At 42.8% G+C, this 144,179-nt stretch overlaps 1 long non-coding RNA gene across 2 annotated transcripts; it reads left to right on the top strand.

Moving 5' to 3' along the window:
- The first annotated feature begins 60,316 nt into the window (after positions 1-60,316).
- On the top strand, positions 60,317-85,016 carry LOC105467444 (uncharacterized). 2 transcript variants are annotated; one of them, XR_011625566.1, is made up of 7 exons: positions 60,317-69,955; positions 71,848-71,963; positions 73,016-73,163; positions 73,980-74,039; positions 74,315-74,350; positions 80,861-81,022; positions 84,053-85,016. It is a non-coding gene; the product is annotated as an uncharacterized lncRNA (long non-coding RNA). The 2 variants fall into 2 exon arrangements; XR_011625565.1 differs by lacking the exon at positions 74,315-74,350.
- Positions 85,017-144,179: the final 59,163 nt, after the last annotated feature.

Genomic DNA, 144,179 nt, shown 5'->3' with positions numbered 1-144,179 from the left:
CGTTTGGTAATGGAAATTGTTTATTCTCTGTAGTACAAAAGATATCAGGCTCACTATTAGCAAAAACAGCAGCAAAGAATTTTTAAAGGCTGTGGAAGGTAACAGTGAAAGGAACAAGAGGAGTTATAAAACTCGATAAACATTCCAAGCTTGTGCTCATTTTAAAGCCACGTGCTGCTCCCAGCCTGGGACTCTGACCTCTGCTCTCCACTTGCCAGGGTCTCTCTTGTCACTGGGGTGTCACCTCCAATGCCACTACTCCCTTAACCAGGAGATCTAAATTTATCCTAACTATCCAACTACTCTCAACCAAATCATGCTGCATCATTTCCCTCTTCACACCTACTGAAAACTCAGATGACCTTGTTCTTTTGTATCTTTGCATTTTTGTTTTCTCTCTTCTCCCAAAGAGAATGTAAGCCCATTTTGTAGCACCAGTGCCTGCAACAGACACGCAATAATTATTTACTGGAAAAAAGTGCCTGGGCATTCTGATTTGCTTTCTGGGATGCAGAGGCCTCAGAGCAGCCTTGAAGATTCTCTGATTTTTAATTTCTCAGTACTCACCTCTCTTCTTCTTCATTCGATCCCCTCTTTTCAACATCTATTTCCCCTCAATACACAATTTTGCAAATGTTCACACACACAAAGACACACAAACCCACACAAACGTACATAAGCACGTTCATACAAGTACATAAATACATATAAAACACACTCATACAAGTGAACACACAATTGCACACAACCAAACAGCACGTATAAACACACACTCATGCACTCATACAGAGAAGGAAGCCATCACTACTTCAATCAGGAATTACGTTAAGAAGCGATTTCCCCACAGGAGCCTAAGTTGGGGAAGGTGATGGATGAGTGGTAGGTGGGTGGGGCTTTGGGGTGGGGGTGGAGGAGTGGTCTTTCTTGCAGAGCCAATGGGTCAGGGATTCTTGGAGACAAAACCAACCTCAACTTCTTTAGTTTCACTGTTCCTAATGGTAACCTAAATTCTCAAAATGTTAAAAAAAAAAAAAAGATAGAAATATCTTTTAAGGCTCATGCAAGCCGCGCTATGTTTTTATGAGTGGGAGAGGCAGGCCTAAAGCGTGATGAACAGTAGTGTTTTAAATTAACTTTTGAACTTTATAGGAGCTGTAATGATCTGTTTATCTGTCTTCGCCAGCCTCATAATAGCCAACTAGAGGGTCAAGACTTGAGCCTTTAACATGCCATTATGCATCTCGGAAAGACTTCTGCCAGCGTCATTATTGCTTAATTGTACCTTCTTCTTCTTTGAGTGACTTTATTAGGCCATAAGAGAAGCCTTAAGTGCTCGTTGGTGATAGAGGGTCCTGCCCGTGTGACCGCTGCTGCCCTGACAGTTACCGTGATGGGCAGGAACTGAGGATGTCTCCTGGCTGAGAGAAGCCAGTGGAGTCTGAATCCCTTTTGCAATTTGGTAGAAAAACTCGCTTTTCTGTTGTCTTGTTGGTTTTCAGAATGGCCATTTCTAGTGCCCTCGTTCAGGTTTTCCATCTCCTATGAGATCTTCCTAAGTTTTTTCTATATATCCATTGCTTTCCTGGGTGGCGGGATGGTGTCTGGAACAAGGTCTGAATGGGTGATGTACATTATCACACCTGTCTGTGCCTCAGTTTCTCTACCTATAAAAGCAGGATAGTGACCTCTAATTTTTCTTTTCTGTAGGCCCTTCAGATGATTGAAAGAAATCACTGGTGGGAAAATGCTTTGCAAACTGTGGAATAGGACCTTGTGGGTTAAATTTTGATGAAGGTAAAAACAGCATTGCCTCTTTTCTGTCATCTGTGTGTTTATCCTCCCCGCCCCAATAGTGGATCACAGTTCTGCCTTTCTCTACTTTCCTGGAACCTTTACACAGAAAGCCTTACAGCTTGCATGTCCAGCTTTTCCGGGTTGATTGTACCCCATTGATTACCCCATCACATGTTTGACTGTCCTTCCCCATTGGACCCAGTGGTCCCTGAGGGCAAGGTTTGAGCCTCCCTTACCCTTGAATCCTCAGGGCACGGCAGGGGCCTGGAGTTTACAAGGTGCACGTTTCTGTGGTCACGGAGCAACCCACATGCATTTGCGTATTTGATGTGGCGGAGTGAGATCGGGGAGATCTGGTCACCTTGGGGGCACCCACTCTGTGCAAGGCCCTTGGCTGGGTGGCTTATGTCATTGTCTCCTTGCAAGTGATCTCTTTCATTTTGCAGAGGAGGAGCCTGTGCCTGAGGACGATGAAGCACGTTTTCCAGGGGTGAGCCCCTCTGTGGCTGTCTTCTGAGCAACACCTTCATAGAGACACCTGCCTTCCTGCCTCCCCTGTGAGCATTTCTCACAGACCCTAGAGATTGTCCTGTCCAAAAGTGAGCAGGTGGTCTGTACCGTCCATTACCTCAGCTTTTCCTGCCACCTTAAATGGAATCTCCATCCACCTGCATTTGTGGCAGGCTCCCCACCTTTGGTCCCTGTTACAGGTGCATGAGTCCACCCACTTCTCACCACCTGCCTAGATGCCGCCATCAGTCACCTGAGCTCCAGATTTCTTCGCTTCCTCTCTTGCCACTCATGAATCCCTTATACTGCAGTGGTGTCTTCAGAGTATACATCAGATGAAGTTCCTTCCTTGACCAAATAAAACTATTTGTAGGTTTCTCGTTCTTCGCACAGATTGCTCTCCCTGATCTGTCTCCCATTCTAGCCTCCTCTCATGTCATCCTTCAACCTGTTAGCCAGCCTCGCTGGTCCTCTCTCCCTTCTCTGAAGGTGCCTTGTTTCTTTACCAATTGCCCTGTCCTTTGGCCAGGCACAGTGGCTCATGTCAGTAATCCCAGCACTTTGGGAGGCTGAGGCAGGCAGATCACCTGAGGTCAGGAGTTTGAGACCAGACTGGCCAACATGTGAAACCCTGTCTCTACTAAAAATATAAAAATTAGCCGGGTGTGGTGGTGTGCACCTGTAGTCCCAGCTACTTGGGAGGCTGAGACATAAGAATAGCTTGAACCCGGGAGGCGGAGGTTGCAATGAGCGGAGATTGTGCCACTGCACTCCAGCTTGGGTGATAGAGTGAGACTCTGTCTGAAAAAACAAAATTGTCCTCCTCCCTGATGCAGCCCTTGTGACTCTTCAGGGTGATTTCTCCAGCAGCAATATTGGAATTATTAACAGGAAAGACTTTTTAAGCATGATGCAAAATCCAGAAGTTCAAAAAGTAGATTGATGGAGTTTTCTTTCTATACATTTGTAATTCCTGTCTTGCAACCTATGTGATATGCGTCAGACTAGTTTCTTTCATATATAAAGAGCTCCTGCAAATCATTAATATTGCAAAACAATCTGATGGAAAAATACTGAAAGAACTTTAGTAGACAATTGGCAAAAAGGAAACAAATTACTATTTAAAATAGATTCTCAATATGTTTGTAATAAGGAAAATGCAAATGGCAATGGGGGAAAGGAAAAATGAACCTCGTAGATGTGGTGTGTGTGAGTGGTCAGTTAGTGCACCCGCTTTGCAAAACAAATTGGGGATTTGTGTTGAACTTGACATGATTCATACTCTTTAACCTGGCAGTTCCACCTTAGCACTTTAGTTTTTTGAGGTGCTTACAGAAATTCACAAAAATGTGATTTTTTTTGGCTTTGTTTAGGATAGTGATTAACTGGAAATGATCTAACTTACATTTGTAGATTAAATAAAATGTCAAATATTCTTACAATGCAATGCCATGCAGCCACTAAAAGAAAAAAGCAGATCTATCTATCTGCTGACATGAAATGATCTCTAAGATGCATCTTTAATTAAAAAAAGAAAAGCACAAGCCGGACATGGTGGCTCATACCTGTAATCCTGGCACTTTGGGAGGCCAAGGCGGGTGGATCACCTGAGGTCAGGAGTTGGAGACCAGCCTGGACAACATGGCGAAACTCCATTTCTACTAAAAACATAAAAATTAGCCAGGCGTGGTGGCACATGTCTGTAATCTCAGCTACTCGGGAGGCTGAGGCAGGAGAATCACTTGAGCCTAGGAGGCGGAGGTTGCAGTGAGCCGAGATTGTGCCACTGCACTCCAGCCTGGGCAACAGAGAGCGACTCCGTCTCAAAAAAAAAAAAATGTACAGAGCAGTGTGCCCAGTATATTACCACTCATTAATGGGAAATGCTATTGCTTTTTTGAAGGGAAAATGGTAGTGATAGGGTGCACTTCACTTTTGTACTGCCGATTTTTCTTTTAAACAATATATGTGATTTATCTATTTAAACAAAAAATTGGTATTAATTTTATAATAATATAGTGAATGATGTAAATCTACATTGTTTATATATGTAAATGTATTTCTATAACTACATAAAATAATTTATCATTATATTATACACTGTACCTATAACAGGACACAACTTGGCTATGCTATGTTACAGGCTATGGTTATAGTATGATGTACAGCTGTGGCTAATATTAAATGCCATAGCCATAGTCATGTCATATTTTAGGTACATATATATTAATAATAACATAAATACAAAACAACTGTTATGTAGATATTTATATTTATATTCTAAACAGATAAAAACTGGAAGAAAATACAATGAAAAGTTAGCTGATTTTCTCTGGGTGGTGAAACTATAAGTAGCTTTTTTAAAAATGTTTTTGTATGTATATGTTTTAAAATTGGAATTGTAATTATTTGTGTATATGTGAGTATATATATGTATGTATGTGTGTGTGTGTACACATATAATCAGCATAGATTATGTAGGCTGTTTAGTTTTCATGTTTAGTTTTCTTACTTCTGCCTGTTTCTAAAAAAACGAATAATATAATTATACATAATTACATAAATATACTGTTACATTTCTATCTGCCAAAGCAATTTCATATTAATTATTTCCTCTGGGTGCCCCATTGCTCTGGAGGTAGGCAGAATGTGCATTAACACTACCATTTTACAGATGAGTAAACTGAGGTTCGATCCAGTTCAGTGGAAGGGTATGAGTCAGAGCCAGGGACTGTTGGTCAACTTGGTTTTAGGTTGTTGATGGACTGGGTTCCAGGGAGCAGTAAGGACTCTGGAGATCTGGAGACTGCCAGCCTCTCATTCCACATGTGCCCTGTTGCAAGGCCCTCCAAGGAGCCCTGCCATTTCCAGGGGTACGGGGAGGAGGATAAAGGGATGCCCACAGTGGGCACAGTAAGGATCTGTTGCTTGTTTCTTCTCTCCCACTGCATTAATGTAGTTTTTAAAAATCATCATCGTAGATGGGAAAATACATGAATGTATTGCATGTGAGTGTAATGAAAAACTGGAGAACACACCAGTCTTTTTTTTTAATTCTTTGTTGCATAGTTTTTTATCTTCTTTTTGTAAACTGAAAAAAAAAAGTCTCTAGTCTATGAAACAGCTTCCCATGCGACCTGTGCAGGTCACATTTACGTGTAATTCTTAAACTGGTGGTTGAGCCTGCGTTTTGGCATTTACCCTTCCCAAATGCCTCGAGCTCAAAGCTGTCTGCTGGCTTGCATCTCACGGGGTGTAAAAGCCGAAGTCCTTGCCATGACCTTCGAGCTCCTGCGTGATCTCCTCCACCTCCGCCTCCCTCTGATTTGATCATTCTGCTCCAAACACATGTCCCCCCCGCTCTTCCTGAACACGCCGAGCAGGCTCTGCCCCAGGCTTTGAACTTGCTTTTCCCTCTACTTGGATCTCTTTTCCCCCAGAGGGACATGTGGCTTCTTCCCTTGCTTCTTTTTGTCCTTACTGAAACCTCCCCTATCGTATGAGTGCTTTCTTAACCTCCGTGTGCACAACACTAACACACCACACCGCCTTGAGACTCCGCAGGACTCCACATTTCCTTTCGTCATTTATTTTTTCCCATAGTGTGTAATCCCCATGCGGCATGGTGTATATTATCTCCCGCCCCACCAATGGCTGGACTGGAAACCTCACGAGGACAGGGATGGTATCTTTTGTGCTCGTTGCCAGCATGCAGGATTGTACAGAGGATGGAGGTAGTCAGTGATGCAAAATTCATTTGAAATTATTTGGTGCTGTGCCAGAAGGAGTGATTATTCTCACTCTTTGGCTTCCTCTGACCTCTGAACTCCTGCTGGAATGATCTGGACTGCTCAGTTTGGCGTTTTAATTATATACTGTCTCATGTTACAACTTAAAGGGTTCTAATTTTACATATTTGCTTATATGGTAAACATGCATTCAGCTTCACCTTTGTATACCAAGCGCCTCAGAAAGCTGAAATAGGTCCTTAAGACCAAAGAACAGATAACAGGCTGATTTTGTTTTTTTATCTTTCACTTCATACCTAGGACAGTGGGAATAAAGAGTCAGCCCTCAAGAAAACAGAACAAAAAAGCAAGTCACTGGGCTGTGCACATTTAGTAAGCTCCACTGGTACCAAATGCTTGTAGGTTAATGAATTAGGAACATCAGTTTTCTTAGTGCAAATATGCTCCCAGCTTAGTTAAGAGGTTCTTCAGTTTGAATTTGTTTGGATGAAAACAAGATGGTTCCAAATTTCTGTGTAAATCTGAAACCAGACAAGTTTCACACAGTTGCACATTTCAAAAAAAAAAAAAGTTCTGCTCCCGTTTGGTAAGTATTCTGTGTATCTGAAAGAAGAAGAAGAAGAAAAAAAAAAAACCCTTGTAGTTTCCAATTGCAAAATGAGTCTTTATTTCCTCTCCAAAACCCTTTATGTGCCGTGAGTTGGTGAGTGTAAACCGGCTTCCTGGTGTGTGTGTGCAGCCCTGGGATGCCACAAGTCACGTTTGTGACATGTCGGCTCTGGGAAATGCTGTGGAACCTGTCAGAACAATCCGCTCCACATAAATACAAAATGCTCCTTCTCACCCACGTTGCCACGAACCTTTATTCAGGTCTTCAAACCCAGCTAGGCCTATATGAACAGCGTATGTTCGGAGCTTCTCCTACACACACAAACACACACACACATACACACACATCTTTATCTTTCTGTCATTCTCTGCGTTAACTACATTCTTAAAACCTGGAGGTATGCCAATCTTTTTTTTTTTTTTTTTAAAGAGAAAAAAATCAAAAGTTTTTTGGTAATTGAAATTCATGACAAATTACAGACAGTTTTTTTCTTTCTTTTTTAGAACAACGTGTTCTTAGAAAAGTGTCTACTTACTAAAATGAAAAAGCGTGGAAGCTGTGTGCGCCGGTGGACGTGGTTTGGTGACTCATGGCTGCCCTGGGCTGACAAGGACCAGTGTTTGACCTCTATGTCATGGGAAGAGGAGTGTTGGATGTTAGGGGGTGGTGTGGTATCAGAGAAAATTGGTGGGCTTTTTGTTTTGCACCTGTGTTCTTTTGCTGTAAGCAAGGTGGGCCCAGGTAAAGCTGGCGTAGGTGAACAAGGGGTCCCTGTTTTTAGTTGATGAATTATTCTAGTAATACCATATATTCTATTCACAGCCAAATGGGGTGGCCCCCTCCAATTTATCCCTCAGGCAGATTTCAAGAAAACGCTGCAGTCCAATATAATCGATGATTTCATATCCGAGAAAAGGTTTTCATGTTTTTATTTTGTTCAAGTGTTTGCTTTAGGACTGATATTACCATTGCTTTTAATAAACTCGTTTGATAAATTTTCTCTCCAGAAGAGACTTTTTTTGTTGTTGTTTTCAAGGCCACACAAAGAATATAACTTTGGTTTATTAATGGAAACCTTCTAGCTACTGGTTAATTCATTACTGCACAGTACAATTTTAAAAGTCACCGACGATGTGGTGCTTTGTCTTTAATTTCTTTGCATGTGTGACTGTGTGTGTGCATATGTCAGCCCCTTTTTACCTTAAAGAGATATGCGAATCCCCATGAATTATTATACTTTCACTTGCTTTTGTGCCCACTTAAGTTTATAGGTAAATGTGTGTAAATTTGGGAAAAATATACTTTCTCCACTGTTCGAATTTCTTTCCTCAGAACTTTCTTAAGATTACAGCAGAGATGCTGGGGGCGCTGGGATCTGGGTGACAGAATTGAGGCATGCACCTTGGGTGCAAAATTTACTGGAGTGCCAAAAAGCCAGTAATTAAGAAAAATGATAATTCGATGCAACGTTTAAAAAAATAAAATGAATGCACCAAAATTCACAATGAACAAAATAGTCAAATTTTAAATAAAGGCAGGATCTGATCCTGTCCACTGATTTTTAGAAGAGTGAGATGTATGTGCAGGCTTCTGATATCTCAAAGACAATTTTGGGAAACATCTTGCAAAGAATCTGTCATCACGGATTTTTATTTTAGGAGAAGATGTTACCTATCACCACGGGGGTAAGTTCTGACAACCGAATTTCTCCCCCTTTGTTCTTGCGGTTACCCCATAGAAGCTTAAGCATTCCTAGACAAAACTGTTTTCCAGTCCTGGACAAATACTTTTTATTTCTGAAAGCATCTCGCAGGGGGAGCTAGGGAGTAACACACTGCTCAAAGACGCTATTTATAAAGGGACTTTTTGTGTTGTTGCTGGATTTTGATAGCAACTTTTGAGTAGGGCCGAGCAGCCTTTGCAGGAATGGGTGGATGGCGGCTAAGGTCATTGTCAAGGACTTGGGATCAATTAGTATGCAGATCAGAGCCAAGGAGTTCAAAGGTATTGTTCCAATTCAATCACATTAGCCAGGGCAGAGATGAACAAACAGCACGACCTTAATCACCAAGCCTTACCCATTCACTGGGTGTGTGTGTGTGAGAGAGACACGTTTACTAGGGTCTGGCCAACTATGTGAAGGTGTGAGGAAGCTGACCCCCAAGCGTTATTATTTATAAAATATAATACGTACATTTCCTTCCGTGTGTATTTGAGGGAGGATTTAATTGAAGGTGAACAAACTGGCTCTGTATTTCAACGCATGCCTTCACACACACCCAGACACACTAAAATGCCTTGCAAAAAACACAAAATCTCACTAGTATAATGCCAAGGTAAGTTCTTTTTCCTCTTACTCGGAGACAAGGCTATTCAAAATGTGCACAATTCTTTCAAGTCCCCCAAGTGAGAGGACTTGAAATTCCACATTCTAAAATACAGTCTCTGCAGTCTAAATATACCTTTCAACTGTGTGGTTAGAGCTATCACGGAGATAAACGAGGAAATTCTGAATTTTTAAAACATCACAGGAAGAAGGATTTTTCCCCCTTCTCTCTCTCCTCAAAGAAAACCCAATTATTTTCCTGATTTGCCCATGTTATGCATTGGAATGTGGGCAAACCAATAGCCACTACGCATTGCCCGTGTCCTTAAAACATACAGCATGGAAGGGTAGGGACACAGATGCATAGTGTAAATATGCAGGTTCCATCTATAATTATATCTACAGCACACATGAGATACTTTTATGGTTTGGGTGGAAATGAGGAACGACACGGGGATTAGCCTTTGACAAAATGTGACATTTAAACAGGTTCACCTGGTTCTGAAACCCTTTGCCCTCCGAGTCGCTGTTTATCTGCGTTCGCATGTAAGTTTGCTGCATCAATTTGGATAAACATTTGCTAAACCCAACAATGACTTCTATTGGAGTGGATTACCCCGGGAAGCTGTAGGCTGCACTGGGGGAGAACGTCGCCTCGGTATCTTCATTTCCATCTAAAATCAAACATGATCCGGTAACTAAGGTTTTCCGACTCCAGTCTCTGCCCCCACCTCCGGCCCTGGGAAGACAGTTAATCATAGCTGGCGAAGATGAAAGACGCGCAGGGAAACGCAACTCTAGCAGGCAAAGCTGCACCCCAGGGGGTCATGAATGCTGGGGGAGGAACCATGATTCCTTGATGCAATAACATATTGAGACACTTTTGGCTTTCAAGTAAATATAGGACATCTCACCCATGAAGGGTGATTATTGCTCCTGAAAGGAGCAAACGACTTATTAAGGTCTTGTTCAGGAGCAAAAGAAAGATAAGAATCATTATTGATAGAGAGAAACAATCTGGGATTTTCCCTGTAAAAATATATTTCCCCTTAAGACTATTTTGGCAGTGTGGTTATTATTATTATCATTATTATTCATATTGGTCTCAAATTGACTGTGCTTTCAAAGCAGTTCTAATAAGTAGAGGTTTCAAAAGATAACTTTTCCCATTGCATCTCCCGTCATATATTGTTAGTAGCACTTTTATCTGTAATGCAATTAAAGACATTTTAAAATGTAAATCTGTTACCCAGTCCCATAAAAATATCCATTCACTGTTTGGTATTTTATTTGAAAATATTAAGCCACTAAAACAAAACAAAACACACAATCCTTAAAACCAAACGTTTACCCAATTATTCACAGAGGTATCATTTCTCCTGTGATCCTACTATTGTTTTCCCTGAATTTTGGTTCAAGACAGACATTTTCGTCTTCTTTTTTCTTTCCCCTAAACAAGGTCATAGATTTTTTTTTCCCCTAAATGAAGACCAGAGCCCCCAGTGCAAGATTAAGTAAGTCCTTACAGTGTTATAAAAGTGAGTGCTTCTTTCCTATAATAAAAGGTGTTTAAAAGGTTCGCTACAGCTTTAAACAGAATTACAATTTACTTCTTTCAAGTGTCCAGGCCATAAATTCTTCTCAATTCCCTCTCTCTCTCCTTGTCGGAATTAATGAGATCAGATCTGATCAGGGCGCTGATGTGTTCAGCGCCAAATCACACAACAGCGCGCGCACCGTAATGGAATTTGCATCTAATGCATACATAAATCAAACATCTTTCTGGACATTTTCATATGCATAATGTCATTTCATCCAGTTCTCTCTGTGCAGAGGGGGAGATTTTTCTCTCTGAGAGAATGACTTTCTTTAATGCTTTCATTTTATTTTCGCTGACTGCAGTCCGGGAGAATGCGCTCGGTCGGAGAATCTTTCGGGGCGCGGTTGACAGTTCCTTTTCCAAGAGGGGTCCTTCACATTTATCATGCCTCTTCCTCGGGGGCTTTGTTATGCAAATGTGGCTGAAATTGATAATTCCAAAGTGCTTCATTTCGGCTCCTCGGCGGTTGGAGATGGTAGATAAAAAGAAACTGACAAGACACACTGATTGCCCTCAATGCATGTAACTCTCTTGCTAACAAGGCTGGATATTGTTAAAAATTCCTATTGTTATGAGGGTGGCGCTCCCATTATGCAGGCCTTGCAAATTTCCGATTTGAATATTAACCCTTTAATCACCCCACCCCTCAGCCCCCTCCAAAAAAAAAAAAAAAAAAATTGCCATCAAATGGCTTCAGAACCCCAAACATCAAATTATTCTTCTATTATAGTGAACAGCTGGGGTACATTGAAAACACTTCATTAATCATTTGTTCCCAAGGTAAACTTTACATTTATTTTCAAATACAAAGAAAAGGGGTTATCTTAAGCAAAGGGGAGCCTCCCCCCAAGTTCTAAGTACAGATGTTGGAACCGCGTCACCCTGAGTTTTCACAAAGGGCTGGAAATTAATAATTGAGAACAACAGTTTGTAAAAGCATCCTGGCCTTTCCCCCAGCCCCTCCTCCTCATCTGCAAATGGAAAGATCAGTATTTTCACTTGGCCAGGTTTCCGCTTTCCTGTTCAGACCAAAGAAGGCCTCAGGGAGGGGACATGTGTCTTCTGTCACCAGAGTTAAGTTTATTTTACCTGTTTGACCAGGCGAAGGGGAAAAAAAAAATCTCCCAGTGCCCTTCTCTTAGTAGAGAGGGGATGCAGGGATCTGAATACCATTTCCAAGGAAGAATTGCAAATTGAGGCAGCTCTGGGCATTAGCATAGCAATTAGGTGCCGGCAGCAAACTGGGATTGTAAGGAGGTGCTGCGGACCTTGGGCTGTGGCTGCTACGGGGGTCAAGACGCCAGCTCGGAGGAACGTAGTATTTCTGCACAGAATCAAGGCCTGGCCTTGCAAATACCAAGACCAGAATCTGGACTGGAAGGCCTCCCTTTTCCAAACATACACATGCACAATTACAATTTCCCAGAAAGTGATCAGACCCATTCATGGCGTCTCCGAAGGAAAAACAGAAACTTAACAGGAATTTGCCTGTCAGCTAATTAGAATTTGGCGACCAGAATTTCTTAGCAGCTTTCTCATGGTGGCTGCATCTCCAGAAATGTCCACCAGGTAATTGACCTCACTGTTAAACCTTGGAACCATTTAGAATTATGTTTTCTTTTGAAAATGTTGCTAGGTTAGGGAAAGAAAATCTGCAGGTTGGTGAATTAGGCTTAATGTTGTTTTCTCTCAAAGGAAGCTCCTGAGCCTGGAAAAGAAAGCATCACGGGGCTTAGAGGCTAGAATTGCCCTGATGGTGTGCTGTGCCTGACGCCTATCAGAGGCTGCATCAAAGGGCTTCACCTTCTCAGTCGTGCAGCCGCGCGGAGCAGTACCTGCCAAATTATGGCAAATAAAAGGGGCGCCAGATCCAACAGGCCCCTCTCACCTGCTGCTCTAAAGAGGTGGTGCTCTGTCTGGCTGTTTGTGAAGTACTGCCTGACTTCCGTCCACACGCTTGGGGCTGTCGTCCAGACACATGTGGAAACACTACGGACGGGCACACAGACAGGGACATTGCAAATGTTCTCAGGGACAACAAAGCCGCGCGCAGACCCTCTGCACACACGACCCAGGTGACTGCTAAGGAGACCTGGTCTCTCTCCTTGGCAGCCTTCACTTGCAGGTCAGTCCAGGTATGAAGGCAAATTACGCCACTCTAAAAGATTGTTTAAAAATGCATTGTTTTGTGTAGAAGCTGATTTTGATAAAGTGGTGAAGTTAAGAGATCATTCTCATATATATAGTGTCCATTGGACCCACCAACTTGTCTCCTGTCTTCACCACGTGTTTTTGATATTTTACGCTAGCTGCTGATATCAGGAGCTCGGCCACATTTTCATAATTAAGACTGCAGCCCGCACTCCCTAAACTTAGTGTGAGTCATTAAATCAGCAGGTTATAGTCAAAGTTGCAGTCAAAACAATGCTTATTCATTAATATCTGTTATGCTAATCAGCACCGATAATTGCGAAGGTAGCTAAGCGCTTACCCCTCACCTGAAGAATCAACTAGCTTTTAGAAGCCTACTCTTTCCTAGGAAAAGAGAAGCCTTATCTTTAGCTCACAAGAAGCTTTTAGGATGCAAGATTTAAAGATGTGCCTCTACGCATTTAATGTCTATTTTATTTTCAATTACACTTTGTGCTGATTCTGAATACCTAACGTTATCTATAGATTGCATGATATCTCTGGGCACTTGAAAGTGAGTTTTTCTGAGTCTATTTGATTTGTGAGTATTTTGTTTTTCATCTACTGGCAGAATGGTGCCCCCCCACTCTCCACCCCAGGTTCTTCTTAAAAAGAAAACTTGTTGCTCCCATCCGTGCATTGACTAATGCTCAGCAGGCACGGGGTTGTAGTGACCTAGGGAAGGGAGTGTGGGCACAGGCCAGGATGTGGGCATCCCGGGTCTTCACAGCCTCTGCCAGGATGAGGGGCCCGGGACGCGGCTTTGTGTGCACAGAGGAAAGGTGTAGGAATGCCCGTGCTCGCTGGCATTTAATTTACCAGTTGCCTCTGTGCTAGGGCTTTGGCAGATTCTACTGGAATCTGAAAGACAGCCTGTCATACCGAGGGCCTGCTGCCGACTGCTGAAATTGAGAAACTTGGCAGATATGCAAACAGTAACTGGGTTTGAGTTGTTTTGATTACAAGTTAAACAGAGAGTCATTGGCAGGGCCAACGTATATCTGCCGAGGTTCTCACTCTCTCTCTCTCTCTCTCTCTTCTCCCCTTTCTTTTACTTCTTTCATTTTCTTTCTTCCTCTTGGCCAAATGCGTGAAAGTAACCGGTAATTTCTGCAGAATCCAGTAACACCTTGGCTTTGCAGAGCTGGGATATTGTGGGAGAAGGAGAAAGGGTCAGTTTCTGTCCCTTTGGACTTACTTTATGTTGTGATGGAAATGAGATTGGCCATATAAAATTTAGCCCCGAATTCCAAGCCTTCAACACGTTCAAAATGTCCCCTCGAGGTGAAATTTTCAAGGACAGAGCCCCATTATTCTTTCTAAATTTTGCATTATTTAGAGATGCATAGGGAAAAACATGCATAAAGAGAACATTTGAGAAAGTCTTTTAAAAATAAGTCACACTTCCAATATTTGCCCAGAGAGAAACAGAAGGAGAGAAGGTCCGCTTTAGCTGTGCTGTTTCTCTTTGGTTTGATCCAGGTGTGGGCCCTCAGCACGTGTCTGCCTAGCTGCACCCTGCATGTTTGGGACGGTGAGCATTTACTCTTATCGGACGTCTTGCCTCCCTGGTGACTGTGTGTAGGGAAAAAAAAGAAATAAAGAAAAGAAAAGTAAGAAATCTCAACTGACATCACACAGGTGAATGAAAGGCAGCTGGCCCTTTAACCACATTTCCCCATTGTCAAAGGCCCCTTTCCATTTCAGCCAGGGGTTTGCACAATGCTCTGTTCTGGACTGAGCTGCTCTCGCAGTTTTAAGGTGAAATTTGTCCATTTTGGAAAGAGGGCAAGGACAACATCTAATTGTTGCTGCCATTGTCTTAAACTGGCTGCTGGAGGCAGATTTCCAAGAGGCTGTTTCACGTGGCAACAAACACATTTGATTTATAGAAATGAGACTCTTTTCTTTTCCCCACAAGTAGAAAGCTGAAACTCTGAACACCGTGACAGAGTTCTTGGAAAGAGCCCAAATATATCAAATCAGACTTAAAAAAAAAATCCACCAATTTGACCATAAAAATACTTTATTGAAAAATGCAAAAAAAAAAAAAAAAAAAAGGCCCCAAAAAACACACCACCTCACTGGGCTCAATAACGTGTCTCTAAAGAAACCGAGTTCTGAAAGGGCCTCCTTTGGACAAAGTTAATTACTGCACAATAATTGCATTTTAAATTCAGTTTCTTTCTAGATGCAGTGAATTTTAAAGCTCATGATTAGGGAAAAAAGGAAGTTCCTCTGCCTACAACTTGTTAATTGCCTTTGTCAAAAACTGATGTCCCAAGACTTCCTCTCCCCTTGAAGAAATTAAACTTCTGAGTTGGTGGCAACACAGTCTCTGCAGACACGGATGAGTTTGCAGCTTCTGGTCTGAAGAGCTCAGCACTGCACATGGCCACGAGGCCAGGTGGACTCCCAGCACCATGCTAGAGCCGCGCTCACGTGCCGCATGGACTGGGGACAGAAAGGCAAAGGACAGTCACTTTAGTTGAGCATCTCCTCTTAGTCACTCTTTTCTACGTGAGCTCTGGTTTCATTCTCCTCGGAAACCTATGCATCAATGCTCCTGTTTTTGTGGGTTTTTAAAAACTATTTTTATTTTGGAAAAACATATAACATACAATTTGCCATCTTAACCATTTTTAAGTGTACAACTTGGTGTTATTAAGTACATTTATAATGTCGTACAACTAGCTCCAAAATTTGTACCTAGCTCCAAAATTTTCCGTCACCCCAAACAGAAATTGTACATCTTACTAAGCAGTAGCTCCCTAGTCTCCCTTCCCTTCAGCCTCTGGTCTCGCTTCTGTCTCTGTGAATTTGCCTGTACTTCATGGTGAGTGGAATCACACAGCTGTGTTCTTTGGGTCTGGCTTATTTTACTTAGCATAATGTTTTCAGGTTTCAACCACGTCATTGCCTATGTCATAATTCCGCTTGTTGTCGTGGCTGAGTGACATTCTATTGCATGGCAGACTGTCTTTTGTTTATCTGTTCACCAGCTGATGGATACTTGAACTGCTCCTGTCTTTTGGCTACTGTGCTGCTATGAACACTGGTGTACAAGTGTCCGCTTGGGTCTCTGTTTTCAACTCTATGGGGTCTATTCAGAGGAGTGGAATTTCTGGGTCCTGTGTTTAACTTTTTGAGGAATGTGAGATTTTATTTACAGAAAAGGGCACTGGGGCTCAGACAAGTTCAATAACTGGTCTATTCTGTATAAGTAGCCAGTTGGAGAACTCAGACGTTGAGCCAGAGTGTGAACTCAGTATCTGTTTTCCATCCTACTTGCTTCCCAAAGTTAAAACCTTCCTTCCTGACCCTGGAGAGGACACCTGTCAGCTGTAAGGCGAAAAGCTGACCCTTGAGCCTGCTGTCCTGTGACAGCTGCATCAATGGTCTATAAGTCACTTCCACTCCATACTTTCCAGCTCCATTTAGGCAAACTATGGGGCCTCCTTGAACCTCCAGTCATGTGCAACAGGGGTAAGAGGATGTCCTGCTGATATGGTGGTATCTGTATATTACATACAGACTCAGCCACATGCACTGAGTTTTAAGTAAGTAGTGTGCGGCTGGGCGTGGTGGCTCACGTCTGTAATCCCAGCACTTTGGGAGGCCGAGGCGGTCGGATCACGAGGTCAGGAGATCGAGATCATCCTGGCTAACACAGTGAAACCACGTCTCTAGTAAAAATACAAAAATTAGCCAGGTGAGGTGGCATGCGCCTGTAGTCCCAGCCACTCGGGAGGCTGAGGCAGGAGAATCGCTTGAACCCAGGAGGCGGAGTTTGCAGTGAGCCGAGACAGTGCCGCTCCATTCCAGCCTGGGTAACGAGGGGAAAAAATAAATAAAAGTAAATGATTGGGGATTTCCAATCCTCACTGCGGACTCCTTTTTCTAGGTCCCTGATTAAACTCTTCTTTCTTTTCTTTTTTTGAGATGGAGTCTGGCTCTGTTGCCCAGGCAGGAGTGCAGTGGCTCCATCTCAGCACACTGCAACCTCCACCTCCCAGGTTCAAGCGATTCTCCTGCCTCAGTCTCCCAAGTAGCTGGGATTACAGGTGCCCACCACTACGATGGCTAGTTTTTGGAGGCCATGTTGTTGGCTGGTTGGCCAGGCTGGTCTCGAACTCCTGACCTCGGATGCTCTGCCCACCTTGGCCTCCCAAAGTGCTGGGATTACAGGTGTGAGCCACCACACCCGGCCTGAAACTCTTCTCTGTAATGAGCACAAATCCCAGAGGCTCCTGAAAACATCCACTGTTCTGTTCTTGTCTGTTTCTTTGTCTGTTTTCTGTATGTGGAGCTAAAGAGATCTTTAGAATCGTGAGTTGGTGTATATGAACAACTAGAGAGAGTGCACTTCATAACAAATGTCCTAAATGCTTAAAAGTTCTTCTGTACTGATTGAACATGGAAAGCATCCAGGGAGATTAATGTTATGGGCTCTTTTTATGGGGGTAACATTTCAAAAGCCCGCCTTTGGATTGGTTTCATCAGATTTCATTGGTACCTTTGTCTTAATCACTCACTGATTTCAGGTAGAAATTTAATTTAATTTAAAACATTTTTTTACTCTAATCTCTTATGAAATTAATCTGTTCTTTCAGTTCAGGAGTTCGTACAATGGCTATTTTTATCATTTTAAAATCTGTTAGCCAAAGTAAAACATTTTTAACTTTCCATTTCACACGTTGAAAATCAGTATCAGAAAACAAGTACCGAAATTGTATTTGTTTGGAAACCAACTCATTCTTTTTAGAAAGTAACATTAAACACAGCCAATTTTCACGCGAGGTGATTATTAAAACTTAAGATTCATTTGAAGTTGGCATTCCCCTCGGATGCTGAGGACTTTTCCATTTTTGGAGACTAAAAGCCTCTGTTAAAGGTAAACTTCCTTTAATTAGTGAAAGCATCTTTGTTACGTAACAAATTCAAATCTTTCTTTTTTTAGGCTTGTAATTTGTTTTTCCCAGTTCATTTTTATTACTATTTGTTTCCCCAATCCATTTTCTCTGTGTCTCTTGCTCAAACCAAAATGAATTTCCAGCTTCCTTCCAACTTACCCTGGATTACTTAGGGCTTTCTCAGTTTTAATGCTGAAAGCCTCAAGGCCAGGAACCCCCTGAATCCCAGGTAAAGTGGGACAGCAGCCTTTCTACTCCTTGACTCTTCTTTCAAACCCTTAAACATACAAATAATTGCTCCAAGATTCATTAGTAAGCAGGTCTTACTAATATGCCAGTGGACTGGTTAAGCTGTCTATGAGTGAAAAACATTAGTTCAACCACGCAGTCAGAGTTTATCATTACGGCTCTGATATATTAATAACAGTGAGGACTTCGTGTTATTGATTTGACAGAAGGGCTGTGTTTGTCTGTGTTTGTGTACTTCTCTTTGGGCATATTCACAATGTGCATAATAAAGCAAATGCATTGTAATATGCTTGTACCATAGTGTATGTTTGTGTGTCAGGTGCAATTCCTGCATTAGGAAAACACATTACTAAATGCCTGAGCAAGACACTGGGTGGGAATGAACCTGTGTGCAGTTGGCAATACCACACTAAGTCTCAACATCCTGGCTGTTTCACACTTTTTCTTTTTTCTTTAAATATGCCAAAGAGGCTAGTCTGTATTATGGAGTAATGGCCTGCAAAATTGCTTTTTGCAAAATGAAGCCCTTTAAAGCTTCATAAATTCATATAAAGAGTCATTTGAAATATACCAATGTTTGCATGTCTATCAATTTACTTGTTACAGGCTTTGTGAAGACTAGTTACCAAGAGTGTTAAATTTCTCCCCCTTTAAAAATGTTAAAACATTTTGATTTGAAAAAGTGGGTTCCTAATCATGAAAATTTTAAAAATCTTTGAACTGCTCAGGCTCCCGCAATAAAGAAGTGCACTGAAAGAAAAAGACAGACAGATACAAAGTGAGAAATAATGATTATTTCCTTAGTGGCAATAAAACCGCATGAATTAGGGGTACGTACATTCTGAGTGATTTGTAACACTTGAAATTTATTTAAAAAATGGTTTCATGTAAGAAAATAACAAAAGCTGGTTGTTATTCATAGAATGGATAAAAGAGTATGAATCTAAATTTGGTTCCGAACAGCTGTCTCTTAAAAGGATCTTATTATACCATTTATTTAAATTATTTTTTAAAATTTTTCTTTTAGACAGCGCACTTAATCCTGCAAAGTGGCAGTATATATTTGTTTATATTTTAACTTCATCAGCATTCCCCTCCTTCTCAGTTTCTCTGTTGGTGTAACTCTTGGTCTCAACTTATCAATAAGGCGTTTCATAACTACACTTATTTTTCACTTGTCTTATGTTATTAACTCTTTGTAACAAGTTCAAAGACCATCCATTGAAGAGGGTTTTATTAATCTGAGGCTAAAAATACTTTGTAAATTGCATAAACTTAGCAATTATATATCTTTCCTCAGATGAAAAAAAATCAGAATTTATTAGAAAACAGCCTAAATGGATGTCACCTTTGGTTTTAAAAGCATTAAGAATGACTTTAATGCCTCCCCAGCTCCTTTAACATTTACGTACACATGTAGGCTAAATAGTTAGAAAGCAATAGAGCACCTTGTTGTGATATTAATAAAATATACTTTCATCATCATGATTAGAAAGGAAAGCAATTCACCACATTTGGCATATAAGCTCATTTAGAGCAGAGGGCAATATAGTTTTATGAATTAAAAACCAAATCAAATAAATTCAATTAATTTCAAGCTACCAACTTAGATTCAAAAGCCAAATGTCACCGACAGCTATAGAGAGAACACTTCCGATGGGCTACATGTGGTTCACAAGGACAGTCGACAGCATCCTCTGTATGGGTCTTTGACCCCATGCAGTGACACTCCTGAAGCTTGTCTGAGTTTACACCTATTGCATGGGAACGGTAGCTCAGACTTGACCGTGGGTATATTACACGTACTCAGCACTCTCTAATTTCTCCTAAGGAGGCAGCCAGGCATAGAAGGAGGTGCTAGGGTTTGGAACTGCACAAGACCTGAGTAACCACAGGGCCTGAAGGACTCAATTTGTTTAGGACTCTCCTCATCTATAAAATGGGACTGATTTTAGAGTGGGTCCAAGAGATGCATGTCCATGTGAATTATGAGAACATAGGTGGTTCCATATAAAATATGAAGGTTCACCATGTCTTAATTTGAAATCATGCCAATCAGAATACAGATGAAGCGGAGGGTTTCAACTTTGTCCTGTCAAGAGAATTGTACATTGTATGGATGTCACAGCTACATGGCACTTCTTTCTTAGTCTGGGCAAATGACATGCCTGCTACCTTTGTCAGGATTACCCACATCGTGTGAGTTTTGAACTTGGTAAGTTCATCAGGAATGAGGACCTTCAGAGATCTTTTTGGGAAAGCGGGAACTTCCAGTATTGTCAAGAATGCCTGTGAAATTGTTCGCAGGACACCTGGCACTCCGCAGGGCCTCAGGCATCCAGCATCTCCATGGATCACCTCACTATCACTCTTAGGAATCGGTGCTGAGGCTTCCACATGAAAGATACAGGGTTTCTGTCCTCATCAGGCAAACATAAAATTTGTTTTCTTTCAAAGGATGAGAACATTGCTGTTTATTTAAGGTATGAGTTTAGAAGCAGAGTGTGAAGAATTTCATGCTTTCTGTAGTAAATGAGAATGAATGATTATTTTCTATTTCATTATAGTTTTTTAATAATTAGAAACATTAAAAAGTTTAAATATGAGCATTTTCCAAAGTCTAGTTTCTATTAATAACTTCTTTTTAAACTGAATAAATGATTTGTCATGCCTTGCACAGAAATTGCACAAGTTAAATTTAATTAGAAAGAATGACAATTTCAGTGTGTTAAAGATAGCTAATTGGGGCTGGGCATGGTGGCTCATGCCTGCAATGCCAGCACTTTGGGAGGTCGAGGCAGGTGAATCATTTGAGGTCAGGAGTTCAAGATCAGCCTGGCCAACATGATGAAACCTAGTCTCTACTAAAAATACAAAAATTAGCTGGGTGTGATGGCACGTGCCTGTAATCCCAGCGATTAGGGAGGCTGAGGCAGGAGAATTGCTTGAACCCAGGAGGCGGAGGTTGCAGTGAGCCGAGACTGCACCACTGCACTCCAGCCTGGGTAAAGAAGCAAGACTGCATCTCAAAAAAAAAAAAAAAAGAAGAAGAAGAAAAGAAAAAAAGACAGTTAATTGGTGCTATAAGATTAGATCCAGTTGGTTGTAATTTGGGGACAAATATTAAAGATCTAAGATATACTTTCCAGACTTGAATTTCACAATATAATTTTCATCATCACATATACCAGGACCTGAAAATAATATTGAAATTTCTTCTCTAAAACTTGTGAGGGATGTATATGTACTGATTCTATCTAGATTTCTAAGCTGAAACATACCAAAGCTGAAATTTTCAAGGTTAATTATGTTGGAAGCCTGAGACTGGGTTGGAGCAGGTGAGGGCTTTTAAAACAAAAACAGAGGAAACAAAATTGTAGACACATTTTCGAGAGGATATGTTTTTGTGTCAGTGATGCATGTTTGGAAAGAGAGAGGGAAAAAAGGGACAGAGACAGAGAAGGAGAGGCAATGCTACAGACCTCAAGAATCAAATTATTTTTAAATTTGCATGCTGCAAATATTCTTCATTATAAGAAATGTTTCTGGGCTGTGCCTGATGCCAGTGTGCATTTCTTCTTGTTATTATAACCCTTGTCTTCACCTGTGATATGTTAGATTATCTTGGAATGTTAATGCTTGGAATACCACAGGAAAAATACTTGGAAAGTACTTATAAAGTAAATAAGCTTTAATTAAATATCATTGTCAAGCATTAATCATTATAGTGCTACTCCCTATGGAAATAAGGGTGGATATTCAATTTGTTTTGATTACGCATGAGTTTTAACAGAAGCCTAGTTTGCTGTATCCCTCACAACAAGTCTGCTTGCGTCTGAGTCCGGGAGCCGGTAAAGAGAGAGCCTTCTGTTAGGGTTCTGAACAAAAACCAGTTAGTTTTTATTGTGTGCAGGGAAGTGATAAACATTTTGGAAAACAGGAAGCGTATCTCTATACCACACCTCCATCAGATCTGGAGAGAGCTCTGTCTCTGCCGTCCACACTGCCTCATGTACAGGTGCTAATATTTTTATGCTAAGCCGTGAGATTGGGAACTTTCCATCAGAATCTGAAAGAGGCACAAACATGCTGCCAGTTGTCACTGACAGCTAGAATCTTTTTTGGGGAACTCCTACTACCTGAATTTCCCAGGTAATTTTTAGGTGAAAATGGCAATCAATTCTAGACAAATTCAGATCACCCCTGCGAATGGCACTTGAGTCTTCCTTTATAAATCCACTATTTCATCTCCCCCTTTCCCAAGGATGTTTTCTAATAAACATTCCATGCTAAAAAAAAAAAAAAAAAACAAAAAACAAAAAACAAACAAACCTCTGAAACCTATTGATAACGGAAGTCAGGGTAGAGTTCAAAGTGTAGTAGTGGGCAAGGAAAAGGGAACTAGCATTTGTTCAGCACCTACTACGTGTCGTCAGGCACCAGAAAGTGGGAGGTTAAGGGTCTTACATTCAAAGTGACATAGTCGGTAAGTGGATTCCTAAAGTGACACCCCAACTGTTTTGACTTCAAACTAATGCTCTTTCCTCTAAAGCATTTGTTTTCCTTTACAATGAAGGTTTGTTTTTATAACAATTGAGGTAAATTCAGTGTTTAGCTAGGGAAAAGAAATGATGAAGAATAATGTAAAATTGGTTAAATAACAGAAACTTATCAGACATACAGGGGATAGATCTCCAGCTTCCCCGGCAGGGCCCCCCTGCACTCTCCTGCCTTCATTTTGTGGAAGTCAGCCTCACCCCCAGGTCAGGAAGGCACCTGCTTAGTGATGAGCCCTGTGCTAGGTTCTGGAAAGGAGCGGGGGACACAGAGATGAACGAGAGCTCTCCTTTTCCTCAAGAAGTCCACACTCTCTCTTTAGGAGAGATGGATATGCCATTCATTGATTCATTTATTTTTGAAGCATATACGGAATACCAAATACTGTTGCTCCATGGGATGGGGCATAGTTCCTATGTTTAAAGGCAAGTGAGAAAAACATTTGGGTCAGTAGAATATGACAATCAGGTGTGACCCAGGCCTTGAGAGTGGGAAAGAGGAGAGTTATGGGGGATCCACCCAGCCGTCTTGGAAGGATGCGGTGGGATAAGGAACACCTCCTGGCTGAGCACAGTGGCACATACCTATGGTCCCAGGACTTTGGGAGGCTGAGGCAGGCGAATTGCTTAAGACCAGGAGTTTGAGACCAACCTGGGCAACACGGTGAAACCCCGTCTCTGCTAAGAATACAAAAATCAGCTGGGTGTGGTGGTGCATGCCTGTAATCCCAGCTACTCGGGTCGCCGAGGCAGGAGAATCACTTGAACCAGGAAGGCGGAGGTGGCAGTGAGCTGAGATGGCGCCATTGCACTCCAGCCTGGGTGTCAGAGTGAGACTCTGTCCGAAAAAATAAAAAAGAAATATTTCCTAGAAGAAGTGTTTAGGAATTGACCTGATAAGATAAGGAGAACCGTAATGACAAGGAGGAGAGAGGTGATTTGGAGTGGTTTGGGAACCCGCCCATAGTTCCAAAAGGCTGAAGTTAGGTATTTTGAGGTTTGAGAGGTACCCAACATACCATCACAGCCCCTGCTGGGGAATTTTTTATGTTATTGTATAGTTTCTGGGGCTGCAGTGAAACAATTTGGTCTGGAGAGGGGCATGGTCAGTGGTACATCGGAGACCTGTTGTTCCATTGGGGGTTGGAATGGAATGAATTAATGAGGAGTTGCTATGGCTGAATTGTGTCTTTCCCACCAAATGCATGTGTTGACGCCCTTAACACCCAGTGAGTCAGAATGTGAGTGTTTTTGGAGATGGAATCTTTAAAAAGCTAATTAAGTTTTGGAAGGCCGAGGTGGATGGATCATGAGGTCAGGAGATCAAGACCATCCTGGCCAACATGGTGAAACCCCGTCTCTACTAAAAAATACAAAAAATTAGCCGGGCAAAGTGGCGGGCGCCTGTAGTCCCAGCTACTCAGGAGGCTGAGGCAGGAGAATGGCGTGAACCAGGGAGGCGGAGCTTGCAGTGAGCCGAGATCACACCACTGCACTCCAGCCTGGGCGACAGAGCAAGACTCTGTCTCAAAAAAAAAAAAAAAAAAAACTAATTAAGTTAAAATGAGGGTGTTAGAGTGGGCCCTGAGCTGGTATAACTGGCATCTTTAGAAGCAGCAGTGCTTAGGATACGGCCTCACACTGACTGAGGAGCCCCCGTGTGAGGTCACAGCCAAAAGGCACCACCTACAAGCTAACCCTGCTGACACCTTGACCTCTGACTTCTAGCCTCCAGATCTGTGACATAATACATTTCTGTGAAGCCACCTGGTGTGTGGTACTTTGTTGTGTTAACCCAAAATAAATACGCGGGTCAATGCAGGGACCCCGGAGTCCAGGTAGGAGTCTTCTGCTGGAGTGGTCCTGATGCAGGATGATGTCGGCCCAGATGAGAGGGGTGGCAAATGAAACAAGCAGAAGGGAGAGATGTAGGCTGTGGAACAGACAGAAGAGGATGTGGCCAGTGAGTGGAGGTAGGTAATGAGGGAAGCAGGAAATCTGAGACCATGCAGGTTTGGGGAAGGGGTGATTTGGGTAACACCATTCACAGAAGGCAGAATCATGGGCTGATCGATCAGATAACTGATCAAAGGCAGGGAGCAGGAAGATAAAGTCCTGTAGGAGACAAGAAGGAGGATTCAGACGTGTGTTGCTTCTAGACCCTGATTCTTTTCAAGGGTAGTCTCTGGACCTTCTCATCCATTTCCAGCTCCTAGCACGTGGACAGTGAGATGGGAGAGGTGAGTCAATGCCCCACTGCCCACCATGCTTTTGTAATGCTCCCTGCTCATCTGTTCTGTGCTTTAGCCTCTGCACCTTCACATGAAACGTGGACAATGAACTGAAAGGACATTCCGGGCCCCTTTCCTAGAGCCGAGCAAAATCTTCTGTGGTCCCCATGTGTTCCTGTGCTGACCACCTGGATTGACAGTGGAATCTCACCTCATTTTTCCCCATTTGGGAATTGTCTTCCTCTACAATTCTTTCCTATATCAGCAATACAAATACACTCAGAGCAAAGTCTGTGGCTATATTTCTGTCGTATTTGCAGCAGGCACAACCCTGGTTAGTTAATTGCAGAACTGAGCTGATTGCCAGAGTTTATGTGGCATTCTTACGAACATTTGTTCATTTCAGTGACTCACTGTTTTTTAGACTTAATCAGAATGGCTTTAAACTTAGCTTCACCGTTCTTCTTAGGGAACTCTTTATTGTTTCCTCCTTGGAATTCCCGGAGCACTTTGAAAGTTCTCTGTAGCATCCCTTATCTTGTTTTCTGATAAATGGGTGTTTTTCGTCTTTCTCTTTTTGAGGACAGAGACTACACTTTTATTTATCCTCAGCTCTTGGCAGAGCAAGAAGACTTCGAAAAGTATTTAATTGAACAGAACTGGATCAACCAAATGAAGCCATATTGTCATGCTTGCCCAGTAGAATTCCAGCTGACACCCTTCTTTCATTGTTGGTTCATTCACTGACACTAAACATATGCTGGGCCCCAGCCAGGCAAGGAGAAACAAAACTGCATATCATACAGTCCCATCCCTGCCTTCAGCAAGCTTCCAGTCTAGAAGCCCATGAAAACTCTCACTTGAGGTGCATATCAGTCAGCTGCTGTAACAAAATACCACCAGGTGGCTTAAACAACAGGTAGTTATTTTTTCACAGTTCTGGAGGCTAGCAGTATGAGATCAAGATGCAGCAAATTATATTTCTGGTGAGGCCTCTCTTATTGGCATGTAGACTGCCACTTTTCTGTTGTGTTACCAGGTCCTTCCTCTATGTGGTTCTGGAGGAAGAAAGAGAAAAAGAGAGAGAGAGAGAGTGAGCTGGCTTTCTGCTGTCTCTTTCTTTTCTTGGAAGGCCACCAGTCCTATCAGATTAAGGTCCCACATTTATGACCTTCCTTAGCCTTTATTACTTCTTTATTGGCTTTATCTCCAAATACAATCACATTGGGGCCAGAGCTTCAACATATTAATTTTGGAAGTAGGGCAAAATTCGGTCACTAACAATGTGTTTCTCATTCTTCTTCCTGACAACCCTTAGAAGTGGATGCTCTTACTGTCTTCTTTTTTGAGATCTGGAGGTTTAAGTTGAGTCCCAGAGCTGTTGGGAGGCAGAGCTGAGCTTCTAACTACAAGGCCAAGACTCATAATTCCTCCTTCCTGCTGAATGCTGCGGGCCCCTGAGTCAATGGGCCATGGTCAAAAGTTTGCAGCATCTCTTGTCTATTACTATGTATTTTGTTTAATCAAATGTAATGAGGTTTGTGGAAGCAGTAAACTGAAGTTATTTTCAAGTAGGAACTGTATTTAGCACTGTTAATTGAATCAGTCTAGTTAGTTAGAATAGAACAGTGGCTGTTTGCCCCATAATAAGGAAATTGAGTTTCTCATAAAACAACAAATTCATGTCCTGTTACACTGTAGAGCACACCACAGGCTGAGGACCGAGAGTCCCCCACAGTCCAGCCTCAGCTCTGCCTGGACTGCAGTGTGGCTCTGTGCAAAGTCATGGCATCCTCGGTGTCTTTAGGCCTGATTGGCAGGAGGAGTGAGCAAGGGAAACTTGTCTGTCCAGTGGAGCGGGGTGTACATGATTCATTGACTCTTCTCTGGGCCATTCTACAGGTGGGCTATTGTTCTGATTTTACAAATGGAAAAACCAAGTCTCAGAGGGATTAAGTAACAAGATGAGTGAGATTGTGGACATAGAAGGATGTGGAAGACTCTCTGTATCTCATGTTTTACCTATCCGATAACTGCACCCCAATGTCACCCTTTAGGGGACATTGATAGAATAAAAATAGTTGCAAACACTTGTCTACTTCTACTGATATAGAGAGTCTAATTCCCCTATCCTTGAATTTGGCCAGCCTTAGGGACTTACTTGACCTTCAGAACGCAGTGTAAGTCATGTTCTGGGGCCATGAGAAGCCTTGTGTCTTCTGTCCTGGACTCTTGTAACCCAGGTGCCATGTTGCATTATTTTGAGGTGAGAAACGCTATGTTCTCAAATGGCAGAAGGGCAAAAAGCAGTAAATTCCCTCTGTCAGGTGTTGTTCTAAGAGCAACTAATCCTACTCATTATGGTAGAGCCCTTGGACTCAATCACCTCCCAACAGCCATACTTCCCAATATTGTTGCATTGGAGATTAAGTTGTAGCATGAATGTTGGAGAAGATGCTATCATTAAAACCTCAGCAAGTGCCAAGAGGTTCACCAACTAGCTGCACTTAGATGTGTTTGTGAAGCTTTGGATCCATAGTCCCACAGCCCACCCCTGGAGAATGAGGTTTCCAGGTGGGGACCTGTAGAAAACGACCCTGGAGCTCTGATGGCCAGACACAACCAGGAGCCCCTGGTCTTCTTCCCGCAGCACCTGTCCATCAATATCCTTTGCAAGTTCCCAGCTTCTTGAGGGTAGGCACCATTTCTTTAGTACTTTTCCCCTAGCTTGCTGCCCAGCCTAGCACAGTCCGCCATCCTTCCATGGGTGTCCCAGGAATATCTAACAGCTGTCAGGTGAAAGAATGACTGTGTCGATTTCCTTGTTTCCTAAGAGGACCATTTGACCAGGGGTTCTACCTCGCAAGACCCATTATGTTGAGCTGGCATTCATTAATCTGCTGGGCTCACATGGAAAGTGTCTGTAGGCACCCAGCAGCAGGACATCCTGGTGATGAAGGCAGAGGCTGGTGGGCAGGCACCCCGAGCTCAAGCACTAGCTCCTCGTGAAGGAAAGGGACAGCTTTGGGCAAGTGGGTGACACTCTCCAGGCCTCTGTTTCCTGCTAGGAGAAAAGGGTTTAACAACACTGTCTCCCTCAGGGTGCCGTGAGGATTCAGGTAATCATGCAACACCTGGACAAAGACCACTGTTTAGTAAACTGATGGTAGCAATAGTCTCCACGTTGACACTTCAGAGCTGCACAGACAATGACTGTGCTTCCAGTTTGTCCCCAGAATAAAAATTTTTCTTTCTCATTCCATTCTTCATCTGGTCTGGTCATTGTTCGTAAGTGTTCTGCAAGACCCTCCAGGATGAGTCTTTTGCTATAGAATTGAGACACTGGAGCCCAGGCCGGACAAGGGCAGGGTTGCTGGTGAAAGAGTCATGTGGTACCTAAGGGAGGTAGTGTGGAGTGATCACAGCCAGGTGGCCCCTCACCAGGGTGAGCCACTTTCCCAACAGCCTGACCTCCTCGGGACTCTAAGAGGAAGGACAGGAGGGCCCAACCTCCATTCCTCAGCTTCCTACCGACATGTGCAAATCCCAAACGCTTGGGTGGGAAACCGGAGGTAGAGACCAGACTTCTGGCAGCCCAAGATGCTGGAATTCATTGGTATTTAAAAACACATCCTTGCCCTTTTTCATTATACAGTCTAACATTTAAAGACTCCAAAATCACTACTGATTAGTACAATGCAACGTGGAGAGCTTGGAAGAGGTGTTGGAAAAAAACACTGCACTAAGAAGTCATAGTCTGAGTTGATGCATCTTGTAAATAGAGAATTTTTCACAAACCACTTGAACCTCTTGGCCTGGCCTGTTTGGTGAAGAATTGCAGGTTGCTGGTGAGAAATGCCATTCTCTGTTGCCTGAGCCGTGCAGTTTGGCACTCTGGAGTTGCATGTGGACGTTCAATTTTGTACTGTCTCGGATGCTTCTCCAAGGGCTTGCTTTGTGTCTGTTGTGTCCTTAGCTCCAATATAGATGGGTGCATTCTGTCCTGCTTCTACAGCCCCTTACAGTGCCTGGCCTTGGTCTAGCAACATAGTAGGTGCTTTAAAAGTACTGGATGAGGCCAGGCATGGTGGCTCACACCTGTAATCCCAGCACTTTGGGAGGCCAAAGCGGGCACATTACCTGAGCTCAGGAGTTCACGACCAACCTGGGCAACATGGTGAAACCCTGCCTCTGATAAAATACAAAAAAATTAGGCGGGCGTGGCACCACCACGCTCAGCTAATTTTTGTATTTTTAGTAGAGATGTGGTTTCACCATGTTGGCCAGGCTGATCTTGAACTCCTGACCTCATGATCCACCCAAAGTGCTGGGATTACAGGCATGAGCCACTGCACCTAGCCTGCTGTCTTTAACTTCTTACTTTACTCTAAAGGAAACTCCTGGGAAATCCATGAAACAAGAGAGAGAATGAACTTTTAAAATAAATTTACATACTGTATAACTACATTACTGAACATTTTGTAAAACAGAGGGGAAAAAAAGGTCACTCATAAAGCCACAGCTGAGACAATTGTTGTTGGCCCTGGTGTCTTTTCTTAGGTTCCTTCCACCTGTGTGCTATTTCATGCTGTTGTAATTGTGTGTGTTTTAGTGTCCCTCGAGTCCCCCTTCACATCATGATGCTGTGGTTTAGACTTGTGAAGTGATGACTTTGTCCTAGATGGTGTGATTTAACATAAGCAGGTGGGGTTTGAGTGACGTTTGTGGGTGTTGGAGCCCCGTGAGTGACTGTGAGCGAGTCGTTTTCCTCTCTGAGCCTCAGTTTAGTGATTCATAAAATTGGAGCAGCAGCCCACTGTTGCTTTTGTGGAGGAGCTGCACAGATGCGGGGCTCCAGTGACAGAGACCCTACCAACGGGCACAGGCTTCATAGGGGCCACTCTGTGGAGTGGCCTTTATGAAACCCTTTAAGAGACACATAGGAGGGGGAAAAAAACCAACTCCTCCTCCAAACCAAGAGCAAAATGCACACAAACTTCAGGGAGTAGAAACAGAAGGATTCCAATCCCAAACTGGATCCAGGACTGAATAACAATGGATCCCAAACCTTTCCTTTTCATTCTTCTTCCCTCTGTTCATTATTTTAACCCTTTTTCCATCTCTCCTTTCATTATCAGCTTTTTGTACCAAATCATTTCCCTCTTAACATTCTAACCTGAGAATAGCCGTCACAGAGATCTGTTTGGCCAGAATAAAAATGTGAGAAGCTTGTATTTTTAAAGTTGTGCTCCCTGGTTTTAAAAACTATGTTTCTATCACTAAGTAAGGGGGGCCACTGGTGCTTCCATGGCAAGACTAGAGAAGAAGGACATTTTTTCAAGGCATTTCTACATGGGATCTGTTGAGAAAGGGCAATGACAATTAGCTCCACCAAGGCATCAACCAATCAATCAATATCAAGTTAAATGGTCGACTATGGTGTTGGGCTGGCAGAGAATATCTCCAATTGGATTTTGTTTTGTTTTGTTTTGAGACAGAGTGTCGCACTTGTTGCCCAGGCTGGAGTGCAATGGCATGATCTCGGCTCACTGCAACCTCTGCCTCCAGGGTGCAAGTGATTCCCCTGCCTCAGCCTCCTGAATAGCTGAGATTACAGGTGCCTGCCACCATGCCCGGCTCATTTTTTATATTTTTAGTAGAGACGGGGTTTCACCATGTTGGACAGGCTCATCTCAAACTCCTGACCTCAGGTCATCCACCCGCCTCAGCTTCCCAAAATGTTGGGATGACAGACATGAGCCACTGTGCCAGGCCTCCAGTTGGATTTTAAATGCAGTGGCTTTAATCCCTTAAATTCATATTTATTTGGACCAGTTACTCCACATACATGCAATGGGCTTAGAATGTTCCCTGGGGCAGGACTAGAACTCAGTAAATATTAGCTGTTATTATAATTGCCATTATTATTATTACCGTTTTTATTGTCTTCTTTCACAGAACATTTTGAGTCTGCATAAAGCAAAGGACCCACATGGCAATGTAGGAAGGAGTTGTGTAAATCTTTTTCTTTATGAAGTGTCATTAAAAGATGCCATTGACAGTATTGGCAGCTTCATTAAGAAGTCTGTTGACGATGGTAATAAGGCTGGCACATTTGGGATTCAGATTGACACTTCTCAAGACAGTGGCAGAACTTGGGCTGGCACAGCAATGCCAGAATGTGGCTCAGGTTCTGGGAAGGATTTGGTGTCTTCTAAGGGAGCTAGGTCTGGATGGAGAGGCCCTCGCCTGGGGTGGGGGGTCTAGGGCCCCAGTGTCTGTTTAGCTAATTATTTTCTGTCTAGGGACTTTGTGTTCATCACTCCACTTCTCTGGGACTCAGTTTCCCAAACCGTAGCTGAGAGTTTGCTCCATGATGAATTCACCCTCATATATCTGAGTCCTGGAGGTTCTGTCATGCCATAGGCACTGGCACTAATGCAGAAGCAGCAAAAAACCAGGCTTTTAGTAGAAGGTGTTGACATAATATCAAATTTCCGTTGTAGATTGTTGACACTGGAGATAGGTGAAGAATGGATTGGAGAGGGCAAGAAGAGACACTAGGAAAGATTCGCCATCACCCTGGCAAAAGATGATGGAAGTGAACCAAGACAGGTGCTGAGGATGGTGGGGAAGGGAGGTAGGCATCACCTCTCCAGGACCAGAACCCCCTTCCCCATGAAGAATATTCTGCATCACACATGAACTTGAAGAAGAAGCAGCAAAGCTTAACAGAAAATAAGCAATCAAGGACCATTTGAACCTCCAAGTTGGGTGAGATAGATGTGTGATAATGCAGACTCCTGGGGCATTCCCTTCTATAACCTGTGAGTGGCCCAGGGCAGTGTAGGTCTGTCAACCGGGCTACCTCTGAACTGTCCTTTCAAATCCTGAACATGGTTTTGGACTATACCTCCTTCCTCCCTGCATCTCTCCTCTCTCCCTCTTTTCTTTCAATTTTGCCTTTCAAGCAATAATCATTGCACATCTTCTTCGTGCTAGACACTGGACTTTGTGCAGAACCAACAAATGAACATCTAGCTAGTTTGGTGCTCCGTGGGTCACTGATTGAGAACCACTGGTTGGGTCCATCTTTAACATACTCGTTTCAGTGCAACATCTGCAAATATAAAGTAGCAAATGGCCTTACAAGTCAATAAGTATAATTCGGTTATAACAACATTTGATTTCTAAGTGAAGCACAATCACTAATAGTGGTGTTAAAGACTGATCCCTGTTCATCCTTCTGCCACCAGGATGTCTGTCAGTCAGCCTGAGGTTGCTTCTTGGTCCTTTTTCTGATTCAAATGTGAATGTGCTTTGGGAATAGGCTTGTACTCAAAATGTAAATAGGTGTTTTACTCTCCCTCTTAAAGCTATTACTATGTCAATTGATGTCTTGCTATAGTTAAGGGTCTGTTGGCATTTACATTAAGGAGTCTTATTTTCCAAGGCTTAAAATGCCATTAAAACTTGTTCGACTTGGTTGTTCAAATGACCAAATTATCCAAATTTCTTCTAACAATCTATTTGGTTCTTTATTCATTGGGGAAAATATGCACACCATTGTAGATTCTTGGCTCCAGAAGACTTGTAGTGTTTTCAAGACTAACAAGCTGACATTTTTCATTCCTGAACCACATGTCTTTGGTCATTTTCACTTTTCTTTGTAAAAGTCCCTCATATTTATAGGGAGGCTTCTGTTAATTTAGGCAGTCATTAGGGTTATATCGGGGTAATTTCAGCATACACTGCATTTAGCTTTTTGAAGAGATAGAAAAAAGTGGGAAGATGTGTTACCTGTTACTGTATGCTGGGAACTCTGCGTGCATTTAAATATTATCTCATTTAAACCACACAATAGCCTTTGGAGGTAGGAGCTGTAATCTCTCTTTTACAATGGGGGAGACTGAGGTTCTGAAACTTAATAATGATGTGGGAACTGTAGTTCAAGTTGAGGATTAAAGCCCATGGCCTTTGCATTCTACCAACGCCTCATCATCAAACACTTTGAAACTGAACCCTGTGGTGTGTGCTTGCGGTCTTAGTTACTTGGGAGGCTGAAGGGACAAGACCGCTTGAGGCCAGGAGTTCCAGGCTGCAGGACACTATGATTGCACTTATATAAAAAAAATCTTTGCGATGGTTGTGCTAATCATCAAAGGTCAATCAAAACACAAAATCAAGGTCAAAAATTTTAAGAGGCTACACTACTTCTAGGAGTTTTGACAGAATTAAACCATCTTCCAAAAGTTGGGCATATTGTTAGGAAACCAACCTCCCTCTCTCCCTCTTTCCCTCCCTTCCCTTCTCCTTTCAGCACATATTCATTGAGCATGTACTGTAATAAGCCTTATTATCATCACACTTAAATAATTATATTAATTTCTGCAATAATTTGCAATTAATAATTTCTGCTTCAGAGCTGTCACTCACATGAGTTTTTTCTGCATATGAGGTCCCGTTAAACCTCTGTCGATTCTTTAAAACTAAGTGACTATTCTGGTTTGCCTGGGACTTTTCCAGTTTACTGTGTAATGATCAGTGGTGCCCTCTTTCATGTTCAAAATGCCCTAGTTTAGATGATAGTCTATATGATCACCCTTATGATGGGGCTATATCTAGTCTTAGCTACTCAGTAAGGCTTTTACTGAGAATCCATTCCACTAATCTTACAGGAGATTTTTCCATCTCTCTTCACTTTTCTGGTCAATCCTTCTGGACAATTAAGTATTCTCTAAATATTGTGCTTACATTTCTTTATACTGATAGTGTCTTTTGTTCTGTATCCTTGGTAACCTCTACGATAGGGATAGAGGACGTTCTAAAACTATTTGTAGAATTAATAAGTGATATGGTTTGGCTCTGTGTCCCCACCCAAATCTCATCTTGCAGCTTCCATAATTCCCATGTGTTGTAGGAGGGACCTGATGGGAGATGATTGAATCATGGGAGCAGGTCTTTCCCGTGCTGCTCTTGCGACAGTGAATGGGCCTCGCAAGATCCGATGGTTTTAAAAACAGGGATTTCTCTACACAAGCTCTCTCTTTACCTGCTATCATTCATGTAAGACATGACTTGCTCCTCCTTGCCTTCCGCCATGATTGTGAGGCCTCTCCAGTCATGCGGAACTGTAAGTCCAATAAACCTCCTTCTTTTGTAAATTGCCCAGTCTCAGGTATGTCTTTATCAGCAGCATGAAAACAGACTAATACAATGAGCAGGTGAATTAATTGGGAAGAACATTATCTTCCCCTCCCTCACTTTGGTCCTTTCCAACACTTTTCTTTCTTGAAGGCCCAGCTGTAAGCCCTTTTCTGCAAGAGGCCTTCGAGAATTCCCCCACATTAGTCAATTCCATTCTGTCTTCATCTGTTTGGGTGCTTATCCTAAAATATGATTGAAAAGAATAGCACGTATGTTTCTTCTGTCATCCCTCCTGGTGCCTAGCACATGTGATGTTCAAGTATAAAGTGAGAAGTGAATGAAGGTCTTCCTGAAGCACATTTCCTCATTGTGGTTTTCCTAATGAGCTGGGCACCTTAGGGAACTTTCAGACTGAGGCAGGCTAAGGTGTAACAATCATTTTAAATAACAATAATTTCATTAAAACTTTGATCGTAAAACCCTAGCAGGTAGTAAACTGCACTAATTAGTTCAGTCACAGGAACTGGCTAGAGATGTGCATTCTAATATACATTTTTTTCTCGCCCAAAACTTAGGTGCATATTTGTTGAGTTGCTCTATCTTTTAGGTCAGGGGTAGGTGGGTTAGTGGCTGTAATGACTGGGAAGGCTCTCTGAAGCTGCTGGTTTAGTGGTTGGAAGCATGGAATTAGACATAGGTATTAATTACCTACCGCTGCATAACAAATTATCCCCAAGCTTTGCAGCTTCAAACAGCACACATTTTCTATCTGACAGTGCTTATGGGTTGGGAATCTGGGTGTGGCTTAGCTGGATGCCTCTAGTTCAGACTGCAGCCAAGGTGTTTGCTGGGGCTACAATCATTTCAAGGCTTGACTGGGGACATTCTTTTTCCAAGCTCACTCATATGGCTGTTGGTAAGATTCAGTTCCTCATGGACTAGTGGACCAAGAACCTCAGGTTATTACTGGTTTTTGGCCACAGACATTAGTCCATTTCCAACAGGGCTACCCACAACATGGCAGTTCTCTTTGCTCATTATGAGGAGAGGGACGGAGAGAGAGAGAGAGAGAGAGAGAGAAGAGGAGAGATAGAGAGAGAGAGAAGGGGGGAGAGAGAGAGAGAGAGAGAGAGAGACCAAGACCACAGGATTTTTTGGAACCCAATACCAGAAGGGACATCTATTGTTTCTTCAGTTTTCTATTTCTGAGAAGTGAGTCCTTAAGTTCAACTCTAGCTCATATTCAAGGGCTGGGTATTACACAGGGTGAGAACACTGGGGAACTGAGGGGATTGAGGTCACCTTAGAGGCTGTCCACCACAACAGTCCTGGGTCAAATCCTGGTTCTTCTTTCAGTCTATGTATGTCTTTAAAGAAGTTACATAACTTTTTTGAGGATCAAATTCCTCATCGATCAATTAATGTCCACTTTGGATGATGGTTGATAGGCTGGAAATAATGTATGTTCTTGATAATGGATAGTTAGTATGACTATAGCTGTAATTAATCTTGGTGAATGTTGGGGGCTTTGGATTCTCAATCCTGCGTCTGAGGGAACACAAGCTCCCCATGGACCCTGTGCCGTCTGTTGAGAACAATATCATAGTTTCAAGCTTACCTGATTTTAAGTTTCTTCCTGGTCATGAGTAAGTTCTTCCATGTACTATTCTCTCCTGTGGAAGGTGGTTCATGGCACTGATTCTGTAATTATGTCATTATTTTAAACAACGGCATCCACCACAAACTGAGGGAATGTGTGTATTCCTGGGAATGTTTCCCACATTTTTCTCTTGCTCCCCACTGTCCACATTCTCTCTCCTCTCCCCTCCTGTTGGAGGTCGCAGCATCTGATAGCTGCTGCTTGTGAAGAGGAACTCTTCCCACAGGGAGTAAGTGCTACTAGGCAGTGTCCCCAGCGCCTGACAAATGTAATTCCCAGTTGCTTGAATGAATGAGCAATTTGAGCGAATGGGCCACTGTCATCTCTGATGGAGGATCTTTGCAGCAGCCTCTTTGTGGCCCTCTCTTTCCCATCCTGTACACCCTGTTCCATGCCCCATGCTCTGCCACAGTCACTTCTGAATAGCACAAATGTGGCTGAGGACATCCTCCATGAGTCTACTTATTGAGCTCATTCATCCAATGACTGCTTTTGGGTGCTGACTATAGGGCTGCTATGATGAACATGAACAGATGTGGTCTCTGCCCTTATAGGAAGGCAAGTGCAATGAGGGACAATTGCATTGTGTTCTTAGGCATGAGTACAGCATGACCTGACTTAGTCTGTTGGGTCAGGGAAGACTTGATTGTGTAGGTGAGTGGGAGAGGGGCAGAGAGAAGAAAGAACTTTCCAGGCGGAGAGACCAGAGGACAGAGCACTCAAAGGTCCTGAGATAAGACGGTGGTAACTGGTCAGTAAATATTCACTGCCTGCCCCTCCCTCACTGGCCTACACAGTTGACTGAACAACCTCCTCTCTATTGCCTTGACTTTGGGCTTGGCCATGTGACTTGCTTTGCCTAGTGGGATGTTAATGGATGTGACACGAGCAAAGCCTTGGCATGCGCCTTCTTGGAGGAGTTTACCTTCTTGTGCCTCTGCTATTGACATGGAAAGACGACATCCTGGGTAGCCCACTGGTCCAGAACGAAGAGAGACACGTGGAGTTGAGCCACACAGCAAACGCTAACCTGACTGCAGCTTGAAGTGGAGTCATCCTGCCAACTTGAAACCGTGCAGTCCTACAGTGTGATAATATTTGCTTCTGGTGTATGCGACTCAGTTTTGGGTGGGATAGTATTAGGCACTGACAGAGGGCTAGTGAGGCTGGGGTTGGGGGTCACAATTTAGAAAGTGGTATAAGATGCAGCCAGAGAGGTGCAAGGACTGGCTCATGCTGGGCTTTGCAGGTCAGGATGAGGGTTCGGATCTTTCCTCCTAATGTTCTGGCCAGCTAGGGAAGGTTTAGGCAGGGGAGCAAGCTGCTGGTCACACTTGTGTGAACATACTGAACAGAGTAAGAGCTGGTGTTTTAGAAATCTACCCCTTTTCACGGGGTGTAACCTTTGGCTGGGAAGTGTCCCCCACCCCTTTTCCTGTCCTCACGATTCCTATAGCTACGTTTTTTAGGCTGACCTCAAATGTTTATTTTCTATGAAGTCTCACAACAGGTGTGTTTATTATTCTTTTTCTTTGGTTTCCCATGCCACTTCGCTTTGAGCCTTATCAGGACTCGTACCCAACATTGTCGCAGGCCTATTTCTACCCTAGACTGGAACCTCTTCAGGAGCAGAGCTCACATCTTGGGCATCTCTGCATCCTTGTGAATCCTTTCCTATGTCTTCAGCCCTCTGGATCCCTGTGGACAGGATCTATCTGGTAAGTCGCAGGCACTCTTTCAATATATCCTTGATAAATGAATGAACAACTCTACTACCTTTCGTTGTTAATTATCATCCGACCAATAATTAAACCTATCTGTCCTTGGCTTCCTCATCTGTGAAATGGGGATAATAATGGTGACCATCTTCTTGGCTTGCTATGAGGATAACCAGTTTAGTATTCACTGAGCAGTCCCTGGCAATCGATAGACACTCAACAAGGTTAGCTAGTATAAGTGCATTGGCTAATTTCATACTTATTTTCAAGATTTTGGGCAATATTGTAATTTTCTTTAGATTAGGAACTGCTGTGGGATCTTAATCCTTTGTTCATTCAGGAATTCAGCAAATGTGTGAAATGAATAATATATGCTAGATATTTTGAGAGATACAGTGGTACCAGGGAGACAGGGAGAAAATATTTTGCCCTCAAGAAGTTTGATTATCTGGGGATAAGTACTTAAATTTAGAGAGGGGTTTCCTTCTTTCTAGTGTGCCTGTTGACAAATCGAAGAGTGATCATAGTATTTTTCTCTACTGGAATCCCAAATGTGTTCTGGGACTACCCGGAACGATTGGAGATCCAGAAGTCACATTAGAAGACCACTGTCTGAGACTCACTGAACTGACCTACAACCTGGGACTTCTCCATTAAACCTTCCAAAGCCTAACAAGAAGACCTGGCTTATAAGGTATTGGCCAAACTATTTAGCAGTTTTTGCAAGCACACCTTTGTATGTTGCCCATTCCTTCCATCTCCAATATGAATGACCACATGTCCTTTCATTAAGTCCTCAGTGGGTGTATGCACTTCCATCATTCATTCACTCATTGCAAAGGTAGGTTTATGAGATTTTTTTTTTTTTTTTTTTTGAGATGGAGTCTTGCTCTGTCACCCAGGCTGGAGTGCAGTGGCGTGATCTCGGCTCACTGTAACCTCCGCCTTCCGGGTTCAAACAATTCTCCTTTCTCAGCCTCCTGAGTAGTTGGGATTACAGGCAGACGCCACCACACCTGGCTAATTTTTGTATTTTTGGTAGAGACGGGGTTTCACCACATTGACCAGGCTGGTCTCGAACTCCTGACCTCAGGTGATCCAAGGTGCAAGGCCTCCCAAGGTGCTGGTATTACAGATGTGAGCCACAGTGCCCAACAGAGACTTTTATTAAATAAACAACATGGTGCAGTTGTGAGGGTGACTGAAGTTGAGTCCCTGCTCTGTGGCATCATCTCAATTACTTATTTTCTTTGATCTTCAATTTCAATTTCCTGAGCAACAAAATGCAGAAGTAATGTTTCATAAGACTCTCAGGTGAATCGAGTGTGAGGCCAAAGAGAAGGCCCAGCATAGCATAAGGAGCCAAAAAGCGGATTTAATGAACAGTAATCCTTCCTGTTCATTCCTTCCTTTTAACCATTAAGGCATTTTACTTTGCACAGTGAGGAGCAGGTGAGGGTGGGAACCTGAACCAGGGTCTCAGAAGCTTATGCAAAATCCAGCACATGGAAGATGTTCAAGGATTATTTATCAAATCAAAGAGTGAATGAACCCATGATGGAAGGAATGAACACACAGCCTGAGCACTCAAGAAACTTCCAGACCCTTGGGTAGAAAGCATGGCATTGCCAAGGGAGCTTTGACAGATCACAGTGGGTTTCAGTCCAGGCGAGGCAAATGGGTATAGGAGGACTCCCAGAATGCAGGCATGTTGAAGAGGAAGCAGGGGTGATTTAGACTTAGGGGCTGGTGGGAGCAAAGGCATCGAGGCTGTGATGTGCCCAGCACAGGACAGCAGCATAGCAGGTTGATGGTTGATGGGAGGATGCCAAGGAGCAAGATGGGAGCTCTAGGAGGAGGGACTCTGACTGTCAGGCTAAAGGTCTGGGATCAGTCTGGTGATCCAGTGAGGGGCAGCTGGAATCTAGGCCAACTTTGGGACGTTGGCCCCGCAGCAGCCACCACCACCGCCGCTGTGTGGACCATAAGCATGGAGAGTCACCCTTGGTTTCTCAGACCAGAGGGAGGGCCTCCTGCTTCCCATTCCTCAGCACCTCCCTCTCCCATTACTAACATATCACCCACCTCCATTTGGGATTTGAAAAATTCGAAAATATCTTATTCACACCTATGCATGTCACTTCTCGACTTGAAGTCTAACATGCTTCCCGATTTACATATGATTCGTTTGACTCGTGTAAACTGCATTAACAAAAAGAGGAGCAATGCGATAAATTACTAGTGACAGAGGCCAGCCTGGATTGCAATTATTTTTATAAGCCCCTGGTAAGCAATGATGTTCTGTTTTTACAGCACATAATATCCCAGCATTATTGAAATGCCAGCAGCATCCACGGAGCACATCTGTGCTAACCGGTCATGCAGGTAGCAGGGCCGTGAGAAAGTACAGTGGCTGGAGAGGCCCGGTCCTGCTCCACGGACTTGCTGTCATCATAGCCTGGTCCTCTACAGTCCCCTCCAACAGGAGCGAGTTGGAGTGGAAAGTACGCATGGAGATTGCAGCCGGGTGGGCTTGGATTCTGATCTCCTTGTTATCTTTCTAGTTGTAAAAATTGAGCACACCTCTTCATCTCTCCTGACACCCGAGTTTCTGGCCTATAAAGTGGGAATAAGATTAGGGGTAGCTCTCCTGTATTGTATAAGGGAAGAAGGAGAGGCATGGAATATCTAAACTAACAATGATACAAAGTAATATTTTATTTATTTATTTTTTTATTTATTTACATTTTGAGACAGGGTCTAGCTCAGTTGCCCAGGCTGGAGTGCAGTGGTGCAATCATGGCTCACAGCAGCCTCAACCTCCCAAGTAGCTAGCTGGGACTACAGGGGCCCACTATCATGCCTGGATAGTTTTTTTTTTTTTTTTTGTAGAGACAAGGTTTAGCCATGTTGCCCAGGCTGGCTGTCCTCAATCTCCTGGGTTCAAGCTATCTGCCCTCCTTGGCCTCTTGAAATGCTGGGATTACAGGCAGAAGCCACCGTGCTAGACAACACCAATATTTATTGAGTATATACATGTGCCAGGCACAAAAGTATGTGCTTGAGATTCATTTTCTGATTTAACTCTGAAGGCTCCCCTCTGAAGCAGGTGTGATGATTATAATTGCTATTTTATAGGAAATGAGATGAAGAGGTAAAAAAGTGAAGTTATGTACCCAAGGTTACAGCTGAACTAGGACTTGAACCCACGTCTGTCTGAAGTGCGAGCTGAAACTTTGGCCACTAAATTGCCCTGTGTCACTACAGGTAAACAATCTTCAAATAACCCTCACTTGCAGGAGGGGGAATGCGCATGGGAAGCTCCCAGTAGAGGGGATCTGGCTTTGGGCACGCTGACCCCAGGGATGGACAGAGTTCATCTTCATCCCTGCTAATCAGCTCTCTCAGCCCCAAAAGATGTACAGGGTATGGTTGTGTGTTTTGCAAATCTGAAGAGCGCAAATCTGAAATTGTGGTATATAATGTATTAATCGTCTTAGTTTATGCACAGATTTTGAACTAATGCAAACCCTACTTTACATTTCCTCCTCCAGAGAATTAATCTTGAATTGTGCTAGTTTTGAATTATGTGAGGCCTTTGGGAATAGGCCTACATCCTTCGCGAGAAAATTAATCACCCTATAAATGACTTAACCCGCCTCCCAGGGCTTTGCGGTGGAGACTGAGTGCAAGAATGCAAATTAAGTGACTCAAACCCGCATCTGCAATACCTGAGTTTGCCCCCCTCCCCTAAGTGAGTAAACCCTACCTCAAAGTGGCTTCCAGTCCCCTGGTTCTTCGTTCCTGCTGCCTGCAGGTTTCCAAACTCCCCCTGGGGCTTTTCGTCAAGTGCCAGCTCCAAGATCCCCCCAAAACTTGATTCACCCCACAAGCACCACTACTTCATGCAGGGCAGTGTGCCCCTGGTTCTGTCTTTGCCTTCTCATCAAGTCAGGGTCGGAAGTCACCTCAGTGTGTTCTCCCCATCACCGGTGACTGCAGAGACGGGCCCAGCAGAACAAACACTGTTTTTTAAAAAGCTGCGAATAGACAGGTGGATGAAAATTTTCAGATGTGTAAAATACTGTCCTGGGCCCCACGGCAACTTCTGGATCTAAGTTTGTGATTTCTAGTTTAATCTTTATCTTCTCCTCCTCCCACTGCCTCAGCATCTAGGCTGGGGATCTTTGGCCCACAGAAACCACACTTTTCTTGCTAACCCGTTGTGTCTTCTTTTCTATGCAACCCCACTGCTGGGGGAAAGGCCAAGATGGAGGACTTCATTTGATTTATTTTACAGAAAGGCACTACTGGAAAACTCTGTAGTGGTGGGTGGTATTGTTTGACACCTTCCTTTTCAGGGGAGGAAGCTGAGACCCAGAGGGGCAACTTGAGCCACCTGAGGTCACTCTGTGGATAAGCAACAGCTTTCAGAGGTTTGCGTGAGACAGGCCGGATCTGTCTGCCCTCCCAGGATCTTTGCATGATATGAAACTAAGATTCTCAAGAACCAAGACTCTTCTGTGGGGCCCAGCAGAAGAATCTGAGGAACCTTTTCAAAAATCTGTATGAACTTGATAATGCTGCCATTAACAAGTTCCACTTTTCTGGGTGGCTTAAACACAGTCCTGGAGGCTGGAAGTTCAAGCTCAAGGCATCCACAGGGTTGCTCTCTTCTGAGGCCTCTCTCTGTAGCTCCTTGTGCCTTCCCACAGTTACCCTCTTGCTGTATTTGTGTCCTGATCTCTTCTTAAAAGGACACCCGTCATATTGGATTAGTGGACTCATTTTTAACTTAATTACCTTTCTACAAATTCTATCTCTAAATATAGCCACATTCTGAGGTACTGGGAGGACTTGTTCCATATGAATTTTTTTTTTTTTTTTGTGGGGGGACACAATTGGCTCATACTACTGCGTCCCCTGGCCCTCCAAAACTCATGTCCTTCCTGCATGCAAAATACACTGACTTACTGACTTCATTTCAATGTGTTCAAAAGTCTCCACTGATTCCAGCATCAACTCTAAGTCCAAAAGCTCATCAAAACAGCATGTAAATCAGATGTGGGTGAAACTCAAGGTATGATTTATTCTGAGGCAAAACTCCTCTTTAGCTGTAAGCTTGTAGAACCAGACAAGTTTTTTGTATTTTGCTTTCAAAATACAATGGTGGGGCAGGCATAGGATAGACAGCCTATGGGAGAAATCAGAAAGAAGACAGAGGCCACAGGTCCCAAGCAAATTCCATTAGATCTTAAGGCTCAAGAATAACCCTCTTTGACTTCATACTCTGCTAATGGAGCCCATGGACCACCTGGGCCCTACCTAGCAGCTTCTGTGATGATGTCTCACCATCTCCCACCATTCTTCCAGCAAGCAAATACTATGACCCGACAACTCATCATGTTCCAGAAACACTTCCTGTGTGTCAGTCAACTCATTACATTCTCACCAGAGTCCTAAGAAGGAAGCCCTGTGATCAACTCCATTTGACCAAGGAAGAAAGTAAGACACAGAGAGGTCAAGTTCCTTGGCCAGGGCCATGTAGCTTATTAATGGAGTTGCTGGGATTTGAACCCAGCCAATCTGACCCCAGGGCCTTTGCTCATACCAAGACTTTGGCATTCCCGGTGAGGCTCCTGCTCACCAGTGTTTGACAATCTCTGACCTTCTGTGTCGACAGCTCCAAGTGTTTACTGGTGTACGTGTTTCTTCTCCCCATCCCCGGAAGGAGATAGATGAGACAGAAGTCCTCCTCGTAACCCTCTCTGTGTTCCTGTAGCTGGGACAATGTGTGATGCACAGAACACTTATAAGTGTCTATTGGTGATGAGTGAATTGGAGGAGGCTGTGGTCCTTCCCTGAAAAGGTGAACTAATTAAAACTCAAAATCACCTTAGAAAGATACCAAAGGGCAGAATTCCAGTGGTCCCAGCCCCTCTGGAAGCCCCCGGAAGCTTATTTCCATTCAGAATAGACCTTTGCTTTGCCTCGCAGAAAGTGCTTCTATTCCACCAATAATTAGTGTCTGTAAGTGGAATCTACTTAAGAAAGGACACAAAGCCTGAGAAAGTTGTATTATGCCATTTATAAATGTCCGGTGATCTGCTGCTGCACTGTGATTCACGGAGCTGAAATAAATGATTTGCTTCAAAAAAAATTATGAACGTTCATTCCGCTGGTAGAATCTCTTAATTCCCGTTACACATGTCAGCATATTATGACTGGAAGCTGTCAGGTTCTAATGACTAAAATTTCATTTTTCAGACTTCTCACACTGCGTGTGAGAACTATAGGTTAGAAATATTTCTGCAGCTAAGTTTCTTCCTCATCTGGTAAATTTAGCCATTTCTTTCTTTCCTATGTAATTTTTAAGTGTCCGTGTTTACATGAATACCTTGAGTAAACTAACCTCATGCTTCATTCAATAAACGAGGAGGTCTACTACTATGGAGCTTTTCTTCCCAAAGCTGCTGTCCTTTTTATGGGACATAATGTGTCTCGACAGCTGACAGATTCAATGCAAAATTAGTTTTACTTGGCAGAGTGGATCAAAATATGGATTATTTTAAAGAACATTAGCACATTTTTTTTGGTTTAAAGTGAAATACATTGTTTATGCTTTGTATGGATAAACAACCTTGACAGTGGCTGCAACTTGTTTTATTATCCTTGAAATGGGAATTTGTTGACATGATATTCAATAAATAGAAATACTTCAGTCCTGTTCACTTACCTCGCATACTATACCAAATAGGAATTATTGATCCTCTGGTTATTACACTTGTTCCTGAAATGCTCTGTGGAGGGCAGGAAAACCAACTTCCAATTCAGGTTGTTAATAGATTAGTCGCAAAATTTATGTTATCCATGTCCAACAAATCACTAATAAAAGCTTATGAGAGGCTAGATCATCTGCATTGAATTACACATTCTTCTCCCCATAAAAAGCCTTTAGCTAGAGACTGACCAAAGAATTTAAAATCTCTCATTATCTATAAGTCATTGCTCAAAGTGTCCCTAAATGGGATTAAAGCATCACTGCTCAGATTTCCTACGACTGCCCTCTTCTACTCCCACCTTGACTTAAATTGAAGGCTAATGATATGTTTCCAGGGGAAAGAAAGAGAGAGCTTTTCCTTGAACGACTTTCCAGGACTCCAGCATCTAATCTGTTACGGAATAGCTGCTATGCCACGGTGGCCGACTGCATCTGTTTCTCGGGGGATATGGTCCAGGTCTGAGTGGGTCTAGTGACCATGTTGTCATTTTCATGCAGACGGTCAACTCAGTGCAGGAGGAAACAGTACGCAAGCACCGTGCACCGTCCAGGGGCTGTTCTCTACCTTTGTTTTACTGCCATGGCAAGGCTGTGTGCTTCGGGCGCTGCTTTGAATACTCAGGGGCAGTCAATGCAAATGTTCCCTCTGCTCAGTCTCCTTCCCTCCCCCCCTCCTTTCTTATTTTTCTTCTTTCTTTCTATCCATAAGCATTTATGGTGCACCCGCCGTGCACCAAACTCAGTACCAGGCCCTGGGACACCCAGATGGATCGGACTTCCTGGTGCTCAAGCAGGTCTTGGTCTCCTGGGAGCTCAGACCAGCCCATTTGTGTGGCATGACAGTGTGGGTCGTGGCAGTGAGCCCAGTGGGAAAGGCCCAGGCCAGGCCTGCTGCTGGCCTGCCTATGATTCCCATCTTTAACCTGTAAGTACCTGGAGCCTGCTGAGGATTAACTGTGAATGAGTGACCGTCACACTGTAGGCCCTCAATAATGGGTCAGTGTTATTATAGGGCTGTTCTGGAGGTGTGTACCAGGGGCTATGACTTCTTTACGTGAGGCAGTCAGGGAAACTTCACAGGTGAATGAGAAAGCCAATCAGAAGCAGGAGAAAACTGGGCTTAGAAGACCCTGGGTAGAGTGTATTTCATGGGGACAGAATGAATTGAAATGAAGTAAAATAGAAAGAAGAACAAACTGAGTAGGTGTGAGAAAGCAGTTGCAAATACCCCTGGTGTCGAGGGAGGTATTGCACGTGAACATTGCAGACAGGCCACCAGGGGAAGCAATGCAACCTCAAAGGCTAGAAGGTTCTTACCCATGGTTGCCAGATTTGATTCCTTCAAAAGAAGCCCCACATCTGGTTTAGGATGCCAGATTCCAAATGTTTTAGGGAAGAAAACTATTTAAAATCTTTTAAAGACACCATGCAAGATACACCAAATGTATCTTCAGGCCACATAAAGGTTGTAGCCAAATTAATGTCTACATTATGCCTCTTGTCTGGACATACGGATTTTATTCTTTCATTCAAAAAACTATGTGCTGGTACTTATCATAACAACTCAGGAGAAATAGTAACAGTATTCATACCAAAGAAGGTGAAATTTGAATGTGAGCTCCAGTACCTAATTAGTTGTCTGCCTTCCGGTCTGTTACTCAGCCTCAACTATAAAATAATGGTTTTCATACCTGCCTTACATGTTGTTAAGAAGATTCAATGAGCTGATGCAGGCGAAATTCCTGATACAGGGCCTGGTGCACTGTGTATACTTCACAGAGCTTTTCCTTCAACTTAGGGGGTAAAAGAACTAGTTAGGAGGAGCCAAGATATATCCAGGTGTGTCAGAGGCTGCAATAGGTTGGATCAGGGAACAGGTGCAGAAGGAGTGAACCCAGGCTTGACCAAGGGAGGCTTTTCGGGCTTCTCCTTCTCAGCAAGCATCTGAAATGAAATGTAGCCAGTTTGGAAAGAATAGCTCCAGATGCTCTTCAGGGTCAGGAGTGATTTCGAACTGTGGTGACCCATTCAGTGGAGTAGGTGGACTCATGTCTTCACACAGACAAGCCTGGTGTTTCAGATCCTGATCTGACAGAAAGGCCAGTCTCTTAGGAGATGCCTGTGAGGCCAACAGGGGCAGTTCGGTGTTAGCATCTTGAGCCAGGATGCCCAGAGTGACCCTTTCCCTTAGTTAGGGTCACTTAGTCAAAGAAGACAAACATCTGGTCTGCGTGAGGTTAGGTTTTAAAAACAACTTCCATGTATGTCTCGTTTACAAAACAAATTGTGCCCTTCATTGTAGAAAATCTGGGAAATGCAAACAAATGTAGAGAGGAACACAAAATCACACCCAGCTACGTCCTTACACCCAGCTACATCCTTACACCCAGCTACATCCTAGGCATTTCCGTATTGATCCTGCCAGTCCTTTAACTTTGCCTTTCTAGGTCATATACATTGAGCGGGGCCTTTTTCTGGACTGGGTAAGCATGACATGGCTTTCAGAAGAAGCACCAGTCTGCTATCGAAAGAGGAAATGGGAAATCTTTTTAAATGTTTGGCTTCTGTCTCCCCAAGGCTCCTCTCCCAACTGCCAACACCAGGCCTCTCCTTGTCTCCCTCTCTCTCCCACCCCTGCCCTTTCTCTTTCCAACCTCCCTAAACTGCATTAGAAACCCAGGTCCTTTCTATTGTCCTCATTTTCATCCTATTCTCTTCAGTCACTCTCTGTTAGGGTGGCCAGATGAAATTCAGGATGATCAGTTAAATCTGAATCTCAGGTACATCATGAATAACTTTTTGTATGAGTATGTCCCATTGAACACTTGAGATATACTAAAACGTACTCATTGTTTATCTGAAATTCAAATCTAACTGGGCATCCTGTATTTTTATTTGCTAAATCTGCCTGGCTACCTCACATGTAAATCAAACAAGCCCACTTTGATTTATTTTTGCTTCAATCTTTACAATGAGGTCGAGGAATAAAGAAATCGAGCTATGAGAGTCAAACTGCCCTGCCCCTTGGAAGGCTTGGCTGGACTAGGATAGAAAGGGAGCACACCATTTATTTGTTCATATATATGTGTATATAAAATGTGCATATTCCCATATATTTCTTTCACAAAAGTTGGTTGTGCATGTGTATGTGCACATACACACACACACAGACACACACACACACCACACATATATATGCATTATTATTTTTTCAGTAATCAGCATGTTATTAACATTTTTCCTGTACCATTAAATATTTGGGGGAACAATCATTTTCTGAAAACCACCTAAACTGTAATTAATATGGAAATAACTTTAATTATTAGACATTTTCACTATTTTCATTTATTTAAATTATATATTTTGCTGCAATAAACATTCCTGTATGTCTTTTTTTTTTTTTTGAAGACAGGGTCTTGCTCTATTGCCCAGGCTGGAGTGCAGTGGTGCAATCTTGACTCACTGCAACCTCCACCTCCAGGGTTCAAGTGATTGTCTTGCCTCAGCCTCCCAAGTAGCTGGGATTATAGGCACCTGCCACCAAGCACAGATAATTTTTTGGTATTTTTAGTAGAGACAGAGTTTCACCATGTTGGGCAGGCTGGTTTCGAACTCCTTACCTCAAATGATTCGTCCACCTCGGCCTCCTATAGTGTTAGGATTACAGGTGTGAGCCACTGTGCCTGGCCGTGTAACTATATTTTTAACTAAACATTTGATTTTTTGTTGTAAATACCTTCATAGGAATAAAATTACTGAGAAAAAATGAATAAATATTTTAAGCTTCTTAAACATACTACCTCCGGGGGCTTAATTGTGCTTTTTGCATCAGTGAATATTTCTACTGATTACTGCAAGATGCCAGCATGCAAGCTCAAAGGGAGGATCCCCTTCCTCATGGAATCCAGAGTCCAGTAAACCTCCCAACATTGGTGAATAAAGGCTCCTGTCTCACCACGCCTCTCCAAAGTAACCAAGAACAAAGTACCAACTCCTTATTGTTTTAACTTTCTGGTTTGTATCACTGTAACCTCACATGGTAGAAGGGGGAGGGATCTCACCTTGAAAACCATTTTGAAGTCTAAGATTACTCACCTTTTTTTCTTTTATAAATAATCTGTTCACCCTATTACCATATCCATAATTTTGTGAAATAATTTTTCAAATGCTGATGAATCAATGAATGGATTTTATTTATTTGACCTTTTTATATAGGCTTTTATTATTGTTATTTTTTGCAATGGAGTCTTACTCTGTTGCCCAGGCTGGACTGTAGTCGTACAATCTTGGCTCACTGCAACCTCTGCCTACTGCGTTCAAGTGAGTCTCCTGCCTCAGCCTCCTAAGTAGCTGGGATTACAGGCATATGCCACAATGTCTGTCTAATTTTTGTACTTTTAGTAGAGATCCAGTTTCACCAAGTTGGCCAGGCTAGTCTTGAACTCCTGACCTCAGGTAATCCGCCCACCTCGGCCTCCCAAAATGCTGGGATTACAGGCAAAAGTCACTGCAACTTGCCTTTATATGCTTGTTACTTCAAGTTGTATATTTATGCATTCTGCCCATTTTTTTTTTAGATATTCATGTGTGTGTTTAATTTGTTGGATATTTTTGTGTCTAAAGGCTATTAATGTTCTTCCTGATATTTGTAGCAAACATTCTTTTCTTTTTTTTTGCATTGCCTTTTAAATTTTTTTGATGATGGCATTCAATAGAGAAAGTTTTAAACTTTTATCTGGTCAGGTGTACTGACCAGTTTTGTGAAGGGTTTTTTCTTAGTCCATTTGGGCTGCTACAACAAAACGTCATGAACTTATAAACAAAATTAATTCATTTCTTACCATTTTGGAGGCTGAGGAGTCCAAGATCAAGACTCAGACAGATTTGGAGTCTTGAAGGGCTCTCTTCCTAGTTCACAGACGGCCACCTCACTGTAACCTTACATGGTGGGAAAGTGGGAGATCTCTCTAGGGTCTCTTTTAAAAGGACACGAATCCCATTCATGATGGTGGAGTCCTCAGGGCCCAATCACTTTCTAAGGGCCCAACTTCCTAATACCATCACTTTGAGAGTGAGGATATCTACATGTGAATTTTGTAATGGCACAAACATTGAGATCATAGCAGGTTATATCACATATTTTATGTTTAGGGAGTCTTTTTACTGGCCCAGAATTTATTTCAGTATTCATTCATGTTTTCCAGAAGTCCTTCTATTGATTTATTTTAACTTTAATTGAAATATCACCTACTTTAGGTAGCAGTTTTCCTTTGTGTAATATAATATAAAACCGACATTTCTTGAGGCATAATAGTAAAGATGTTAACATTTTTCATTTCTTTTTGGATGTTGCATTTGTGCTTCTTCTGAATGTGATGTGTGCTAAGATAGCTCATGTAACCCAGTTTTGACCAGGCTGCTGATCTTGTGTCTGGTTAATTTATTGAACCTGCTTAAAGCTATACATATTTTCTTTCAGTTGACTATGTAAGATATTCTAGATATATTGTCTACTGATTCATAATATTAATGGTAATGGATGATCAATGAGTACTCTTCTTTGTATAACTTGAATTAATTTTTCCTGTCTTATAAAATATCTGGAATGTACAAAACAATGCCAAGGATGAATGTTTGGCACTGAAGCCCTTGTCTTTGTCCTAACTTGAATGGGAATGTATCTGGGATACAAGCATTACATATTATACAAACTTTTGTTTAAATGCTTCAAAATATACACATTTTAAGAAATGGATATTGAATTTATAAAATTTATTTTGGCTTCTACAAAGATGGAATCATTTATATACTTCATTTCAACTTTGACATCTTAATGTGATGTGATGAATTAATTGATTGCTAATATTAAGACTTCCTTATATTCTTAATAAGATACCTGGGATTCTCTTAATATGTATGTGAATTCATGTAACTAGTATTTGATTTAGGATATTGCCTGTGCTCTCATGAGTAATTTAGATACGTGGTTTTCTTTTTTGTCCCATCCATTGCTAGCTTTTGATATGGGTGTAAAGTGTCTTTATAATATGAATGAAAGATTTTTACATTATTATGTGTGCTCTGGATTAAATCATAGGTGGTAATAATTATCTATTACTCGAAGTCATAAAGAACTAGCAAAATTACTTGGCCTAGGGGTCTTTTGGGTATATAATTATGTTAAAGATTTTGTTTCCCATATTTTCCCCATGGCTATAGGTTTACAAAAGCTTTCTAATTCTTCTTGCACTAACTTTTGTTATTTCAGCTTTCTAGAATTTTCCAATTCTGGAACCAAAGAACAGAATCTACACAGCAAAAATTTAAACAGTAAATAGAAAATTCATTTATCTCATTATGTTTTCTTTATATATGTCTTTATGTAGGACTGTGCATCTGTATTTTTGTAATTTATAAACTTACATTGTATCTAATTTCCCACAACCAATTTGCATATTTATTTGTGACATTATTAATTTGGATTTAATAGTGGTTTATTTATTGTGTTGCATATTTCTAAATACCAGCTCCTATATTTATTTATTAACAGTGTTTTCTCGGTCTATAATTAATTTATATATGATTTAACTGCATTTATTTTTTAGTTTCCTTTGTCCATAGATTTATTTTGCTCTTCTTGAGATGGTTTGTTTGTAAGCTATATACTTTGTTTTAATATGATATTTTAATTTTTCAATTGTAATTTTTGTTACTATACTTACTGAACTGATTTGGACTTAATTCTTATGTTTGGTATTTAGTAGCTGTGATCTACACTTATTGCTATTTGTCCTGAACCATGCTTTCCCTTTTCTTGAATTGTTTGTTTTGATTAATTACTCAGTCATTTCAAGTATATCTGCAGATCCCATTTTTTAACATGAGTATAGTGGCAGTATACTTCTTTTATTTTTGCATAGCTGAGTGTCTTTCTTTTTCCTTTACAAATCATCCTTTGGGTGTAAAATTATTGAGTGATTTTCTTCTCAAAACTCATTAGACTCTCTTTCACTTTGCTCTCGATATGAAAAATTTTGAAGTCTGAGATTACCCACTTTTTTTCTTTTGTAAATAATCTGTTCATCCTACTGCCATTCTCACAATTTTTTAAAATAGTTTTTCCCAGAGATTCAAAATTCTTTTCAGAATGGAGTTTCTTTAGAAAATGGTTGTTTGGAATAATTTGAGCCCTTCTGAGGAACAAACTCAGATATTTTCAGCTCTGAATTCTTCTTGATATATTTGATTAGCCACTTACTCTGTTGGCCCTGGTCACGTCCTCTGAAATGTCAGCTCTCTTCACACACTGCCTCTTTACCCTGTGTCTTCCATATCTTCATCTTCTCTCACATAAGTTGTATCTCTGTGTCTTCTTTCTCTGAATCAAGCATCAGGAAACATTTTCTGTGAAAGGTTAAATAAAAAATATTTTCAGCTTTCAGGGCATAAGTCTCTGATATAATTACTCAGCTCAGTCTTTGAAATACAAAAAACAATGCATAAATAAATAAGTGTAGCTGTGTTCCAATAAAACTTTATTTACAAAAACAAGTGGTGGGCCAGATTAAGCTTATGGACCGTAGTTTTCTGACTTTTGCTCTAAATACCTGGAAGCCTTCTTGTTTGCTTTCTATTTACTGATTTAATTTTCTGCTGTGTAGACTCTGTTCTTTGTTTTTTCTAGACCAGTACCATGCGAAGATTGAGTGTGCAGGCTCAGGCAGCTTGAGCTACAATCTCAGCTGTTCCGTTTAGTAGTTTTTTGAGTTAGGCAAGATATTTAACTGCTCTGTGTATCTCAGTCTCCTTATCAAAAAGCCAATGTGGACACTTGTTCCAAGATTTGACTAAGCTAATAGATATAAAGTGCATAGAACAATGTCTGAGGCAGTGTAAGCTCCTGGTAAGTATTAGCTATTATTGATTCTTTCATAATTTCTTTCAGATCCCTTCCTAGATTTCAGGCTTCGTTTGAACCTGCTGTGTTAAAAATAGCTTATTTCTTATTATGCCTTATTTTTTATGTATTTTATTATATTTTAGAAAGAACACAAAGCAAATACCTCATAAAATTTTTTCAGTTTTTGACAACAAATTCCTTTCTCAGGTATGCTCTTCATCTATGTGTTTATAATGCTGGTTCCCATTTTTATGCTTTCTTTGGGCATGGTTTGCTTTTTTTATGTTTAGTATTATTTAAATAAGGATTGAGTTTCCCCTCACTATTATTTTTACTATTTTCAAAATAATCTTCTTGGATTTTAATCCAGAGGCCACACTGAAACGCAAAGTGTGTTGACGAATTCCAGGTATAATGCAGGTAAATGATCCTCTCAGGCTCTGGCCTCAATTCAGTCTTCGTGGATAAAACTTGGCCCTGGTATTATTTGAGAAATCTATGACTCTTTTTATTTGAATTACACTGGGTCAAATTCATTGCTCCCAGTGCTTGTCTTGAAGTTTTCTGGAGTTTGTGCTTTCCTTATGTCTTAGCATGCACAGTCCTCTTAGCTCTGATTCCTACTCCTGTTCATTAATTGGCAACGAGGAGTTTTAGCCTTCTAAATGGCTGCAGAAGAGGAAGGTATCAACAAGCAGACATGAAACTGGGGGTAGTTCTGCAGGTTAAAAAAGTACCCAAGGCTGGGTGCAGTGGCTCATGCCTATAATTCTAGCACTTTAGGAGGCTGAGGGGGGCGGATCCCTTGAGTACAGGAGTTTGAGACCATCTTGGGCAATGTGGCAAAACTCTACCTCTACAAAAAATACAAAAATTAGCCGGGCATGGTGGCACTGGCACCTGCCTGTGGTCCCAGCTATTCGGGAGGCTGAGGTGGGAAGGTGGGAGGATCACTCGAGCCTGGGAGGTGGAGGTTGCAGTGAGCCAAGATGGTGCCACTGAACTCAAGCCTGGGTGACAGAGTGAGACCCTGTCTCCAAAAAAATAAATAAATAAAAATAAAAAATAAAATAAAATAAAATAAAGGTACTCAAAAGGGTAGGCGTTATCACCAGGACTTACAATCAGTGGGTCAGTCACCAAGGTGCTAAAGGGATCTGCAGATTGTATAGTTGGAAATTTTCTCCTATCTTCTTCCACTAGTCAAGTTGCTTTGCATCAGAATTCACTCATGAGTCACTGACAATCTTTTCTTGGTCACCTCTAAAATAGAGAGTGGGGACTTTATCTTTGAGATGGCTTTGTTTCTAGTGGCCATAATTGTTTTGGTATTTTAGTGTTTATGTATGTTTCAACAGCACAGAGGGACAAGTTAACTCAGGCAGAACTTCATGGCCTCCAGCAAATTCCCAGTACGTGATTCTTGGTAAGACAAAATTGAATGGAGAGAATGTGCTTTGGAATCAAGCACATTTAGCAGGTTATGAGGCTGATTCTGTCAGTTCACTGCATGACTTTGAGCAAATCATCCATCTCTTTAAACTTGATTCATCTTCAGTATAAAAGTTGGGATCACAGTATCTACACTGGAGCTGTTGTAAATATTTAATACAATCTAATAGTAAAGGTCCAAGCAGAGATGCTCATTAAACATTGTCAGTATTGTTCCTTTTGCCATACACTGGTATCTACAGAGAGAGGAAACCTTCATTTCTTTTTTTTTTTTTTTTGAAGTCTATAGAAGTTGTGGTATAAAGATTATTTATAGTATAAAAGACTCATTTGTCCATCTGTAAGCATCAATATGAGCAAAAATACGTTAGACTAAACCCTATAGAATTACTGGTAATTGATATTTTGACCACTAGCAATGGTAATGCCATATGGTTCAAATAAATGTAAGCAATTCATGTTTATCTATGTGTTTCTATAATTGTTTTATTGAATGAATAAAATGGCATAATTCACTTAAAAATCCAGAACATAGAGTTATGCTAAACCTTAGGTTTCCATGTAAGTAGGATGTGTGAGAATTTCTTTGAATGCAATGAGACCCAGAATGAATGTGTAATTCCTCTGAAATGAAGCTTCAGGAATAATTCTGGGAGTCTGTGGCTAAATGGACAAAATACACCCTGTGTTTGAATTCAGACTCCTCTACATATGTGGATGAATGGTACTGGGCACATTCCTTACCCTCACTGAGCCTCCGAGTCCTCATTCGTTCATTAAATGCTGCCACTTAGGTTTGCTTTAAGGATTAATTGAGACAAAATATTTCAAGCTCTAGTTCAGTGTCTGATCTGTAGCAGGGGCTTAGTAAAGGGCTATGACGCTACAGCACATTTTCTGGGTCCCTGTAATGGCAGAGACTTTGTAGAGAAAGAGGAGCAGGTATTTCGGTGTCTTTAGAAACCACCCATAAGGTGAGAAAAAACATTGGTTCCTGGCGCAGGAGAATTGAAAGAGTTCTTTCCAGGCCTCCCAGTGATAGACGAGGCCACAACACTGTGAAAACTGTCCATTCTAAAGGGTAGGATTGAGATGTGAGGCAGACAACTTGTAAGGCAGTTCCCAAGATCTCTGCCTCCTGGTATTCGCATCCTTGTGTGAGCACCTCTTTTGAAACTGGGCTGGACCTAGTGACCCACTTCTAGTGAACGGGATATGTGAAAAGGGAAGGGATATCATTTCTGATATTAGTTTATAAAAGATATGACTTCTGTCCTGAGAGCAGCCTGTCTCCTACTGTTTCCTCGCTTGGTTACAAGAGTGAATCAAGCTGTCCAGTTGGGACCTGCCCTATGGAGAAAGCCATAGGACAAGCAAATGGGAATGACTCCCAGCCAGTGAAGAACTGAGACCTTTAGTCCAGCAGTCCTTGTGGAGCTGATTCCTGCCGGCAACCACGTGAGTATGCTCAGAAGCAGATTCTGTTCTCAGGTAAGCCTTAGATGCCTGCAGCCCTTGAAAGCACCTTGGCTACCTTCTGCAGGAGACCCTGAAACTGAAGACTCAGTTAAGCTGTGCCCAAATATTCCTCACCTATGAGACTGTGGGGCAATACCTACTTGTTGCTTTCATTCAACCACTATGCTTACGGAGAATTTATGTGGCAACAAATGGCATGAGGTATGTGTGGAAACAGTTACAATCCTTTTGTGTTGCGGTGGAGGTCCAGGGTACCTGCTGTAGAGGCAGTCAGCACACAGATCTAAGATCTTCTTGCCTGGCAAACTGCTGGTGGAGGTGGAGAAACGGGATCTCACTGGGGTGGATGTTCCTGGGACCTGGACATTAAGATCGGGCATATAAATAAATAAGAGAAGATCAATGCTGACAGTCGTAGGGAGCTTTGCAGCACCATTTCCAGCAAGATGGACCTGAAACTTCTCTTCTATGGGATACGTGCTTGGAAAACCACAGCTGTGGAGCAAGAAGAGGGCAATAGAAACATTTCTTGGAAGTGGTGCCTCCCAAAGCCTCATTTTCTCAAGTCAAGCTAAGTCCCTGCACCTTCTGGTTTGTCTCCGCCTTTCTCCTCTGAAGAGCAGGCTGCACAGGCATGGTCCGCCCCCAGCAGGCAGACATGCCTCATTCCTCAGTCCTGCCCTGTTACCATTTTTGTTGTGCATCTTGTGCTAAATTTACTTCTTAACTGGAAAGCCGCCTCAAGGGCAGGGTGGCGCGGTGGAGAGGGCAGGGGCTCTACGTCTGACCTGTCTGACATCTGATCTTGGCCCTACTGGCTACTTGCTGGGCAGTCTTGGCGAATTTGTTTAATCTTTTTGAGCTCTGGACTCATCAGCAAGAAAAAGGGAATGATCATATGTACTTTACAGGGCGGTTCTGAAAATTAAGCCAGACAAAGTGCTTGGCACGAGAGCTTGGGACGCACTGACAGCAGCGTGGTTGTAGCTCGTGTCTGTGTTATTTTTCTGATAGTCTCCATGCAGGGCCGCAGCAGGACTCACTTGGTTGGGGTCACTTACGCTCTGCCCTGGCTGGCAAACATTGCACTTGTAGGTGCCCTCCTTAGAGCTCTCCAGCCCCAGGACAGACTTGGGGGGACATCAGTCAGGAGGACTGTGCTGGGATGTGACCCACTGGGAGGCATCCATGTGTGACAGAGCCAGAGGCAGCACCTGGGCAGTGACACCAGTGCCTGGGGACGTGGTTTGCCTGGGAGTCAGGTGGGGCTGGCCCTCCTCCTGGTGGGTGCTCTGTGCCTGAGGCAGAGCTGGGCTGCAGGGGGTGGGGGCTCCTCATTCTGTTACCGCCACTTACAGGGCTGGAGAGCTGTGTCTGGAATCTCTGAATCACAGCCTCCTTGGGTTCTTCCGAAGGCACATTGCACCTTCTAGAAGGGTATGACTCAGAAGGAAAGAGAAAAACCTCCACTGGAGAGAGGAAATGGCTGCAGTGTTTACTTTATTTGAAAACAGCACATGCTTTTATTAAGACATAAATGCCAGTGATGGATTCTGCTCTTGGCGCATGGCCGTGCTCCCCAGCCCTGAGGTGAGATGGCTGGGAGATGTTAGCCCCTACGGACAAAATATTTACCTTGCTGAGCTATCATGAGACAGAGTAAGTGAGCAGAGGGCAGCAGGTCCCTTCGACCACCTCATTCCAGGGAAAAGAAACAGGGCCCCTGGAGCAGTCACTAAGAGAGGGGAGCAGGTATCCTCTTTCTGCAGTAGAATCTCTGAAAATTTGGATAACGTTAATTGTGCCACCGTGGTAGCAGTGCAAGAAATTCCTGTTCATCCCACTGCAATGATGATTAAGGTAGCAAACACCCAGTCGGGGAAGTCAGGCTCCGGCCCTGGAGAATAGTTGAGGATCGCCTGTAGCATATTGTTCCACTCTGCTGGCATCCTAACTAGACAGCTTTAGTTTTAGCATAAAATCCATATTCCAGACCTTTATGGAGCAGAGAGGCAAACTCCAATGCTGCCGTTGCAAGCATCAAACAGCATTAAAATGAATTAAGGAGATTAAAGACTCTCGATGCTGTCGGGGCTCTTCTCCATCCCCTCTGTTTTCTCCAAGGAGCTGTTTTAAAGGCGTGGGGGCAAATTGGAAGAAGGGAGTGGGAAAAATGCAAACCAATCATGCTAACCTCGCTCTGGAATCAAAGTCTGACTCTATACCACGCATGGATTGAATTGGGAGAGAGGTCTTTTAGAGACACTCTGGGTGGGTGCATAGATCAGTCTGGAGTTTCACAGTATGGCTTCTTCCAAGGTCAGAGCGTGTGTCCAGGGCCATCCCCGCTTCTTGGTGGACAGGAAGACGTCTTCGGTCCGGTGGTGTGACAAAAAACCCAAAGAGGGCGTCAGATGTGTGCACTCTGGTGTTTAGAATTTAAGTAAAATCTGTAATTTTCCCCCTGCATTTCCTTAGAGAAATTAGCTATTCTATTCACTGCATAAATTTTCAGGTTTTGCTAGCACGACACTCAGGGTGTTGAATTTTTTATGACAAAAATGCTGTAATAATTGTTGAACAGATGTAAGTGTTGGAGACTCGGCTCTGGCAGACCTCACGAAACCTCGATTAGCAATTTAACCCTGTCCTCCCTCCTGTCCGCACGCCGGGGGAAGAGGAGTTGCAGTTTTGAATGGCTTCACTGGGATGTGCACAAAGGCAGAGAAAGAATTTTCTGGAGAGCAGGGGAAGTCCTTTAACGAGCTCGTCTGGCCAGCCAGAAAAGGAAGAACTCGGTGCAGTCTAACCCTGAAATTACCACATTACCAAGTTGTCTAGCTGGGTGATTAATAAACTAATTGACACGGGGGACACTTGTCACTGGCGAAGCAGCTCCCGAGCCAAAGCGAGGAGCAACTACACAGCGTCTCCCGGGGAGCCGGGAAGTGACAGTCTACACCCGCTTCCGGGCTCCCCGTGACATAGGCCAGCCGGGCCTCCATTTACACCTCAAAGCAAAGTCACAGAGGGATCCACCCCTTTCCTGGCTGCCTACACAGAAAGCAGCCATGGGGGACTTGCCCAGGACTTTGTCCACCAAGTGATGAAAGCATGCAAATGCCTCCGAATCAAAGGTAAATCAAAAGAAAATGGCAGCCCGCAAGAGGAGGCGGCGGTGACAGCCCGTCAGCCGCGGAGCCACCCGACAGGCCTGGTGGCAGTGTGGAGGCTGCCAAGAGAACCGCCTGAGGAGGCTGCCGCCAAGACAGATGTCACGACGAGGAGGGCGCGCTTCCGTCGCTTTCGGCGGGGCCTGATGGAGCAGGAAGTGGTACTACAAGTGCCACTTAAGAGAATAATAATACTAATAAAACTGGGAGTTGTGAAGGGGGAGAGGTGGGGAGGAAAGGCTGGTGACAGAGAGAGAGAGAAGAGGGAAAAGGCATGTCACAATGTTTGGTAAAGGAGGAACTGAATTGATGGCCATCCTGAAGTTGGTGTGTGTGTGCACATGTGCGTCCTTTAGCCGGCTGGCTTTCCCTAGGCACTTACAGCATCTTCAGAGGCATTGTGCTGGTGGAGACCTGGGGTTCTGGTGACAGCTGTGCCTTTGCAAGAGAGGAGAGGTGACCACAAGGCCACAGAGGTCCTCTAGTTTTTAGAGCCCTCTTTTCTGCCTTTCCTGGAAATTGAATTTTGGTTTCCTGCCAAGAGTGGGTTGCCCATTATACAAAGCAAACTCCTGCTTGGGGCATCGCAGAGCTGCAGAGATGGAGGGAGACAGAGGCAGGTGAGGAGAGCCTCAATGTCTGATTTTCGCTGTGTCTGCCTCTGTGTTGTTTGTGGATGGGTCGTGAGCTTCAGCCCAGGAGCCCACGATATTTGGACCTTAAGTACTAAAAATAATCTGCTCCCCTTTTCATGGGTATTTTAAATTAAAATTAATACATAACTGGACAGGTATAGTGGTTCATGCCTGTAATTTCAGCACTTTGGGAGGCCGAGACAGGAGGATTGCTTGAGCCCAGGAGTTTGAGACTCACATGAGCAACGTGACAAGATCCCGTCTCTACAAAAATAAGACATTTAAAAAATTAGCTAGGCATGTTGGCATGTGCCTGTGGCCCCAGCTACTTTGGAGGCTGAAGTAGGGAGGATCTCTCGAACCTAGGAGGTTGAGGCTGCAGTGAGCAGTGATCCTACCACTGCACTCCAGCCTGAATGACAGGGTGAGACCCTGACTCAAAAGAAAAATGTGAGTGTGTGTGTATAATAATATTTATAATAATATTATTATAATAGTTAATTATATATATTTATATATATAATAGTTAATTATAAATAATATATTTATAATTATATTATCATAATAGTTAATAGTTATAATAATTAATAATAATAATAATTATTATACACACACACACACATATATATATAGACATTACAGCAAGAATGTCTAACATAATAGCTCTTATGTGGTTTTTATATGTCAAGTTTTTCTAAAAATTGCTGCTGACTTTGGGGTGAGACTTCTATTTTGCCTGTGCTCTGAGCAGGTGTTTGGGCTGCATGTTGGGAAATCCAATCCCAGAAATTGTGTAAAAAATAAACTATGTTTTTTCAATTCTAAGACAATTAACTTTTGTCTAGGAAGTGATTGCAGATAGGTTCAAGCCATCAATGTATAAAATTGTCATAAACCACAACATATAGGTTTGACCATAAGAAATTCACTTTTCTAAATGTCCCCCCTCCCCCAAAAAGCATTTGGGAATAATGCGGGCAGTAAAACAGTCTAAAGATGTAATATCCAAGTGCCTTGGAGGTGAAAGACCTTACACTTTATCTTATTCTCACCATTCCTACCCCAACCTGCATTTTATAGGCAGGAGAGTTGCTGGTTTTATAGGGTAGGAACAGTTTTAGTGCCTCTACCATTATCCCATTTTTGCAAATACTTCCAAAGGAAGTCATTTTGAGATTGCTGAAATTCTCATAGGTGTAACTATGTGATAAGTCCTTCAGGGCAGAGAGAAGGTGGGTGGAATTAGCCCAGCCTGGTGAAGTGTGAACAGGATGCCCATGGGTGAGAATCTGTCCTGGGTCCAAATAAAGCCTTCACAGGTGGATGTGTGACCCTTAGCATCTCCAAGGCTGAATAATAACCCTCCCTACAGCAGCATGGCCAGTGTTAAAATGAACAGAAAGCTTACATTGCAGCAGGTGATGCTGGAAGGGCTTTATCGATATGTGCTATACTGAGCATCATAAAGCAATCAGGTGCTAGTGACTGAAACCCTGGGATGGGCTCTATTTATAATTTATTGTTCACTTAATTTAAGTGTAATTATATATATAATATATATAATATATATATGCAATATTTAAAAAAATATATATATATTTTTTGACAGAGTTTTTCTCTTGTCACCCAGGCTGGAATTCAGTGGTGTGATCTCTCCTCACTGTAACCTCTGCCTCCTGGGTTCAAGCAGTTCTCATGCCTCAGCCTCCCTAGTAGCTGGGATTACAGGGACCTGCCACCATGCCCAGCTAATTTTTGTATTTTTAGTAGAGATGGGGTTTCACCATGTTGGCCAGGCTAGTCTTGAACTCCCGACCTCAGGCGATCCACCCACTTTGGCCTCTCAAAGTGCTGGGATTATAGGCATGAACCACCGTGCCCGGCCGATAAATTTCAAAGTCTAAATAAAATGCAGTGGGAGTCTGACATTCACTTTTAAGACCATTTCACTAAAAGTTACCATCTAAGGGGATCATCTCTGTTGTGGTTCAACCCAGATGGTCCAGATGTTTCTTTCTTTTTCATCAGTGATCTGCAGGTTCTCTTCACAGTAGCACTTTTGTTTTATTTTTAATACGCTGTACATTAGTCTATCATTGGATAAGCATTTTTTTCTTGCAGCAAGTTCCTTATTCCAAAGAGCAAAATGACCTCAATCTTTAATTCAGAATTTAAGCACTTTCCTCCTCAAATATCCGTAAAAAAGATTGCCTTCTTCAAATTCTCTGTTCAAATTCATCACGTTCACTTTTAGGTTACCATTATTTTATTTAATGTAGCTGAAACATTTCAATCTGATTCCATATTAATATTTCCCTTTTTCAGATGAGGAAAACAAAAGCTCAGAAACTATCTTGGAGTCAGAAAGTAAGAAGGAGCTTAGAAAGGCTTAACATTTTCCATGCTCCTGCTGGCTTCAGAGCTCATGCTCTCTGCCTTACCGTGGCAGGTGAAAGATAACCCCAAATTCTTAGGTACATCACCTGCCAAAAGACCCCTCCTATGGATTCTGTGACTACTTCAATGAGAAAAATAGGGCAGAAAAGATGCTGAGAACTTAAAATCTGACAGTGTCCACTTCCTGTCTTTGGAAACTTTCTGTTAAAGGCCTGAGCCACGTATGAAGTCTGAATCTTCCCACCATGCTAGAGAAGCCACATGTTATTGTTCTGGTCAACAATCCCAGCTTACCCAACCAGATAGTGTATCATGCATATGAATAAAGCATTCTTAGATTCTTCAGTCTAGCCCTTCACCAGCAGAACACCATTCTTGGCATCATGTGGGGCAGAAGGACCACCCAGCTGAGCCTTATCCAAATTCCTGACCACAAAATCATAAGGTATGATTGCTATTTTAAGCCAAAAGTTTTGAGATAGTTTGTTAAGCAGAAATAGCTATTGATTGATTATAATGAATAATTGATTATAATTACAAAATGCCAGTACCATGTTGGAATTGTCTGCTCCATGCTTTACTCTGTCTGAGTAGCTTTTGAACATCTCTGCAAAATCACAACCACAGCTCTTTACATTGTGTTGATCTATACCTAGACTCTCTATCCATATCCTGTTTTGCTGCCAACAATTCTTGAGTGGACTGGAAAGAATTCACTGTCTCTGACTCTTTGGTTGCAAGATTAACTTTCAGGCTTCTGGTTTTAGCAACATGGCAGACTGAACCAGTAAGCATCACCTTCCTCATACAAATACACAAAAATACTAGAGAAGTATAAATTTTAAAATGAACACATAAACTCAAAGAAAGGGAATGCTTAGGTACTTGAAATGAAAGTTCAGTTTGCCGATACTATATTGTCCTTCAGAGCTGTTGATTATAGGCCTTTAGGTCTGAAATTTCTCGCCTACATAAAGACAGGAAATGCCGCTTTGAATCTGTATATGGTGGGAACCAGAACTGAACCCCCAGCATGAGATATGCACCTTTAAAAGATCTGATAGACTAAGAGAAACAGTGAGAAAGCTTGTCTTGTAGCTTGGTTTCTGGGTAGGAAAAAAATGTCTCTCATGAGAAATCAAAGTTACAAGCTCATGTAGTGCAAGGTGGGAGAGTTCAAGCTTACATTGCCTTTGTGATGTGAGAATCGAAGTCAAAAACACTAGACACAGGTCTACGGTCCCTGTAGAAAGACATGCAAAATATATATATATTTTTAGGAACACATTCTCAAACTTGGGCCACATGGAATTCTCATAGGTTTAAAGACGGAGCAAAACCAAACCAAAGCTCTTTCAAAGACAAACTCAATACAAAATCATGAAATTGCACCAGGAAAGAAGACACTGAATAGGGAGTTAGACACAGCAAGCTGAAGAATGGACACCTCAAGAAGTAGAACTAACAGAATACTTGGAAAGGGATGGCAACATAAGTATTTTTATATATGTAGAAGGATTTAAGCAGAAGAGTTAGAAAAAATAGGACACAAAGAATTAAAAAGTAGAAGATGAATTTTCAGGTTGATCCAAGATAAAAAGTAGATCCCTGTATTAAAAAGTCCGTGGGTACCATTAGTACTTCTGAATACAATGATTGAAACCTTGTGATTGCTCCAGGCTGGAATTTTATTCTACAGTCCTGTAAAGTACAGATCATTGGATAAAGGGAGAAAATATTCCTTCCAAAGAGAGAATGACCTCTTTCATATAGCTGAATGGAACAACATGTTTAGCCAAGTTCATGTCCAAGGGAGGAGAACCTTCAGCTTGCACCAAGTCCTGGCCATTGGAGAAGCCATGAGACTAGACCTTGTGTAAAGCAGCTGACTCTGCCATGAGGGAAATGCCCTTTTGTTTACTGAGCTTCTCCTACCCATGCCTTGCTTTACTTCCCTGTAAAAGCCTGAGATACTGGGAATAATAGTCTCAGCCTCCAAGAAAGGGAGAACACATCAAGAGAGTTTGGATTTCTGGGGTAATCAAGCCCACTTGATTCATTAGCCTAAGTGCTCAAGTAAATTTCAAATCACAGTGTTATGTATCATTGTCCACGTCCTTCCTCCAAACACTCCCCACCTCCCACCCAAGGGCCCATGTAACTTGCTATCGAGAACCTTTGATTTCTTAGGTATTTGTGTGGTAGGGTTTTGTTGTCTCTCCTGAAGAAAATGGTGGCAATTTGTACACAGCTGTGAAATAAAGGAAATCATGACATATCTTCACAGCAGATTTCCTATTTGATTGTTCTAGCCTATTTTCAATATCCACAACCTGCTGCAACCTAGGAAAATCGACTTCCTCCACTGCCATCCCATTCCCCAACCCCAGAGCTAGAATCCAGGTGAAACAGTGAGGCAGGGAAGCCTTCAGGATGGAATATGGCAGGTGGGGGCCTGCCTCAGGCCACCATTCTCAACATTGGCTGCACACCAGCTTTCAACATCCCAAAGCCCGGGCCTCACTCAGACCAATGAAATGAGAATCCCTGAGGGCAGAAACGGGATTGGGATGCAAGATAAAATACACAGTTTGGGTCATACTTACACTAAAAAATTATTTGTTGTTTATCTGAAAATCAAATATAACTGGGCCAACCTGTATTTTTATTTGCTAAATCTGGCAACCCCAACCCAGTCAGTACTGCCTTTTAAAGCTCCCCCAGAGACAGCAACCTGCATGCAGTCAGTGATTTTCAAACTTTAGTGTGTTTAAGAATCACTCCAACTGATCATTAAGCACCAATTTCCGGGCCTACCTCTAGGGATTCTCATTCTGTTCTTCTAGGATGGAGCCCAGAATGATCAATTCTAACCAGTTCCTGGGTGATTCTTGGGTTGCTGGGGCTCCAACCACACTGCAGGTAGCAGGAGTGTGTTCCGGCAGATCTGAGGATTGAGCTCAAGTCTTCTAACTCCTCCATCCTTCCCACTATGCAGATTGCATGGATTTTTGTGTGGGTCCTTTTGCTGTAGCATGAATTTGTTTTTCTTCATTCTCCTCTTGGTTCTCTTCTCAGATCTCTTGCTTGAGGAGTTAGTTCCCTGGATCTAATTGTATGTTATTAGTAATAAGTTCAAGTCAGACGCTGAAGCTAAAAAACCCCCTCCCCACACCACCGCCATGATTGATTATATTTAGGATCTATTATTTGCTCTGGCTATGATAAGCTCTCTGGGGGAATAAAGGAAACCTAAGGCACTATCTTCACTCTTAAAGGAATTTGTTGCATCTGAGACAAGAAAATTACATTTAGAGAGAGAGAGAAAAAAAGGCAATGTGTATTCTTCTTTCACATTGGGAGTTATTTCCTGAAGAAATTAAAGAGTTTCAGCAAAAAGAGAGAAATTGGAGGCCAGATCAGAAGGAAGAGGACTGGAAAGAGGAGGGAAGAGAACAATTCTTCCAGAACTTTCTAAAACATTGCTTTTGTTTCCAGCAATTTTACCTTTGTTCAGCAACTTATCAACAGTGTGATCTTGGAAAAGTCACCTTAACTCCATAGCCTCAGTTTCCTCTTATGTGAAATAGTCATGCTGATACTAACTTTATAAGTTGGTGAAGGATTAGAGATATTGGTTCTAAAGTGGTGGTTGCAGTACCTGATGCTTGCAAGTTCCCAAACTCAGCTGCCCATGTGAGCTGGGTGGGCAATGTTGGTGAGCAGGTGCCATGATCAGGCTCCCTCCAACTCCTGGTGATTGCCACTATGTGAGAAAACAGCCCTGGGAGCCACATCTTCAAGTTTCCTGAGACAAAATGAAATGTACTTTTGTGGCATCTTCCAGTTTTTAGGTGTGTGCTCATTGGTTTCAGAAGTGTTCATTGTCTATGGCTGCTTCAGTGCTTTACAACAGCAGAGGTGAGTACTTGCAACAGAGACCATAAGGCTGCAGAGCCTAAAGTGTTTACTCTCTGGCCCTTGGTGGAAGAAATTTGCCAACTCCTAGACTAAAATTGCACAGCAGAACCTCAGGTGGAGGGAGTGGCCCCTCTGTTGATGGTTCCCTGCCTATTCCACTCACTATTCTGTGCCTTCTCATCTCCTCCCTCCACTCTGTGTCTTCTCCCTCCATGTCTTTCACTTAGTCATGGTTTCTGCTTCCTCACACCTTCTGTTTGCAGAAAACCTTCGGTGGGCAGTCTCAAAGGTCTCACTACACCATGGACTTTCAGCTTCAGCTCTCACCATCACCATCACCATCACCATCACCATCACCATCACCATCATCTTTTTTCAGTTTAGACTCCAGAGATGAAGACTGTGCCTTATCCAGTTCATCTATTCTTGTTAGGCCATGATATATGTCTCTGTTCAGCCTCTGGATTGGATTGACATCTTTGGCCACTTGGCTTCAGTTGATTGACATCTTTGGTATTGTCTTACTACCAAGACCTTTGTGACTGGAATTAATTATCTTTCTCAATCTTTTCATGATTCTATCTTGTACCATGGCTTTATCTTAATTAAACAACACTACCAAGATTTCTAAGTACTGTTGACCCTTGAACAACAAGAGTTTGAACTTTGATGGTTCACTTATATGTGGACTTTTTTCTACTTCTGCCACCCCTGAGGGAGCAAGACCAGTCCCTTCTTTTCTTCCTCCTCCTCATCTACTCAATATGTAGCTTCATTCTCAAGATGATGAGGATGAAGACCTTTATGATGAACCACTCCCAGTTAGTGAATAGTAAGCATATTTCCTCTTTCTTTGGATTTTCTTTTCTAACTCCTAACTCCCACATTGTTCGAGTCAACTGTAGATAGTATTACTCCTGTTAGGAATAACGCTCCAAATCCTAAGGACAAAGGATTCTTAGCAAAACAATTTTACTTCTGCACAGAGGGGTGCCTCCTTGGCCAGTCACCATGAGAGCACACCTGAACAAAGGGTCATAGGAGCCTTTATTCCTGATGCCAGTCCTGCCCCTGTACCCTTCCCCCTTTGGCTGTGGTCGGGTCATACAATCTAAACTAATCCTGGTGGGCTAAACATTTTATCTTTTTTTAGATAAGGTGGGCACGTAAAAGAAAGTGGAGAGGAAAGGGGAAGGAATATCTGTAAATGAGTTAGAAAGTTAGTCCTCTTTCCAAATAAGGAAAGAAATGTGAGCTGGTACTGATAGCACCTGGTACTGTGGTGTGCCTGGGCATCTAACAAAGGCAAAAAGGAAAAAAAGGAGAAAAAAGGGAAAAAAGGGAGGGTACTATGAATTAAAGAATAAAAGATTGATTGGGTTATTTGAAGAGAAATCTCATCATATCCCACACTCCTATCTCTAAGTAGTATCACTCTGATTTTGTAGGTGAAGAAATTGAGACCTTCTCCAGTTAAACGTCTAAGTCAGGATGAACTACTTTTCTAGCGAAGGTGAAGCCGGAGCTCTGGATGGCACTCCTGGATCTCCTAAATCTTGATTCTGTGCTCTTTTCTCCCCATTTGGCTCCACTGTTTTGGCAGAGTCCCTTAAGCTGGACCTGATTGGATGATGTGGAACTAGCCATACAGAGAGAACAGAGGGAGGGAAAACAAACCAGGTCAGAAAGTCCTCATATTAGTCCGTTCTTGCACTGCTATAAAGAACTATCTGAGAGTGGGTAATTTATGAAGAAAAGAGGTTTAATTGACTCACAGTTCCACAGGCTGTACAGGAAGCATAGCTGGGGAGGCCTCAGGAAACTTAACAATCATGGCAGAAGACAAAAACAAGTAAGCACGTCTTCACATAGTCAGCAAGAGAGAGAGACAGAGACCAAAGCAGGAGGTGCTACACACTTTCAAACAACCAGATCTCATGAGAACTCTTTCAGGAGAACAGCAAGGGGGAAGTTTGCCCCCATGATTCAATCACCTCCCACCAGGCCTTTCCTCTAACACTGGGAATTACAATTGAACATGAGATTTGAGTGAGGACACAGAGACAACCATATCAGTCCTCCTCAGTTGAAGGTACCTGTCAGGGGAGAAGGAGGTGTGTAGAGTGGGTTTGGCTAAGTTAGCCAGAAGCATGGCAGACTAGGCTGTCCTGCGACTGGAGGGTGGTTTCAGAATCCAGAGGACTGAGCCTGGGACAGCATTCCTGGACCCTCAGTCCATATCTGCTATCTACAGGCAGCTAGAGAAAACATAAGAGTCAGCATCAGTCACAGGTGACATTGGGGCAGGGCACTGAGCTCCCTGATCTCCACTGTGGCTGCACACAGCTTTTAAACTCCTTATTCTATCCAGCAGAGACAGTTTGCAGACAAAGGTTTCTGCATAGGCATCTATGCTGAGAAGAGATTTGCTGATGTAACAATTATTTGCACTATTTATATTCAAATGTTCTTTTAAAAAAACGCAGCCTCCAAATTTACGGATAGTAACTGTGCAAATCAGGAAACTTATCTCCTTTTTATAGTCTAAAATCAAATTACACTTTACATTTTTCTCACTTGCAGAATATTAGATTGTGATGTCTAAATGACTTCTGTTTATGAAAAAGGTGAATTCTAAGAACAAATTTTAAAACTGCATAAGCAGTTTAATGGGTGTTTTTAGAAAGTGAGAATGATCAGCCGGTAAGTATTTATTATATATTAAACTGGAAGTTATATTGTCACATCCGTTAGTGCTGAATTCTGAAAATCATCGTGGCCCAGGTTTGTGTTTATGAATTGATGGACCACAGAACTGTTAAATAAAATTCTAAAAAAAAAGTTGGTCAATGTCCCTGTTTTTTCACTAGTTTTCTGACCTGTAATCTGAGATCTGATTGAGTTCTCAACATCCTGCAAGTCACAGATTCTATCCCCATTTATGCACACGATTGTAGTTGTCACATGGTTTTCAGTGTTCTTAATGAGCTGTTAACAAGCTGTCAATTACCTATGCAAATTAGGGAGGCCGACATTGAGAGGTGGCTGTATCTGGAGTTAAAGAGTGCTACCTTGGAATGTTATGAAATCAATCATTCTTGCTTTAATAGCTGTCTTTACCCATGTGTCTCTTGTCATGTCTGGGTCTTTTTTCATTATAATACCTACCACATAAGAAAAGCCCTCTGGGAATTTTGAAGGTGCTTAGAAAGGAGCTTACCCAAATCTTTCATAACTTTCAACTTGGCTTAAAGATTGCCTAAAATGCAGGCTTACTTTTTCACCTGTCTTTCCAGGCACACTAAGACATTCTGTGGAGGAAGGAAAGCCATTGCTATTCTTGTGCTGATGGCCAGTGGCTTCTACTCACCTCTTAGCCCCAGATCTGGGGGACTATTTGGGGTCTTTTGCCCATGTCTTTATTCCCTCCACCACTTGATGAGCTCCTAGGTGCAGCTACGTTGATGATTAATAAGTCAAGTTAAGTGCTAGAGTTGACACAGGCAAGCTTATTCACTCAACAGTGGGCTCAGTCCCATGTTCTAGGCACCACAGTTGCAAGAATGAACCACGGCAAAATCACATTCATAGAGCTAAAGATGTATAATAAACAAAAGCCATAATAAGTGGGGAACTGAATCAGGGATATTAGAAAGTGATGCGTGATATGAGAAAGAGAGTAAGGAGGGTCAGGAGTGGTTGCAGAGAGGGCAGCTGTAATCTAAATGGAATGATCAGGTGAGGCTTCATTGAGGTGGGTACATTTCAGCAAAGACTTGAAAGAAGTGAGTTTGTTGGCCACAGAGATACCAGAGGGAGAACATCCGGGGCAGAACCAAATGTGAGTGCAAGAGAAGGTTCCAGAACAGTGAAGTGGCCAGTGTGAGGGAGGTTGAGGCAGCTATGGAAGGCAGGGTGCACTGAGGACAGGGCTGGAGCAGGAAAGGCAGGTCACATGGGCCCCCTGTGGATAAGCTCTTTGACTTCTCCTCTGAATAAAATGGGAAGTCGTTACTGTGTTTTTTTTTTCTTTTAAACTTGCTACCTGAAATAATGTTTAGATTTAGAGAAGAGTTACAAAGAGTGTACAGGTGTGCCCTGTACTCTTCACTCAGCTTTCTCTGCTGTTCACATCTGTCATAGCCATGCTCCACTGATCAAAACGAAGAACTCAACTTTTGTACAATACTACGCACTAAACTGCATACTTTATTTGGATTTTCCCAGTTTTCCATTAATGATCTTTTTTTTTTTTCTTTTCCTGTTTCAGGATCCAGATTTTCTGTTCAGTGTCTCCTCAGTGTCCTCTAAACTGTGATTCTTTCTTGGTCTCTTCTTGACCTTGACACTTTTGAAAAGCACCCAAGTATTGTGTAGAATGTGCCCCAGTTTGAGTTTGGCTGATGTTTTCTCATGGATACTCTGAGGGTGTAAATTTTGAGGAAGAACCCCACAGAGGTGATGTGATCTTGTTTTCCACTATGTCAGGGGATACCTGGGAGCCACATGACTCCTCACTGGTGATATAATCTTGGTTACTTGGTTAAGGTGGCGTTGGCCAGATTTCTCCACTGTAAAGTTCCTATTTTTAGTTTTCCATACTCTATTCTTTGGCATTAAGTTGCTAAATCCAGCCCACATCCAAGAAAGGAGGGGTTTCAAGAAATTTGTAGTCGTATGTTAAAACCACCACACTAATTAGAAAATTGGGGAGGAGAAACTTTGACATGATGAAAATATCCTATTTCTCCTTAAAGCTTTGCGCATTAACTTTAGCATTCATCCATGGACCTGGCCCACAGCATTTATTAATGTGATGTTCCAGTGATGCTTTTCTAGTTCCTTCAGAACTTCATTGCCAGGTTCACAGCAGGAGTGGCACACTTCATTTCTCTTTGAAAAGTGATTCCAGGGTTCACAGACTGAAATAGGAAGCCAGCGTGGAGGCCACTGTGATGACTCAGGTAAGGGATGGTGGTGTCTTGGGTCAGGTGGAGGCGGTGCTCTCAGATTATCCGTGGAACTGCTAAAAGCATGGAGATGCCATCATTAAGGAGGGGGAAGGCTGAGCTGACCCATTTGGTATGGAGTAAGCCAGGTGCCCAGCCGCATTAGGCATCCCAGTGGAGGTATTGAATAAGCAGCCTCATAACTGAGTAAGAAGTCGGGAGAGAGGTCCCTTTGGCCCTGAAACTTCTTCTTCAAGCTGAGTTTGAGCTTGCTCCATAGCGTATCCTCAGTAAATATCCTTATTTTAAAGGCTAAAAGATAAGCCCCAACGTGTTGTTCTAAGAATTACATAAATTAATTTATGCCAAGCTCTTAAACTCAATAAGACGTTACTTGTGTTAGTAGAATTAAAAGATCTCTTCCTCCCATAAATCTGCAATTCTACTTCTAAGAATAAAACCAAGGAAAAAATGAATGTAATAAGACAGATAAAAAGAATGTTCACAGCAGCATTGTTCATTACAGTAAAAAAAAAAAAAAAATTGGAAACAACCTAAATGTTCATTCTCAGGATGGAAGAATACACACTGATATGGTAGTTGCAAGAGAATATTATAGCACAGTGAAAACATACAAGCTAGAGCCACATGTTCTGCAGTGAATAGATCAAACAACATTGAGCAAACAAGTAAATTGCAGAATTTGTACGTTCTTCAATCTATTGCAATGTTATTTTGGTTGAAGGATATGAAGAAAACCTGGCCTCTTACATATGTATAGTTGGAAAAGTCAAAAGTTGTTTAATAGTCTTTTCAGATAATTTTGGATAATTATCTTTGATAGTACACCAACATTTGGCAAATAGTAGTTTCTTAAGGGTTAGTTGTAACAGAAGATCTGTAATACTGTCAATGAGTTTTTCATACTTCTCTATTAAAATCTATTATCTATGTTGAATTTCAATGAAATTGATGGCAGACTCATGTGTGATTCTGTAACCTCATACATTGGTCTTTTGGAAAATATTGGTTCACTGAGTTATGCAAATCTTCCAAATGTTGATATACGTAACTACAAAATATTTTAAAATCCACATTAGTGATTACCAGCAATCTCACCAGAAAATGTTTGTAAGTATTGGGTCTCCATCGGCTCACGGTGGTAGATAGACATTTTCTAAAATTCAAATATTTTAATTTGAAATCTGATATTGTCAGTTGTTTCCTTCGAAATGACAGGCTCGTTTTAGTCATTTTTGAGAAAATGTCTGCTAAACACTCTAGTTCAAATAGCCATTATTTTTCCGTCAGTTGTTCACTTAAGTAAAAATGTTGTGTGAAAACTGTGGCTAGTTCAGCTTGCAACTCAAGCAAGTAAGCAAGCAAGCAAGCACACACGTGTTTTCCTCACAACACCATCATACTTTGGGGTGCAACAAAAGTGTGCTACGTTTACTTCCCATTTTGTAGCACAGAATATCAAAAAGAAGTACCCATAAGGGTCTAGATGTCATAAAATTAATTTTTACTGCTCCATCAAGAGCATTGTTAAGTGAAAGTGGCCTTGGCTTTTTAAATTCAGGTGTGTGGCAGTGAGTAATGCAGGGACTACTAGAAGAGTCTGTGCCACGGCCTTGGTTCCTGCTAAAAAGATGGCACTGGGGGAAATTTTAGAGAGCTTTCAAACTCTTTTTATTCTCATGTTCCATATGGTCTAATTTTAACGTAAATAATATGCCTTCACACTGGATTGTAAAAGGCATGCGATTGTAGAAATTTTATTTTGTGCTATATTGTCTTCTGCAGTATCAAAGGGAAAGAAGTATTAACGTGCATCCCTCTATCTTGTTTTTTTTTTTTTTTTTTTTTTTTTTTTTTTTTTTTTTTTTTTTTTTTTTTTGAGATAGTCTTGTGCTGTCGCCCATGCTGGAGTGCAGTAGTACGATCTCGGATCACTGTAGCCACCACCCCCCGGGTTCAAGCAATTCTCCTGCCTCAGCCTCCTGAGTAGCTGGGACTACAGGTGCGTGCCACCATACCTGGCTAATTTTTTGTATTTTTAGTAGAGACGGGGTTTCTCCATGTTGGCCAGGATGGTCTCGATCTCCTGACCATGTGATCTGTCCACCTCGGCCTCTCAAAGTGCTGAGATCGGCCTCTCAAGGTGTGAGCCACTGTGCCCTGCTGCCCTATGCTGTTTTTGAAGCCAGGGTAACTGTACGATTTTGTTACCAGCAGTCATAACCTGAATGTGACCTGGTTACCTTGGAAATGCAGGAACTTATATGAATATACTATAAAATAAAATGTGGACTGATTCTCAGGGGAAAAAAAAAGCTGGTTTGTCAGTTCACCTTTTGCGCCATGGGCACAAATGCCAATTGAGTGAAAAGAGGCAAGCAATGTCTCACTATTTCTATGAGAATAGTTTTGATCTTGTAGACACCCTGGGAGCATCCTTGTCATAGACCACTCTTTGTAAACTGCCACTCTAACTCAACTCTAGACATTTTGGTTGGTTGGTTGGTTGGTTGGTTGACCTATTGTGCTCCTGTGCCCTTCTCAGGGCATTGCTCCAGCTCTTGGTTCCGCATGTGTAGGGAGCAGGCCATACAATTTTTCTCCTTCCCCCAAATCCTGGCCACAACTTGCTTAAGAAAGTGGAGAGAATTTGACTAGAAAGTACCTCATGCATCAGCAAGGTGATGGCCCATCAGACTCTCTTTTGGAGAGTTTGAGTAAGTCACAGAGTTGTACCTAGTCAGGCATTAGAGGCACTAAAAGTGTGGACCATACGGAATGGAAGCCATTTTTGTCAACCCAAATGTTGACAAGGATGCAAAGGAAGCCGGTATATTTTTGCAGGTAGAAGTTGGAAAATGAAGCAGTATGGGGAAGAGTCAGGAGGAGGGTCTGTAAAGTGTTATGGAGAAAAGACAGAGATAGGAACAGAGATAGAGATGAGAGAAATACACAGAAAGACAGACAGACAGACAGAGAGAGAGAGAGAGAGAGAGAAACTGACTTCCAATAAAGCCCCTTATGTTAATTTGATTACTTTTCTTCACAACATAGAACATGACAAAGGCTCCAGGGAAAATTCAAAGTGGAGAGAAGGAATTAAAAACTTAAAGTCTTTAATTATGAGAATGCACCAGGACTCTTAAAAACCTCGATTAGAAATTCACTTGAAATGAACATTTCAGGACTTTTAGATGGCACAGTAAGTATAGATCTATGTTTTTTTTCATTCATCTCCAGAAGATATTTTATGTTAAAAAATAGGTTTTGATAATCAGAATCAGAACTCAAGTGCCTGACCTTGGGCCACTGGTAACCCCAATTGCTCTGAAATGTGCAAGAACTCTGGAGACCAGGACTGGACACTCTGTTCAGCATAAGCCCTCTTTAGGTCTCTCTCTGAAACAACCCTCACCAGATTGCCTGTTATTCGCCCCCGTTGCATCTCCGTGGTCAGAATGCCATTTCTGGCTTTATTTTCTGTTTTCTGTTTGTACATAAGATAATCTTTTTTTAAATTTCCATCTGCAAACTCTAGGGGGTAAATTTTGAGCATGATGCGCAGAGGTTTAGCCATGGGACTCTCATTACCGTTAATGGGAATGACAGTACTCAGTTTCAGAGCCCGAGAACATTTACCCCTTGGATGATGGTGTTTTGTGGCTGGGTTTTTAATTGTATTTACAAATAAAGCTGACATACAAACAGCGGCGGTTCCCAGGAAGACAACATTGTAGAAAACGAGTGGGGAGTTGGACTGTCCTTGGATACCCAGCCTCACACAATTCAGAGTTAGAGAAGGGTGGTGTGGATCTCTGCACCTCATATTTTTATTATCGTTGTGGTAAAATACACATAACATAAAATTCACCATTTTGAAGTGCACACTTCAGTGACGTTAAGTACATTGCAGTTGTGCCACCATCACCACCATCCATCCCTGGAACTTTTTCATCATCCCAAACAGAACTTTATACCCATCCATTAAACACTAAATTCCAATTCTGCCTCTCCCCAGCTCAAGAAAACCACCATTCTGCTTTCTGTCTCTAAGAGTTTGACTCCCTGTAGGCCTCAGGTAAGTGGGATTATACAGTATTTGCCCTTTTGTGACTGACTTATTTCACTTAGAATAATGTCCTCAACATTCATCCATGTTGTAGCATGTACCAGAATTTCCTTTTCATTCAAGGCTGAGCAATATTTTATTGTGTATTGATCTACCACACTTTTAATCCATTCCTTTATTGAGGGACTCTTAGGTTGCTCCCACCGTTTGTCTATTGTGAATAATTCTGCTATGAACATAGGTGTGCTGATATCTGTTTGAGTCCCTGCTTTCAATTTTCACAGATGATATACCCAGAAGTGGAATTGCTGGATTATATGGTAATTCTATGCTTAATTTTCTGAGGGACTACCACATTGCACAGATTTTACGTTTTCACCAGCAATGCAAGAGAGTTCCAATTTCTCCACATTCTTGCCAACACCTGGTCATTTCCTGTTTTTTTTTTTTTTTTTCTTTTGTAATTTGTGTGTGCCTGTGTGAGGGTGTGTGTGTGTGTGTGTATGTGTGTGTTTTTGTAATAGCCATTCTAATGGGTGTGAAGGTTTTCTGCATCTTGATAAACACCATACAGATTATATATTCATTCATTTTTTTCCCTTTCTAGCGCCACTTTCCTCAAACTTAAAAACTCAGAAAATACTCCTTGAATCAAAGAATTGATTAGGTCTCCCCACTTGAAGTACCCAAATGCTCTCTGCATGTTTCCATTTCTACATATATCACATCATTTTTAATTTGTGGATTTGTGATTTACATGTTTGTCTTCCTCACTATCCTCTGTGTAGCTGTTAAAAGCAGCATCTGTCTGTCCCACATGGGATCTGGCACCTAGTAGGTACTCAGCACATATTTATTAAATGAATGTATTTAAACCAATTCTGTTCTATGTGACAAATGAATCTTTAAATATGAAGAACAGAAAGGCTCATTACCAGAATGACTATATCAAAATTCAGATCGTGCAGTAACAAAATAACACAACTGTAAACACAGAGATGGGAAAAAGTAAATTGACTAAATTGTTAGTGTCATTTTGATTTCAGAAAGTGCTGCTTCTTTACACGTAAGCAGTTACAAATGCAGCCTATAAAAGTTAATATTCATAACATGATTATCTTTCAATGAAAGTATTAGGGAAACACAAAATAATAATAATGGTAATGTACAGGGGGCGGGCTTCCATGGTAACCCCGACACATCAATTTCAACATTGAAGCAAGGAGCTGTGGCACTTTCAGACAGGAGGCTCCAACGCCCAGTTTCAGAGTGACCCTCAGTAAGTACATGGGAGATCATGATTACTTGGCATTTCTTGATTACTGATTATTTAGAAGGCACTTTGGAAATTGCAGATAGCTTGCTTGCCCAGGGGAATCACAATCCTAGTATGATCAACAAGGCAGACGTTGTGCAAGGAAGGTTAGACTGCAAATACTGAAAGGATCCCAGTTTTAAAGCTACTGTTTTCTGCATTTTTCTTCTTTCCTTCTTTTTTCTGCTTTTTAGCTTATGCTCTGGTTATTTGCACATTTTAAAGGAAGATATAGACAAGTTTGTTCATGTAGGGGGTGGAGAAGGGGACTCATATATTGGGCTAAAGGAATTGTATGAGATGAAAATAGGAGAGTTAAAGAAAGGTAAAATTTAAGACATTTAGCAGGGAAAAAGATGTTAGACATCACTCATTCCCTTCATTTCACAGATGAAAAGAGTAAGGATTTAAAAGAGAAGGGGTTTTGGCAGGACTGAGGATCACACCAATTGGTAGCAGCAGAAATGGGTGTATGGTCATCTTCTGCTGGTTCTTGCATCCAGGTTGGAAAATGATCTCAGGTATAAAACTCAGAGATATGTACTCATGAAAGAGCAGCAATCAGACAAATGAATGACAGCAGAGAAAGAGGCTCAAAATGGTTGGGCTTCCATGAACTCAGTCCTTTTGAGATGGGCCATGCGGAAACTCCAACTAGAGCTCTTGCCTCATTGGGTATGAGAGGACGATGCAAGAGGTCCATAGTACTTTTGGGGACCACAAAAATGTTTTTTAATTTCTTTGATAGTCAAAAGAAAAGTATAAATATAATAGTAACAAGTGTATTTGTCAAGGAAGGACAAAGGCAAAAATGTCTCTGGCCCCCGTAAGTCATGAAGCAGCCCTACCTCCAAAGTACATGATCAGAGCTCAAATTTCTCATTGATCATCACCTTCTCAGTTTGGGGAATAAATTCATGAGAGGAAGCTGGGCTCAATATCTGAGATTAGAAGAAGGACAATATTTCTATGATATTTAGGGCTTTCAGTAGTGACCAACAGAAGATCAATTTGCATTGGCCTAAGTAAAAGCGAGAAGTAGTGGCTCTCAAAACGTAATGCAAAGTTTTCCTATTTAAGGTACAGTGAGAACCAGGTATTGAGGTGATAACATTCAGAATGTGTCTCCCCTAACTTCCAGGTGCTACTTTTCTCAGCACTGGTGGTGTTCTCTGACAGACTTGGATTGAAGAGGTGTTAATCAGCAGCTCAGAGCTTATATCCTGCTAGGTTAGATTTCACAGGGGTTCCAGCACATGTCCCATCAACTGACACTTGCAGCATGCCTGGTACTGTACCAGGTCTTCACTTACATAATTTCATTAAACTTTCAACTCCAGTTTATTAGATAGGATCTAGTCTCATTCCCCTTTTAGAAGCAAATACACTGAGGCTTCCACAATACACTGAGGCTTCTGGAAATTAGTGACCCTTGGTGCTTTCTCCTATATAGTAATCATTATCTAGATGTTATTTCTCCTATTTGAGATGTCGCTTCTGGAGAGCTGAGGTTGGAGCAGCACGCTTGCTCCCTTATGTGAACTCACCCCACCTCCATTTCCAGAGAAGCCTTCATAGAACCTGCAGTCCAGAAGATGCTCATTAAACACTAGTTCATGAATTAAGAACTTGGCTCTTTGGGTCCCCAAATTACCTTAACTGAAAGGGCTGATGCATGGGTAGGCTTATGAATGCAGTGTGCAGATGAGAGTAAGAAAAGTTAGGAGCAGAGGATAATAAGATTTGAAAGAAGCTAAGGAAATTGAGTCACTGTACACTAGCAAACTTTAAACATAAAAGATATTATCTATTTCAACTACGCTGTCTCCTACCAGTTTTCAGAAGAGATTAGGATACAAAGAGGTGAAAAGACTTGCCTAAATTGTTAACACAAATATTAGCTCCGATGTATGAAGCGTCTGTTTTAGGCCAGGCACTTCACGCAGTATTTCCAGTCTTCACAATGATCTCACAGCGAGGGAATAATTTTTCTGACTTGACAAATGAAAAAATTGAAGGTCTGAGAGGTAAAGTTTCCAATACCACAATGCTACTAGTGAGGGACATGGGCAGGATTTGAATCCAGATTTGTCTCAAGCAAAAATTCATGTTTTTTTTTTTTCTTCCCCTTTTACCATACTGTGCTGTTGGCTGTGCAACCGGAACTAGAAGTAGTGCTTCTTAACTCAGAGTCCAGTGTGTGTAACAGCACCTGACTCTAAAGGCCCCTGGGGGAAGACCCCTGTCTATTAACTCCCTTTCTATAGCATCTCTACTAAACACCATGGGCCATTTGGGGCCTAATAAATTTCTTTTATTGGTGAAGGTTATCTTTGGCATAATAATAAGAAAAAAATCTTTATTATAGAGAAATAAATGGCAATTTTAAAACAATTTGAATGGAGAATAGGAAAGGAAAGGGAACATAGTCAATTCAACTGTGTTCATGATAAAAGGAAAGGCAACATGGAACCTCACACCATGCATAGCTCATCATTCCCTTCTTCTTGGACCAATCTGCTTGCCCCAGCATTCTCATTCATCTTTTAAAAAAATGGATATAAAAATATCTTAGATGTTCCTCAGCACAAAGCAATGGGGACCCAGGGCAGAAAGGGCAGAACGAGGATGTAGATACACATAGAATAATCCAGGTCAGCAGAATTTCTACTTTCCTATGACCCAGCTTAAAACATTGCCACATGCTTCTCTGGCTCATAATGCTATTTGCTTCTTTTTCTTCTTCTTCTTCATTTTTCTTTGAGACTATCACAAAACAGCAGCTATCTGATTATTTTTTATTGCACTTATCACCATTTGAAATATCTTCATCATTTATCTGCTTACTTCTTTGCTGTGTGTGTCCGTCTATAAACTGTATGTAAACTTGTACTTCCTAACTGCCTTGTTCGCAGGTATATCCCCAACTGCTAAAACATTGCTTGTCATATAGTAGGTATTGCAGGAAAAAATGGAACACTGTTGAAAGAATAAATGGAATTAAAGCCAGTCAATGGGGTGTCATGGTCTAGTATGCTTAGATAACTCCCTGGTCTTTTCTGGCTCCTATTGTCAAATGGCTTTGATTCTTCTATGCCTACCAGGAACTGAGCCCTGACGGGGAATTAAGAGTTCTCCAGGGGACAAAGTGGGGGAACATCCCAGGCCAGGGGGCCATGAAAGAAGGAGATCCTGACCTTGCATCTCATTGCTGCTATGGCATCAAAAGACTCCTTGTAAAGTTTGAAACTTGGTGCCAAGTGATTAGATGGAGCTTTTTTAGTGTGTGACGACTGCAAGTTGATTTGTAGATGATTGAAAGTGGATACCTGCTCATCTGGTGGGATTCCAATCAGAGCTGAACACCTCTTTAAGTCAATAGGAATTGCCATTACAATCAATGGTTTTCCCTGAGTGTAAATCTCCCAGTCAAATCACTAGGAAGTGATCAATGAAACTGCTTTTTGATGTCAGTAGGAAATTGGTATATAAGGTAAGTCGATGGGGAAAGTCTCCAACTTTCCTCAGGAAACTTTTGATTCTTCAGCAATTTACAAATCAAAAATGATATGCACAGATCTCCTCCCCACCCCAACATTAACAACTTGCTCTTCAGGAATCCTCACCCAGTCTCTCACCAATCTGTGAGGCTTCTTGGTTTCAAATGTCAGCCTCTTAGTCTTTGGCAGACAGTATGGAAGTAATGTTATGGTGTGTATGACATACACTGGGTAGTTTTTCTTTAATGTACTTGGAATCACTGAGAAAGAGAGAGAGAAAGAGAGAGGGAGGGAGAAGAAAAGAAACACCCTAAACAACTTCCCATCCCTTATTATTTCATCAGTTGCTGCATATAATCAATGAAGTTCCCTGACAGACATCGAGGTGCTATGGCCACTCTTGGGGTCTATAATCAGTACAAGAGTTTCCTGATAAGTTTGATATTCAACTTACCCAGATGACTCTCCTTGGGCTAATTAAGACTGGGTGAGCTTGAGGAAGTGAAGAGGTCGGTTGGTTATAGTAAAAGCCACACTGCTAAGCTGCCTAATCATGGTGAGGCTTGATGGTGATGCCTTGGCATAGAAAGAGGTCAGCAACTCATGGTTCCACATGGTGGCCTGGAGGCTAGAGAATGTAGGTTTTATTCTACCTGTGCATGTCCTCAATTGCTAGGTAACGATGGCCACAACCTGTGTCTCTTACTCTGGTTTCTCAGAATCCACCAGAACACAATGTAGTCAGAGTCCTCTCTCTTCTGCTTACCACCTGAATGACCTTAAGAATTAATGATTTAATAATAACCATAAGCACAATGACAGCAACCACAATACTAGCAGCTCATACCTTTCAAGCCTTTAACCACGTGCCTAATATTGTCTAAGTGTTTTCCATGCAGGAACTTATTACGTCCTCATAGCATCTCTCTTAGTTACTATTAGTATTGCCATTTTACATATGAAGAAACAGAGGCACTTAAAGTTCAAGTCACTAGCCAAGTGTCAAACAGTCAGTAGGAGAGGAGACCAGGGGTTGAATCCAGGAATTCTGATTCTAGAGCCCAAGTTCTTTACCAGCAAGTCAATCTCCTCCCCTGGACTCCAATTCATTATTTCTTCAGGGCTGTGTGTGAGGCTTAGGTAAGTGTAAATATGGAACCCTTCTCTGTAAGCTATACAAATAGAAATTAGTATGGTCATGCCTTTGGTAACCAGAGTGTCAGTCTGAGAGCATGATCCCTGACTTAACTTCTGTCCTAATACTGGAAACATAATTTAAAAGCACACACCTCTGAGGGACCGACCAGTGGCATTATTCAGATGCATTAAGGAGAATATTGTCATTATAACCTTTCAGCAAACTGTCCCTTGGCTGGGATGATTATCCCCCTGCTCAGAACATTCACACATGGCAGTGACAGCCAGTCTGGCATGAACAGATTCAATACTGCATTGATATGAATTTTGTCTTCTTAACCTCTGACTGTATTTTCCTCCATTGCCTTACATGTTCCTGGTGATTACTCTGCCATTCTTGCCATTCTGACTTTTCTTAAAATTTGACTTTCCTCCCTAAAGGATGATGTCTTCTTCCTCATTGTGTCCCCAACACTCAGCACAGCATCTAGAACACAGCAGGATCATCATCTTTTATCTGGTTTAAACTTTCTTTAACATTGATATTTTGGCATTTGGAAGTTTATTAAACCCATGTTCTAAATTCTGAGGTTTTAATTATGCACATTCCTGCTTGGTCCTCAGCCAGTTAGGTACTCTTTATTACAACTTTGTACATGGCCTGAGCTGGACTCCATGACATGATTAATATGTTGTTGTCTCTATTAGTCAGGATGAAGTAGGTTATGCTGTTGTAACAAACACCCCTAAATCTCATTCACTCATAAAGCCAAAGGTCGACTTTATGTTGTTATTAGGTGGGTTGGCTTCATATCTTCTCACTGTGGGATCTGGGTTGAGGAAGTAACCACCATTGTCTCAATTTCTTGTCTTCACAGGGAGGAGTTCTGGGGGACCTGACCCTAGCAATTGAAAGAAACATGCATGACTTCCACTCATCCTAAAAGTTAGAACTGATCACTCAGGCCCAGTCTAAGCCAAATAAGTGAGGAAGTGCAATCCTGCAACATGCTGGGAAAGTGGAGAGCTGGCAATATGTGGTAAGCAGCTCTAATGACTACCACATGGTCCTCAAAAAGCCCAGTCTAGTCTAAATGACAAGAAAGGAACCCATTAAATAAACTGGAATACAAGAGAAAAAGTGATGAGTAGTTTAAAGGTAAAAAATCATGCATGCAAGGTGAATGGGAAAATGAGAAATAACTTTTTTGCACATCTGTTAGGTTCGAATACCTTTATGTATGGGTTCTGATTGACCTCTCAGCAGTCTCATAAGACAGATGCTATTGGCTCCATTTTTCATGTAGTAGAAAACTGTAGTGAGTCAAGGATTTATTGAAGGCTAGTGGGGGCACAGCCTCTCCTCCCCATATTTCTCATGTAAGTAACTTGATGCCTTCTTCTTCATTGTGTCTTATCCTCTCTTGTGCTTATCTTGTCTCAGACAGCCCAAGCACAGTGTGTGACATAAAATAGGCTCAGTAGATGATGACCGGAGGAAGGAGCCTATGAAAGGTTGCTTCCAGATTAAAGAAAGAGGTTGGATCCTCCAAATGTATTCAAGTACGGTCAATAAGTGGTAGCTGGTGAAGACAGTCTTCACCACCAACTATGACCAGAAGCTCTCCAGAATGTTGTCTTTGATCTCCTTCTTTCTCTCCCCCTTAGGGACCAATTCTCATGTTGGCTTAGAGAAGGATGCATGGTTTTTTGCGTATCTGAGACAAACATAGCCCACAGCCCTCTTTAAAAAAAACGTTCTTTTCCTTCTCCCCCTATTTCTTCTCTATTTTTTATTTTTACTTTTTTTTGTCATTTTCTGGAGTTTTGGAAATTAGGCCATGAATATATGGCCTAATTGGTATGTGTCTCTGCTTGCAAAATCAAAAAAGGTACCAGAAAAGAATTTTTTGTTGTAAATATGAGATGTTGTTTTCACTTGTTGAAAAGAAGAAGTACTTTTGTATTTTACTGAGTAGCACAACACTATGAATCACACAATTAACATTGAAGATAAATATTGTAGATATAATTAAAGTAAGTATAAAATGCTTTTCATCTAGTAGCAGGTCAACTCCTTTTTTTGAGGAAGATATAAATGCTTAATTACTTAAGCAAACAATAAATTGAAGTGCAGACTCTACTTGCATTCAATGATTATTTCAGAAATATTTTTGAGCACCCAGTCCTAATCACTATTTTAATTATAATAGCATCTCTTCATGGAGGACTTATTGCACTCAGCATTGTCACAAAGCATTAAGCGTTATCTCATTTGCTTTTTACCCCAACTGTATGAAACAGGCAACCAGGCCATCATATTGCCCCTGTTACCTTGAGGAGTTAACTAGGTTTAAAGATGAGACATGACTTGTCTAAGGTCGTATGGTTGGAACTCAGTACTGTCTGGCTTTCAAGATCAACCTCAGCCATTTTACTTCAGTATACCAATTCATAGTGTGTGCCAGCTACATGGAGGCACAGACTAAGCAACATATTGATCAACTTCCTAATTATATAGTGGGTGAACTGGGGTCAAGAGAAGAGGCAACTCACTCTAATTATCCTATCACTTGGTAGCAGTACAGGAACTCATGTCTGAAGGCCCTGAATCTTAGAAAGTGAAGTTCTTTGGGCCCAGGCTCTGGATTTAGACAGACTGGATTAGAACCCACATTCACTATGGCAGAACTGAGTAACCTCAGACACATGTGAAGCTCAGTTTCCTCATCTATAAAGTTGGTGATCATTTTTCATGTGTGTGCACATGCATGCTTCATGCTTGTGTGAGGGTTAAATGAGTTGCTGTATGCAAAGCCTGCCTCATCAGAGATGTTTAATCATCTATTTTATAATAATAATTATTATTAATTCACTGCACTTTCTACTGCAATAATTTTTTAATACTGCAATGAGTTGCTTTTGAAAACTTTTTGTTTTAAGGTAATCACAGTTGAGAAGCAGGAGCCTAGCCTGGCCATGGCCAGTATGGGAAGGAGAAATGGCCACAGTCAATGCAATTTGCATTCTGTGGTCTGTATGTCTAGGTCAAGAGAGCTCAAGATGCAAGAAAGACATTGGTCTCTGTCATGCATTTTGTGAAAGTGAGTTTTTTGTTAGGACATAAGACCATAAGCTGGAAGCCCTGTCCTGTTGAACTTGCCAACGTGATTAAAATGTATGCTGTCCTAATTATACCGGGAAGAGAGTGCAGGCCCCCAGACTCTATTTAGGAAGAAAAATCCATCACTGCTTGCCTCTTTTCCTGGTTCCCAAGGATGCCCACAATGACCCTCAAGCCACAGGACCCAAAGAAGAGAGCACAGTGTGCCAGCGAACATGTGGGGGCAGGGACAACCCCTGGCACCAGTTCCGCCAGGGCTAGCAGGGACCTTGGGCACGTTATACCCTCTCTCCTAGTTTCTGAGATCCAATGAGGCACAGAGGGGAAGAAATAACTAGGTTTTTGGTTCTGCTGTTTGTTGCAGGTTTAGTTACTTGGCTTCTGTGAGGCTCAATTACCTTGTCTGCAAAGGGAGATAATAATTTCTAACTCAAAGGCGGCCTGACAAGGGCAAGTGCCAAAGCATATATAGAGCTCTGGCATGATGCCTGATAATCAATGCTCAATTAATAGTAATAATGATGATCACACCAAAGGGTGTTTTATTTTTATTTACATGACCATTAACTTCTTGAGGACAGAGGCTTTATTTTCCTTATCTATCTACTTCAGTGCCCAAGACAGTCTCTAATAATAACAGGGTCGACGATAGCACCAACGTTTATTAGGCATTTACCATAAACTAGATACTGTTCTAGGGGCTTTAAATACACAAACTTATCAAATCCTCACATTATTCTTACGATACGGTTGCTGTCACTCTTCCCATGTTCGGATGCGAAAACGGGGGTGGAGAGAAGTTAAGTAACTGGCCCAGGGTCACACAGCCGTTTGAGAGGGTAGCAGGTGCTCAGGAAACGTGGAATGAATGAATGAATGGCTTGCCATGACGTCTATCTGTTGATCCCAACCACAGCCCCTTTTGTGTTCCTGTTGTTGTTTTCAGGTCCTGGGCAGTTTGGTATTTGCCAGCGGCAATGGGTACAGTGACGAAGGAGGCTACTAGTGCTTCAGTAAGTCCTGCCTGTCATCCATATGCATCTGTAGTGAAAATGATGGAAGATTAATAGGAAATAATGGAATAGTGAGTACAGCACTTACGCCGCTTTCCACGAGCAAAAACCTCACGTTTAGCAAGGTGCAATTAGCTCTCCAAGACAAGATGCATAGGCAGGAAACGAAACAGGCTTGCGGTGATTTTATTTTTATACCTGAGTCTGCCCTTGGTCCTTCGGCCTAGTTAGCACTTCTGAACCTCCAGCTGACTCTGCACTGCCTGCTAGCTTTAATACACCTCCACTCTGGCTTGCTACACAGCCCTAATGTCGAACACACGAGGCAGACAGCTGCCCGGAGGCATTCTCCGTAGAAACTCTCATATCACAACAGAGCTCAGCTTTCCACTACCACGCCAGGCCTCTGCCTTCCATCAGTGAGCAACGTAGCAGGTTGCAGACGCCAGGCAGTGTCAGAGAAATGTCCTAATAGACACATCGGGGGAAAGTGGGGTGGCTCCCGTTGCATGCCAGAAGCCTTTCCATCATACCTTCTCCTCCACATAAGCAGATTAAACCTCATTAACTGTTCTTAAAAGGTCTACATGCATCCATACCATAAGAACCTGAAACGATCGCCTTAAAGGAAATTACCATTGTTTTCTTAACAGCCACCACAAACGCCAAGGTATTTGCACAAAGAACTGTTTTGACTTTTCCCTTTCCAGAAGATGGACTATATCTGTTTCCCTAAATGCAATAATTATTTTATTGCCCTGGCTTCTATCTGGGCACACATTCCATTTTCAAATGTAAATAATCATTTCCACCTTTAATAAATTAGATGGAACCTGTCTTGCTGGGAGAATGAACATTTCAATATCTTCAGACACACAATGACATCGTATCAATATTTAAAATCATTTTATGCATGTATTCCAAGTTGTCCAACTTCATTAAGGCCATTCATCAAGCCCTAGCTAGAATGTATTCCCATTGGACTTGTAGGCCTGGGGGCGTACCAAACAGAAATTTAAACTAACTCGCCTTTTTAATTCACATTATTCTCAAATATTCTCTTTTTTAACCCCCTGCCATGACTAAGGCATTTAGACTGGGCCATGATTCGGTACATGTCAACATTTAACTGACACAATCCCCATTAGTATGTCAGAATGTGTGTGCCCTGGTAAAATACAGTATCCATCCCTCCGTACTCGTTGATAAATTACCCGCTAGTTCTTTTCAGCACTCGGCAATAATTTGAGTTTATTGCTTGGTGTTTCCGTTAAATATTTACAAACATTTTAAACTATGTATAAATGAAACTTTCAATGTTTTGCCAGTCTCATCCTTTCCCCTGACTCAAAAAAAAAACCCTCTTGATCTATTTTTTATATTCCTGAAAATGCCCCACTTGAGCATTGATGCTGGGAATCAAATATTCTTGCAAATAAGATCAGCCCCTCTCCCTGCCATCTGTGTCGACCAGGGTGGATTTGTTTCCCAAGATATGCATTTTCTAGTTGACGCTGAAGTCCCACGCTGCAATGCCGATAAGCAATTAAGTCCATGCTGAGGAACTTGCAATAAAACCTTCTCAAACAGGGCACCGACCCAGAGAAGGTTGGAGAAGCCTGCCTCCACGATGCCACCTTTTGCCAGGCAAAGGCCACAGAATGCAAGCTCATATTTCAGGGGCAACCAGGCATCCGTGAGTGAGTGAAGTGGCCCTTTAGGAAAGGGAGGGGGAGGTGGCATTGTTGTAGTCTACTAAGGCTGTGTGTGCGCATCTCTAGTGATTCTTCTATGTGCAAATTTCTTTTTCTTATAAGGATTCCTATTGGATTAGGGCCCACCCTGCTAACTTCATTTTAGCCGTTTAAAAACCCTATTTCCAAATATGGTCACTGTCTGAGGTACCGGAGTTAGGGCTTCAACTCTTCAACTCTTCATTTTCTCTTCAACTCTTCATTTTGAAGAAATGAAATTCAGCCCATAACAGTGCAGGGCTGTTGAAACAATAGGATAGTGGAGGGAATTCCGAGAAGGCAAGGAGCAGCATGAAGGATAAGAGGAAAAACGATGATCACAGAGGCAGAAAAAGACCAGCAGCTGGGAAAAGTCCAGAGGAATTCAGACCTCTTTGTGCAGGGAAGAAGGCTGGAAACACAAGTTTCCAGTATCCATCGTAGCTCTGACACTTGCTTACTGTCAACATCCACTTCCTTTAATGCTTGTCACTGTGTTTAAAATAATATCTCAACTCCCAAATCCCCTGTGCGATTGGTCTCCTGCCACGTCTTCCCAGGAGCACCCCTCTCCTTCTCAGAAAGCATGTGGCCCTCTCTTTTCTCCAACACACCAAGCTCTTTCCCACTCCACAGCCTCAGCACATGCTGTTCCCTCTGCTTGGTGGTTCCTCTTCAGCTGGTTAATTTCTTCTCATCTTGCAGATCTCAATTTAAACGCCTTCCAGTTTAAGAGGTTCTTTCTCGGCCAGGCGCGGTGGCTCACCCTGTAATCCCAGCACTTTGGGAGGCCAAGGCGGGTGGATCATGAGGTCAAGAGACCGAGACTATCCTGGCCAACATGGTGAAACCCCGTCTCTACTAAAAATACAAAAATTAGCTGGGCATTGTGGCACACACCTGTAGTCTCAACTATTTGGGAGGCTGAGGCAGGAGAATTGCTTGAACCTGGGAGGTGGAGGTTGCAGTGAGCCGAGACCACGCCACTTCACTCCAGCCTGGGCAACAGCATGAGACTCCGTTTAAAAAAAAAAAAAAGAGGTCCTTTCTCTTTACTCTTATCTGAGAATGAAGCCTCATTTTTTAGCATCCTGGTTCCTTTCTTTGAAGCACTACGTTTGTCTACGTTTGTTACTACCATTTGCAATTGTTTTATTTTTAGGCTTGTTTAGAGTCAGTGGAGGGAGAAACTAGCTCCCTGTAAGGAAACGTTGAATTCGAAATTCTCATATCATATCCCGGTGGAGACACCCAGCAGTTCTTGGGACACAAAGGCATGAAGATCTGAGCTAAAGAAATGGATTTAGAAGCTTCCAGTCTAAAGTCTGTAGTTCAAGCCATGAACTACATGAAGAGGTCCTGAGTCGGAGAGTAAGAGGGAACAGGACAGAATCCTGAGTGCAATTTCCATATTTATAGCTCCTAGAAAGCCACTAGATAGTAAATAAGAAAATGCCCTAGAAATTTGGAAACATTAGTTGCTTAGTATCAGTGTTTCTTATAACCCAAGAGGAGGCCAGTTATGGGGTCCCAGTCTAGAAGTCAGGAGACATAGATCCTGCCATGGCTGTGTCTGAACTAGCAGCTGTTTCCTGATCTGGGCCTCAGAGCTCCTGTCTGTCCAGAGGGCATGTCATGCCACATGATATGAAGAGTCTCCTCGAGGTCTGCTGTGCCTTTGGTTGGCCAGTGACTGCCCAGCATAGAGGAGAAATCATAACCCTCTCAGTTCCCTGGAGTACTGCTCTGAGACATGTCCTTGTGAGCAGTGGCCCTGCTTGCAGCACAAACAAGAAATAAACTCCCGCGTGCCTATACTCTTGCTTCTTTAGGTGTTTATTTCCTGTCTGCTCTTTCCAGTGAGAAGCCATCTTATCAGGGCTGGTGGTGGGGATACAGGGAAATACCCAGGGCCTGGTAGGGCAGACGGCATCCAGGGCTACAAAGCTTCATAGCAATGCAAAGTCCAGGTAGAGATTCATTGCAGAGTCAACGCCAAATACCTGGGCCAAGAGTTTCCCATCTGCTTCTATTAACCCCCAAGATCTCCTTGTGTTATAGATGAGAAAAATGACTTGTCCCTGGTGGTTGGAACTCAGGTTTTCTGAATTCAAATCTCAGAGCTTTCTATTCCATCTCAAGGTACTGAGGACAAGGACCCTTCCTTCTTAATTGGTCAAGTCTTCCTTTTTGGGCAAAGTCTATTCTCTGTTTCATCAAGCATAGACTCATTCATTCCTCTCCTGAATGAGTAAAGGAAGCAGTCTGCGAGTTCTTTGAGGTTCTTAAAAGTTCTGAGGTCAGCTTAGTGCCTCTGTGGTCCTGTTTCCTCAGGGATCAAATGGGGATAAGGACTATTTACATGACAGAGTTGCTGTGAGAACTAAATGACCCCACAAATGAGAAATTGGCTAGATGACAGTAGGCATTCAATGCACAGCAGCACATCTGAATTGAAAGGTGCCAGAGAGACAGCATTTAAGCTTGGGGTTAAAAACCACAGTGTTTGGAGAGGTGGAGTGGGAAAGTGAAGATATTCCAGGTGTATAGAAGAATTGAGTGCTGCCTTTCCTCCATATTTCCCCTCAGTTTGGGAACTTTGGGGATTTATTTCTTAGTGTTGGGTGATTGCATTTTCAAGTCAGTCATGTGCTCAATGGAGTAATAGAGCATTATTTGAGTCACTTCCAAAATGAAGTGCTTATCTAAAAAAAAAAAAAAAAAAAGTTGAAGAGCTCCCATAATATTAAATTGTTCTGCACTGTTCGAGCCCAAATCCTCGATCCTTTCCAAATTCAGTACTTCACATTTTTTAAGAGCTCTTCATGTTAGAAGTGAACGGGGTGTTCTGGGCTCGTGCACTGTGGGCCAATTTAGACTCCCTCGATTGTGCTGATAACATGAAGAGCGCTCCAGCTATGTGGAGTGCAGCTCCGGCATGCATCCACTGCTCTCACGAGCCCTTTCTGAGCTGGAGGCAGACTGGTCTCTGGAAGGTCTGTGACCATGGGGACAGCTCTGGGCTGGACCCACCCCAGGCCTCCAGTGCAACATATTGTTCTCGTTCTGAACAGAAGTCTGGGTCCCAAAAAGAATTAAACAATTAGGCAACAGAGTATGGGGTTTTTTTTCACCAGGCCACTCAGATGGAATCCTTGTAGAGCTGGTTTATCCATTGTTGGAAGGACAGAGACCAGTTGTCATTAAAGTGCTGCCCTATGCTGGTTGCCCGTATGAAGACTTGAGTTGTCTGTTTTGTTGGGTACAATAACAGGGTGAGATATTTACACACCGTGGAGGCAGAAGCTCAGAGACATTAACAAATGTTCCTCCAGATAGAAAGGAACATCCCTGGGCCTGGACTTGGTTCTACCCATTCCAGTGTCTGTGCTCTTCTCCCAGTTAGGCAGTGTGGAGAAAATGTGGACTTGGAATTAGAAATGGAGCCTGGCCATTAAACATGTCTTCTGACTCCGTATCCAGAGTTCCTTCTGCTCATAACACATCAGTGCCATTCTCTGAAAAAACAATATTCTTTGGTTGGATGGTTCAATGTCAGAGTTTCAATGTCAGTTTTATTCATAAAGAGCAAACAGATTATAAATATGACCACTAATCACAGAAGTAAGTTCCACTGACAGCCACAGATGAGGATGTGGGGATTGAGGCGTGGGGATGGCACATGGCTATTGGAGGTGATGCGGTAAGACAGCGGCCAGACTCGTGTAGATTTTTCTGGTTTTGGCTTCCCTGACTGATACGGTTTGGCTCTGTGTCTCCACCCAAATCTCAGCTAGAATTGTAGTTCCCATAAGCCGCACGTGTCAAGGGCGGGATTGGATGGAGGTGATTGGATCATGGAGGCCGTTTCCCCCATGCTGTTCTCATGATAGTGAGTGAGTTCTCACGGTATCTGATGGTTTTATAAGCATCTGGCTTTTCCCCTGCTTGCACTCACTCTGTCCTGCTACCCTGTGAAGAAGGTGCCTGCCTTCCACCATGACTGTAGGTTTCCTGAGGCCTCCCCAGCAATGTGGCACTGTGAGTCAATTAAACTTTTTTCTTTTATAAATTACCCCATCTCAGTTATTGCTTCCTAGCAGTGTGAGAACAGACTAATATACTGACCCTATGTGCAAAATTAGACTCCTGACCTTCTCTCTTAAGGTGTCCTATTTTTCTTTTTCTTTTCTTCTTCCTTTTTGAATTCCAAATCTCATGCTGTGTAAAGTACATATTCATTTCAGGGACACTGTTTCACGTCTGTGTCACCATCTCCTTCCTTTTCCCTGGACGGTAGGGTGTGTGTGGTCTTTTTGGTTTGAGAGTAAACTCAGTGCCTAGTACAGAACCTGGAACATAGTAGAAACTCAACAGATAGAAAGTGAAGATGTAAATGGGAATCTATCTCTTTCTTTCACTTCTCAGGCGTGGTGTGGAGGGACCTGGTTTTTGAACCTACAGCCCTAAGACTTGCTCTTCTTTTCTGCATAAACTTGGGCCAGTCTCTTGATTTCTTTGGGTCTTGATTGATTTTCTCCTATGTAGAATATGGATAATCACACTCTTTTCCCAGAGTGCAGTGAAAGTCAATGAAGAGAGTATTTGTGAAACATCCTGCCCAGCTACAGAGCTGTGAGTTGGTACATTTGCTGGTTCTGTCTCCTGGGTCTCACTATTTCCTGGAGTCTTAGCCCTTGGGAGGAAAGAGATGCAACCAAAGAAGAGGCTTTTTTTGGGTGGTTGGTGATGCGCTGGCTACACTACAGTCTTTGGCAAGGTGAACACATGACTCGGTTTACTCTGGTAATATTCCAACACAATCCCTTGTCAAATCCGCCCTACTTCCCTCTGGAAGCCACTCTTAGACCAGCCATCTGGGGACAGATAAAGACCTAAGTCCAGTGACAAGAGATTCAAAATAAACACTAAATAAAAGTGAGTCAAAAGTGATAAAGGTCAGCATTGATTTTGGCTCCAAGAGAGCTGGATAAGGCAGTTCCAACTTTCCAGTATAACAATCAATAGGTGAGATTATGTGGAAGTATTTATCATGTGATATTAACCTAAGCTATTTCTTATTAAAAACTGCCCCCACTTAAAAAACAAAACTCCATGTTCATCTCATCCTTAGCTCAGGGACTTATATTCTTACATACTACCTCTGTTCCCAACTCTCCAATTTGCCAGTGGGTTCTACTGCTTTCCAGATGAATTCAAACAAACAAATAAACAACAAAAACAAGAAGCTTCTTCTGCTGTTGTCCACTGTTTCGTGGTTTGCACTCAGTGGCTTTGATAATGTGCTTCTCTTTGCCCAGCTTTCTGTTCCTCTGAGAATCCTACTTTTGTCTTATATCTGCCGGTCTGGTCATATGATTAGCATAAAATACTGGCCCTCTCCCACGAACCCAACACCAAAGAAGTCAGGAAATTAAGGAGTAAGTGATTGGACCTGAACATTACAGACATTCCGAGGAACTCTGGGGCGACTGAGGGTGGTTATGACCTAGCATGGCCCCAAGGATGCCTGGATACCACATTTAGTGGGGTGGATATAAGAAGGGAGCTTGTGTATTTTATCTTTTATTTTTTCCATATTATACTTGGAATATCTCTGCCAACTCCTTGACCTCTTTGAGAAAAAAATAGCAAAGTCAACTCAGCCATGTTGGGGTCAGTGAGGAAGTATCACCCCTGAGGGCAAGATGGAGATGCCTGAACGAGCAGTGCAGTCAGAGACTGGCTGCTGAGGGCTTCCAGCTTCACTTCCTTCCTTAGCCACAAAAGATGGAGGCAGGGAGACAACCTCTTGGGAAAGGACCACGCCTGGCTACACGGAGGGAAAGCTGCTGTAAGATGAGGCTTTGGGGTTACAAAGTAAATAGGCTGACCAAGCCCAGAGTTTGGTGTAGGAGGTCTCTATTCTAGGCCACATGTCTCACTCCTTCAACTCTTCAGGAGACTAGAAGCAAGGGCCTGAGGAGCGCAATCATAGTAAAAGAAACGGTGCTTGTAACGCGCAAGCGTATTGGGCGATGAAGCGGAAACAAGCAGTTACAGAGCGGGTACAAAGCAAAACCACGTGGAAAAACCAGGTATAAAACACGCAATACTGAATATAAAGCATGTAAGGAGTGGACTAAAAAAGCACAATGGATACAACTTAAGGATAAATTAGTGAGCTAGAAGGTCAGTTTAAGGAACTCTCTGAGAAGGCAGGAGCAGGTAGAAAGAGTTATAAAAAGCAAAAAAGTTAAAATAAATAGAGGCTAGAGGCACATCTGTCGATACAAATAAAATAGGCAGTCATGGAGAGAAAAAAATAAGGAGAGGAAGTATTTGAAAAACTAATAATAATAGAATAAACAAATAAAAAGACATTCATAGCCACAGTTCTTATGGAATGCCTAATAGAATCTAAGTAAAAAAATCACTTAGACAACATAATTCTATTTAAGCACATCAAAGGAAAAGAAAAAAAGCGACAAGCTCTCCCAGAGAACCTACAGATCACCCATACGGAAATAATATTTAGATTAAAATCTTATTTCTTAATAGCAACATTGAATTGAGAATTATTTTCAAAGTGTTCAACTCGCTTGTAAGTTGTAATCTTATATCCAGCTAGACTATCTCTCAAAAATATAATGATATGTTTAAGCAAGTAAAGACTCAGAAAAGTTTACTACCGCATCGTGCACTCTCTGAAAACAACTTGAGAGAAGGACACTCGAAGGAGGAAGTTTTGAAAAATATGGAAATTAAGGATGAGCACATAGATTGGTAAAATTTACGGCACTAAGTTTTACCCATGCACACGCATGTCTGTGTGTGTTTAAAGTCATATCCAAAAAGAATGAAGTAAAAAGAAAATCTACAACATAATTAATACAGTTAAAATTCTGCACAGTATATCGTAATACCACCAAGTTTGCTGTGGTGAGAGGAGGGAAGGGGGTTAGGAATAATGTCCAGGCAAGCAGCAAAAGGTGAAGATAGTCCAAACCTTTTTATTCTGGAGAAAGATCTTGATCTAGGTTCTCTCTGGTTCGTATACCATCACGAAGCCTGGCTCTACATCCTGGCTTCTCTACTCTATGTCTGTGTCACTTTCTGGACGTTTCTTAGACTCTCCAATCCTCGGTTTCTCATCTCCAAATCCTGGATAATGAGGCCAGCCATGATAGGTTATTTGTGGAGCTTTGATGTAGAGCCTGGCTCCCACTGGATGGCAGCTCTAGGTACTGTACAGATGTTAGCCCTCATTGCTAGAACCCAGAAAATTATCCTTTTTGACAGTAAAAATGTAGCTTATGTGTCACCCTCTCTCCCAGACCTTGGCACAAGCTATGCAACAGTAGGACACTTCTCGTCTTTGGAGGCTGAAGTAGCTTAGAGGTATAAAGGGGTAGGTCAGATCTGAAAATCCAGTTTATTTCATTTAATTTTGCAAATACAGTTTTTGAGACTTTGCAGTAAATTTGCTTTTTCAACCAAATATGTGTATATGACTGAAGAAATCAAGGCTCCTGCAGTGCCCTTAATTGCCCAGTTTGCTTCTTGGGAATAGAGCATAGGCACTAACACATGCTCATTAGGCGTCTTAATTGGAAACAAAAATTAGCATGGACACCACGGACATGATTTAAAAAGAGTAAAGCATCCTGGTCAGTTTTCATTTGGATTTTGTTTTATTTCATTTTATTCCCAATTCTCCCAAAGCTCAGGAACAGCAGTTCACGATAAAAAATAATGGCCTGAGAAATGTCCTTCTGTAACATCCCCACAGCTGTGTGAGTTTGCATAACTCGAATGTGCCTAGAGGGACCCATTTTGTTCTCTGGCCCTGCTGAGAGTGAGTTGGGGTGCCTACATGTGAGTGGCTCGGATCCCCAAAACTGCTATCCTGGGACAACCCAGAAGATGGTCTTAAGAGAACAATATCTTCCCTTTTTCTTCTCTCCTTTATTGCACTTGTTCAAGTGACAGCATTCCAGAGTTCCCATCCTCTCGTCTGGATGTCCTGCCAGGGGGCCCTAGAAAGAGTCTTTATATCTCCAAAGAGAATAGAGCAACCTGCCGCTGCCACTTGTCTTTCTAACCCTGCCGTGTAGATTTCCCCTGGATCCTGGAATGACAAAAGGTTCCAAACGCGATAAAGGACTTCAATGGGATGGGACACGAAAAGGTGTGCGGCAAGCCCTCCTATCTCTTGGCACTTTTCTCTTTATTCTTTGATTAAAGTCTTTTCCCTTACTTACATCCCCCATTAAGATGTCTCAGTGTCATTTAGGGTGTTAATTGAGAGGAGGTTTAAGCTCATCAAAGCGATTATAAGTGATAGTTAAAAATTTCTATATATGGCCTGTGCTGGAATCGGCACGGTGGGGTGCCATTTTTTTTCTTTTATCCAACTGACATTGGTAATAATAGATGAAATTATTACTAAATCGCAGCTGCAGAGATGATATCATGATTTTTTGTGTGTAATCTTTGATGAAAAATTAATTTTTGAGAGGGATAATTTAAAATGATTTAAATAGTATTATACTGAAGTCCTTGCTGGTAATTAACACCAATCTTGTCAGAAGGGAAACCACTTTTGCAGCTGTTTCTAAAGATACCTACAGTATTTGTAACTTTTCTGCGAGTAAAATTATAGTGTTTGGACTTTATTTTTACTGCACAAGGACCATTAGAAGAAAAGGCGTCTGATAGAAACCTTTGTTCTCTGAAGCCTGAATCCTGTTTTGTATTTGAAGACCCTGATCAATGCCTGTTTAGTCATCTCTAGACTATGGACCAGAGTAAGGTTGGGTCTTTATTTTTATTTTTTTCAATATATAAAAGTATTCATAGTGGATGCTGCATACATACCTCTCTTTAGTTCTTAATTATTAGTTATGTAAGAACATACTACTTGATGTGCACAGCATTTAATTAACAGAACAGATGGCTGCTGGTCAGAATGTTCCTTCATCTTCATCGATGCCTTGACTTTCTTCGAAATCCACTTCTTTCATCATGGTGGCAAAAGCGTTCTAACATGGAACAGCTGATAATAGATTTTTCTTCACTAGTTTCTTCATACTTTAAATGACAGAAGTGAGGGAGTAAGGGGGGTGTGTGTGTGTCTGCGTGTGTGTGTGTGTGTGTGTGTGTATTGTGTCCTATATATAAAGACCTGCAAGAGAGGTTAAAAAAAGAAATATAGTGAAATTTACATAGCAAAAAAAAAAAAATTAAATGAGAATGTGGGATAACTGCACAGTCTTCTGAGTCTTGAGTTTTGCTTTCTTCTTTTTTAACGGGCACACTGATTTTTCTGACAAGATATATGGCACTAGATATCCATGGCAATTGCGGTACCTGCTACCTTGTAATTTCTTTCCCCCTCAACTTTTGTGCTGAGAATGGGGGAAAAGGAATGAGTAAAGGGAAAAACGGGAGATGGGAGGAAGGGAAGGAGGGAGGGGTGAGAGATGGCAGGAGGGCTTGAAAATTGTTATGCAGTGTGTCTGTTCATTAAAATAGGAGCTACGGCCTCAGCTTCTGCCGTGGGTGCAATTTTACTTCACCAGAATGCGATTGTCACTCTATATGTTTCCGTTAAGAAAAGAAAGACAGAAACATGCTTTTTGTTGTTGTTGTTTTTTTAAAGTCCCTTTTGCAAGCAGAAAAGACAGTTTATTGGTGGAGGCGTGGCATGCGTGCCTGTGAAGTTTGCAATATGGAGATGCCGGCAGATAAGATTGTACTTCTCACAGCAATGCAAGAAGGTGGAGGGCCCTCGGCAGGCCCGTGGGAAAGTGCATGAGCCACAAGGCCTTAGGTGACCACCAAGAGGAGGAGGCCTCTGGGAACGAAGAGCTTTGCCCCTGCAGGGTGAGAAGTGGGTCAGGCAGGGAAACCGGGCTGCCATTTTTCAGCTGTTCACCCTAAATCATGTATCTTGTTTCAAGTGGACTCTTTCTGAGTGCTTCCATGTGCCAAGCGCATTGCAGGTATTAGGAACTGAATCTTCCTACAAAACCCAGGAGGCGGGGGGCATCATCATGCTGCCATAAATGACAACAGAGGGGTTTTGAAGTAAGCGGCCTGCCTAAGTCACAGAATGTGGCTCCTGGTCAAAGAGGAGAGTGAAGGATGGGGGATGTCAGGGCTAAGACTTTAGAAGGTACATAGTGAATGTTGGTGAAAAAAGTGGGTGAATTCACTTCCCTTCTCAGAGCCCTGTGAGTACCCAAACTGCTCTCACCTTCAATCCTCCCAAACTCCTCTAACCTTCAGTCACCTCTGATTCTAAAACCCATGGATTTTAGGATTAGAAACACAAGCTCTTAATATACTTCAAGACCACGCTCTGATGTTATCAGCTCCCACCGTAGAATCAGGAGCCCTTTCCTCTGAAAATATGTCCATGCTTATGGTAACCCTTACCCAATTATATTTTACTTACTTGTTTTTAGGTTTGTCTTTCCTGCTAGACTATTAAGTTTCCTGATGGCAGAGACTGAGCATTTATTCACTTAGGCATTTATTGCATGCATTTCTCATTCATTCAACAAACACTTCCTAAGGACTTATTGTGCACTTGGGCTTGGCACTGAGGATGATACAAAGATAGACGAGGCAGCCTCTGCTTTCCAATTGCTTACAGCATGGTGGGAAACAGACTAGTGGCGTAAGTGAATTAATGACTTCCTGAATGGATGAAAACAGTATAAAATCTGATATACTTTAGAAGGAAGATTGGCCAACTTTCTCTCTAAAGGACCAGGTAGTAAATATTTTAGGCCTTGCAGGCCATATAGAGTCCATGGCAACTGCTCAACTTTGCCATTGTAGCACAAAAACAGTCTCAGATAGCACATAATATGAATGGGAGTGACTCTTTCGATACAGCTTTATTTACAAAAACAGTCAGTAGCCCAGGCCTGAAAACCACAGCTCCCTGGGCTTGGCATAGACTTCATCCAGTTGAAAGTCAAGATGAATATTATGCCCTAATCCATCTGCAGGAGCTTCAGGAAAGGTCAGAGGGAGTTGGCTGGGGTTCGTTGCCCTAAGATCTTTGCACGACTAAGGGACAGGTAGACCTGTTTGTTACTTGGAAGGGAAGAAATGGTGTGGATTGATGCAAAGGAATTTCACCTGTTGATAGACTTTGGTTCCTTGCTCTCTCTGGGCTCAGACAGTCCTGAGAAAACTTGCAGGAAGGCTCATTCATTTGGCAAGGCCAGAGGGCAAGGCAGGTGTGGGTAGGGTGTGCCGAGCCAAGCCAGCCAGCAAGCCCAGATCCCGCATGTCAATCAATGTCCCTGTGAGAGTATGCCATTAGGCTGCAGTAAAAACCTGGGGATGCATCATGCCCTCATCTGCTCCCAACACTCCCTTCCTTTTACTGGCTTGTTTCCAGAGGAGGATCCAGCGTCTTGAAGCCTAGAGGAGTTTGGTCAGTCTTGGCTGGGTGGTGAGGGCTCTCACTGAAGGAGTCGTAGCCTGCTTCTCCATCACTGTTCTCTGTCTACTGGTCATTGTCCCCACATGCATGTCCACACATTTAGGACTCCAGATGGGGCAAAGGGGCATTGCATGCTACAATGTGGGACCTCCATGGGCCTGGAAAAAGGCTGACCCACTTTAATGAGCACAGGTATTCCAGACACAGAAGCAGGTGCCTTCACTTCCTTCACAGTCTTAGGTACTGTGTCTCCCTTCCACAGAGGAGGCTAACGAGAGTCCGAGGTAAGACAGTAAGTCCAGCCAATCCACATGCTGTGACTACAACGTTGATACATACCCAGAGCCAGGGGCTATTCATGTCCATTCCAGCAGGTGCGGCTTAACCACTTTTCAGGTCTCTGTTCAAAGATCACCTCTTTCCTGAAGCCCCCACCTGTTGTCTCCACATGTCCACACTTCTTCTCATCTGAGTGCACAAATGAATTTGTCTGTACCTCTCGTGTGTGCACAGTCATCATCTGTCTTGTGTTCCAGGTACTCGTGTATGAGCCACCTCTCAAACAGGCTGTGAGTGACCCAGGTGCAGGTGACCTGCTGGAGTGAAGCTTTTGGCGTGATGTAAGCATCCAGTGTGCGCATGTAGGATTAAGTGAATAGAAGAAGAAATGACTTAGATAAACATAAAGACCAAGTAGATAATGGTCTCCAAGTCCCCAAGTGTCCCTTCTCCTGTAAAAAGAAACGGATTCCATTTAGAGGAAGGAAGAAGGCTCATAACAGGATGAATCAGATGGGGATGTGGGGCTTGAAGGAAACAATGACACACCTGGGTTCAAATCCCACTAGGACCCTGGCCAGTGGCATGTGTGTGAGCATGGGTGTTCTCCCAACCTCCCTACATTCTCTTTCTTCGTGTCCTTGTCACTTGGGATGTTTGGAGGGATGCTGTGCCAACAAAATTAAATGATGAACATAAACGCAGGTCTGATAAATAATCAATAATTAATGGGATTCTGGGCTTGTCTTGGTGACTTGTGGATCTTAGATTGCAAGCTCCATGACAGTAGGAAACGTGCGTACTTTGCTCATTTCTACGTTCCAGAACCCGGCAGAGTTCCCAGCACTTATAAAGTAGGGCTAAGTAGATACTTATCTTGAATAAAGGAATGAATAAACTGCTTGTTTGTATTTTTCAGAGTCACTGCCTGGCTGGATGAGGGCTTGGTTGGGTGTTCATCCCATCTGCATCCCAGCCAGGCTGTGTGGTCTCTTGCTGCCCAGCCTGGCCCCCTAAGGTGGGAGGGTCACAGAGGCAACCCTAGGAGAGGGATGGGCTGAGCCTATGCAACTCCTGCCTCCCTGAGGGGCCCTCCCCAAACTGTGGGAACACTGCTGAGGACCTCAGGGAAAGCAGCCTGGAATGGTGGCTGTCTCAGGCTGACTGCCTGAGGGCCAGGGCTCTGCCAACTCTCATGTCAGACTTGCCTACACAGGCTGGCAGCTTCCAGAGCTAAAGCTGAGCCCATCTTCCTCAGGGCTCGTACCAGGCACCTTATCCTCTTGTTTTGCTGGGTCTTGCACCTTTTAAGGGGACAGATTGTGAGCATGTTCTCTACCACACCCTTTTCCACCCGCTTCGTGCATGGGTAATGAACTGATAGAGGCCTCCTTTTGATGGAACTCGGGTGGGACCCAGATGGGAACTGAGCCCAAGGAGATTAGGCCCCAACAGGGTGGATTAATCATTTCAACCATCACCCTAGCAAGGGCAGCATGACTCACGGTGAGCAAACCATATTGCCAATGGCAAACTGGAGGACCTTTGTCACTACAGGACCAAATCTCCCTACTCTTACACACAAGATGTGTGTGTTTTTTGGCCTTGGAATTTGTTTACCACCTTTCCAGCTGACGCAATACTGGGCAAGTAGCAGGCATCCTATGAATTTACTGAATGAATCTGCAACCATGTTTTGGGTTTGATTTTAAGATTATGCACACTTGTGGACCCATCGCAAACAGACTAAGAACTGAGCCTAATGACACAATTTTTCCATCACTACTTGAAGTCATAAAGTACTAACTGATTGGGAAACATTCCTTATGGGCTCACTAGCTGAGTTTCTTGACCTTGGCACTGTGGAAATTTAGGGCTTGTCTAAGTCTATTTGGGCTGTTGTAACAAGTAAACATCTTGTTTGGATGGCAGGCAAAAAACATTTCTTTTTCACAGTTCTGGGGGTTGAGAAGTCCAAGATCAAGGTGCTGGCAAATCTGGTGTTTAGTGAGGGCTGGCTTCCTGGTTTGCAGACATGGTGGGGGAGTGGGCGGGGGCAGGGGCAGAGAGAGAGAGAGAGAGAGAGAGAGAGAAAGAGAGAGAGAGAACGATCTTACATCTCTTCTTATAAGGGCACTAATGCCCTCATGAGGGCTCCACCCTCTCAACCTAATTACCTTCCAAAGGTCCCACCTCCTAATACCATCACATTGAGGGGTTAGGGTTTTAACATACGGATTTGGGGGCACACAAACTTTCAATCTGTAAAATTCATTGGCATCCCTAGTTTCCACCCACTAGATTCCAGTAGTACCATCTTCATCTTCCCAGTTGTGATAATCAAAAATGTCTCCAGAAATATCTCACAAAATGTCCCTTGGAGGGCAAAATATTGAGAAGCACCCCTCTGGGAAAGCTTTCTGAACTCCTCAAGAAAGAAGCACTAATTTTACACCCTGTATCCTTTGGAATGTGTCATGTCCTACCAGGTCTCAAACTTTCCTTAGGGCTGGGATGGATACTCAATGGAATCAGTCCATCTTGTCCCTAAAGTGAGACACATAGATTAAAGATACAGAATACATCCCCTCTCACCCCTGAACAGCAACCCCTCCAGTCATTGTTTCTGCATGTATTCCCCTCTAAATTTTTCTCTTTGCTGCCTCTCTGCATCCTTGTCTGTGGAAGTCCTGCTAATTCACTAAGGTCCAGCTCCAATCTCATCTGTTACATCAGGTAGTTACCAATCCTGGTGAAATGTGCTCTGCTATGATCTGGATGTCCATGTGCCTCCAAAATTTATATGTTGAAACTCTAACATCCAAGGTGATAGTCTTAACAGATGGGGCTTTTAGAGGTTATGACAGCAATGCCCTCATAAATAAGATTAGTGCCTTTATAAAAGAGGCCCTAGAAACCTGCCTTGCCCCTTCAACCACGTGAGGACTTCGTGAGAAACCATCATCTATGATCCAGGAAATGGGCCCTCATTAGACACCAAATCTGTTGTCACCTTGATCTTGGACTTCCAAGCCTCTAGAGCTGTGAGAAATAAATTTTTGTTGCTTATAAGCAATAATTTATGGCATTTTGTTAATGAAAGCCAAATAGAGTAAGACAAAAACTGGTACTGAGAAGTGGGTATGCTGCTTTAACCAATACCTAAAAATAGAGAAGTGGCTTTGGAATTAAAAGTGTTTTGAAGTGCCTACTAAAAAAAATCTACATTCTTAAGAACAGACTATTAAGGGTGATCCTGGTGAGTGCTCAGAAGGAGAAGAGAAGAGCTTTAGAGAAAGCCTCAAGCTTCTTAGAGAATACCTAAGTGGTGGTTAACAGAATGGTGGTAGAAACATAGATGGTACAGATCATTCTGATTAGGTCTCAGACCAAAAGGAGGAAAACATGATTGGACAATAGAGAAAAATCATCCTTTTAAAAAAGTGGTGAAGAAATTGGCTGTATTATATTTACATCTTAGTGTTTTGTGGAAGATAGAACTTGTGAACAATAAAGTTGTATATTTGGCGAAAGAAATTTCTAAGCAAAGTGTTGAAGTTGTGGCATGGCTTCTCTTGACTGCTTATCCTAAGATGTGAGAAGGTACAAACAACTTAAAAATAACATTTTTTAATCAAAAGAGAAGTACAACTTAAAGATTTGAAAAATTATAAGCCTGTCCCCATTGTAAAATTAAGAAAGCATGCTCTGGAGAGGACACCAAGGATGTGGCCATGTGACCAATTGATAAGAAGATTAGTATAAATCAGCTAGGTGTTATTCATTAAGAAAATGGATGAGTGATATGAAGGCATTTTGGAGATTATTGGTGCTGCTTTTACTAACACAAGCCTGAAGTGCAAAGACCTTAGAGGCAATTTGATTTAAAAGGAAGAGCCAAGGGTGCCTGCCAGACATCAGCTTCCCAGGGCCACCTAAAGACTTTGCTTCCTGCATTTTGGTGGAGTGCTCCTTTGATGACCCAGGTGTGGCTCCAGTCAGCCCAGGTGTGGTACAGGCCACTGTGACTGCCTCACTAGAGGGCACAGGCAGTAAACCTTGGAGGCAAACCTTGGCAATGTCCATGTTTTGCCATATTCATCAATGTACAGAGTGCATGAGCTGCAGGGGTATGGCTACCTCCACCTAGATTTTAAAGAATGAAGCTGCCTAGAGCCTGGGGCACATGACCCAGGCATAGGACCATTGCAGAGACAAGGTCACTAAAGGGTCCCCACCAGGGCAATGCCTAATAGAGATCTGGGATATAGCTGTCCCAGGACTCTAGACCAGTGGAGCTACTTGTCTGTGATTCTGGACTATGGGAACCACAAGTATGTGACTTCAACCCATGAGAACTGCAGCATGGGCTATACCCAGCAAAACTGTTGGGGTGGGGTACCCCAAAGTCATGGGAGCAGGACCAATGGAGTCTTGGGAACCCAACCGCTGCCTTAATGTGCCTGGAAGGTGGGAACTCTGATGAGTGGGCCTGAAGGGCAGAGCCTTGAGTCAAAGAAGATTATTCTGGAGGCTTAAGATTTAATGCTGTTTGCCCTGTTGGGTTTTGAAATTTTTGTGGAAACTGCAGTCCCTTTCTTCTTTCCTATTTCTCTGTTTTGGAATGGAAATGTCTATCTTATTCCTGTTCTACTATTATAGTTTGGGCACATACCTTATTTGATTTCACAAGTTCACAGCTGGAGAGCAATTTGCCTCAGGATAAATTCTACCTTGAGTCTCATCCATATCTAATTTAGATAATATTTAGATGAGACATTGGAATTAGGCTTTACAGTTGATACTGGAATGAGTTAAAACTTTTGAGGCTATTGGGAGGGAATAATGTATTTTGCCTATGAGAAGGACATAAATTTGGGTGGGGAGCTGGGCCAGAATGCTGTGGTCTGAATATTTGTGTCCCCCTAAAATTTATATGTTGCAATTCTACCCCAAAGTGGGACCTTTACGGAGGTGATTTAAATATAGGCCTCTGTTTCACTAAAATGTTTGTCAGTATGATTTTAAAAATGCTATATATCTCATAGAATGTGACTCTGCCCTCATGAATGAAATTTGTGTCCTTATAAATATGCCCAAGGATCTGGTTTATTCCTTTCACCATGTGAGGACAGAGCAAGAAGGTGGCCACTGTGACTCAGGAAAGGCAGTCTCCTCAGACCTTGAATCTGCAGATGCCTTGATCTTGGACTTCTCAGCCTCCAGAACCACAAGAAATTAGTTTCTGTAGTTTATAAGCTCCCCAGTTTATGGTATTTTGTTATAGTAGCCCAAAGGGACTAAAACATTACCTCTTCTGTATTCTCTAGTTGTCTTAAAAAATTCATTTTACCATCGATCTCACTCTCTTTTCTAGCAGTTCTTATTGAATATGAGACAAGAATTTTTGTATTGAGATTCAGCATGTCATATTTATTAAACTTATGAACCATGGAGGTGAACTGCTCTGAGCATAAGTTCCCTCTTCAAAATTTATGACATGTGCAACTCTGACAATGTTGTTTAAACTCTCTAAGCCTCAGTTTACTCACATGTAAAATGAAAGCTCCTAAGAATAAATACCAACTTCACATGCTTTTGTCCCTTAAAGAGATGGTATGTGGAGATTGTTTAGTTGATATTCACTATCATCATGACATAGCTGCCTGTTATAGTAGATTATGAAACCCTGGAGATCAAGGGATTTATGTTAGTCTAGCATAGTGTCTGGCACATAATAGGTATCCAATAATATGTATAAAATTGAATTACAAATCTTTCTGAGGTTTAAATATTAGGTTGGTGCAAAAATCATTATAACGAGGCTCAAACACATCTTTATTAATCAAAATAAGAACCTTACAATCAACACATCTTTGCCAATGAGAAATAAGTTTGTTTATTCCTGTAGGGTAAAAATCTGTGCTTCAGAATTCAGTGAACTCTTGGAAAGCATTTTCTGCATCCTGCTGGTTGTGGAAATGTTTTCCCTGCAAAAAGTTTTCAAGATGTTTGAAGTAGTGGTAGTCAGTTGGTGGGAGGCCAGGTGAATATGGAAGATGAGGCAAAATTTTGTAGCCCAATTTGTTCAACGTTTGAGACTTTGATTACGCAATGTGCAGTTGGGTGTTGTCGTGGAGAAGAACTGGGCCCTTTCTGTTGACCAAAGCTGTCTGCAGGCATTGCAGTTTTTGATGCATCTCATCAATTTGCTGAGCATACTTCTCAGATGTAATGGTTTTGCTGCGATTCAGAAAGCTGCAGTGGATCAGACCAGCAGCAGACCACCAAATAGTGACCATGACCTGTTTTTGGTGCAAGTTTGGCTACGGGAAGTGCTTTGGAGTTTCTTCTCAGTCTAACCACTGAGCTGGTCATCGCTGGTTGTCATATAAAATCCACTTTATTTTTGCTCAGCTTATGAGGAATCCATGTATCAAGCTTTTTCACCTTTCCAATTTGCTTCAAATTACAAATGACTGTAGTATGGTCAATGTGGAGTTATTTGGCCACTTGTCATGTAGTTGTAAGAGGATCAGTTTTGATGACTGCTCTCAATTGGTTGTTGTCAACTTCTGATGGCCGATCACCACATTCCTCATCTTCAAGGCTCTCTTCTCCTTTGCAAAACTTCTTGAACCACCACTGTGGTGTACGTTCGATAGCAGCTCCTGGGACAAATGTGTCGATGTTGCGAGTTGTCTCTGCTGCTTTACAATCCAATAAGAAAATTGGCCAGGCATGGTGGCTCATGCCTGTAATACTAGCACTTTGGGAGGCCGAGGTGGGCAGATCACTTGAGGCCAGAAGTTCGAGACTAGCCTGGCCAACATGGTGAAACCTTGTCTCTACTAATAATACAAAAATTAGCCAGGCGTGGTGGTGTACACCTGTAATCCCAGTTACTTGGGAGGTTGAGGCAGGAGAATAACTTAAACCTGGGAAGCGGAGGTTGCCGAGATCACACCACTGCACTCCAGCCTGGGTGACAGAGCCAGACTCAGTCTCAAAAAAAAATTGCTTGAATTTGCTTTTTGTCTAACATTATTTCCATAGTCTAATATAAATATAAAATAAGGAGCAAGTAATAAGTCATTAGCAAAAAAACATGAAATGAGAAATGTCCATTAAAATGATGTATAGCATAACTACATTCATATGAGAGTGTATTCCAATATCAAATGGCAAATTTCAACAATGCAAAACCCACAATTACTTTTGCAAAATATGCCCCTGTTTCCCTAACATGTCTGTAACTGGCAGGAAAATACTACCTACCTCATAGAACCACTCTGAGAATGAATGAAATAAGGCATATTGTGGAAACAAATCAGAGATGGCCCCCCAATCCCCCAGCCCTCTGGTGCACAGTTTCTGGCTAGCTCTCCTTTCGATTAAATTACATTTTATGGCAAAAGGAGCTTTACAGATGACACTGAGATCCCTCATCACTTGCATTAAATTCATCAAAAGGGATATTATCATAGGTGGGGCAGACCTGACCAGGGGAGCCCTTGAAAGAGACAGGAAGCAACAGCAGACACTCTCCTGCTGGTCTCAAAGAAAACAGTCACATTGTGAACTGGCCATGAAGGGGGCCTTTTGGCAGGGATCTGGGAGTGGCCTCTATGAGCTGAGTGGTTCTTTGCTGGCAGCAAGCAAGAAAAGAAACAAGGACCTCAATCCTTTAGTCGTAAAATACTGAATTCTGCCAATAACCATGTGAAACTGGGAGAAAATTCAGCCTCAAATGAAACTTTGACCAGCAGACTGTATTAAAATGTACCTGCAGGATTTTGATTTTGGGAGGTAACTAAATGATGATATGGAGAGCCTGATGCCATTGAAAGAAGAATTTACTACTTACATTTCCCAAGGGAAGGACACCACAAGCCAAGTGGGGAAGCGCCACGTTTGATCAGGAAGCAGAAGGAGGAGCGAGGGGAATGCTTAGGACACAGCCTCTGTTAGGACAGTGGTAGATAGCTGTTAGATGGCAATGTCCCTTACTGTGAAGAACTCAAAACACAGATGCTGTGGTTTATGGTTGAGAGGGTTGTAATACTATTTTCATTCATCTGCAAAAATTGGATCACAGGGGAAGATGTAAATAACTTCGGCCATTAATTTGATTTTATGATTTTAATAGATGCTGATATGGTTTGACTGTGTCCCCACCCAAATCTCAACTTAAATTGTATCTCCCAGAATTTTCATGTGTTGTGGGAGGGACCCAGGGGGATGTAATTGAATCATGGGTGTTGATCTTTTCTGTGCTATTCTTGTGATAGTGAATGAGTCTCATGAGATCTGATGGTTTTATTGGGGTTTCCACTTTTGCTTCTCTCTCCTTTTCTCTTGCCATTGCCATGTAAGAAGTACCTTTCACCTCTCACCATGATTCTGAGGCCTTCCCAGCCATGTGGAACTGTAAGTTCAATTAAACCTCTTTTTCTTCCTAGTCTCAGGTTATGTCTTTATCTGCTGCCTGCAAATGAACTAACACAGTAAATTGGTACCAGTAAAGTGGGGGCACTACTGAAAAGATACCCAAAAATGTGGAAGTGACTTTGGAACTGGGTAGCAGGCAGAGGTTGGAACAGTTTGGAGGGCTCAAAAGAAGACAGGAAAATGTGGAAAAGTTTAGAACCTCCTAGAGACTTGTTGAATGGCTTTCACAAAAATGCTCATAGTGATATGAACAATAAGGTCCAGGCTGAGGTGGTCTCAGATGGAGATGAGGAACTTGTTGAGAACTTGAGCAAAAGTGATTCTTGCTATGTTTTAGTAAAGAGATTGGCAGCATTTTGCCCCTGCCTTAGAGATTTGTGGAACTTTGAACTTGAAAGAGGTAACTTAGGGTATCTGGTGGAAGAAATTTCTAAGCAGCAAAGCATTCCAAAGTTGTCTTGGGTGCTATTAAAAGCATTCTGTTTTAAAAGTGAAACACAGCATAAAAGTTCAGAAAATTTGCAGGCTGAAGATGCAGTAGAAAAGAAAAACCCATTTTTTGAGAAGAAATTCAAGCAGGCTGAAGAAATTTGCATAAGTAGCAAGGAGCTTAATGTTAATCCCCAAGACCATGAGAAAATGTCTCCAGGCCATGTCAGAGACCTTCATGGCAGTCCCTCCCATCACAGGCCTGGAGGGCCAGGAGGAAAAAGTGGTTTCATGGGCCAGGCCCAGGGTCCTCATGCTATTTTCAGCCTAGGGACTTGGCCCCCGGTCCTAGTCACTCCAGCTGTGACTGAAAGGGGCCAACATAGAGCTTGGGCTGTAGCTTCAGAGGGTGGAAGCCCCAAGCCTTTCCAGCTTCCACATGGTGTTGAGCTTGTGCATGCACAGAAGTCAAGAATTGAGGTTTCAGAATCTCCACCTAGGTTTCAGAAGATGTGTGTAAACACCTGGATGTGCAGGCAAAAGTTTGCTGCAGGGGTGGGGCCCTCATGGAGAATCTCTGCTAGGGTAGTGCGAAAGGGAAATGTGGGGTCAGAGCCCCCACACAGAGTCCCTACTGGAGCACTGCCTAGTGGAGCTGTGAGAAGAGGGCCACCGTCCTCCAGACCCCAGAATGGTAGATCCACCAACAGCTTGTACCATGCACTTGGCAAAACCGCAGACACTCAACACAAGCCTGTGAAAGCAGCCAGGAGGGAGGCTGTACCCTGCAAAGCCTCAGGGGTGGAGCTTCCCAAGACCATGCAAACTCGCCTTTTAAATCAGCATGACCTGGATGTGAGAGCTGGAGTCAAAAGAGATCATTTTGGAGCTTTAAAATTTGACTGCCCTGCTAAATTTTGGATTTGCATGGACCCTGTAACCCCTTTGTTTTGGCCAATGTCTCCCATTTGGAATGGCTATATTTACCCAATACCTGTACCCTCATTGTAGCTAGGAAGTAACTAGCTTGCTTTTGATTTTACAGGCTGATAGACAGAAGGGACTTGTCTTATCTCAGTTGAGACTTTGGACTGTGGACTTCTGCTGAAATGAGTTAAGACTTTGAGGAACTGTTGGGAAGGCGTGAGTGGTTTTGAAATATGAGAACATGAGATTTGGAGGATGCAGGGGTGGAATGTTATGGTTTGGCTGTGTCCCCACCCAAATCTCAACTTCAATTTTATCTCCCAGAATTCCCACATGTTGTGGGAGGGACCCAGAGGGAAGTAATTGAATCTTGAGGGCTGGTCTTTCCCATGCTATTCTCATGATAGTGAATAGGTCTCATGAGATCTGAGAGATTTATTAGGGGTTTCTACTTTTGCTTCTCTCTCATTTTCTCTTGCCGCCCTCATGTAAGAAGTGCCTTTCACCTCCCACCATGCTTCTGAGGCCTCCTCAGCCATGCAGAACTCTAAGTCCAAGTAAACTTCTTTTTCTTTCCAGTCTTGAGGATGTCTTTATCAGCTGCATGAAAATGGACTAATATAGATTCCAAATAAACATAGTATTTATGCAAACAGAACACTGACATCTTGATTTCAGCATGTGCTATCCTGAGCTGAGAGTTTAGCTGCACTGTGCCTGGACTCCTGGCCTACTGAAGCTATGAGATAATAAATGGGAATTGTAAGCTACTATGTTTGTGGCCATTTGTTACACAGCCATAGAAAACCAATACACATACATAGGGTTGACCTATCCCCAGCATAAAGTAAGTGTGCAATGAACGATCTTGTTTGTTTTTTTTTTTTTTTTTTTTTTTTGTATTCCTCTTCTTCCTCTATCTTCTTTTTACAGAAAATGCAAAGCTTAATCTACAAACTCACATGGGCATAGAATACAGCAATATACACTTTCTTCCTCCTAAGACTAAAGTTAATTTCTCTTTTGGGCAATTCAATTTCTCTTCCTTCCAGCCTCTGCTCTTTCTCAGGTTTGGATATTCTCCTTGCATCTTCCTTGGTTCCATGGCTGGGTTCTACCTCTTGTCCACTCAGTTTCAGGGGAATCTTTCTGTGGTCAGGCTGAGTGCAGAGTTGGTGAGGCTGACCAGGGCCCTCAGTGAAGCCCTAGATATTCCATGAAGCCTTTTATTCTCTGGAGTTCCACATTTCCCTGGAGCTCCACATAGAAAACAGGCCCAATTTGTCTCTATTTTTGGATTCCATAAACCCAGGTGGGGGTTGGAGGCATAGTCCCCTTTTTGTTTTTTTGTTTTTTGTTTGTTTTAATAAACATTTTATTCTGGAATAATTTTAGATTTATAGAAAAGTTGCAAAGATAACATGGAGATTTCCCATATACTGTTTGCCAAGTATAACTTTCCCTTAATATTACGTTTCTCTAGTATATTTTCCAGAAGTAAGACACTAACAATGGTAAATTACTATTACCAAAACTCTAGACTTTATTTGAATTTCACCAAGCTTTTCTTTAATATCCTTTTTTGTTGTTGCAGAATTCAATCCATGTTACTCCATTGCCATTGGTTATTATGTCTTTCAGTCTCCTCAATCTCTCCCTTCCCTTATCTTTGGTGACCTTGACAACTTTGAGGAGCACTCATCAGCTACGTTGTACAATGCACCTCAGTCATGGTTTGTGTGAGATTTTCTCATGATTGGACTGGGCCTATGGATTTTTGGAGAAGAGACCACAAAGGCTAAATGCCCTTTTTATTCCATCAAAGCATGGGGGACATGGTAACTACATGGTATCACGGATGGTGCTGACCTTAATCACTTTGTCAAGGTACCGTTTGCACTAAATAAAAAGCAGTGTCCACATCTTTATCTCTCCCTTGCATCTTCCTGCCTTCCTTCACCCCTTAGGCTGAGATCAGGAGACAAAAGAGGGAGAGTTGTAACTTCTTCAATCCTTCATGCTTTTGTCTATTTCACTGTTTCCCTAAGGATCTGGGCTTTTGAAAGACAAAAGCCAGGGAAATACAAGCAGCATATTTTATTCTTACCTTGATGTTCTCTACCTCTGAGGCAATGAGCACAAGAAAAGTCTGGCTGTTCAAAGAGGGTTGGGGAAAGAATTTTCAGGAAAAAAACCTTTAGTTTACATTTCAGAAATATTATTCTGCCACATTTTGCTTGAAGCTCAGCCCAGGGTTTCCACTGCAGCTGCAGTTTCAAATATACTGCCCCATTATCTCTAGAAGTTTTTTTTCACTTATTAGACATGCTACCCAAAGTTCTATTGTGCAACAGAGTTAAAAGACCTGGAGCCCTTGCAAAATTTAGGACGTATGGAAAAAGCCAAGGCTACAGCTGACACCATCCTTAAATATTGGTTCAACAGGCAACTTGCCTTGAGATACATGAAGAGGAGTTAACTGCACTTAAGTAAAAATTCAGAGTTTGGGCAACAAGGCATTCAGAAAGAACATGTGAAGATATGGTTGTATGCAGACAAAATGATTCTAAAACACTTATTTCCCAAATTTCTTATTTGAGAGCCAGTTTGACTAATTTTGTGAAGAATCTATAGTGTGCACTGTCTTAAGTTCCTTCAATTTTCCTACTGGCCTGACAGAACCTTCCTTCTTCTTCATTGACCCTGCAGCTCTAGCTACAGTGATTGGCTAAATCGTACGTACCTGACTGGAGTTGGACCAATCATATCTTCTCACATCCCTGGCCATCTGATTGGTTGCTTGTGAACACATGACTCAGACTGAGCCAATCTGAACCCTGGTTGAGCATGGGGCATGTAAGTAGGAGGAAGGGAGAAAGGGAAAGTACTCTGATCTCTAAACAGTGAGGATCTCAGCCCAGGAGTTGGTAGTCATGGTTTCAACCTCATAGAAACAGATGTTCTAAGGCCATGAAGTTAATGTGCGAGGAGAATCAGGTAGAGAGAATTCTGATGCCCTCCCCACCCTTATTATGCCTGCATCCATGGACACCCTATATTTGGGTTGTGTGAGCCACTGATCCTCCTTTCTGCCTAAGCAAGTCTGGGTTACTTTTCTCTTGCTTAAAAACAAGGTCAATCTTGACTAAGAAAGAGTTACGTCTCACAATCAAGGCAGTGCAGGGGAAGAAGACTGAGCCCTAAATGCCCCACCTCAGAGAGTCTTGGGTTCAAATCTGATTCCCTGATGCTCCATTGACGATCCGTGCCATCTTGGGCAAGAAACTCAACCTCTCCAGGCAGTAGTTTCTTCAAGTACAGAGTGGGAAAATTAGGAGAATAAATCGTCTTCTGAATCTGTAGGATGTGGATTGGTCATTTTTTTCCTCTCCCTCATCATTATTCAGAAACATTGCCTTAAATCCAGTTTATTAAGTCCATACTGCATAATTATTTTTGTTTGAAATTCTCAGTTCCACCAACATACATTGCGGTTGCTCTATCGTGGTGTCTTCTTCCCTGATGAAGGCATATGTTCCAGGGGTGAGCAGGTGATGCAAGATAGGACCATCTATGTTCATCTCACGGTTTTTTCCTAGAGGAGAAGAGGGTTTTCTTTTTGGGACATGGAGCAGTTATCTCCCCTGATACACGGAGGAAGTCTGTGTCCAATAGGAGAGAAGGTGCTGAGCAGTGAGAAACAAAGGAAAGAAGGATGGCAAGATAGAATGAGTTTGGTGACATGGAATATTGATGTGGCTGAATCCACCTTAGTGCTGAGCCAATAACATACTAAATCTATACGTGTTTTTTTCTCAGAGTTACTTCATATTGGGTTTCTGTTACTTGCACCTAAAGAAGTCCTAATACCAGCACATTTTATTCCTGCCTTAAACATATTTGCTGATGTATCCAGAACAGTCTTATTTTATGTCTGTTATTCTGGTGTAGTTTATAATAGTATCTAACTTAATTCCTGAAAGTATCCTGGTTTGGATGATAAATTTCATATTACTTAACCCAATGTACTTGCCCCAAAACAAGTGTTCTTGAGGGCAGCGAGAGTCATTTATTTTGAGAAAAGCACAGGTGAAAGAAGATTAGGAGAACCAATAGGAATATTTTTATTGTGGGGTTTGCTGTGTGTCTTTTATTTTTTATGCCTTCTTTCTGTGCATGGGTCAAGGTGTTTTATTTTTTCTCCCAGTCGTGAAAATAACTCCAAACAAAAATGATAAATACCAGACTCAAATCGGAAGTGAAAGGATCCAGAAGATGGTACTCTCTGGGAGTAATGGTACAGGGATGGCACCACTAGAGTTCTTGGGGAAGTTTTGAAGAAAGCAAAGATGTTTTGGGGACATATGCAGTCTGCAGTCCTCCACAGAGACTGGAGCCCAGCATTTCGAAAAGAATGCCAATTGGAAGAATTTGGAATAAAGAATTACTCAGAAATAGAAACTGTTTTGGCAGGGTTGAAATGTTATATCAGTACAGAATAATTTCAAATTAATGGGCAGAATTCAATTTTGTTCATATGCATGCTCCAGTTTGGGAAGGGAATCAAGTGGAAGGGATATATGGGGGCTTTGAGAGACACTGGGTTCTTAGACAGTTCTTCCTTCCCACAAGTTAGAATTTAGAGACGAGTGTGGCCAAACACTGTGGGTGTGGTAGAAGTATGCGTGAGTTCAGACAATGGCAGTGACCGGCAGGGATGCTCTTGACCAGGTCTAGGTCTGTTACTTCAGGCAATATAAAGTCTGAATTATTTCCCAGCCCATGTGATAACACCGTGGGGCTTAGACCCACAAGGCTGCTTACCTTGCCAGGGAAGTGCACTTCCACCTTGTAAGTGTGAGATGGCAATGAGAATCCCATCTGTGTGTGTATTTGTCTGTATCTATATCCACGTCTATATTATCGGATAATATGCCTACACATTCAGACACACATAGAGCCCCCAGTTCTGTTCCACACACGCTTACTGAGGATCCACTCTGTGCTGGAGTCTCTGCTATGTTTTGGGGATACAGTGAGGGAAATGTCTTAGCACTCTCCTCCATGTGTTTACTATTTATTAATGCCAAATGGAGAAGTAAAAATGCTGTCACATTTTCAGAGCCCTTTGACATTTGCGAAACACATTCACATCAAACAGCCCTGTGGATACAGCAAGAGCCATTCCCCTCATTCTATAGATGATGAAGTCAACTCAGAAAGACCAAATGACAAGTTCAAGGTCACCCAGCCATGGCTACTCCACATCTCTGCCTCCTACCTCTTCTTAAGTCACGTTTAACCACCTCTTCTTTCTATTTGAAATATTTAACTCCAGAAAGTGGGCAATTCTGGGTGGATATAGTGATGGACAAATAAGAGAGAAACAAAGTAAATCCTTTCTCATGCTTTATACCACGTAAACACACGTGGACAAAAAGGCAGCGTAAATCTCCTCAACTTGTGATTTAATATTGGGACTCTAAGCCCTGGGGAATATTTTCATTTGATTTCTTGCTCCCTTATGCTATAAGAGAGTATTTTTAGAGGGTCAGTAGCCTGGTTTAATCTGTTTCTTCCTTCCTTCCTTCCTTCCTTCCTTCCTTCCTTCCTTCCTTCCTTCCTTCCTTCCTTCCTTCCTTTTTTCCTTCCTTCCTTTTTTCCTTCCTTCCTTTTTTCCTTCCTTCCTTCCTTCTTTCCTTCCCTCCTTTTTTCCTTCGTTCCTTTCTTCCTTCCTTCCCTCCTTCCTTTATTCCTTCCTTCCTTTCTTCCTTCTTCCCTTCCTCCCTCGCTTCCTTCCTTCCTTCCTTCACTTTCTCCCTCCCTCTCTCCCTCCTTCCTTCTGTTTTTCCTTTGTTTCTCCTTCCTCTCCTTCCTTCCTTCCTTCCTTCCTTCCTTCCTTCCTTCCTTCCTTCCTTCCTTCCTTCCTTCCTTCCTTCCTTATTTTCTTCCTTCATTTACTTGTTAACTTAACAAATATTTATGCCCATTCCTCTGTGACAGAAACTATACCAAGGGCGAATAGTTCAGAGACAAATTAAATCCATTTGCTGCCCTCGAGGGGCTCACAGTCTTGTGGTGAGACAAAGCATACACTTGGGAGACTGTGACAAACGTTCACCAAGGCTTGGACAAATAGGAGAATTTACTACATCCACTGAGAGGCTTCACATAGGGAGCAGTGGGCATGGCCTTTGGGAGGTGACATTGGAAGGGCCCTCCCAGCCTGGGTAGATGTCCCTCTACCCAGAGAGAGCCCTCAAGGGAGTAATCCCTTGCTGTAGAGAGCCACTCCCAGGATGGAGGGGCAGGCCAGCCAGGAGGGCTTTGGGAAGAAGGAGTGCATGCCAGTGGCCTCCAGTCACGCAGGCCTGAACTGGCTGCTGAGATGAGCAGAAGGATTCTTCACGATCTGGTGGGCCCTGGAACTTTCAGTGGGCAGGAGGCCTCGCCTGGTGAGGAGGCTGCCTTCCACCTGAAGTCCCTGCTGTCCTCTGTCTCTCCCACACATCCCTTCAGGCCATTCATGCACTACCCGAATGCCTTAGGTGGGCTGCACCTCCCTGAAATGGGCTCTGGCCTCCTGCCTTAGTCCTTGTATTAGTCAGCTCCAGCTGCCACAACAAAAGTACCACAGACTAGGGACTGAAGAAAGCATTTCTTTTTAATCATTCTGGAGGCTGGAACTCTACTGTCGAGGGGCTGGCCTAATTGGTTTCTGCCGAGGGCCACTTCCTGGGTTTCAGTCTTCTTGCTGTGTTCTCATATGGGAGAAAGAGAGAGACCACCCTCCATCTCTGGTGTCTCTTCCTATAAGGACACTAATCCTGTCGGCCCAGGGCTCCACCCTAACAACTTCGTTTACTCTTAATTACTTCCTTACTGCACATAAGCCACACCAGGCCTCAAGGCCTCCAGAGGAAAATGTCCAGGGGATCCACTTTAATTTTGTTATTGTTGTTATTATTATTATTTTTCGAGACAGGGACTTACTCTGTCACCCAGGCTGGAGTTCAGTGGTGTGATCTCAGCTCACTGCAACCTCCACCTCCTGGGTTCAAGCGATTCTCGTGCCTCAGCCTCCCAAGTAGCTGGGACTACAAGTGCCCACCACCATGTCCAGCTAATTTTTGTGTTTTTTTGGTAGAGATGGGCTTTTACCACATTGGGCAGGCTGGTCTCAGACTCCTGACTGCAAGCAAGTGATCCACCTGCCTCAGCCTCCCAAAGTGCCAGAATTACAGGCATGAGCCACGGCGCCCAGGGGATCCACTTTAGCCCCAAGGAGTGGCTATCTCCTCACAGCACCTGGCCCAAGCCCCTTCTCACTCCTGTCTCTGCTCCTTCAGCCCCATACCCTCAGATTCAGGATTTGTGGATGGGGCCCAGTGCTGGCATTACACACACACACACACACACACACACGCACACGCACACACAACTATAGACTGCTTGAGTGATTGTTTGATAAAACAATACATATATCTGGTACAAACTTCAAAACACATGAAAATGGGATGAACAGCAAGATGTGACTGGCTCCCCCTCACATGACCCAGCCACCAGTTTCTTTGATACAGATAAACTCCCAGTTTCTTGTGTATCCTTCCAGAGTTGTCCTATTACTGTTCAGCCTTTCACTGAGTGGATGTTTCAAGCTAGTGGCAGCACAGGGTCCCACTGCTCTCCATCGTGCCTTTGGTACTGACCCATCTGTCATCGAGAGCATCGCTATCTGTAACATTAGAGCTGCCCGTTTTGATGTTCCATTCTAGGGCTATCCCAAAGGATGTTTAACTAGCATCCTTGTGATAGGCATGACTTTATTCCAAGTCTTGTGGAGGAAATGAATATGTAAGCTCCTTTGGTAATTCTGTTGTCCACTGAAGTTCAAGAACCTCTTGCAAAGTCGAATGCCAGCTCCTTCCCTTGTCTTTCGGAATTTCCCACAACCCTCTCCCTTCCCAGTTCCTACACCCAATGGCTGACTCCTACAGTCATCAAGTCCTATAGTAGCTGTGGCTTCTTCTGGCTCACTCTCCTTATCTTTGAAACAGGGGCAATGCACTGCCCACTGCTGATGAAGTTTGAAAGAACTAAATGGGTTAACATCAGCAGAGCTCTCAGAACTTGGCCTTCACATAGTAAGAATTGGGCAGGGGTAAACCATTTCCCCCACTGCTATTCTTATTCCCCAGAAATGTCCCACATCCAGGAGGCTGAAAAACTGGGTGTTGTTTCTCTCCACCTCTTGGAAATACTGAGATAATTACATTTCTCTTGGAAAATATCAGGTGATCTGCATTCACTGGGGAAATGGTGTGTAAACTGATCTCTCTTACGATATGATATGAAAGTCATTTACAGGTAAGAACCCCAGGATTTGGAAGCAGAGTTTCTGTATTGACAAAACTATTGGAATTTCTTCTCCAAGATTCAGGTGGGATGGGATTCAGGAAGCGAAGCTGCCACTGCAGCTTCCTCCTTTCATGGTCCAGGTGACAGAAGCGACAGCTTTCTTCTTCCCAGAGGGGAGGAATCACAGAGATGCCAACTCTGCAGCTATATAGGCTTCCCTGAGCCCCAGACTCCCGAGTTTCCGGAGAGGGAGCTGTGAAATTCTGGGATCCTATTCAGAGCACTTGCGATGTGCTCAGAGATGATATTAAATGTTTTATACCATTTTGGCCATGATACAGGCACATTTGCCTCTGATTCTGAAGAAGCTCAGCATTTCATTAAGTCATTCCTCACTTCTTGATGCACCCTCCTTCCCCAACTCTCTTTTTTACAAATTAGGAAAGAAGCCAAATTTTATTATTTCTGCGGCACTGTAGGTGTGTGTCCTCCATCGCTGTTTCTTTAACAACGTATGCATTGCATATATAGGTGTTCTGAAGAAAATCAAATATTATACATTTTGTACTTTAGAAATAAGACTCTTCTAAAACACATGGGGATGCTTTGACCGGTCTACAAATTGTAAGGCATAAACATTAAGCCCAGGTATCCAGATGTTATAAAGTACCCATTTGATGTAGCTTTCATTTGCCATCAAAGGCTGCTATCTCACAATGCAGAACCAAATCCTGTGGCAAACTTTGCTTTGCTTCAATCAGATAAACAGAAAATCCCGTAAAACTGCATTTATCTAGCCTACCCCCAGCCTTCCATTCTGGGGAGAGGGCTTATTGCCTTGAGACTTTCTGTCTGCTGGAGAGACCGACGTGGCCAGTCAGCTCATAGGGTAGGGAAAGGCTGTCTCTTTGCCGAGGCCCGACTTCCACTCCCTCTCCCGCTCAGTGTGATGCAGGCACTCAGGCAGGCAGACAGTGACTAATCGGTGGTTATTCCGAACAAGGGCCGCCAGCCCATCTGCTGGGTGATTGGGATTCTAAGATGAGTGGGCACTAATTCTCCCCTCAGGGCCTCACAGCCATGTCAGGGAGGTGGGCAGGTACTCAGACTAAAGTAAAATTGGGAGGCCTTGTGGGGAGGATTCAGTGGGCAGGGAGATGAAAGAAAGCTTTAAAGAAGTCTAGTGCTGAAATTTTGGTGTGACAGATATGTAGGAATTCCCTAGGCAGATAAAAGGGAAAGGTAAAAGGACCAGCATGTTCTAAGGCATGGAAGCATGAGAGACAACTGTGGGGTCAGTGAAAACAAGGCTGGATCATAGGATGCTATTGGGGAGGTGGTGGCAGCATGTGTCCCTTCAGCAACTGCTTTCTCCTTGAAAGCAGGTCACTGCCCAGCTGGCCAGGCCGGAATCATCACAGACTTCTCACGTGTGCGTGGAATCTAAGAGAGCTCTTGATTGTATTTCCTTTAACTGTGCTGTGTTGCTTCTGTCCTGGCCTGGCCCATCAGCTCCTGTGTTAGGAAAAGTAGTCTACTTTTTGCTTCTTCTGCCTTGCTTCCTCAATCCATCCTTGCAACCGCATAGGAATAACTTATCTAAAAGAGTACCTTCAACAGGTCCCAATGATCAGCAGTGGTGTATTCCAAACTGTAGTTAGGTGTCAAAGTCACCTGGAGTGGAAGGAAACCTTTAGTAAAATTCAGTTTCCTCGGCCCTGTTCTAGACCCACAAGATCAGAAATTGGAGATGGTACTTTGTGTCTGCATTAAAGACACCCGCACCCCCCCACACACATATACATACTCACATGCACACACACTCGTGCACATACACATATGCACATGTAGTATATTGATCGATTGAGTTCAGTGATTGATTAACAAGGTAATATGCCAAATTAAGAATCAAAGTTCACATCTAAGATAGTAATGGAAGTCATAGGAATTGATCCAAGGTAGTTCCCCTCTGGCTCTGGGTTTGTTATAAAAAGACACCGAAAAGTCATCAATTTTTGCCTTGCTGCCCACTCCCAATTTTAGGTTTCTCTTTGTAAATAACTCCCACCCCTCCAACTCTATACTACTCTTGCTTAGATTGGGTGGCTTGGCAATGTTGCCTTTGGCTTCCTCGCCACCATGGCTTCAGAGTGGTGGACTTGTCACCAAGTAATAGCCTACCAGGGCACTTTCCCTCCCACTCCATCCACCTGCACTCCATCCACCTGATTGGCTTACATATTGGCACATGATCCAACTCCTATTTGAAGAAGAGATGATCTGATTGACATGTTTAAAGTTGGGGTTCATCCCTGGACCAATCAACTGTCCTCAGGGAGTTCGGGTTACTTGGTAAAAACAGGAATGGCAGAGGGCTCTTCCTTATGGATGAAGGGGATGAGAAACCTCTCATTGAAGGGGAATTTTTTTTGAGCTGAGTTGACTCCCCAAAATATCTTCTAAGAGACAAAATGTGCAACAATTAGGGACTGATTAATAAAAGCTTGATTCATTCAACTCAGAGAGTATCTTGTTTTGTGTCCATAACAATGGTAGTTGTGGAAGTCTAGTAACACTTGGATGGTGATACATTTATATGAATTTTAACAGTAAGCCAAAAATTACATTCAAGGGCTTAATTTTAATTTTAATTTTGGAAGGGAAGTCTTTTGCATTGTCATGGGTCTTTAAGCCAGTTTGTCCAAATCGAATAAGTCTTCAGAAATTTTGAGCCAGATTGCTTTCTTAGCAAGTGAGGAAACTGAGGCCCAGACCACAGAAGGGATGCTGTGTGATGCCCATCAGTGAGAAAGGTGCAGCACATACTGGAAGCCAGGTCTCCTGACTCTGGACCAGTGCTTTTTCCATTACACCAGGCTGTTTCTTGCTACCTTGGCTTTGTGGTTTCCTAAAAGAAAAACAAATGCAGGAACATTAACTTGAAGCATAAGGGGAACGCCTAAGCATTCAAATCCATTACTGAAGCGGTAGCTCTCCTGGACCCTGCTAAAAGATAATTTGCTTGGACCTGTTGTTGGTTCATTGACTGGTGCTCCATCATTTGGTACCTTGTTCCCAGACATTTTCATTACAGATTCTGCCCACTGTGATGCACTGGCACCATGCCATTCCTTTTGCACATGCCAAAATGCTTTTATATAACCATTAGAAGAAACCTTTCCTAATGAGAGTCACATAGGAAATGAATTCCTGAAGGTTAACATGCCTGAGATATCAGTTTGACTACGAGTGGCTACCGTACTCATAGACTTGCAAAGGAACAGTCATCAATGGGAAACCCAACCTACTGTGCCTTGCCCTGTCCTTCCTACATCACCTGTATGATATGTGGTCATTCACATACCTTCACCACCACCAACTACAATTACTACAACTACAGCCACAGAATGGAGAAAAAAGATCATGGTGCAGAAAGAGTCATATCTATCTAAACTTGCTGAATGTCATGCATGGCTGAAGTCTCACCATTTCAAATTGCATCTTTGATGCACAAAGAACATGGAGAGAATAGGCAATGGCCGTTATCTTCTTTGGAGGCACCAGTAGTAAAGACAATGGTCTTCCCCTACATCAAAGACCTGTAGGAACAGAGAAGACATTGTTGTTCCTTTGATGAGAGAAATCAATACTTAGGACGAAAAACATAACTGATTGGACATAATGAAAAGTTTAGGCAATATATCTTGTCTATGTTCAGGTTGAATCTGGAAGATGTGATCATAAATGCTTTTACCTTATTAGGAATAATCAATTAACATTTTATTCAATGTGTAATATTTATTTTATTATTGCTTTTTGCATATCTTCGTAAGAAACTTCCTTCCACTGAGATGACCTAAAGGTGTCTCTATGACTTGAATTAGTCAAACTGACATACTTCCTATATGGATTTGACCTTGAATGGTCTCTCTATCTCAATATATTGTACTGGTTAATGTGTAACAATTGATTTAAAAAAAAAAAGTCCCTGATATGTATGATTTGATGATTTCCTTGGTGTAAATTCTCTCACTGTGGCTAATTTCAAGTCTCCAATGTCATGTCACTGAACAGGAAGTTAGAAAGATGGGCAGTAGTGCACATCAGATATAAGTATCTTCAAGGGCCTAGATAATAGGGAACTACAGTAAAATAATTAGGAAGTGTTATGTTTGGAGTGCTTATTATCTTAGCTTTTAATACAGATTATTTAAATGAAAGCTTATGTAATTTAATTTTTAGTAATATCTGTATTTAATAACTGGACTGCAAAATTTCTGAAAATTTTACATTTGTCTGTCATGAGCTGGTATGAGTGGGTCACAGAATACCTGTTTCTTTATCTTTAAAGCGGAGGGTAGTATTGCTGCCTGTCCACACAAAATAACTGGATGATGAAATGTGCTAAGACATGTAGACTATTTAGAAGAGAGCCTCGTCACAGAAAATAGTCAGTCCTTACCTTTGCTTGTCAATACCCTGCTTTACAGATGCAATCACACAGTTCTCAATGGCCATACTTGACCTTGCCATCTTGCTTTCTGACTCTGGGCCAGGTCTCTTTCCACTGCAGAATGTTTAGGATACTTTTTAAGCTTCACAGAGCGGAGTCTTTACAGGGACAGTATGGCCCAGAGGAAGGGAAACAGACGTTCAATTCACGCACTCCTGCATTTGAAATCTGGTCTTGAGCCAAGCTCCTTGAACTTCCTGAGCTTTGTATTTCTCATCTGTAAAATGTACTTTAGTCATGCAAGAGGAGCAAATGATTTGCACATGTAGAGCCCCTATCACATAGTAACTGCTCAATACATGTGAAGGGTATTCCCTTTCAAACTGACAGCCATTTCACAGCTAAGGGGTCCTTCTTTGCAAGCCAGTTAGAATATGTCTGTGAATATACCTCGTTAGGGACACAGGTCTACCCTATGGTATCTAAGGGATTCTAAATAACACAGTAATCTTAGATATCTCCTCTGAGTTGAACATGTGAGCCCCACACTGCTAGCACCTTCTAAGTGACTTTCTTCCATGTCTAGTCTTACACATAAACATGTCTGCTTCCTTCCTGATGAACTGAACCGTTCTGCTCACAGACCAGTTCTTTGATATACTTAGTGTTTTCAACTAATTACACCGTGAAGTCTCCTGGCAGTCCCCATTTGCAACACTTGGCACCATTCCTCCTATTTCATTTATATTAATGATGGGAGTAGTCTGTGCACCATAATCAGTTAAAAATCATGACTTGCCTTATTAATAAATACCAGATTGGTGCATGAGATTGTATTGGCTGAGCCCTCATTAGACAGCCCCAAGCTGCACCAGGAGGGGGATGCTTGTACATTTCTCTTATAAAGTCTCATTGCTCCTTTCTCTTTTGATTTTTCCTGGTCTTTGCAACTCAGAAAAACAAACTTACCCTGGGATTTTGGTATTTCTAAATCTGATCCCATTTAAGCCACTTTATCCTTTAAGTAAGTTTCCTTTCCTCCCTTCTTTTCTTCTTCCATTCCTTCCTTTCTTTTCTTTCCTTCCTGCCTTCTTTTCCTTCCCTTCCCTCCTTTCTTTCTTTTCTTCACTGAGCCAAGGGAAAGAGACACAAAGATAAATGAACCAATATTTTTCATCTGGAGGAGATCTAGGGTCTATTAGTGGCCCCTTTCTTCTTCACTCACTTTGCTCCCACCACCTTGGACTTCTAGTGACCCAAATATACCAGGATCATCCCTCGTTGAAGGGCTCTTCTATCTCCTGGGAATTCTGTGCCTGTGGATCTGTACCTGGTGGCTCCAGCTTGTCCCCTAGCCCTCAGATCAACAGTCTTCTCATCATTAAGGCCTTGCCTGATGCTCCCAGCTATGGCAGCTCCCTCTCCACGTCTTTCTCCATTGCATCATCCTCTTCCTCCTACTTCTCAGCCACTGCAGCCATCTGAAATCATCCTGCTATTCAATAGTTCTTTCTTTCTTGTCTTTCTCTCTGACTAGAACATAAGCTCCTGGAGGCAAAGGACCTTGTTACCCCTCCTCACTGGTGCTCAGTTCAGGCTTGGCATCAAGTAGATGCTTAGAAAATATTTCATAGCTGCATGGCTGGTTAAGACAGGCAAACTCAGTCTACTTGGCATGCTGTAAGAAAGTCTCACAGACTGGGGTCTTAAACAAGAGAAATTCTTTTCCTCATGGTTCTGGAAGCTGTAAGCCCAAGATCAAGGTGCTGGCAGTGTTGGTGTCTCCTGAGGCCTTTCTCCTTGGCTTGTCAATGGCCACCTTTTCCCTGTGTCTTCATGTGGTCTTTCTTCTGTGCCTGTCTGTGTCTCAATCTTCTCTTCATATAAGGACATCAGTGGTGTTGAGTTGAGGCCCAACTTCGTGACCACCTTTTAACTTAATTACCTCTTTAAAATTCTATCTCCACATGTAGTTGCATTCTGAAGAACTGGGGGTTAGGCCTTCAACAAGCAAATTTGAGGTTCACACAATTCAGACCCTAACACCCAGGCAGCTTCAGCACTGAGAGAATGATCCATCCACTACCTGAAAATGAGTCACATGCTCAACAGCACTGACCCCCTCTGCAGGCCAATCCGCTCTGCTCCATTCCTCAGCTGTCACTCTCCCACTGTCTGTCTTGTGGAAAGAATAACATTGCCTCAACACTTTGCCGGTGCTGTTCATTTCCCTGTAAGCCACGTTACCACCTGGGCATCTTTGACTTATTTTCTTAGGCTCAGCTCAGCTGTTGCTCCTGGGCTGGGTTCAGGTCCCTCTCTTAAGCTTTCTTAGCATCACGTCCCTGCTCTGCATTACATCATCTTTTCACGTTGCCACAGGATTCAGGACTCTCTCATCTCACTTCCCAGCAGACAGGGAAATCTTTAAGATCAGAAGTCACACCTTTCATTTCTGTATTTTCATGAGTCTCTTGATAGGCGTTCAAGAAGCATTCACTCCATAGACAACTGAAGCTACTTCTGAATCTAGCTTCAGTCTCTAGATGTATGAGGATTCCCCAGAGAAACGGAGCCAACAGGCTACATGTATAGAAAGAGATTTATTTCAAGGAATTAGCTCACGTGACTGTGGAGGCACAAGTCTTAAATATGCAGGGTAGGTTGGCAGGCTGGACACCAAGGAAGAGCTGTGGTTCAAGTCCAAAGGCTGTCTGTTGGCAGAATTCCTTCTTGCGTGGAGTGGGGTCAGTCTTTGTCCTATTTAGAACTTCAGAGAATTGGATGAAGCCCACCTACATTGGGCGGGCCATCTGCTTTACTCAAAGTTTACCAATTTAAATGAGAATGTCATCCAAAAACACCCTCACAGAAACATCCAGAACAATGTTTGACCAAACATTTGGGAACTTTGGCCCAGCCAAATTGTCATGCAAGATTAACTGTCACAGCGGGGAAGACCTTTTTGTGTGTGATCTTCATACATGAACAGCTTACGTGGACAACCTCATTACTGTTGTGAACTAAGGCACTCCTCAGTGAAGCTGTCTGGAGATTCAACTAGGTTTACCCAGACCACAGGGCATCCCCTGTTAGTGGTTGTGGGAGGTGCCATTTGTGAATAGTTTTGCCTGCTGTTTCCTTTTTTTTGTTTTTTTTTTTTTGGGGGGGGGCAAGCTGAGGGATTTAGTCTCTGGATACCCATCTGCAACCTTTCCAAGAATTAGATTTGCTTACAATTTCATATAGAGCCTGTGAGACACTTTGGCCTCACTTTCCCTGTCTCTCTTTCCTTCTCTCCTAAGTACACTGTTAAATAATGGATTTGTGAAATGAATAATAGGCTCTGGCGGTAGCGGTTGGTCAGGAAATGTGTGTGGGCAGCTGGAGCGGTGAGAGGAAGCATTAAGCAGGCCACTCTCTGGTTTTGGTTGGTTGGTTTGGGTTGTGTCTCCTCCCCACCGCTGCCCCCGCCTTGCTGCTTCTCTCACTTTTATCTCCTGGCTTTGGGTCCTGTTGGGGTTGGACAGAAGACACGGGAGAGCCCACCAGAGCAGTCTGCTCTTCCAGGGTATCCTTCCCTGTGATGCCCATGACCACAGGCAACGCAGGGAGAAGATGATGCAGAGAAGCTTAGGATGCAGTTTTTTTTTTCTTGAAAATTGTGACAGAGAAAAATACAGGCATACAAACTGATTAACCACCACCTACAGAAAGACATGAATGGAACACTCTGTACCCAAGTCACGGCAGAGACTTCCAAACCTTGCCAGAGGATACGACCTCAAGGCCTTGCCATCCCAATCCTTATCAAAATTTAGGCGTGATAAATGACAATGTGCAGACCTCCAGAAGGACCTTGGATACATATGTGTTTCCTTATGTTATCTAGTTTTGTGCTGTGGAGAGACACAGAGTGGGTGTGGCCAGACTGTTCACTGTTCACTCGAAAGCTCTTTCCATCTCCTGTAGTGAGAATACCTTGATTCATTTGGAATAGGAATCACCTTACCTTTCCCAGCCTCACTTTTGGCTGGGAGAGCTCACGGAGCAGCAGTGGTGTTAATGGCACATGTGCAGAGGCCCTGGTGTGGGACTTTTGTGAATGCTCTTTAAGGTGAGTTGACCCAACTGGCACATACCCCCTCACACCCTCGTATTTCCTCCTTTTTCCCACTGGGAAAGGAACATGTTACCCTCTAATATGAAAGTGCCTTCTGAATATACACATACACGTCTGTAACACACACGCATTTGGATGTGTAAGCACACATCTGCACATCACATAAACACATAAACATGTCCATGGTCACATATGTGCACACACAGATGTAAACCCATATATATATGGTTTGTACATTTTTTTGTTTGTTGACCTGTGTGCATTTCAACATAAACTTACAGACCTACTGACATATACAAGACATTCACATTAAACACACATGCCTGCCTAAATCCATATGTATAGGCCTATATCTCTTTCTCTGCTTTACTCAAATGCATATCTGCTCATGTGCTAACACACGGTTACATGCATACATTTGCATCTTCTTTGTACACACACAGACTGAAGGAAAGGAGAAGTGGTGGACGTCTACAGGTAACATAGTGTCACGTATGAAAAATGATTTGGGCTTTATCCTCGAAGAACAGTAATTTACCCACTATCTGTGTAAAATGTACTGGCTATTCTAAGTGGGATTTGATGAGGGGTTTGAGTCTGAAGGAATTTATAATTTCCCAGGGGAGAAAACAAAAAAGAGAGATGGCCACATGATCACCTAAGAAACACTGAAACCAATATAAAGAATGTCACAAAGCCATTGGTGAACATCCACCTTGAAAGCAAGAGTGATTGGAGTTTCCCGGGATAGCATCCTATCAGAGGTCAGGAATAAAGGCCATGTTCACTAACCAAGGCTGTCACATACAGTTGCACAGGGCGTTCACTGTGCAAGGGTGCTAGACCTACATCAAATCTTCTCTCTGCCTTTCAATCCATTCACTTGCCATGGGACTGCACTCTAAGAAGAAAAGACATTTTGGGGGCTTCTAATTTGCATAAAGTTACTCTATGGGCTAAGGGAAGCACAGTCACTAATTGTGTCCAAGATACCTCACACAGTCCCCGTGGAGAAACAGGTACCTACATCTCAGAAGTAAGTCATTTGGCTCCCAGTAGCTCTTCATATGTGACTCCTTGGCTTGTGGTCAGCTTTGCCTTTGCAGCTTGTATTCATAAGCCTCGGGGCTTCTATAGTGCATTGGGTTAAACGAAAGGGATGGGGCAGACAAAGCCCACTGAATTACCTTTAACCAGCGTGGAGCAGCACTGAGAAATTGATTAAAATATGCATTCCCCTAATAGAGCGGCTGGTCCCAGTCTGGAAATTAATTAATGCTAATAGTACACAATCAAAACTGCTTTTGGAAATCTTCTTAGAACATTAACTAAAATGTTCATCTTTTTAATGCATTTGCCTGAGCCACAGAGGCTAAAAGCTTCGCTTGTTCCATGCAAATATGAAGGCGAGGAAAAAAAAAAAGCAAGTATATTTCGGTATTTCAGGCTTGATAATGCTGGCTTTTCTGGTTAACCCGAGCCTGCTCCCAGGGCCTGGAGAAGATGCCTCTTTTAGCTACTGAGATGGAGAGAGTGACCTGGGGACTGCAGACAGTCACCTCTGCGTTTTATGCTGTGGACCACAGAAGGGTAAACCAGCAGAGAAAAGGAGCAAGAACTGAAGGAAGTCAGTTGAGGATCACCTGGATGCCTGGCCCTGGTGTGAGGGTGGAAGGCACAGAGCTTTAGGTGACACCAAAGGTCTCCCCAACGTAACAAAATGGTACATTTCAGTGATTTCCAAATAGAAGGGTTTTTGTAGTACCAGTTCCCTTAGTAACTAACCGGCTGCCGGTATAATGAGTTTTTAACTTGCTTAGCCCCACCCTAGTCACCATGCACAGGTTTAGGGGGATTTGGATGTTCCAGCCCCTTCAGTGAAAGTCCTAGTGGGCCTTGCCGTGGCCTTACCCTTCAGTCGTTGGTTTTCTCAATTATTATTTGCCTGCTGCCTACTAACTAGCTGCCGAGCGAAGCTTGCCTCTCGGGAGGTCAGAGTTTGGTGTGGGAGACAGACACACAGGCAGGCAAAGGGTGGTGCATGTCACAAAGATGTGCCCTAGCTGGAGCGGAGCTCAGAGGCGGGGTGCTAGCCCAGGAGAGGGCAGGGGCTGGTCTGAGAAGGCTCTGGAGACGGGATTAACCAAGCGAGGGATTAGAAGCAGCATCAGAGGTGTACGTGAGCGTGTGTCTATGTGTGTACGCACATGCATGTGCATGCTGGGTGTGTTTGAATGTGCGAGTATATGTGTGCATGTGTGTGAGTGTATGATAGTGCGGGCACGTGTCAGAGTATGGAAATGTGTATGCAAGCATGTGTGTGTTCATGTTGAGTGTGTTTGAATGTGTGCATGCATGTGAGTGTGTGAATGTGTGTGTGCACATGTCTGAGGGTGTGAGAGAACATATACATATGTGAGAGGGAATGTGTGTGCACATCTGTGTGCATGTTGAGTGTGTGTTTGAAAATATGAACATGTGTGTCTGTGTGTGTATGTGTGCATGTTGAGTGCATGCACATACTTGAGCATGTGTATGTGTGTGAGGGTGCGTATGGATATGTAAGTGTGGGTCAATGAGTGTACACGAATATGTTTGAATGTTTGCATGTGTGTCAGTATGTAATCATGCATGTCCACATATAGGAGTGTGTAGAGGAATGCATATGCATGTGTGAGTATGTATGAGTGTGCGGATGTGATTTTGGGGGCACCTAGGCTGAGGCAGGCATGAGCCTGTGGGTACAGGGGCAGGAATGGAGAAGAGATTTGCAACTTATGAACAGGGCTGGTTGGAGAGAGGCCAAATATCATATGGGAGGAGAAAGTAAGTTACTGCCATGAAAAGGAATTGGGTGAATGTAGGAGATCTTGTTTTGTTTAGTGAGATCATAGGGTGACACGGGGAAAATCAAGAGGAAATACCTCACTGCCATATTTACTCAGATCCCATTTTCTGAGAGCATTCATTAAAATGTTCTCTTCCTTAGGATTAAGGCAAAGCTTCTCAACCTCAGCACTGCTGGCTTGTTTGTGGTGGGGCTGTCCTGTGCACTGTAGGATGGTCAGCATCTCTGGCATCTACCCACTAGATTCTAGTTATGATGAGCAAATCTGTCTTCAGACATTGTCAAACGTCCCCAGGAGAGTGGAGGTAAGATCCATTGGTTAAAGGCAATGAGAGATTATGTCACCAAACCAAAGGACCTTTGCCTGTTGATCAGTGCCAGCCGTGGGCTCCTAAAGTCTCAACTGGTTTCAGCAACTGCGCTTCTGCAACTAAAGCTTTGGCAGTTTAACTTTACTTAAATTTTGAATTTGCATGTATTTTAATCTGCGAAATGGAATGAAATATTAAAATATATTCTGGTCTTTTTTAAAGTAGTTTTAGCCACCCCATCAGTGCTTCCTGGTCTTAAGAGTGCGTGGGAAATTTTCATTAAATTGGGAGCATTTTTATCTTATTATGTTATTTTCTCAGTTCAGGTGAGCTCATTTTAAACTTTTAATTTCTTCAATCTCATTGCAAAATAAACTGTGATAACATAAATACCAACATTTTAATAATTAAAAAGCAAACAACTATCAGATTATTTTACAGTTTATTATTTTCTAGCATTGAGGAAAAGGAGCTGGCTTTGGGGGCCAGGCTGTACTGGGTGACCACAACCCTGAATTCAAGCCCACTCTCTTCCGAACTTGAGCCACGAGACTTCCAGCAAGTCTGTGACCCTGTTTCCCCTTTTGTTTAATGGGAATTTCATCTGCCTTTTTGGACTGTTGGAGAATTCAAATCAAATCAGGGCTATCAAAAAATATGAAAACTGAAAAAAGTGCCATATAAATATAAATAATTATTATATAGGTCAAGCATCTGTTCTGTGATGAGCAGGTCTATGCAACCCTACCTCCAAAGACTGAGAAAGCTGAGAGGCTGAGAAAAGAGGTTGAAAAATCTCGTTTCTCAGAAAGAAACATTTAATAGGAACTTATGTTGAGAAGCCATATCTCAGGCAGCCGAGGATGGCAGATCCCTGCATCTGCCTTCCAGAAAGAATACATATATATATATATATATATATATTTTTTTTTTTTTTAAAGGACAGGTTCTCACTATGTTGCCCAGGCTGGAGTGCAGTGGCTATTCACAGGTGCAATCCCACTACTGATCAGCGTGGAAGTTTTGAACTGCTTCATTTCCAACTTGGGCCAGTTCACTCCTCCCTAGGCAACCTAGTAGTCCCCCAGTCACTCCCTGGAGGTCACCATATCAATGCCAAGCTTAGTGCAACATCCGATAGCATAGCTCACCACAGTCCAGAACTCCTGGGCTCAGACGATCCTCTTACCTCAGCCTCTCAAGTAGCTGTGACTACAGGCAAGCCAGGCAGCATTCTTTATATAGCAAACTTTTAGGGTAAAACATATACATTTGATTGTGTCTTCACACTTTCTTGCCAAGACTTGCGACCACTAAAGAGGTTAGATAAGCATCTTTGTGAGGGGTTATCTATGCTACAGGCGTTGTTTAAACGACTTACTGCAGAACCCCTTGGTATATGGAAATCAAACATTGGACATTACGGCAGTTTTGCTTCAAGATAGCATCACTGTTGCCATGCAACAGGCCGTCTTCCTACAGAATCTTAAATCTGAAAATTCAAAATCTGAGACTTTTTGAGTGCCGCCATGATGCTCAACAGAAATGCTTGTTGAAGCATTTTGGATTTTTGATTCTCAGAGTTGGAATGCCCAACCGGTAAACATAAAGCTAATTTTCCAAAATTTGAAGAAATCTGAAATCCAAAACACTTCAGTTCTAAAACCTTTTAGGTAAGGGATACTCAACCTGCAATACTAATTATTATAATTCTACAGAAAGGTCAAACGGCGTAAAACCAGGTAGCACTGAATTCAAATCTTAGATCTGCCACTTCGTGGTGGTGAAAGTTCAGGTACGTTACTTAAATTTTCTAAAATTCTGTTTTCCTATCTACAGAACTCAACAGCAGAACTCACAGCATGGGATTTAAGGATTATAGGCCAAAGGTTTTGCAAAATATGCCCAGTGTGAGGCACAGAGCACATGCTCAAGAAACAGGTACTATATAATCAATGTCACCACAGCTATTATTGTTATCACTATTGTTAATTTTTCAAAGTCACTTAGCCTACATTCACATTTTGTTAAAAGCTCATATGGCTGGGTTTTTAACCAAAAGCTAGGACTTTTGGCATTTGAATACAGAAGGGACATACTATCAGTTTAGTCTCATCTCATTTGCACAATTGCAATGGCATACCTTCTGGTCATTGCTTGTTTTTTTTTTTTTTTTGTTCGTTTTTTTTTTTTTTTTTTTTTGAGATGGAGTTTTGCTCTTGTCCTTCAAGCTGGAGCGCAATGGCGCAATCTCTGCTCACTGCAACCTCCGCCTCCTGGGTTCAAACGATTCTCCTGCCTCAGCCTACCAAGTACCTGGGATTACAGGCACCCACACCACGCCTGGCTAATTTTATGTAATTTTAGTGGAGACAGGGTTTCACCATGTTGGTCAGGCTGATCTTGAGCTCCTGACCTCAGGTGATTCGCCCATCTCAGCCTCCCGAAGTGCTGGGATTACAGGCGTGAGACACGCGCCCAGCCACTGGTCACTGCTTTTAAAGGATGCTATTTTCCAATCATCAAGCATGTGCCAGGCTGCCCATGGCATCTTCTATTTGGTCCTCACAGTAGCCTTGTAAGACATGCAATACCATTAGCTCTGTTTTACACATGAGGAAATGGAAAGCATAACAGGCAAGGAGGCAAAGACTTTCTTGTTTTCTGCCTGCCTTCAGCCTTATAACAGGCATTCAGTAAATGTCGTGACTGATTCAATGGAGGGATGAATGAATGGAGAAGTTCAGCGAGTCCCCCAGAACTGTCCTGAGTGGAGGAGTCCCAATCAGAAAGCCAGGCTCTGGGCATCCCCTAGGCCCATAGGGACAGATGCAATTCCTGCCAGAGGCTGCTGTCCTGCATATCCATCTCTGCAGTGCTTTATCTGTCCTTTTTTAAAATGTATGTTTGCAGCTTGCAAACCACCTCTTTCCTTGATTTGAAAAATGGGAGAGTAGTGGCTGATTGTGGAAGAGCACCTGGTACTTAGTTGGCCCTTTATAAATGCCTGTGGAGTGCTTGGATACACCAACCACAGACTCACTGTCTCATGAAACTCATTCATGCCCACCTCTGTCTTCCCTAAAGAACTCCAAGTTCTTTGTAAGCAGACCTGTGTGTTTGAACCACTGCTGTACTCTGACTCCATGTGGCCTGATGAGTGTTCACCAAAGATTTGATAGCTTGAAGAGTTTGTTGTTTTAAAGCAGCCTTGCCATGCTACCTAACAATTGTGCTATTGATAACAGCTCTCATTCATGTAGCACCAAATGAGTGCCAAACACAGTGTGGGCAGGGTGGATGTCCTTCCTTATTTTATCTTTAGAACAATCCTGTGAAGTCAGTATTGTCATTAGTATCATCATCATCATCATCATTGCCATTCCAGTTTAACAGGGGAGGATTTGGGAGAATAGATAGGGAAAATGATTGCCTCAAAAAGTCAGGTAGGTGTCATAGTGAGCCCTCAAAGCAACTCCACTGGCAGTGGCCCCACAGACTCATCTCCTTTCTGCACTTTGGGGACAATGTCCAGCCTCTCCTGGTTTCCCTTCTTCAACCCATAGACACTCTGATCTCTGGTTCCAGTGAAGACCAAAGCAAGGCAGGTCTGTTTCTGGCAGGTGCTGTGGCCACTGCAGCTGCTGGAGCCAACACGGACTGCTGTAGATTTTCTGTGGTGGGACAGTCAGATCCATTTGAGTACTGGGTCATTCATATGAATCATTAGTGTCCTAGTGTATTTGGGATGCTATAACAAAATACTATAAGCTGGGTAATTTATAAACAACAGACACTTATTTCTCACAATTCTGGAAGCTAAGAAGTTCACGATCAAGGGGTTGACAGATTCACTGTCTGGTGAGAGTTCTCTTTCTTGTTCATAAAGGACACCTTTTTGCTGTGTCCTTACATGGTAGAAGGGGCAAGGGAGTTCCCTGTGGCCTCTTTTATAAAAAGAGCACTAATCCCACCGACGGGGGCTCCACCCTTAAGACCTAATCACCTCCCAAGGGCTCCACCTCCTAACACCATCACTTTGGGGGTTAAGATTCCAATATATGAATTTGGAGGGGATATAAACATTCAGACCCTAGAGATTGGAATATTGTTAGCTCAAGCAAGCTCAAGTGTCTTTTGGACATCACAGTGAGGAGCACCTGGCTTTCACTGCAGTCCACACTTGTCTCCTAATCGCTGGCCTTAAGTCTTGTTGCTGTGCTGTTCCCTCACTCAACCCCGAGGTTGGAATCCAGTAGCTCCTGACTCCTCTGGGGATGCCTTAGACAATCCTGGCTTTCTCTGGACTCCCACAGCCCACAAAGTGCCCCAGGGCAAGGTCCGAGGGGCATGTCTCCCTTTCATCTCACAGGCCCTCCTTTTCCCTATGGGGCAAATCTCTCCTCCCTGCGAGCTGGGTCCATGGCCTCCACTTGGAGCTAATCTCCACCAGCCTCCTCCACTTGTCCACTGCTGGACAGCGGCTTATGTTCTGACCACTTCTTCCCCTTATTGGAAAAATAGGAGAGTGGTGGCTGATTGTGGAAGAGCATCTGGCACTTAGTCGGCCCTTTATAAATAACTTGAATGCATGGATGCACCAACTACAGACCCGCTGTCTTGAAAGGAAAGCAAGTCACAGTGGGTGGTTGGGACTCAACCCTCACCGTGCCAGGGTTGTATCGAGGGCTGGACACTCACCAGGTCCCTCTTACTGCACCTTCCACATTCATCTCCTCCATAGACTGTCATTGACAAGGCCCTGTCCCTTCTCTGCCCCCATCAGCTCCTCTCCCAAGTGCTGTCTCTGTGCTCAGCTCATGGCAACATGCTATCTCTTAGAAACATGTCCAGGTAGGTTCACTGACTGTCCCTAAACTGGCCCTGTCTAACTCTCCGGCCTTCTTGTATCCAACAACTCCAGCAATATTCTCAACTCTGGCCACCGGAGACTACCCACAGCATACGCAAAGCCCCCGTTCTACTTGCCTGCTGACTCGAGGCTGCGGGGGACTCTTCGAGCCTCAGAACCCAGCCCCGTGTGTGCCTCTCTCACAGCACAGACCACGCTCCTTCGGTGTCTCGTAGTTTTCCTTTTTCACTAATTGGACTGGGACCCTCCTGAGGGCTGAGTCATCTCTCATTCACCTCTGTTTTCTAAGTATCTGCCCAGACGGGATTTTGACATGGAGTAGACGCTCAGTGGCTCAATAGAGCTTTTCGTACACGTGAAAGATTTATCACGGTGTCTCCAGAAAGAAAGATGGAACTTGCATAAACTGACACGATTATTATTGGAATTCATTTATTTAAAAAAACTTCAGATATTTTATTATCCCAAACACTGCATTTTGAGACATTTTTTATGCCAAACCTGACAAATGGATAGCTTTCCCCAGATTTTTTTTCTTTTAATTATTTGCATTCATTTTCTGTTTCAAAGACATTTTAACATTGGGCAACCAGCTGATGGCTTAAACAGACATTATTAATGGGAATATTAGAAAAATTAAAATCAGAACTTTTAATGTAAGTTGAATGAAATGCTTAACCACCCGGCCAAATTGAAGGGCTGATTATGCGTTCTGGGAGCACAGGAGAAGGTGAAGGACTTGAGTGCTGTTTAGTTGGAGGAGACAGGAAGTGAGATAGGAAGCGGGACTCAAGTCCCAGTGCAGAGACCCTCAGGAGCCCTGAAACCTTAGGCCACTCTCCTCCTCTTCCTATATCTGAGTTTCTTCATCTAGACCCTGAAGAGGGGCTGAATGAAGTTCTTAATCTGGACCCAGGAGCTTTCTAGTCCTTCAGAGAGAGCTGCGAACCCACTAAATTGCACGCCAAATTGAGGTGGATGTGCGTTTTTCCAAAATAGAGTGTTCACAACTTTTATGAGATTTCCAGAGATCTGTGACTCAAAGACATTTAGTAACCACTATACTAGCCAGTTTCTAAGCTTTGTTCATTTGTTCATTCATTCATTCAATCATTCAAGTAGTAATATTTATGGGCACTTGGTAGGTGCCAGGCATTCCTACAGGCCCTGGAAATACAGCATTGAACAGGAAGAAGTCTCCACTGTCCCGCTTCCCACTCAGACCATTCTATTTATGTGTGCCGAGAATCCCGTCTTGATTCATATCTGCATTGACCTTGAAAGTCAAACACCATTCCTCAGCTATTTGGCTTTGATCGGGTATGTAGGATCCAGGGAGAGCTGGACTACTATGAAAGGCTGGCAGCTGAGTCTCCAGGACCCCACTTCAGGAGGCAGACCTGCTTTCTGGGAAAGTGTTTATTAGGGAGCAGTCAGCCACAAGGCAGGCCAGGCTCAGTGCCTCAGGGACGGGCAGTGGACATAGCGGGCCCAGCTAGTTCTAGGGCACCGGGATGCGTGACACCAGAGAGCCATTTCCATAGACAGCAGGAGACAGAACTGTGCAGCCTCTCCCCCCGGCTTTCTGTGGCAACAGAGATTCCACAGGGCGGTGGGATGCCCAGTCCTGCGGCGGCTTCCTGGAGAGGAGGATGGTGGAGATCCTGGAATCAGGGCAGTGGCAGCTCCCAAACAGGGTGGCACTTTGATGGGAACTGAGTTACCTCAATCCCAGGGATCAGCAGACACAGATATACATATGGCTTTTGGAGCCCTGTGTGATCTCCTGTTAGCCCCAGTTCAGGATAACTGGAAAACACAGGTCACATTTACACCCAGGTGACTCATTTGTGAACATGGAGCCTGGAGGGGCCATTCTAAGATGTCCCGCCTGCTTTTTATGGGGGATTAGACAGGCGTGGCCTGGGCATGGGTCAAGAGGTCCCAGGAAAGGAGGTTGATGTCGGCCTTCCACCAAGCTGGGAATGGAAGACTCCATCATGGACCTGGAATCCAGGCAGATGTGAGGACCTGCCACACAAAACACAGGACTCTCATTAAATGTGAATTTCAGAAAAACAAATGGATATATTTTTAGGATAAGTATATCTCCAATATTGCATAGGACATACTTCTCCTGAACAAATTGTTTTGTTTATTTGAAATTCAAATTTCACAGAACATTGTGTGTTTTTATTTGCTGAATCTGGCAACCCATCCAGAATAACAGCATGGCTCTATATCTATAAAACTGATTTTTTTTCTTTTACAAAAACTGATGTCAGGGCCGATTTGGTCTACAGGCCATATTTGGCTGACCCCAATCTAAGAGCATGCTATACAACCCAAACAAATTTGAGTGGCTGAGACAGAGCCAGCTGGTAGCATGGCCAGAAGCAGGAAGTCCCTTGTCTGCTAGAATGGCTCCTAGCACACAGTAGGTTCTTAGCCAGGGGCCTTCTTATTAATTTATAACACAAAGCTTACGTCAAAAAGGTATGAAACAATTGCATGAATGCCCTTACGTGGGTCAAGCATGCACACACTGCAAGGAAAGGTGTAGCTTGCTGGATAAGGTATAGTATAAGGTATAGCTTGCTGGCCCTGAGGCCCCACCCACAGAACGTAGGTCTGAGGTCCAGCACTTCCTGGTTACGTTTTCGTGAGATATGATTTCATCTCTGTAAGCCTCTGATTCCTCATTTGCAAATGGAAGCTAGAAATACTTATTTCATGAGGTTATACAAGGATTGATGAGTTGCGTTACTTATAATAGTGTCATACAGTTCTCACTTTTTCCTTGCCAGCCCTCAGAGCTTCCTTCTCCTCACTGCTCCTCCTCTCCCAGGTAAGTACACGTTGCCCCAGAAAATAGAAAGACTCCTCTTCCCTTTAACTGGCTCACAATTTAAAGCAGCAGAATCCCTCGGTTCCTGCTGCCAGATCGCATTTGCTAAACAATCATTTTGCTAACTGGGATTCAGACAATGTAGGAAGAAACACTTGAAAACAGTTTTAATTGGTGTTGAAAATAAAAAGGGGGAGAAAGAAAAAGTCAGAACATTATTAAATTTTGCTGCCATAATGACCATTGTAGAATTGGCTGGTTATTTCCCCATTAGAACATAATGACATCCATTGTTGGCGGCTCTGTACTTGATTATAAGATAATGACAATAATTCATTGTTTGCCGCTCTTTACCTTGAGACAAGGTAACCACAAGTTTAAAGGAAGATGTACAAGAGGTAAATTATATGTTGCTAAATATGAAACAGCACCTCACTTGTCCTAGTTTATAACAATAAAAACAACAATTTTAGATAGAACATATATTTAGTAGGTTTTCCCCCTAGGAGAGACGGAGACGTTGATCATCGTGTAATTACTACAAAGGAAAATCCTGCTAAATTGTTAGGTTTAGATACGGTACAAAACCATCTTCTTGAACCAGGCAAAGTAAAAGGAGCTTTTTGAACCTTTTACTTGCTGTTTGAACGAAGCCTTTTTTCTAATCACAGAGCTGGAAGTCACCCCAAAGCTCGTCCAGGGTGGGAGTTTTCAAGAACCTTTTAAAAATGCAGCACCTATTTGCAAATATGGTTGCTTATGGATGGGCCATATGTGAAACAGATTTGAGCCTCAAACTCAGCCCTAAAAACTCGGCCCTTTTCCACCGCACCCTCTGCTGGGTCCCCAGTCATTTGACTCCTGCCAGCTCCTGCCTGCAGAGGCTACACCCACTTTGCACCAATCCACAGGGTTACAGGCTTGCCTGCTTGGGCTCTTTTCTCCACCGGCAGTCAAATGAATCTTCTAACCCCCACATCAGATCCGTCACTCCTCTGGAGGACAGTTTGGCAATTCCTTACAAAGTTAGACATGGTCTTACCATATGATTCAGCCAGCGTGCACCTGAGCTTGTATCCACATAAACTGCAAACAAATGTCCACACAAAAACCTGCACATGAATGTTTACTCATCATTGCCAAAAACGGAAAGCAGCTGCAACGTCCCTCAATAGGGGAATGGATGAACAAACTGGGGTTCAGCCATACAGTGGAATATTATTGAGCAATCAAGAGAAATTAGCTATCAAGCCATGAAAAGACGTGGAAGAAACGTAAATGCACATTACCAAGTGAAAGAAGCTGAAAAGGCTACATACTGAATGATTCCAACTATCTGACATTCTGGAAAAAGCAAAGTTAGACAGTAAAAACATCAGTGGTTGCCAGAGTTTCAGGGGGAAGGAGGAGGGGTGAGTAAGTGGAATACAGGGTTTTTAGGGCAGTAAAATTATTGTAGATGATGCTGTCAGAGTGGATACATGACACTTACGTGCTTGTTAGAACCCGCAGAATGTATAACACAAAGACTGAACCCCAATATCCACTATGGACTTCAATTAATAATAAGCTGTGAATATTGGTTAATTGATCTTAGCATATGAACCACACTAATGCAAGACGTTAATATTAATGGAAACTGTGTGAGGGGAGAGGAGTATGTGAGAACTCTCTGTACTCTCTGCTCAATTGTTCTGTAAACCTAAAACAGCTCTAAAAATAAAGTCTATTATTTAAGAAAAAAAAAAAAAACCCATACTATAACTGAGCATCTTTCTCAGTTAAAAACCCAAGTCCTTACCATGGTCTCAAGCCCCTCCACAGCCCGCTTCTGCCGTTTCAATGGTTATTTCTTCCACTTCATCCCTCTCGTTTCCACACCTCATGCTGGCCCTTTCCTCAGCCCCTAGTCTTGCTCTTGACCTGTTCCAGTCTCTGTCTGAACGCCACTTGGGCCATCTCACCTAGAGGGTGGTACTCCATCCCTCCTGCTGTCTTCTCTCACTGGCTTTTGTTTTCTTCTTATATGCTGTCCTTTAGTTTTCTCTTTATTTTCTGTCTCTTCCACGACAAGTTCACTGATGCTCCCCCAGCACCTGGCAGTGGCTAGCACATAGCAAGTGCTCAGTAAGTATTTGTTGAATGAATAAAGGTGGGGCTGCTTCCCCTCATTTCTATCCCCCAGGAAGTGCCACACTGCTTGAAACGTCCTGGAAATGTAGTTAAACCACAGATCTACCTGCAAACCCTTGATCTTATACCATGATGTTGGTTAGGGTGTGGGCCCTGCAGGACCCAGTTACCTGATGGGGTATCTTATGTGGCAGTCTTCAACCAGGGACCCATGGGGGAAACCCCACCAAGTTCTCCAGGGCTGCATCTTGAAAATGGTCTTAATACAAGCTTGAAAAAAAAATTTTTATTCTAGCTTTAAACACACACACCCACACACAGAGAGAAATGTTAAGTTTGCTGATGACGTGTGATATGGTTTGGCTGCATCGGCACCCAAATCTCATCTTGAATTGTATTTCCCATAATCCCCACGTGTCGTGGGAGAGACCCAGTGGGAGGTAATTGAATCACGGGGCGGTTACCCCCTGCTGCTGTTCTCATGATAGTCAGTGGGTTCTCATGAGATCTGATGGTTTTATAAGAGGCTTTTCACTCTGCTCAGCACTTCTCCTTCCTGATGTCATGTTTGCTTCCCTTCTGCCATGATTGTAAGTTTCCTGAGGCCTCCTCAGTCATGTGGAACTGTGAGTCAATTAAACCTCTTTCCTTCATAAATTACTCAGTCTCAGGCAGTTCTTTATAGCAGCATGAGAATGGACTAATATAATGTGACAAAGTTCAAAGTCTCACTAAAGCCCACATGTGGTTGCTGGATGAAGACCTGCAATCAAGATGCAATCTGTGCAGAGAAAGCCAAGGTTCTGCTGGCCCAGGGCCAGCCCTGCCGGTGTTCCTGTGCTGTCTGCTCCAGCAGGAGCTTCTTTCATTGAACGTGCTGAGTGGAAAATTCTCTCCACATCTGGATGACACCATCTTCCCAGACCACCTCTTGGGGACATTCGGGTTCTACTTTCTCCTTCCCTTTGGCAGAGCCTCGTGCTTAAGTGTCTGGTCTTGAGCTAGAGTGTCTGAGTTTGCACCCCAGCTCCACAACTCATTAGGAGTGTGGCCTTGGGCAAGTTACTTATGCTGCCATGCCATAGTTTTCTCATCTGTAAAATGGGGAGACGGAATAACAACAGTTCAGATTAAATGATTTTGCACATGTCAAGTGATTAGAAGAGTGCCTGGCAAATTGTAGGTACAAATAAGGGCTAGCAATGACACACATCGGTAGTGTCAGTGGGGACATTTTGAGACTTCCCATCTCCATTAAGTATCAGCAGACTCATCTCTTCTCCAGACCTGTACACAGACGTCTCAGCCAGTTCTGTCCTGGGCAGCAATCCAATGGCTCTCTCTTCAACATTCCACATTGTATTTGGACTAGAGAAACTGAGGTTGGAAGTTGTAATGTGGCTGGGTCAAGGTGATAGAGTAAGTTGGTATCACTCAAGGGATAAAAATCTGGAAACTGTAGGAGATGCTGTTATCTACTTTCTCCCTGAAAACGTCACGATGAAACCGCAGGGACACTGCCCAGCCCCACAGCTGCAGTGGTGCTTCCTCACTGTCCTGAGAGTTGTTGATCTTTTTGAGACTTAAGGTGGGGTGGACATGAAGACCCACCTCTCAGAGCTCCAGGGCATCACTGACCAAGGGCTCCAGCTGTTATGCTCTGAAACCTGTCAACCACTACATTAGTTCTCAGGCCACATGTCCCAGAGGATGGTCTCAGTTAAAGACTGAATATAGCAGGCCCATTCCTGGGAAACCCAGGACTTCCTCACCCCGCAGCTTTGCTTGAAGACTCCTTCAGGGCCTTGCTGTATTTCCTTCAATTGCACTATAGAAGCAGATGTTTCTGCCTAACTTTCTTTCCTTCCCTTTCTTCTTCACGTGGGTCAGATCTCTGTCACTGCCAGACGGTTCTACCTCTCTCCCTTCACCCCCTTTGCATACCCACATCTTAGGCATCTCCTCCAGGAAGTCTTCTGTGTGTGTATTCCTGTCTGGGCATCTGCATCTCAAAAGGCTTGGACTGATATCCATGTGACATGATCTTCCCGGTAAGGTGCACCTGTACACAGGCGATCAGAATTCAGGGACTTTCGGGCACCTAAACTGCATCTGCCACAGGTCTTCATTTAAAAACGCCAGTATTTGACTGGATGCAGTGGCTCACCCCTGTAATCCCAGCACTTTGGGAGGAAAAGGCAGGAGGATCACATGAGATCAGGCTTTTGATATCAGCCTGGTTAACAGAGTGAGATCCTGTTTCTCCAAAAAAACTTAAAAAATTAGCCAGGTGTGGCGGTGCACACCTGTAGTCACAGCTTCTCAGAAGGACGAGGTAGGAGGATTGCTTGAGCTTGGAGTTGGAGTCTGCAGGGAGCTGTGATCACACCACTGAGCTTCACCCTGGGTGACAGAGAAAGACCCTGTCCAAAACAAAAACAAAAACAAAAATCCCAAAGCCAAAACTGTAATCATTTAAAGCAACTGAAGCATATAACAAAGAAATTGTCTCTGCAGTCTGAGAAGATCCGTTTGCTTATTCATTCAACAAACATTTACTTGATGTCTATTTTCTGCTCAGGCTAGTGTCAGTACCAAAAGTGCACAGCTACTGCTCTTAAGATGCCCCCAGGCAGGTGGGGGAAACAGGCAGACAAAGAAGTAATACACTACAAGCGTTTTGGCTGAAGCACAGTCGGGCACGAAGAAGAGAGAGGGAAGCCCAAGTTGAATCTTGATGCAGGAGTAGTTTGACAAGAAAAAAGAGGAGCATGTGTTTCTTTGCATGGGGAATAGCATCTTGTGAGCTCAGGTCGATAAAAGAACGTGGCTTGAGGCTGATGCAGTTCGCCACAGTAGCTAAGAGCACAAGCTCCAAAGCTAGGCTGCCTAGTTTTGGGTCCTAATTCCACTACTTCCTAGTGTGTAGATGTGCACGTGTTTCTAACCTCTCATGCTAGAGCAGTGTCCTGGAAAAAGAGGGGATAGTCATGCCTCATGAGGCTGTTGGGAAGATTGAAATAGTTCATAAGTACAAATCTACTTAGATCAGTAAATGGCACGCACTCTTAAATATTATCCATCATTTTGGCCACCGCGTCAAAAGTGTCAGGCAATGAGATTTAAAGGGTGATTGGATTACACTGAGCACTGCGGGCGTTTTCTCCGTAGACAGTGACTCTGCAGTTTCTGGACCTTATGCGCTTACTAAGAGTTGGGCAGGCATCATCTTTGAATTTCATACCCAAAGCACAGGAGGCACCAAAATACTCCAAGTCTGTCTTAGGAAAGGGCATAAACATAGAAATGCAGCCTCCCAGAGGAATCTCAAAACCATCTGGTTCTCCCTCCCACCCAAAGCAGGAAACCCCTTCACAGCATCCCAGAAAGAGGGCCCTCCAGCTTCTGCTAACACACTTCCAGAAACGAGGTCCTCACTCCCTCCCAAGGCAGCTTGCTCGGGTGCACCCAACTGTTGGAAAGTTTGTCCTGACATTGAGCTGAAGTCTGTCTCCCCGTGACTTCCAGCGCTGTTCCTGGTTTTCCATCTGGAATTCCAGAGAACAAATCAAATCAGCTCCCTCACCCCCGCAAGAAAGAAAAAAAAAAAAGATTTGAAATACGTTGGTTTTGGGAGGCCGAGACGGGCAGATCACGAGATCAGGAGATTGAGACCATCCTGGCTAACACGGTGAAACCCCGTTTCTACTAAAAATATAGCAAATTAGCTGGGCGAGGTGGCGGGCGCCTGTAGTCCCAGCTACTCGGGAGGCTGAGGCAGGAGAATGGCGTGAACCCGGGAGGCGGAGCTTGCAGTGAGCTGAGATCCGGCCACTGCACTCCAGCCTGGGCTGCAAAAAAAAAAAAGAAAAAAAAAAAAAAGAAATACGTTGGTTGTTCTTAAATATTTTCTTCAGGGTAATTGTGTCCAATTCTTCTACCCGCTTTCCGCAGGACCTGGCCTCTAAACCCTGTGCCTCTTGGTTGCCTGCCTCTTCAGGGCTGGAGGCCCATTTGAGGTTGAATGTTGGGACGTGTCTTGCCTCTGTACTCTAGAGAAAGCCAGTGCCTCCATTTCAAACTGCTGCTGGAGGAGGGGTACTTTTTCCCTTCTCTCGGAGTTTTATCCCAGGTGGAGGGGATTCCACTAGCATTAGCACTACTGGCCTCTCTCTGCCTTCTCATTTACTCTTACTTTAAGAGTAAACTGTTTGGAAATTTTGGAGCGAATACCCAGGGATGCTTGGCTGAGGTCTCTTCTTATTCATTTATTTATTTTTCCATAGAAAGCTACCTGCATCGGAGAATGTGAGTTCTGCGTGTTCCTGGATGTGGTCAGTTTTGTCTTGGCTTCCTCAAGAAAGGGTGATTGCAGTAACCCACTCTGGGAGATAAGTGCTAGGGAGCTCACCCACTTGCTGATAGAAGCCTCCTTCTCCACGAGCTGCTGGAGAAGCAAGGTGTCACTTTGACTGACAGTTTCAAAATCACGTTGGGGGGGAAGGAGTGCTCTTTATGATGTTCCCCTTAGGGCCTCCAAACCTGCATGTGATGGTTCGATGGGAACCCTGATATTTCTGCCATTGGATGGTTTTTGTTATACATATGTTCTCAGACTGTGTATAGTCATAGACACACAAATTTCAAAAAATAGTATCTTTAGATTGCATAAAATATTCTGAAAGAGCCACGTAATTTTCTTCATTTTAACAGTTTCCTTTTCAAACTTACCAGCAGTGGTTTCATGAATGTCTAATCTAGACAATCCTTGATGAATTGGCCTGAACAGAATCTCCCCATAATCCAATTCAGTATGGCTAGATGGCGACCACTTTAGGCTTATCTCAGCGAGACCCGTGACCTTTAAAATAATCACATTGTCCTCTCTATGCATCTTTAAGTACTTCTCTAATACGTGGGGACAGGCCAGCCCCGGGACTGTAGTGCACCTTCCTTAAAGAGGTCTAAAACCTCTCCATCTCTCTTGTCCAACTGGCTGGAGCAATGATTTTTCCACGTGGTACTTTGTCAGAAAACACCAAAAGTCAAAAAGTTTGCATGCATACCCAAGCTGAATATTTCAGCTTTTATTTTTCATTTTGAGACTATGAAGTCTGAGTTGTTTTTCATACTCCATAAACTCAAAACTCCTTTTTATTAACACCTTTTTTGAAGTTATACAAGTTTCACCTATCCCAAAACGCCAAACAAAATATTTATTTTTTTAACTTCCATTTTGAAAACAGGTAGTTATAGAATATCTTCATTAGATAAAAAGTACATTTTTTTCTTCCCTGTAGCTTTCCACTTTAAAAAATCTGAGTTTCCAGTCTCCTTTCCACCAACAATTATTTAATCAAATATTTTGACTTCTAGCACCAGTTAGAGGAATATATATTAAGAGAACAATCCTTCTATTGGAAGGAAAAATGGCTTGATCTGATCTAAATGATATACACACAGAGGCAAACATTGTAATTCAGGAAACCACTGCTGTGGCTCAGAGAACGAGAGAACTCACATAACTTTTTGTGTCTCCTTCTGTATTTTGTTTGTTTGTTTGAGACAAGGTCTTACTCTGCTGCCCAGGCTGGAGTGCAGTAGTGCAATCAGAGCTCACTGCAGCTTTGACCTCCCGGGTTCAAGCTAGCCTCCCATCTTACCTTCCCAAGTAGCTGAGACTACAGGTGTGCACCACCAAACCTGGCTAATGTTTTTCTTTTTTGTAGAGATGGGGTCTCACTATGTTGCCAGGGCTGGTCTCCGACTCTTGGGCCCAAGCGGTTCTCCTGCCATGGCATAGCATGCCAAAGTGCTGGGATTACAGGCATGAGCCACTCTGCTCACCCTCTTTGTCTCCTTCTGCTTGGACATCAGTAAGGGTCTCTCTCCCCACTGTCTCATTTGCACCCCACCATCTGTGCAGAGGCCTGGCCACTGTTTCTCCAGAAACTTCTCATGAATTCAGAAATCCGCCTCCCACTCCTAACAGAAACTCAACAACCTCCCGGGACCCCCAAGTTCCCAACTTTGCCTTCCTTTTGCCTCTTTCAGCTGAAACTGAAGTGAGTCATTTGGAAAGCAAGTTGAAATTATTATTACTATTAGTAATTATTTTAATACATTCACTCTGGGAAACTTTAAATTCTCTACCAACATGAGCATACACAAGTCCTCTCAACACAAGTCCTGACCTGGTCACCAGGCACAGAAGGAGACTTCCCAGTGGTATTTTATAGAAGAGGAAGTTGAGTCAAAATGAGAATGAAATGACCTCCCAGCAGCTGGTAAATTTCATATTTGAGATTCAATACCAGATTCTGTAAGTCCAGCATTTCTATTTTGATACCACACTCTCCACATCATCTCTAAAATGGGTGTAATTAGACCTATCTCATGGGATGAGAATAAAGAGTAAATGAAATGAGAGATGCAAAAAGTCCATCTTACTTGCAGTAAGTTGCTATAAATATAAGGCATGTTATCATGAATGCTTGAGAAGCTTAAAGCCTAGATTTTCTACTTCTAAGGTCCGTGTCATCGGCCAAATGCCCCTTCTGAAGTTCAGTTACCTTATCTATCATTAATTAGTATTTATGTGTACCTGTAGGGTTGGTATTTATTATAAGATCTGTATCGGAGTCACCGGCATATAATAGATGCTCATTAAAAGTCAGTTTCATTGTTTACGGGAACTCAATGATAACAGGGACTAATGTGAGCTTGAATCAGGAAGTCTTTATTAATAGTGTTTTTTTTTCATACCTTCTCATTTAAAAAGAAATCTAAAACCTCCAAAACCAAAAGCAAAACACCAACAATGATTT

Source organism: Macaca nemestrina, chromosome 7 (assembly GCF_043159975.1).
Source record: "Macaca nemestrina isolate mMacNem1 chromosome 7, mMacNem.hap1, whole genome shotgun sequence".
NCBI lineage: Eukaryota > Metazoa > Chordata > Mammalia > Primates > Cercopithecidae > Macaca > Macaca nemestrina.
This window is presented reverse-complemented; position numbering and strand designations above follow the sequence as displayed.